The 144,179-nt window shown below is 36.4% G+C and overlaps 6 protein-coding genes and 1 pseudogene across 7 annotated transcripts in view; 5 read left to right on the top strand and 2 right to left on the bottom strand.

The window, feature by feature from the left end:
* Positions 1 to 12,544: 12,544 nt before the first annotated feature.
* On the bottom strand, positions 12,545 to 24,089 carry LOC137401497 (nucleoside diphosphate kinase homolog 7-like). Its single transcript, XM_068087877.1, has 9 exons — positions 24,003 to 24,089; positions 23,463 to 23,576; positions 23,181 to 23,344; positions 21,683 to 21,844; positions 20,921 to 21,075; positions 20,332 to 20,487; positions 18,101 to 18,235; positions 15,022 to 15,122; positions 12,545 to 12,986 (listed from the first exon to the last, which is right to left on the bottom strand). The coding sequence occupies exons 1-9, from the start codon at positions 24,003 to 24,005 to the stop codon at positions 12,846 to 12,848; spliced, it is 1,131 nt and encodes a 376-aa protein (XP_067943978.1). The 5' UTR covers positions 24,006 to 24,089; the 3' UTR covers positions 12,545 to 12,845.
* Positions 24,090 to 29,058: 4,969 nt separating this feature from the next.
* On the top strand, positions 29,059 to 41,882 carry LOC137402130 (uncharacterized). The gene is made up of 5 exons (XM_068088601.1): positions 29,059 to 29,150; positions 31,269 to 31,379; positions 36,232 to 36,346; positions 39,959 to 40,002; positions 41,611 to 41,882. Exons 1-5 carry the CDS (start codon positions 29,068 to 29,070, stop codon positions 41,624 to 41,626), a joined length of 369 nt encoding a protein of 122 aa, XP_067944702.1. The 5' UTR covers positions 29,059 to 29,067; the 3' UTR covers positions 41,627 to 41,882.
* A 4,006-nt stretch (positions 41,883 to 45,888) lies between these two features.
* Positions 45,889 to 55,424, top strand: LOC137402813 (uncharacterized). Its single transcript, XM_068089320.1, has 5 exons — positions 45,889 to 45,901; positions 46,716 to 46,879; positions 51,348 to 51,580; positions 53,276 to 53,460; positions 55,039 to 55,424. The coding sequence occupies exons 1-5, from the start codon at positions 45,889 to 45,891 to the stop codon at positions 55,221 to 55,223; spliced, it is 780 nt and encodes a 259-aa protein (XP_067945421.1). The 3' UTR covers positions 55,224 to 55,424.
* A 5,208-nt stretch (positions 55,425 to 60,632) lies between these two features.
* LOC137402074 (thymosin beta-like) lies at positions 60,633 to 79,853 on the top strand. Of its 2 annotated transcripts, XM_068088542.1 has the most exons (8): positions 60,633 to 60,764; positions 61,237 to 61,364; positions 67,702 to 67,809; positions 70,724 to 70,831; positions 71,726 to 71,839; positions 73,973 to 74,086; positions 75,923 to 76,036; positions 79,377 to 79,853. In XM_068088542.1, exons 2-8 carry the CDS (start codon positions 61,256 to 61,258, stop codon positions 79,412 to 79,414), a joined length of 705 nt encoding a protein of 234 aa, XP_067944643.1. In that variant the 5' UTR covers positions 60,633 to 60,764; positions 61,237 to 61,255; the 3' UTR covers positions 79,415 to 79,853. The 2 variants fall into 2 exon arrangements, with proteins under 2 accessions (XP_067944643.1, XP_067944644.1); XM_068088543.1 differs by lacking the exon at positions 73,973 to 74,086.
* Positions 79,854 to 79,968: 115 nt separating this feature from the next.
* LOC137402073 (centrosomal protein of 135 kDa-like) lies at positions 79,969 to 124,979 on the bottom strand. The gene is made up of 26 exons (XM_068088541.1): positions 124,867 to 124,979; positions 124,335 to 124,474; positions 122,922 to 123,009; positions 119,701 to 119,868; positions 117,395 to 117,624; positions 113,032 to 113,160; positions 112,462 to 112,647; positions 109,704 to 109,839; positions 108,942 to 109,052; positions 107,832 to 108,006; positions 105,092 to 105,302; positions 103,109 to 103,264; positions 102,813 to 102,974; positions 100,889 to 101,071; positions 98,668 to 98,940; positions 97,772 to 97,939; positions 97,356 to 97,477; positions 95,276 to 95,438; positions 92,401 to 92,586; positions 88,649 to 88,746; positions 87,515 to 87,688; positions 85,473 to 85,613; positions 83,651 to 83,746; positions 81,843 to 81,986; positions 80,604 to 80,700; positions 79,969 to 80,275 (listed from the first exon to the last, which is right to left on the bottom strand). Exons 1-26 carry the CDS (start codon positions 124,940 to 124,942, stop codon positions 80,261 to 80,263), a joined length of 3,828 nt encoding a protein of 1,275 aa, XP_067944642.1. The 5' UTR covers positions 124,943 to 124,979; the 3' UTR covers positions 79,969 to 80,260.
* A 10,527-nt stretch (positions 124,980 to 135,506) lies between these two features.
* The window catches only part of LOC137402812 (myb-like protein X), a 16,876-nt gene continuing 8,203 nt past the window's right edge, over positions 135,507 to 144,179 (top strand). Inside the window, exons 1-2 of the mRNA XM_068089318.1 lie at positions 135,507 to 135,630; positions 138,183 to 138,331. Of these exons, the coding sequence (XP_067945419.1) occupies positions 135,507 to 135,630; positions 138,183 to 138,331 (273 nt within the window). The remainder of the gene's footprint in view (positions 135,631 to 138,182; positions 138,332 to 144,179) is intronic.
* Positions 141,061 to 141,768, top strand: LOC137401900 (RNA-binding protein 25-like; annotated as a pseudogene).

Genomic DNA, 144,179 nt, shown 5'->3' with positions numbered 1-144,179 from the left:
TCTGCCTTACAAGGAAATTATGAGATATTTGTGTCACAACCATGGCAACAAGCTGATATTGTCAATAGATGTTCTCTGGGCAAAAACAATTGTCCCTGCATGGTGTTCCTGCAAGCAGAAACTGGTCTCCGAGTAGTTTTCCTTTTTAAACCTGGTTGTTAGTGTCTTAGCAGTGTTGTGATGCTAAGAGGATGATTGCTATTTAGACAGAACTAAACAAAGTGTTGAATACTCTGTTGAAATGACTCTATAAGCTCCAGTTCTAGTTTTGCCTGCACCAAACATTATTTTTACAGACTTCATAATTCTAATCCCAGGATTCATGGTAATTGAATTTTAGATATGAAACTCTTTCTGTGGTTAGTAAGGATACTTAATTCAAGTCAAAATAGTATTAAAAAGGGCGGAAACTTTCTACATATAAGCATTTGATGTTTTTGTTGTGCTTGGAAAAGAAACCTATGCCTAGATATTTTTATAGTTTCAGCTAGTGAGCCACGCTGCTTTTCTAAATGCCTGTGGCGCCTGTTTACTAATGTCAGTCTTCAGTTTTACTCTGCTTCCATATTCCATTGCCTCTATTTGTCCCATTAGGAAAATTTTTCTGCAACAAAAATCTTGTTAAGAATTCTGTAAATGTTTTCATAGAAAAAGCCTTCTTTGACGTTAGAAGCACTTTCAAAAGTGAGAATAATTTTTTACAAGTTGTTTTTGTTTAAAACCTTTAAAAACCTGAAAAAAAATTTTTTTGAGCAAATCTAATTAAAATTCTATTTGGGCTTAAAAATTGGGGTTTGCCTCAACAAAAAATTTTTGTCCCAATTTCGTAAACCATAAAAATGTTGTAAAAAGCTGAAAAGATGGAACGTTAAAACAGAAGCCTTATGTTAGTGCTACGTGATGAACTTGCTAAACACGTCGTGGCCTCCGTGTTGCTACCAGCAACTGACATTGTTAATGTTAACATTGTTGTCAAATTCATTGTATTTTTATAAGAGTTGTGTCTGGTCTTGTCTCTTAGTCTTGGAGCCTCATGTTCGTTATGCTGTCATTGACGTCTGTTTTAGCTGTTAAGCCATGCATGCCAACTGTTGTTTTTTTTAATATTCAAGCTCACAAAAGAACTATTTATAGAAACTATTGAAGTGGGTAGATTAGTTTATGCCAATTAGAGTTGAGCTGTCTATAAAAAGGTTTTTTGTTTAGTGCTAGTTTTTATAGCATATTAGAGATTGTCACAATCTTCTTCGTCTTTTTTAGATATAAATCTTAGTGCTTTTTGTTTACCTGTCTAGTTATAGCGATAAATTTTCAGAAACAATAAATTTGCGTCCCACCGAATTTGTGCCTCCATAAGAACCTCCAGGGCTGCTGACCATCGAGCTTGCTGTACCATGTTATAATAGACCACATATTTATGCGGCGTTTTCAAAAATACTGTTGGCCGGCTTGACGTTACGCGTAATGTCATTACGTGTAACGTTGAGCTGGCTTAACAGCTATTATTATAGTAAAGATTCAGACAAGCTCAACTCACTAGCTTACCAGGTTTGCTACTTAAAGTCATCGGGTGATTATTTTATCATTCGTACAACACCGGACATTCAGCCAGTATCAACTTAAGAAAAAAATATTTTCGTTGCTGTTCTAATTGTCGCTTTAGTATCATTTCAAGATGAATAGTTGCTGTCGCAATATTCAGTTCGTTTGTAATTAAAATTAAAAAAAGGAAGGATTATTGCAACTACTTTTTTCATTACCATAGGTCATTTTAGGAGATAGCCACCGCTCTTCCCGTTCATAACGTTTCGTAATAGAAGAATTAAAAAAAACTTCTGTATATTTGATTTGTTGAAATAAGTAGTCCTCATTGAACAGATTACAGGTTTCATTTAAATTCCCTCTACCTGAAGTCAGTTTTATTTGAGATTTGTTTAAGAGCGCTCACAATTTCGTCATATATAAAGTGTGACATTTGAACCAATATTAAATTATCAAAAAAGATGAAGTGCAGTATGGATGTCAAAGCCTTTTATTTTGTGTAACAATTGCAGTTGTCAAATGAGCAAACGTGTAGCAACCCCAAAAGTTTGTACATGCAATTGATGAGATGATTAAAATGTTGGGCATTTGGGGGGTCGAACCAGTTACATTCAGCCTTTTAAACAACACTCTAACCAACTGAGCTAATTGGTTTACTTAGGACACTCTCAATAGCCTCATAATATGTCTGCCAATCTTCATTCTTTGTGCTTTGTGACAGAAAAAGGAAACAGATGGACAGATGAGCTTGCAGATGGATGGACTGATGGCCAATAACAATATCGATATTTTTGCTATTACAGTCAGGAGATTCTAACTCCTTATAATCAAATTTATTCTAAAATGCGAGGTCAATAATGCATTATTCATATTATTATCATAATAACTATAGCTAACATAGTTATTGTATTAATAATTTATATTTGTACTGTTATCATTTTATTTATCCTGAGATTAATGTTAGCAATATCCAGGAAGCAGCTAGCATACCCCAAACTCTGTTGGTTGCTTACATAGATTTAATATCAATATCAAATGGATATGGCATCAGTCCTGCACTCATTTCATGCAGTGACTTGGCTTTTTCATGTGTGACAGCTTGGCAGCCCTATCTAAAAATTGATTAAACATGCTGATGATGCCATATATGGCCTCACTTGTAGTCATTCAATAAATTGCCTGGTTTTCTGGCTCAAGTCTGAATGCATAACTAGTTTATCAATTACATCAGTAATAACCTGCAGTGTCAAATTACTTCAACAAATTTGGAAATGTGCAGCTAAGATGTTACAGTCAGTGATTTTTGACAATATTTTGAGCCTTTGAAAAAACCTTTGTAATCAGCAGAATATAGAATGTTTAATAGTGAAATCGAAAGTTTTTGGAACCCTTTTCTAATGGACTATGACAACAACAAATAACAAACATATTATTGCGACAAAGTAATTTTAATGACCTTTCTTGTACCAAAAAAGACAGCTCATCATTTCAACAACAGGAAATACATTTCATTATTGAACAGAAGCTTAAGAGTATGATTTAATACTTAAAGACCGTGCTTATTTTTGGTAGCAGAGTGTAAGTTGCTTTAGAAAACCTTTGGCTTGAAAATCACCAAACCATGTGTATAAGCGTTGTCAAACCAACAAAACTGACCAAACTCATAAATATCCATTTATCAATTAAGATGTGTACCCCAGGCTATTAAGACTGGTGCCTCAGGCTACTAAGACTTGTGCCTCATGTTAGTAAAACTTGTACCTCAGGCTATTGAGACTTGTAAACTGGGCTATTAAAAATTGTATCTCAGGCTATTGAAACTTGTACCTAAGGCTATTAATACCTGTACCCCAGGCTATTAAGACTTGTGCCTACGGCTAGTAAAACTTGTGCCGGAGGCTATTAAAACTTGAACTTCAGGCTATTAAAACTTGTACCTCAGGCTATTGAAACTTGTACCTAAGGCTATTAAGACCTGTACCCAGGCTATTAAGACTTGTGCCTCAGGCTAGTAAAACTTGTATCTCAGGCTAATGAAACTTGTACCTAAGGCTATTAAGACCTGTACCCCAGGCTATTGAGACTTGTACCCCAGGCTATTAAAACTTGTATCTCAGGCTAGTAAAACTTGTACCTAAGGCTATTAAGACCTGTACCCCAGGCTATTAAGACTTGTGCCTCAGGCTATTAAAACTTGTCTCAGGCTAATGAAACTTGTACTTAAGGCTATTAAGACCTGTACCTCAGGCTATTGAGACTTGTACCCCAGGCTATTAAAACTAGTATCTCAGGCTAATGAAACTTGTACCTAAGGCTATTAAGACCTGTGCCCCAGGCTATTAAGACTTGTGCCTCAGGCTATTAAAACTTTTAGCCTAGGCTATTATCAGCCAAGCAGGACTACATGCACCAGATTGGCGCTGGGCTACAAGGGTCATGCTAGCCTTCCTATTTTTTCCACTGATACAATCCATAACAGTTGGTATAAGTTCTGCTGAGTTATATTGGTGAGTTGGCTGAGTTTACTTGACCTTATCCAACACATGACCAACCTGAACTATCTTTATTATCTCTCTTATTCGATTTACTATTTCTGATTGAAGGTTGTTACCGTTCATAAAAATACTAAGTCTCTATACAGCGAGAGTGTAGCGGACACATGGGTGTGCCAGCAATGAAACGCCATGTTTGGCCGACAAGCTGATCTTGTTTTCATAGAGTGCTACAGTAGAATGATTATTGTGTGATGCCTTATGTCGACAACCAAAATTTCTGCATATAATGCAACAGAAAAGCAAGACAAGTGCAACTCCATTGGACGCTACGGTTTTATCCTGTTTGTTGATGGCCAAGCGACTCATCTTAGCCTACTGATCATGTGCCTGTGTCCTTATTAAAACTCCACCTATCACTGCAAAAGAATGAGTGGGTGACCAATAACGGCTATAAGAGATCAAAACACTTCTCATGCAGTCTGTCACAAAAAGCCAGCAGGTCAAAGTATTCTTTGTAATATAATTCTACAAGAGAATCACACTTGTTTACACAAGCAGATCACGCTCTCATTAAGGTCCTCAGGTTTAGACTGATTCACTATACTTCAAAGTTTGAAATAAAACGTTTTATATATCAACTTGGCCAACCGAGCACTACGACTACATGGCCCAAATATGACGCGTTACATGCGTGTTTCACTTCTAAACCGCCACACTGAATCATGACAAAATGAGACTTTTCCATGTTGGTATTGCGGCGCCATATAGAGGTGTGTTGCTACGCTAACGTTGTATGCAAATTAAGTAAATCATCTGTCTTGCCTAGTCCTGAATAGTGATGTGGAGTTATCTAATCTTGTTTTATATGGTATATCAAATATAAACAGTGTTACTATTGTACGTCTATACTATATACAAATCTCCAACGCTTGACTACGCTATGATTATGGTGCATTTATTACCGGATATCACTTTGACAATGTAAAGATTCTTGCAACAAAGTAAGGCTGACCAACAATGCAGTATTGCTCAACTATTTTTTAGTCTGGAAATGATGAAAACCATTGAAATAACTCGCAACCAGTTTGAACTCTAAACCTTTTTTGAGAACATGAAGTAAAAGGAGAAATTTAACTCTACATATGTAAACATTATCAATATGTGATGCATCTGATGAAAATGGCTTGTGAGGGGTTAATCCATGATGTAAGGTTCAAGTTGGTGGTATCCTTCTATGAGTGTCTACCACATAGGGCAAGTAAGATGTGCCACAGGCATATACATCTTCGTACTACTTTATGTAATGAAGTTTCAAGCGAATTCTTTGAATTGAACTCTTCCGCTTATCTGCTCACGGTAACTTATGAAAGCTTTTTGTTGAGCATAGATTTCTATATAACAATTATCAAATCTATCTGGAATAGGAAATCACTAAAACTGCTGTTCTTGAAACCTCATTTTGAAGTAGGAAACCTGGGTTAGACACACTTTTTGCTGTATCTTCATTTTTTTCTGTTATTAAAGATCAAGTTAAAGGTCTCACATTCACTGGCTTTTGCATAAAAGAGTAAATCCAAAAAATTTTCTAGTGCGGTACCGGTATTGGTGCTAGCACTGGTATTGGTGCATGCACTGGTATTGGTGCGTGCACTAGTACTGGCACTGACTCTGGTACTGCTACTAATACTGGAACTGGTATTGGTGCTATCACTAGTACTGCCACTAGTACCAATGCTGGTACTAATGCTGACACTGGTACTTGTGCTGGTACTATGTAGTAGTGGTATTGATACTGGGGCTGGTACTGGTATCTGTGCTGGCTTGGGTGTTGGTAATGTTCTGGCATTAGTACTGATACAGGTACTGGAGCTGGTCATGGGCAATAATTCGGCCTAAGATTAGTGAAAATGCTTTGTAGTTTCAAGAAACATTCGACAGTTTTCTATAGCAGAGCTTCCGTTAAAAAGTATTATAGCCCCATAGTAACCCAGCAATAGAGGAGCTTCCGTTAGAAAGTATCATAGCCCCATAGTAACCCAGCAATAGAACTGTCTAGTTATCACCTTCCAAACTGCACAAAGCACAGGTAAGAAGTGAAGATCTGTTTTTTATTTGCTGAGTAAATTAGAATCACCCAATCAGAGTCAATCATTTCCCAGAATAAACAACCCTTATTTAAAATTAAACACAAGTTTTAGTCATTTGAATTTATCCCGCAATGAAATGCTGTTATGAAAAAATTAGCAACATGTTTTTTACTTTATGACGATAAAAACATGCAACAATGCAATTTATGAAATGAAAATGTTAAAATCTGGCGTGTTTACCATTGTCACTGCACATGCACAGTTCATGCTCTCTTCAAGAACCGCTGTGTGGTTGGCGATAAGCGAACTTGATGGGGCTAACAGGAAGGAGAGTGGTTAGAATTGGTCAAGGCCGTTAACATTATTTTAAACACGGACAGATCGGTTGAGAGGTGAGGTTTTGCTTGTCACAAGTAGTTACGTCATATGCCAAACAAGACATGGTGGACCCTAGAGGCAGAAATAATTCCCTGATGATGATGATAGCAAAGATATGCAGCTCCAAAAAGAGATGACTATTTACAGTGTTCAACTGCTACACTACTTAGGGTTGGCTGAACTCTGCGTGAGTGTTGAGGTCAGACCATATCAGCTCTATTAGGCAGATCATGATAAATTATTGTAAATGGGCTCTTAAATAGCTTGCAGTACACATGCCAAAAAATCAAAAGATGCCAAATCTACAAACATAATTGGAACACTTCTTCTTACATATCTAATCAATGCCTGTATCACTTCAGTATTGTTATTGAACAGTGTATGTAAAGCTGTTGCATTGCTAGTATGCATCCATCAAAAAAGAATAACGTTATGTTAACCTTGCAGACTTCATAGTAATATAATAATATTAAGAATGACATTTTAGTGCTCTGGACAAAAAATAAGTAATGCCAACAACCCAAAAAAACTTGGTTTTTGTATTGACGATTCTTAAAAGGTATTGATCATGTTATACTATGTTACAGTATTGATCATGTTATACTCTACTACAGTATTGATCATATTATACTCTATTACAGTATTGATCATATTATACTCTATTACAGTATTGATCATGTTATACTCTATTACAGTATTGATCATATTATACTCTATTACAGTATTAATCATATTATACTCTATTACAGTATTGATCATATTATACTCTATTACAGTATTGATCATGTTATACTCTATTACAGTATTGATCATATTATACTCTATTACTGAACTGATCATGTTATACTCTATTACAGTATTGATCATATTATACTCTACTACAGTATTGATCATATTATACTCTATTACTGAACTGATCATGTTATATTCTATTACAGTATTGATCATATTATACTCTATTACAGTATTGATCATGTTATACTCTATTACAGTATTGATCATATTATACTCTATTACAGTATTGATCATATTATACTCTATTACAGTATTGATCATATTATACTCTATTACTGAACTGATCATGTTATATTCTATTACAGTATTGATCATATTATACTCTATTACAGTATTGATCATATTATACTCTATTACAGTATTGATCATATTATACTCTATTACTGAACTGATCATGTTATATTCTATTACAGTATTGATCATATTATACTCTATTACAGTATTGATCATGTTATACTCTATTACAGTATTGATCATATTATACTCTATTACAGTATTGATCATATTATACTCTATTACAGTATTGATCATATTATACTCTATTACTGAACTGATCATGTTATATTCTATTACAGTATTGATCATATTATACTCTATTACAGTATTGATCATATTGTACTCTATTACAGTATTGATCATGTTATACTCTATTACAGTATTGATCATGTTATACTCTATTACAGTATTGATCATGTTATACTCTATTACAGTATTGATCATATTATACTCTATTACAGTATTGATCATATTATACTCTATTACAGTATTGATCATATTATACTCTATTACAGTATTGATCATGTTATACTCCATTGCACTCTATCACGCTATGTAGCAGCATTGTTATTGTTTGTGTTGTTTAAAACTGGTTTAAGGCAGTTCTGCTCCCAACGACAAACCAAAACTTGTTCGTTGCAACTAGTTATCACTGCTTTTGCTTTGTCAAAATTTAAACAGTACAATTACCCAGAACTTCTCTACCAAGTAGTCACTGCTACGTTTAAAGAATTTACACTCTGTTGCATTCTTGGTTTTAATGTCTAGACTCTAGCAAGTGAATCAATACCTGCAATTCAATGGTTTTTTGGCATTGAGCATATAAATTATGTTATAAATGACGTACTAATTTGAGGAACAAACATATAGTATATTATATATTATTATTGTACATTTTATTATATTATATATGTTTATATATATGTATGTATACGATATATATAAGGCCTTTATAGCATATTTATATGTATACGGTATATATATGCATATGGCGTATATGTATATGGTATGCATACGGTATACGGCATCACACAAAACAAGTCTGTTTCGTGTTTTTGCACTCGTCTGGTGACTTGCATTATATCTTGCCAAAATATATAATGCAAGTCAACTGACGAGTTCAGGAGCACGAAACAGTCCTTTTGTGACCCCAGAAAGAAACATCAACCTGGAGTTTAAGATAAGTAACATTAACCTATTCCAACACTCTAGTTAGTTATATATACATATACATTATTTATATAATGTAAATGTATATATAAATTTATACATGTACGATATATAAATATATATAGTATATATGGTATATATAGAGCAACAATTGGCATAGTATCAGCTTATAGAAAAAATGATACACATTCCAATAGCAGTGTTTTAAGGTAACATAACTTGGTAACATATCTTGCTCTATGTCTATGGTTGGTACTACATCCTTGACTAGTATTAAAAATAATGAGCCATAGAAAATTGAATTAGATCTGTTGAGCACATCAACCTGTCTTAACCTGTCAGAAGTGTGGGAGGGCAAACTGGGTCAGTGTTGGTAAGCAGATAACCACTCATAGCAAACGTATCCTAACATTGGGTGGTCGGATGCACTAATAGCCATGGCTAACTGGCTTGGGCTGTGGTCCCTCAGTCTAAGAAATCTATTATTTCTCAATAGCTCTTGTAATATTAATCAAAAATTACGTATTAAAGCTCTTTATAAATCCTGGAGTAACCATTCATCCCTCCCACCCTTTCTGACAGTTACATCCCTTCCACCCTCTCTGTCGGTTACATGAACTTCTGTACAGGAAGACTTGAACTTTCTGTGGCAACTAATACTGGTAAAAAAACCAACAGTGTATGACTTGATAAAGACAAATATCAGTGAAAATCAGAAAACAGGTTGTGTTTTCATGAAGTTTCTTTGCCCAACAACAAATTGACAGCCTGTTATTTACCAGGAACTTTCTGTAGAAGTTACCAGAGCATAAAATGACATTTTTCATAAAGAATGGCTAGCAAGTTTTGGCAAACCTTTCTGCCAGAGACAATTAAATTTGGAGACAGTCCTATTTATTATATGTATGTTGGGACAACACCATATACATACATGTATGTACATTTACATGTATATACATGTATATACATGTACATGCATATACATGTATGTATAAACATGTATATACATACATGTACAAGTATGGGCAGTTGGTTATTCTCCATTTATGTTCCAAAGTAATTATGTCTAAAATAAAGTATGGTATAAATAAAACAAAGTAAAATTCAAAGCCAACTAGAATTCTACACCAATAGTAATAAGTGGAGTAATTTATCTTTATATACATATGCATTTATAAATATATATATTTATATATATTTAATATACATTTAATATATATATAAATATATATATATATGTAAACACATTGGCAACCGCCTCACGGAAGAAAATCTCACAAACCACCAAGGAGCCAGGCTGATATATATATATGTACATATTTACATGTGTATATAAACATTTACGTACTGTATTTATATGTATATATTTATATTTGAATACGTAAATATATATATATATATATATATACTGGTATATATGCTTATTTATATACAAATATACTTATTTATATCTAAATAAATATGTACATGTATGTGTGTAAATACATACATATATACACACATGTGTGTATACACACACGTATGTGTATACACACATACGTGTGTACAGATGTATGTGTATACACATGTATACACATAACATGTATATATGTGTGTATACACATATACCCGCATACGGTATACAGGTATGCCCGCACACACAACACATACATATATATATATATATATATATGTATGTGTGTGCATGCGTGCGTGGGCATATACCTAGTATATACATGTATATAATACATATAGTATATATATGGTGTTACCCCAAAGTTATCAAGCTGTTTATCTCCTATCATCTACAAGGTAAAGTCAAGAGTTGCTACGAAAACAAGGAAGCAGGCGGATCACATAGCTCTGAATGCATAAAGAGATTCAATTTCTTTTTGTACTATTTCAGGCAAAAGTTTCAAAAGCTTTAATTCAGGCTGTCCTCAGTTATTTTTACATAGACTGCAAATCCACGCCTCTGAGTAGCGCGTGATTAAAATGAGCAGATAATAATTATATGGAAAAGTAATTAAAATCGGACTTGTGCCAAAGCGATCAACTTGCATACAGCTGTCACTGAACAGGTCCTAAATGATTGATGGCATCTGCGCAGGTTTATCTAGCAGTGCATATGGTGCCAAAACTTTTGCCAAAACTGAATGAAACTGCGCAAGCTTACAAAACAGCGTTATGAGCGATTCTACCGCCCTAGATCATTTTCAAAACAGAAGATGTTTGCATAACACGCTTTTACTTTGTCATGCGGCCTCATCCATCAAATCACCGCATGTCAGAAGTTATGGTCAAAGATGCCATGTGGTTATCATCTTACTGCGGTGTTGATAATTCATAGCTGCATGCATGCATTAGAAACGTGGCCCAAGTTTTTGAGCTAATGATAATAGGCATTTGCATTTGCTTTCTATCATTGCTGGAACAAACTCACATTATGAGCAGTGTTCATATAGTTTTCATAGCAAACATTGGTGAGGCTTTGAAAGACCATATCTGTGCATGATTAAATGTTTTGCTTTCATCAATATTTTCTTGAAGCCTTGTTATGCGAAAACACTTTTCAATGAATCCTGGCCATTGACTGCTATATAAATGTGTTTACTGAATGCATGAGTCAAGCCTCAATGGAATTATGACAAGCTATGATGTGCTATGACATTATTGTTATACAACCCCGCAACAGCAAGACAAACAACGACATGGTGTGACACGTGATGAGATTTAGATTTAAAAATGGTTCCAGACTTCCAGTTCTGAGAATAAGATTTTGTCATAAACAAAAAACGTATGAAAACAAGAAATATGAGCTGAAAATAAACTTCCACACAATCTTAGTATATTTTATCAAAAATTATCGGTATTTTTTTAACATTTGCGATTGTTTTTGATGTTTGAGGTGATCTGATTGCAAGATCGTTTTAAGATTAAAATTGACAAAGCTTGATCGTGGTTAAAACGATCAGATCAAGCAATAGTGTGATTATGACACGTATAGTTGCCAAGAGATGAAATAGAGACGTGTAAACTGTAACTCGAATACAATAGTCGATATCAACTATTGCAAACATAGCAACTACCGACATCAATTCACATGTATTTTTATTCTCAGCATTTGAACTGCGACTAAGTTTTGTCAATTTTAATTTTGAAACATCGAATCACACTTGTTTCAGATCAGTCAGATCACCTCAAACATGGCAGTCAGATCAGCTCAAACATCAAAAACAATCGTAAATGATGCCTGCACTATATAAATACTTATACTATGGATAAAATCTACTAAGTTTGCGCAAGTTCACCTTTAAAACCATTCTGTGTCCATCTTTATTCAGCAGCTGTGCTGAGTTTAGAAAACTAATACCTAACACATAAGTTAAGCGGATACACATCTTAAAGCACTTGCACACACTTGTCCAACCAGACGGACTTATGGTTACTGGTAGTCTATGTTATTATTTATAGCAAATGCTTTTTCAGTTCTCAGTGTCAGAAAGAATACCTCATATACATATTCCATTACACCATACTAGATCCACCATTCTATGTTTCAGTTTATGAACTTTCTGTTACTACAACCTTCATTGCACCATCCTGACTCCCCAGCAATACTGTTAGATTATCAACTTTTAAAACACTTTTGTTCAACTCAATCTATAATTCCTGATTTCTGTCTTTTCATTTTTGTTTTGGCATGTAACGAAAAACATCATTTTATTGATGATTACAAATTTCAATAAAAAATTATAAATACAAATCCAAAGTAATTTTTTTATTTGTATTTTTAAACAAATCTTAAAAAGGCAATGCGGTTGCTGATAAAATTTCTTTATACAAATAAATAAACAGTAAGTAAGATCAGACAACTCCCTCTAAATGGCTGGCAAAAACCTGGCGAGTTGCCGACTGATAGCGAACCTCATAGATGTAAACAATGTTTGACTGCATATAACAAGAGATGGAGAGATACGTCAATGGCAACACTGGTCTTAGACAAACAATTATTGTCACAATGCCATTAAATTGAACCAGTTGGAAAATCTAGTAGGGCATTAAATTTGATAGATGAAAAAAGGCTTCAGGGTAATTGGTCGATATATTGTGCGGTCACGCCTTATTGGTCAAGAATCTTAAAGAAGTATTCAACTTCCAGAAGAGCATCTTCGGGCAGATCAGTGCAGTGAACAGCATTGCAAATCTTATCCTTTCCAAAGTTGGCTCTCAGGGTTCGTGGCCGTAGCTGCCTCGCTATCTCCTACAAAAAAGAGCTGTTGTCACGCTCAGTTGGCATTTGACATGAGACATGAGTTCAGAGGTCATCCCTTAGACTAAGCCTCAGTTACAGCCGAAACAATCAGGTGCCGAGATTTAAGGTGACTACTCACCAAGCTATCAACTAAAAACCTGAGGACATTTTTCTAAATGAATTGGTAAAACAGCGTGATATTATCATTTGATCATGTGATCCAAAGCCATCACTGCAATCGTTGTTAGAGCAAACGGAAATCAAATGCTTCCACACTGAAATACAATTAACTGATAACTGACAGCACAATGCTGCCGAAAGTGATGGACATGTTGAAAAGGATGGTTAGCTCCGGGTCATCTTTAGGCAGTGCACTTACGTGCTGCCCGAGTGCGTAAGATGAAGGAGCATTGAGGTTAAGACAAAGAATGAAAATTTAAAAAGAAATATTATCTATATATAAATCTTAGCGTTTATCTTTTTGTTAAACCTTGGGCCCAGTTACAGCAATTAGAATCTAGCAATGAAACAACCGCACAGCACTGGATTTGATCACAGGACTTCCAGAAGTAGAGACGCAAACTTAACCCCTACACTACACGAAATGCAATGCTTTCGCTGGGCAACTAATCATTACATTGGTTACGATGCACGTGCCTAAAGTGCGTTCTTGGGGTTAATAGCTAACACTGTCGACGGTTACACGTAACAATTGTTAAGTTGGCCCAAAAGGTGGTTATTGTTGTAGTAAAGATTTTAGCGAAGATCTAGCTTCCCAGGTAAGTTACTTAAATCCATTAGGTAATTACTATATTACCGTGCAACGCCAGGCATTCAGCTGATATATATATATATACCGTGTATATATATACATATGTATATATATATATACCAAGTATATATATACCGTGTATATATATACATGTGTATATATATATATGTATATATATACCTATGTATATATACACATATATACTGTATATATATATACTGTATATATATATATATATATATATATATATATATATATATATATACAGTGCACAGTGCACTTCCAGGTTACAACGTCCCTGTTTTACTGTTCTTTCGCTTTATGTGGAACACGATGTTAGATTCGTCCCCTCATTATGGCATTTTTTTACATCAAACCCCGTCAACAAAAATGTCTCCCAAATACAAATTTGGTGGTCGGTGTGCTGAATGCGTCGGAATAACGAAGATGCCGATATACTATTCCCCAAAATCTCTCGCATAAGCTATGAAAGGGATAGGATGCTCGCTATCTCTTAGTTCAGCATTCTTCGTGTTCTGTAAATGCTTGATACAAGTGAGTGAAACAAAAGTTAGCTAAAAGTAAGTGAAGTAAACATTTTTTGTGCATTTTAATGTTTAGAATAATATTTACTATAAATTTTAATTTATTATTTGTATATAGCGACATATATCTTCAGTTTGTTAGCCATGGGTCCTAAGATTGATAACGATGTTAAAGGAAAAAGTAAGAATCCTAACCAATTTGACAATACGTATGTTAGTGTACTACATTACGTATTGTATTTTTTACTTTCTATTATTTCTCCTTTATCATATAGTACAGTATAACACATGTATTTAAAGCAATTATTTATTGGAAGAACGGATTATAGATTCTTATTGCCATTAATTTCACCGTATTGAACTTGAAAATGAACAGCACATATAGACACAACCTTAGAAAGAATATGATTAATGCAGGAAGACACTGAGAATAAAGGAGGGTGGCTGCATTGCCTTAGCCGACTTATCCTATGTATGCAAAAATGGATTCGGTTAAAACGAAATTGGAGCAGTTTTAAAGTTTGTCGTTGTTAAGAATTGCCGTTAACCGAGTACCTCGTTAACCGAGGACTACCTGCAACTGTTTGAAGGCCTTGCATCATGCAAAATAGAAAAATCAGACGAGAAGTGTAAAAACGTGTCAGACATATTCACTTCCTGCTACAAAAAATCAAATAAAATTTGTATCATTTTGGGTTGACTCGGTGTAGAGCAAACTTATTCTCACCGGATCATGGGGGCCACACATCTCTCTGAAGGCAGTCGGGGCATTCTGAGCCCGAAGTTCCATGGCTATGCAAGGGCCAGTCACAAACTCATCAACCATTCCTGAAAGAGAAAAAAGAAGTATAACTCAGACCTTCCTTGAGACTGAACTGGAGCATCTGGGACCAAATGGGTTTACCAGCTCTTAAACCTGTAGTCTTAGATGAGAAATGGCTCGTCTTCATCAGCCAACTTTAACAGAATCTAATGCATCTCCTACATAATGATACTTCATCTTGATGAAAATATATTGCGGCATCGTTGAATATGTAGGAATTTACAACTGAGGAATTGTTCTTCTAGTGAAAGACTACAGACATCACCTCATAAATCTCTTTTATAGACATGCACGCTGATCATCAAGACAATTTGAATGTGTTTCCCGAATAATCCATTTCAAGGTCAGATAACCCCAAAAAGCTAAAAATTCACATCCTGAATAGCAGCACAATAACAATAATTTCAAAGACTACTTGCTAACATTTTCAAATACAGAAAATACTTTACAAGTGTACAACATCACTTGGCATTGATCAACAGATGACGGCACTGTGTAGACAATGCACAAAAACAAACTCAAGGATATGAGAATGTTGTTTATGGTGCAAAGCTCATGTGAAGTCAGAAGGAAACATGGCAGACATGTAAATATAATTGACATAACTTTAACAACTGTTAGAAAACACAAATGAAAAACAAGCTGCATCAAACTTCTTACATAACTTGCGACACTTGCTACAAAACGTGACAATATGTGCAGCCCTTGGCACTTGACCATGTGCTTCGGTGTCAGTATTTGGGCCAAAAGGCATGGGTCCAAAAACAGTGCAAAATTTCGAAAAACAGTTGACAGACATGTGACACCTCTGATAAGGGTACACTGCTGTCAGCATGAGAATGTGAGTCGGTTATGGCGCAGATGGCTGGGAAAAGCAAACAGTTGGTGATATCCTTTACCGTACATCCTTTTTGCAAATTATTTTTAAACATTGCATTACATAGACAGAAGTTCATTCAGTATTTACATATCAATGCGCAAAAAATGGCAAAATTTGTATTATTTTTACTACCTGTTAATTTATTTAAACTATAATCAAACCTTAACTTATCTTCAAATCACCATTTGAATTTCCTAACATACGATGCCAAATTTGGGCAAATATTTGATTCCGAGACTATAATTTTATAATAAACTATACTAAAAGTATCTTTTAACCTTAAATTAACATTAATTTAAATTTAAAACTAGAACATGAGCGTAAAAGAAGCAGAAAATTTAAGAAAGGCAAGTTTAAACTTCATCTAGTCTATCTTTGGGTAAGTTATGCTACATATCTGTGTTAGCACCTCAACCCTTAAACTAGTGTACTCTCCCTTTTTGTGGTGCTACAGCAAAGCAACAACATAAAATATCATTTTATTGCAGACTAGTACCATGGCAGCCTAGCGTACCATGAGAGACGGCCAGGCGTGCTGAGAAAGCAAAGAGAATATGTACGTCCGCGAATATTCTGAAATACCCCCAAGGATTCTGAAATACTCCTAAATACTCCAACAATTAGCGCTAGGTGTTAGTGTCGGGCTGCAAAGCAGAATATCACAAGTTCGAATCCAGTATGAAGCAATATTTTATCCCAAACTCAAACCCTAGCTTCGGACAACAATAATACAAACTTCTTTTTATACTTATTTTGTTGATTGAGTTTTCGAAATATAATATAAATTTTCACATTTGGTCTTTTTGCACATAATTATATAACACTTGTTTTAATGCTACTATTAGTCTTTATTAAGGAGTTATGGCAGCATGTTGGGCTGTAGAACAAGAACAAATAGCTCTTATAATAATATTTGATCCAACATACTGAGTAGTAGTAAAACATACAGAGCAACAGTTTAACATACAAAGTAACAGTTTTAACGTACAAAGTAACAGCTTTAATATACAAACTAACCGTTTGAACATAGAAAGCAAGTTTTAATGTACAAAGTAACAGGTTTAACATACAAAGCAACAGTTTTAACATACAAAGCAACAGTTTTAACATACAAAGTAAGTTTTAACATACAAAGCATTATTTTTAACAAACAAAGGCTTTGGAACTCTGTCTGTAACCTCAAATAAACTGAATGAGTTACAGTGTATTCTTATAGGAATATTTACTCCAGCATATGATATGTTTGACAGGCAAAACATTTCTGAGAATGAGCTAACTTCGCATTTAAAGATTTTACATCAATATAGGGTGTTGTTTGAACTTAGTTGGTGTTGAACAAGCAAACCTACAAAGAGGATTAGTAAGCTAATTGGTCGATTTAGCATTATAGATAATCAGCATGTTGATTTGATATAATTTAACGACTGAAATCTACTGAAGTAGTCGTCCTCTTCCTTTACTAGTTGGTGGTGGCTACGGTCTCTTGGATTTATCTGGCTTCATTCAACTTATTGAACTGATAACCTGGTCAGAGTTCCTTAGCAGAAGTCATTACAGTGCAGTAACTAGCATAGATATTAGGATTAAAAGTCTGCTACAAAAGTACATTGGAGTTGTCTTGCCATGGATCAATTTAAACATTATGAATGGCTGGAAAGTGTTCCTGCTAGATTACTAATTAGCTTTTAGATTTTAATTTAATTTCTAGATTGCTAAATAAAATATGAACTTTTACACGCCTGAGAGTTGGGCTTCAAAAAAGTAAAACATGTTGTATTAAAACTGTAAATCCCTTAAATTATCAACACTCGCTAAGAAAAGACAACTCTACGAAAATACATTCTAGAAGCATGCACATTATGCAATTGCATGTGCATATGTGGGCAACCAGAACTCTATTGCTACCATTCAGCAGGTTTGCTTTATTTAGTGTATAATTAACTCTCCTATCTAGTCAGACTTTAGAGTTGGTCAACTTTTAGTATCCGTAACACTAGTTACCTCGAACGCTGTACATTTTACTACAGAACACTAAAATGATCAAATAAAACAACTTTAAAACAGCTGCAGCTCTACACAATGTTTCATCCGATTGATCAATACCTTTGTACTCCTGCAGTACACCCTTGTATATTTCAAGGAACTCTTCAGCATTGGCCCGGTCCATGTTGTACATCTGGAGGGCTGTTATTTCAAAGCCAGTTCTCTTTATTTCACTGATAATCTTACCAGCGTTTCCTGTAACATGAAATGCGACAGTTGCTATTATTTAGCTTGCATTACCTCATACAACACCGGTTCATTTCTCGTGTCAAACGCAATCATTTTTATTAAAGAGTAAAGTGCAGATAGACAAATCCAACATTGTGAAATTGACTCAGCTAGTTAAGTGAGAATATGTGTTAGTTGCAGTAGTAAGTAGCAGTAGTAAGTAGCAGTTGTAAGTTCGAACAAGGTCATTATTTTCAATTACTTGTGGGTATGACACAACAGATGAGCAACCGAGGGTCTGGACTATTGTATACCCTCACTGACAACAACAATAAACAGGAAGTGCCATTCAAGATAGGCACTAGTGGTGAAGCCAATGTTCTTCCTCTGAAAATAATGCATAGACTCAACGCTGACATCGACCTGAGATCTGTTAGTTTGAACACTGAGCACACATCACAGGGTAGATAATGCCAAGTCAAAATTCTTGGTGAACCAAGGTGATGCAGGTTTAACGACTCCAAAAATGTTCAAAGATGATGTAACAGGGAATTGGTAATACTTCAACTTAGAAACTAGTAAAAACCAACTAGAAGAAGCGTCATATCTGTTGTGATTCTAGCAGCTACATTAGACTCCAGTAACTCGAGAAACCCTGTCAGCAGCCTGACACAAAAATGTGACAGCACCTTTTATCCGTGTGTTGGATGAGGTTGGTAACTGATAAGCCAATTGATTACAGTGCTACCAGATGGACAACATCAAGCTTCATCTGAGATTTAAAGAACACTCAGTAGAATTACATTGAACATATATTAACCAAGTATATAACGACAAATGAGATGAGACATGTCACAAATTAACTAATACTTCAGTAATTTGCATAGTCACAAATTAACTAATACTTCAGTGATTAGCAGTGGTGCATCAACATGTCCTGGACAGGGTCCTTAGAAGCTAAGGCTATACAAAACATTTCTAAAACAACAGTAAGTTTGTAAACATAGTAAGAAAAATTGGTGAGAGTAAAAACTTGTATTAGCATCGTCAGATATTAAATTTGGCACAGCAATGGGCCATTCTGTGTCTTAATATAGCAAATAGACAGCTGAGAATCTCAGATTGTGATATGAATTGTTTGAATAGATTAATGCTCATCCACCCACTGTTGACTGACTTGCAGTATACCATCTACTGTAATATGCCAACTACGTACGGTATAATACCAATTATTGTAATTCCTCAGTAAACTAGCTATCGGATATGACAGAAAAACTTGGGCATAGCAGCTGCAGTCAAAGTGGAGTCACATTATAACAATAATCTGTTTGTAATGATTTTTAGTACAAATTAAAAAAATTATTAGATGTAAGAAATGCTTGTATATCGGATTAACTATATAAATCAACAGCAAAAGTGAAATGCATTTTTCAATCGTATCGTTTGTGTGCAACTTGACACTGATGATGATGAAATATCATTTTATATAATCCATGAACATGTTAATAAACCATCGCATAAGTTTCAAAGAGTAGATTATTTAATATTCAGTAATCAGTACTTTCCGCAGACGGTTCACTATTACAGGAGTTGTCTAACCTTTGTTGCTTTTTATAGAAATTTACAGTTTTTAAATCAACTTTTAAATATTTTAAAGTAGATACAGTATAGTATATTCCTCCTTTAGCTTTTCCCATTAAGGGGTTAGCACCACAAATGGTCTATCCTGGTACAGAATATACTGTGACAATATAAAAACCACTCAGGGGATTTGGCACAGGAGCAATTGGTGGTGTTGCCCTTCCTAACACCTCCAATGGTCCGTCTGCGAGTCGAACCCCTGACCTACTGATCGAATGCCAGCGCACTGTCCACTGTTTCATGGCTGCTCCTTGATATCATCTACCTAGATTACTAGATATAGAATTGTAATAGTGCACAGTATAAAGTGCAGTGTATAAAAACCTTATTAATCTGATCTTCTCTTCATATAGAGACCTATAGTTAGGCAATCGGCTAAATGGAACCCACCACCTCTGTTTGTCTGCGTTAACCAGAGGCTCAACTGTCCTATACTCATGGTTTCTTGTTATTATCTCAAGTGAGAATGTGCAAGGACGTACCTGCAAGCACGGCATGTGGCTTAATGACACAGAGAGTACAGTCCTGGAAACAGGCTGTTGACCTTCTCTTCGGTCCTTTGCTTGGGAAGAAAAATTCGAGTTCTCTCGCCGCAGATGTCTCAGAATCAGATCCGTGACAGGCGTTCTGTGTATTGTCTGTCGAAGACAGCAAACTATGTACTACCATGAGGAGTGCATGAATAAACACCGGCTAATCAACTAGAAGCTACCATCGTTGACAACTGGAGGCAAGTCGATGTCCCAGATTGCGTGAACAGATTGAAAGAACAGGAAATGCCACCATGTAAGAGCATTTTACATGTTCCAAACCAATTGAAACAGAAAGAACTGAAAACATAAATATGATACAGCCATAAAAGGAATGCTACCTCACAGTATCACAGCTACATAAGATGCAGCTGTAACCAACTTGTTACTACAGAATATCACCACTACATAATGTACAGTATTAACAGAATTGCTACCTCTTAGTACCACAGCTGCATAAGATACAGCCATGACAGTACTGTTACCTTATAATAGCACAATCACTTAGGATACAGCCACAACAGAATTCACAGCCACATACCTGTACCAAAGCGCGCCCTCAATGAAGTCGGGGCTTCACTCCTGGCTGTAGCAGAATCTGTTGGACCAATCAGAGCCCTCCAGTTGCTTATGGCAGAGTCTCCAATCAGTTCAAAAGCAATGATTGGGCCACTCGACATGAACTGTATGAGGGAGCTGAAATACATTCGCAGTTGTTAGCTGGCCTTTCATGGTGATGTTACGCAGAAGATAGAAAAGTTTCAAGTTTCTGTTGAACGTATGCCTGGCTATATTCAGTGCTAAGTTAAACCCTGCGAACGATGGTGGTAAGTAACAGCCTCATCCGTCTTGTCAACATAATTCATTGGTCCTCCAAAAATTTTTCCCCAGTGTACAACCATTTTAAATCTCTTAAACCTTCCAGTTAAAACCAAACAAAAGTGATGTTTTATCTCCACTTTCTGGTGTCGTTCAAAGCAAATGCATTTTCTCCCGAACTGAATTAGCTAGCAGCATAAGAGCAATGCTTCAAAAGAATAACAACTTATGTGAACATTATCATCTGAGCTGATATTAGCAAGGTTTCACTTTTCATTGAAAGTTGTTTATGGTTAGACATTCTCTAAGCCAGATCTGCACTAAACTATATCAAATTAAATTTGAGATGTGTTTGAGATTGATATGCAGTAATAATATCAAAGTAAAAGACTATAAATTTCCTATCACTGCCTCTACTAGACTGCCTCTACTAGTCGTACACCAACCAAAACAACACCCATTTCAGGGCGTCTATAATACAAACTTGTAAAATGACTTTGCACCGTGCTCTTGATAAAAGTCACCAGCCTCAGCCCTGCTCAGCTGGCACATCTTCATCTTGGTCACCCGAAAGCCTCTGTCATAGATGGTCGCCAAAATCTGGTCAAACTTGTCGCAAACATCTGGCTTGATGATACCCAAAGTCCTAAAAAAAATAATGCTATTTTCTACGGAAGGCATAAGTAACAGCAGCGCTCCTACCTGATGAGAGCCGGCTAAATATTTTTAAAGGTTGACTTGCAACAAAATTCACATTACAGTTATTTGGTATCAAAAGATTCACCGTGTCTTACTCTGCTGTGTTTTAGGTGCAACATATGTGGAAATGTGATTACAAGCTCTTAAAAGCTCTAAAATGAACAGTTAATCGCAGCCATCACGAAAATGTCGTAGGTTGAAATCCTTTTGCAAAACGGCTCAAATGGGGGTAGTTGACCACGATGGCTTCTGTTTACACTTTCATGCAACCTCAATCGTCGAAATATTTTCACAAATATGCTTCACCCGTTCAATAAAACCATGTCTATTGTCCTTACGCGTTATTTCATTGTAATGCTGTCACTTTGCGTACTGATATCTCAAAACTTACCGTAAAAATTTGTTTAATTTTTTAACCTTAGCTCGAAGGAGTGCATAACATCCTCTGATGAACATGACAAGCCTGTTGGTCACCTGTGATAGTCGAAAAATTCTGCAGAAACTGTTACGCGCTATTGGGCAAAAAGTATGGAACACGTGATCAGATTACGACTAGATGATTAGACCAAACTGAAGCAAAACTGTAAAGTAGTGAGCACCTATATTTGATAAGGGCTTTCCCGTAAAACCCGAAGTGTTTGTAATAAACTAGGGCTACGAAACGTTCTATATTGAGCCTTTCATTGGCCTTTCATTTTACGTGATAATATCACATGTCAAAACAATAACCCCGCCGAGTTGAGTATGTCATCGAAATAAGGAGATTCCAACCTATGGCGTTTTCATGATGGCTGCGATTAACTGTTCGTTTTTGAGCTGTTATGAGCTTGTAATCACATTTTTACATATTTTGCACCTACAACACAGCAAAGTACGACATGGTGAATCTTTTGATACCAAATAACCGTAACGCGAATTTTGTTGCAAATAAACTTTTAAGATAGACATAGATTTTTTTCTAGATTGCAGCTGATTTAACATATACAGCCTGTTTGTCAACATACACATTGGTAAGTTAAAGATAGCAATCAGCCTACCACATCCAGTATGCCAAAGAGAGAAGAGGTTGTAAATTATTCCTTAATGTTCTTGAAGAAACCAATGGTGAAAGGTTTCATTATATCTATTATATTGAGCTCTATGTACTTGCAGATGAGTACAAATGTCTGACCATTTCAACTTTATGCATTAACATTTCGACGCTTGTAAATGGCAAACCATTGAAACAAACTGAAGCAAATACAAGCTTTTGTGTTTAAAATAAACAAAATATATATAGATACCTCTCCTTCTTATTACTTAGAGCCCGTCTTGTGTAGTCATCGCCGTAAGCTACAACCTTAAACTGCCTTGAATGAATAGCTATCGTGCTTCCGATATAAAGATCAGTTAAGGTAATTTCTGTCTTCGACCTTTTGAGAAATTGTCTCCTATTTTTTAGGTCATACTACAACACACAAAACAATAAACAAATTGGAAGTCTGTCATGGTTCAAACCTTTTAAAATTGCTGATAATTAAATCAAAGCTTGTAACATAGCAACTACCAATAAGTTTGTTACTTACAATTTCCACAGAGTTGTCTGTAACGTAATAGAGAACTTGATATTTACGAATAAGACAGGCATGTGGGTCATACCACTCGGCTTCAAAAGCGAACTTCTCATCCAGTGTTGATGCCTGCAAGTAAACACTTCAACATAACAAACAAACCGATTCCAGCAAAATTATTGAGTGCATGTAATAGTGGAGTTATATAGTCAACCAGCCTGTCCGGTCGAGAATAGCAGACACTTTAACCCAAAATGTATTTCTTTTAATCTTGACTACCATTAAGCTGTATTAAAACTATAGCTTTTATGGCATCACCAACAAATGTAAGGTCAATTATCTAAAGACACGAACCAACTGATTGTGCATAATACCTACCATTTTCTACAAATAATGACAGCTACTATGAACTATGTATAACATAAACTAGTATGTTTATTGAGTAGTTGGAAAATAATAATTAATTTGAAATCGTATAGATTTGTATCAAGAAGTGTGATAAAACGTAAATGAATTTTATCAAAATACAATAGTAAATAGACAACATAATTTTACCATGCTTTGCAATCTCTAAAAGTAACACTCTCCCGATACTATAGTTTAAACAAATCGTGATTCTAATCCGTTCAAAATAAAAGTGTTATGGCAACTAGTAGCCCCGCAGCGACTTCATGCTTGATTTCTATTGGTTAATCATGTAAATAACGATTATGATTGGTTACATTATTAGCGCCTACCCGTGTTAGCCATCGGAATATTTAAAGACTCGGTATTTGCCCACGAGAATCATAAATAGCTAGCTAACATAAATAAATTGTCGAACAGAAAAGGTTCTTTGCAATGCAACTGCCGTCAAATTGTGTTATTGCTGCGTTCTAAAACGAAGAATCAATATTGGTAATCCTGTAAAAATTTGTAAGCTTTTAATTGAAAACTTTTTTCTTTCATTATATAAAAATAGAAACATATTACGAGTTAGTTCATGAACGTCCTTCGGCATTAGATGTTTTTTTTTGCATTTCTTTTTTATTTCATTTCTATTTATTCAACAAAAGTATGCAGGTTGATGATAATTCGTATTAATAAAATGTTATTTATATTGTTACAATTGTTGTTTTGGTAATTGATAGAACTGGATTACCCTACCAATTACTCTACAACATGTTAGGAATGGCTCAGTTTATTATTGAATGCAGATGGACAGCATTAAGTAGTTATTGGTATTAGCTCTAGGGTAAGATTTGATCTTGTTTATTGACTGTTTTAATCAATTTATTTTGTTGATTAACCTAACTAAGATCTTACAGTTGACCTTCCCGGATGCTGCAATTTAGAACTACTGTTTCAAAGTAAATGAAATTTCAAAAGTAAAGAATGTCAAAGAGTTTCCCCATAACCCTATGATTATTTTAAGAACAAGAAACAGATATAATAGTTATACCTTTAGACTAAATTATAAGAATAGAAAGTGAATGACTGAAGCTTAAAATATAGTCACTCTCTTGTTCCCTCGGTAGTTGATTCTTCGGCTAGTTCCGCTGACATGTCTGTATGACATGAAGAAGCTGTATTGAAGAGTAAATATCTGGAGTGAATGTTCGTCCTTTTATATTGATTTAGCATTAGCCTTAGTGTCCAGGAGTGAAACTATGTTTCAGATCTTTGATCGTGAATCTTGTAGTTTTTGGGGTTTCTGACTACTTCTTGTTGTCTTGGTCTGGTGTTAATTTGTACCAGATGCGGATCTTGATGGTGCACGACATTTTGTTGTTATAGTCTAAGCTATAACTACAATCTTTTGGTGAATATCTGAGATTTCCTTAGGCCAAATTCTCAATGTCGTAATAGTACAATGGGTAGGTTGAATCTGGAAGTTGGCTTGTAATGGTGATCATTTCATCTCCGGAATTTGTAGATGCTGTCTCTATGAGAATCTGTTATGAGAGTTGCAATAGTGATGTAACTTGTTATTCTCTTTATATCTATCTGTACATGGCTGATATCAGATAAAACACAATGATGGACTTCTAGACTTTTACGTAGACTTCTAGCAAAGGAGGAAAATAATTCACCTCTAATCAGCTCATACGATGAATGAACAGTAAACTGAAGGCACTCCGAACACCTGGGGCTACAACTAGAGGTGGCCCACCTACGGTACATACAAAGACTTTAATATTTTATTACAGCTTTTTACCAAGAACTCTACATGAATTGAATTCCGAGCTCCATATAGCAAACCAGTTGCATTATAGCAACGACATCGCAAATAGTGCTGGCTTCGAATCTTAAACATCGTGGCGTACTACTTGACACAAGCTCTAGTACGTACTAAAGAAGAAGAGAAAGATATGGATTGTATAGTTGCAACAATCCATAATATAACGTTATCTCTTGTGAATGGTTGAACTGGTAATTTTACGGTTTCACCAATATTTTTAAATATTGTTAAGGAAACTGCCAGTTCCCTTTACCTTCCACAGGACTTAAATAACAACACCGCTTATTACGTGGCAATGAGACATATTCAATAAATAGGTATATGCGTGACAAGCAGAGTGCATACATGCAGAGAGTGTGTCTGCTACAATTCTGCCTTTCAATAGATTTTTTCTCCTTATATTTTTGGCCGTAGCTTGGATCCACCCCTCTTCCTTTGTTTTTTTTACAACGGCGTCTTCCCTGTCTCTTTTCTCGTTCTCTCGGTTTCCTCTTTTGGCTCCTCAGTTTGCTCTCGATAGCCCTCTTGGTGGTCGGGCCTGTGTCGGTCCCACGTACGCTCGTGTGGTGGTTAAAAAGTTTATTATTATTATAGCCTTGTCACTACGCTTGGCCATTACAATATTAACACATCTGCTTAGCAAGGATTATTAATTAAATGAGACATACCCGTTTATATGCGTATATACATATGCATGTATATATACATACGCATGTATGTATATATGCATTTTATCTCTAATATATTAAAAATAAAATGAATATATTAGAAATAAATTTCTAATATATTCATTTTATTTCCATTAAGTTTCTAATTAGCAATAATACAATATCCCCATTTCTTGGAAGGTTCTTGAGATAAAAATTGAATGAGAACGAAACAAAAATAACTAATTGTTTAGAGTAACCCGCATTTTACTCACGTTCTTTTCTGGTACAAGCTTTCTCCAAATGATTTTTCTGTCCACATTTGCAACAGTCTTTGCCATAGGCATGCCACTTACCTTTAGTATGCTGGAATGTACAGAATTTGCACTTCAACTCTCATTGTGCTGGGATGAGAAGATTCTTTTTAACTTTATCATTGACAATTGCGTCCATTAACTTCTTTGTATTCATGTGATTTGTGGTTTGACAAAATTAGTTGAGCAAAAAAAAAAGTTGGAGGAGTGATGAAGCTCATAATACGCAATAGCATAGCTAGTCGTGACGTTGGGCTTGTCGTCGTTGGTTTTTTCACATGTTAAAAGATACAACCTAAGTTCTCTCTTGAAACTGGCCACCTTCTCTATGCCTTTAATAGACTTAGGGAGTTGATTCCAAAAAATGGCTTGTTGGAAATGTCATCCAACTGCTTTTGTCATTTCTGACGCTTATATGAGATTAATTGCACGTTTTATCGTGACCTTGGGATCTATGATCAGCTTGCCAAAAGCACACTTACAAACTGTGTCCGCATGCGTTTCACAACCTTATCAATGCCTTCAATCTTCGACTGTGAGAGACCAGAACACATGCCGCTCATAAAGTCTATTGCATTTCGCGTTGAAGTATGCTTCAAACGTTTCAGTAGCATTCCAGCATTTCGTAGCCAAACAGTAGTAGTAGCATAAAGATGTGGGTCTAATCTTCAAAGAGTATCACTAATCTGCTGTCATCACAATACATCGTTGGTAGCTAGCTACTAACGGATGCTGTGTAGTCTGCCAATGTCTACTTAAGATATGTATTAAGTCTTCCAAGAATGTTGTTAGCAGTAGTCATCTTCATACATCTATTTCATCTGATTGTTTTTGCGCATGTACCAATTGTGGTAAGATTATTGTTGCCAGGTCACATTGGTTTTCAACCCATTTTATTCCATGTAATTTGCTAATTATCAATAATACCATACCTTATAGGTCGCTTTTAACATCTTTGCAAGCTGTTAGGTTTTCTAGTTATTCAAAATAAATCAGCTTGAAAAGAATCTTTTCTATCAATGTTTTTAAAGATCCTCAGGTGGTTAATACTATAAAGTTGTAACCATAGAATTCAATTTTAGCAAGCATTCTATTAGCGTCCAAGCGAGCAATGATTGTTTTTCTTTCTAAATTGTGTTTCCATCTTTACTCGTTATGATAGCATAAAATAACTTTACGATTTCAATAATGCAGAAGGGCTGTCAGTGCTTTGCTACACACAATTGTGAAACAAAAAACTGGTCGTCACTTCAAATCCTATTCAACATACTATTAAACCCCAATTTGAACACAGGCCGCTGTATTTTTCATCCCTTCATCTACATGTATAATGGCGTTTTAATAGAGGTGATGTTCAAATAAAGGCTGACGCTGTATTTTTTGACTAGCTCGTTAGAGTTTTGGGAAGATAAATTTAACACTTTACGATTGAAGTGATGCTAATGTCGCCCATATTTTGCACTCTACTTCAGGTGAAACGACATTAATGTCATCGGCCTCGGCATTTTTGCTGAGCTGTTTTTCATATACACCAAAGTACCAGACTGAGTTAAACAAAGAACTACTATGAGTAGTTTAGTAAGATATAGTTATTACTTATTTCGATTATGTCACTTTCAACATTAAAAAAAACTGTAAAGCTTTGGAGTTGAAAAATGGACTTCTATACACCATGACAATGGCCTCTACTACGTCGTACGATGTGCCTGAAGACTATTCTTATTGTTTATCAAAACACTTTAGTTTTCAGGTCAGATTGTAAACCATACTATCTGAAGACATCAAATCTGAAGACAATGGATCACACTTAGACATTAGTGATTTCGAATCAAAGTTTAGTTTTGATAATTGGACGATCGATCTTCTCTGGTACACCGTCAATAAATCAATGGCAACCACTACAGCAACAACGAAACAATTAATTGTTATTGATGTGACCAAGTCATTATTACTACCATTTCATGGGCATTTACTACTGATCACTTTCTTTGATGGTTTCATAAAGATCAAAGAATAATGTCAAAGTGGTGGTCAAACAAAGGGGCCATCCAATTAAAGGGTGGCGATGTATTTTTCAACCCTTCTATAGTGACACTCAAATAAGGGTAACATTCAAATAAAGGTGGTGTTCAAATACAGGTATTTTTGGTAGTTATACATATAATTAATTTAATTGATATACATGGAAAAATTTTTTGGTTCTATCAGTATTTGGAAGCAAATTTCATGATAGCGATTTGACTTTAATGCATTAGTGTGATACTTATATGAAAAGTTTTTTGAACATTTATTTTACTAGAATGCTTCAGTCCTAGTTTCTAATTCAACGGAGGCATCTACCAAAAAGGCATATCAGTGAAGTCGAGTTATTAATAAAAGACTGTGCTCATACTGCAGTCAACTATTACTTTATTACAGCTCCAAAGAGCTCTGCAGAAATGAGTGCTTCCTTGGAGAAAAAACAGATTTTGCTACGAAACCAACATGAGGCTGTGCAATCATTCAACCGTTTTCATTTGAGGTTTGTTTGTTTGCATCTCGCAGACATCCTGCTTGTGACTGATTGAACTAGTTGTTCTGATGTTGCTACACATTTCAATATTTTGTGGTTATAGCGCTCTATAGGTTGTGATTATAACAACATAGCCTGAGATTATATTATCATATAGGTTGTGATAATGGCTCCAAAGTATTCATGTAGTTATCACAGCTCCAGTTATGGTAACACGCTAGGATGAAGCTTTGGTGTTTTAAAACTGTGCTTGGTTCCAAAACTGGTCAAAACTGGTTTATACTGGCCATTTCTGGATAATGCTGGCAGAAAAGTGTTCGATGCTAATTTAGCGTAGTAAACTGCCACTATAATATGTTTTCATGATATTTTATACAGGTGTAATGTGCCCCCTATGTGACACATAACACAGTTATTTGTATAAAATGGTTATCTCACTAGTTTTTTATGGCTACGGAAACCTTCCTATGGTTATGGTAACCTTCCTTATATTATGGTTATGGGCTGAAAATTTGAACCAACGACTGTCAATTCTACTAAGAAGGCAATTGTTTATATATCTTCAAGCAGTACATGTATCTTGCAGTACGCAATACACCAGTCACCAGGGGCGCAAACGCAAAGCCACATAAAATGCACAAGCTTTAGAAATCATGGTACAGTCATACATTAGCATACAAGGTTTCGGCATTCCGATGTTTTTGATTGCATATCAATAGATTCCATCATAGATTGGCACATGTATTCTGGTATGAATATAGTTGATTTTGCCCACCTCTTCTAGGTGAAAAACTATAATAAATACAACAGGTAATTAATTACATGTAGCATTTAAACAAAGGAATTTTATAAAATTTATATAAGGGCATAAATAACATGTAAAAAAACTACGGTACTAATCAACAACAATGAGATTTCTATAGTCACATTGCCTTTACCTTCGCAACCACCGAATTTAAGGCTGGTCTTGGCAATACTGGTAACGGATGATGTATAGGGAGAGGTTGGATTAGAGATATGGCGCTTGGTAACAGATGATGTATAGGGAGATGTTGGATTAGAGATATGGCGCTTGGCCAACTTAGACAATTTGAGCTTTAAATTTGTCTAACCTGCCCATATTTCCTTTTCTGGTTTTATCCTTGTTTTTTTTATTGTATCTTTATCACTTTTTCGAACCATTTTGTTCCTTTCCTTTATTACTAGACAGTTCTGTAGACTTATTAAAGATGGACACAAAGATATCTCCTTATACAAAACTGTAATTTTCTGAGTCGCTTCACGAGCTGTCTGTTGATAATTACTTCAATTGTTGAGTCCAATATTGGCTCAAATCCATCATTCTATGTCACAATATTAGTATGTAAGGCCATCGTGAATCAAGGTTTAGCTGTAAACGCAAAAAAATATTTGAATGTTTATCACGAATAATAGGTATTACGTCATGCATAGTGAAAAGACTGCACCTGATGATAGCTGGTAACATGTATTGGCACCATGTATTACCATTGGCACCAAAATAATGGGGCTAACGTATTGGCACAATTTGAGAATTTCGAGCAGCATCAGGTCAGTGGGTCAGGAGAAACTTTTGATAAATATATGTATTATATTTATGCATAAGGAAGGATTTAAATGCTTAATAATTCGTGACAAACTCATACTGCTATATTTTTGAGTCATTGTGATCACCAATTGGTACAATTTGGTGACAGAGTTTACCATTTATGTCCAGTGGAAAAGTCGCAACCCTAATTATTGCAGATTTTTTTGTTTAAAAATGGTGTGTCCTATCCATGAGGATATACAGTTGTTTATTCCATCTAATTTAGTTTGCACACAGTTTTATATAATGCATTCGTTTCAATGATATATGTAATTCTCCAAATTCTAGGTGGTTTAGTTTATTGAGTAAGATCATTTACTTAACATAGAACGACTTAGCTTCCTGATGAGGTTAAACTGTATCATTTGTTATCGGGAATTAAAAGCTACATCGGGAATTAAAAGCTACATCGTTTGGATAGCAAGAGTAATTTTAATAACTCTAAATGGTTTTTCAAATGGTTTGTTGTTGAAGTGGATCTCCAAGCGATATAATATAGTACTGTGAATCTTCTTTTGTAGGGAATTAGAGAAGTTGAAAGATGAGGTAATTGAGAGGCAGAGGGCTTTACGTTTAAATAAAGCAGAGATGCATAAAAGGGACATTGAAGACATCACTGAGCCTGAGTCTTGGTATGTCTTAGAGTAAATTTACACACATGTGTTGATAGTTATCTTGGCTAATAGGCCTACCTGTTGTATAATCACTCAGTCTATCTCCACTCTCTATTAAAGCTATCAATATGGTCTTATTCAGTTACATTTTTTTATTAGTTTGACCTTATATTACATTTTGGACACAATAGAAACAAATACTTTTTTAGTTAGAAAACAATCCTGTAGCTTTAGTACGAATAAATTATCACCAATTATCTGCTTATATGTGGTATTTATGAGTGTTGGATACGGTACTCTTACAAGGTATCATAACTTTGCCTCTTTCGACTAGCGCAAGGCATTTACATAGGCATGAATAACTTGTACAATAGCTGTGAAGGCCCCACACAGCTATTCTATTATTTGTATTTATAGCATCAATAATTTCTTCTGCGTTTTTTTATTTCATATCTGGCCTGGATGTCATTTTTAACTGAGTCAGTAAGCTTAGGAGTTTGGAAGTTTTGTTTTCCTAAATAGTCAATTTTTCTATTTGCTATCAAGCAATGTTGGAGTTGTCTCCACAGGCTAGGAGTATCACAAAAAGCTTAGCTAATATTAGAAGAGCATTACATGTTGTTGGTGTGTTGTCATAGGAGAAAGGATGTGCTTAAGTCTGAGTTAATTAAATGGGCATTAAATGGCAATTCTCTATCAATCCTGTTCTCTTCATGTAGTTGACATGGATCAGATAATCCTGCTGTTCTGTAAAAAATTAGACTATTTGGGTCGCGATCTCAGAAACCATGGTTAAGTCGCAAATCACGAAGTTGAGTTATCCGACTTTGAAGCTGCACTAACTGAATTTATAATATTAGTAACGATTTTTGCCAATCAATTTTTGACCAATCAAAGTGATCTTTTTGAATCTGAAGTCAGTTTAGCCAATAGAAGTCTCCAACCCTCGGAAAAAACTTATAACTGTTGCTACGCTAAACAAGAAGTGCTGAAAAATGGCGTCCAATAAAAGTAATCGATTCTTTTTTGCCGATTTTTAAGATAACCCTGAAATTTTGGACACTTTCAATGAGTACTTTGATATTCCAACTGATTTCGAAAGCAGTGAAAGTGAAGGGAGTGATGATATTTTCTTAAAGATTCTTATAAGATTTAACTATAAGATTTATTATTTGATTTTACAAGATCAAAGTTTATAGTTTTCGGTAGTGTGCGATATGTTACTGTTATTATTTTCCTAAAGATTCTGTTGGCGATACTATGACTGTGCTCAAAATCGACAATACTGCCAAACTGTTTTTAGTATCTGCACAATTAGGAATAAGTAACACATTTTGTGATAGTTATACAGCTATTCCCATGGTAGCCAGCTGAAATATGTTTACCCTATGACACTTATATTTCGCTAGTATTTAGTTTCGTGAGTAGCATACAGAGTAAAATTTCGCTGCAACTTAATTTCGCAGATCTGATGAGTGCAAAAATATAGTGATGTGAAAATAAATGCAGTAGAACAAACATAATTAGATTCCTCAGGTCCAGTTCACTAGTAAAAAGTTTTTTTCAATTTGGGACTAGTTTGTATTTGTGAACCGCGGGTAGAAATGTGTGGGCGAGATCGACAATGCAACTTGATCGCTTGCTGCTATTTGTTTCTTGGACTATCAATGACGTCTAGGTCCTTGCCGCCGTGACTGATGTGGCACCAATATTAGATCTCAAGTATTTATAGCACACGGTGGCCATGGCTCAAGGCTGTTATTGTTTTTGGTTGGTAATAAAATTCATCGCTACAATAATTATTATTCAATTTTATGACTTTCCCTACCAGACTTTCATCCTCATCAGTTACAAATTCAGTGACTAAACTAATATCATCATCTTCCTCATTTGTCTTGGCTTTTCCACAGGCCCGTATTCCCTGGAACGGCTAGCCGGCTGAGCCGCCCCAACTTTTTAGGAATTTTTGGCGGCTAAGTATAGTCAAACTCGGAGAACTCGCCCTCGGATAAAATGTAAAATTTTATCACGAACACTTGGTTAACACGAACGGATTTGTTTGGTCCGTTCCCACGTAATGATAAACTGCTTTAGATAACTCGACCTCAACATCATTAACTCGAACAGTTATTTGCCCAACGGCTACTGGAACGGTTTTTATCGCTGTAGAATATCACTTTATTCCAAGCCATAGAGATAAATGTTAACTTTTAATATTTCTTGGGCATCGTTATTATCATGATTGGCAAAATGTTTTTGTTAACGACTTTTATAAAGGTTTGCAAAAAGTCAAGTTTTACCAAAGATCCGTTTGGCAATGGCCCAACGAAAGCGTAAAAACCTTCGGATGAACTTAAAATAAAATCGGCAAAATTGAGCTTTGTTGAAATGCTCAAAAGAAAATAGATGTCTTTTTTTTAGCGTTTCAACTGCGGTCAAGTTTAGCCTATTTTAATCTGAAAACGTCCTGGCAGTCACATAACCTAAAACAAACAAATCTCAAATAATAGAAAAAATGTTTATACTTTCCGATAAAATCTTTTAAAACTTTACGTGAGATGCCCGGTTGAGGCCCTACGTGAAAGACCTGTTGAGGGGGCTTATGCCGCCCCTCCAAACCCCAGATGCTCATAACTAGTCGCTTAACATGAGCCGCCCCAATTTGCAACCAGGGAATACAGGCCTGCTTTTCCAAAAGAACTTGTTATCCCAATTTGCTTTGCCACGCTGCTCAGTCGGCATATTAGCTATGATGAGTTTAGCAGAAATTGCCCAATGAGCCCAACCACACACAAAGGTTACCTGCATTTTTAATATGACGATTTTATTGTGGATATCAATGAACAAAGCTATTTAATTTCGCGTTTTTGCTCGTTCGTTATGATATTTTAGTTTCGCTCATGAAATTTTCGCGAGATGACGACTCCACGAAAATGCGAAAGTTAGATGGCGCGAATACATAAGTGTCCTAGGGTAGATATTTGAATTCAGCATAGTTTTTTGTATATAAATACAGAAATCTAGATAAATATCACAATTCCCTGATATTGGTTGCTATGACATTTTGAAATGTAAACAAAATTGTGCATTGGTTTTCGTTTCTAAAACTTAAACACCAGTTTTCTCTGAACTATGTTTTAGCACTAATGGTGAATGTGCATTCAGTCAAATTACAGTTACTTAGTATCAAAAGATTCACCATGTCTTACTCTGCTGTGTTGTAGGTGCAAAATATGTGGAAATGGGATTACAAGCTCTTGAAAGTTCAAAAACGAACAATTAATCGCAGCCATCACGAAAACATCGTAGTTTAAAATCCCTTTATTTCGACGACATACTCAACTGGACTTGGTTATTGCTTTGATACGTGATGTTATCACGTGAATAAAAGGCTCAATATACAACGTTTCATAGCACAAGTTTATTACAAACACTTAGGGTTTTAGCTTCGGGAAAGCCCATATCAAATATAGATGCTCGCTACTTTACAGTTTCGCGTCAGTTTGATCTAATCATCTAGTCATAATCTGATCATGTGACCCATACTTTCTGCCAAATGGCGCAAACAATTTCTGCAGCATTTTTCGACTATCGCATGTGTGGCCAACAGGCTCGTCATGTTTATCAGAGGATGGTTATGCACTCCTTCGAGCTAAAGTTAAAAAATTAAACGAATTTTTACGGTAGGTTTTGAGATATCAGGGCTCAAATTGACAGCATTACAAGAATAATAAAATAGACGCATAAAAACAATAGACATGGTTTTATTGAATGCGCGAAGGATATTTGTGAAAATATTTTGATGAATGAGGTTGCATGAAAGTGTAAACAGAAGCCATCGTGTTCAATTATGTCCCATTTGAGCCGTTTTGGAAAGGAATTCCAACCTACGGCGTTTTTGTGATGGCTGCGATTAGCTGTTCGTTTTTTAGCTTTCAAGAGTTTGTAATCACATTTCCGCATATTTTGCTCCTACAACACAGCAGAGTAAGACATGGTGAATCTTTTGATACAAAATAACTGTAATGTGAATTTTGTTGCAAGTCAATGTTTAACTTTGGTTTCTGAGATCATGATCCATTTGTAGTTGCTGGTCTTCTATACAGAGTGACAGATTTGTCGGGTATTGATTTATAAATTTGGTGTTGTTGTTGTTATTTGTGTTGTTATATGTCATTCTGAAGAAGGTCAGTTTTCTGGTATAACCTGCCTCTGAATTGCTTTCCTCATCTTGTCCCAATTCATAGAGTTATAAGTGAATTCTATGCCTTTAAAACTGCTTTGATTTGAAGATCTAATTTTGCAAGGAATTATCCTTACAGTGCTATATTTTAGTAAAAGGTTTGCCAGCATTTATTTTACTGCATAATATATTATTGTAGTTCAAAACTGCAATAATAAGCGCTTATCTTTTAGTGGGTGTCTTTTGTTTGGTATGTTTATATTTTAAATATCAGCCTATCATTCTAATGATGAATAGCTTTTTAGTAACAATTAATAATTTGGCTTAGCCTAAGTTCTCTTGTCATCTTATTCTATGCCACTTGTGACATTCACGTTATTGTTGTAGGAAAATACTTTGTTGACATTCTACACTAAATCTGAAAAATACAAATTTGAGTTTTAATAACATTGGTGATAAAATAGCTGAAACTAAGTAAATAATTGTCTTAATAATCGGTAACTTTCTGTGAGACACCTGCGAGTACTTGCTTCTCATGAGTAGGTAACTTCCTGTGAGACACCTGCAAGTATTCACTTCTCATGAGTAGGTAATGTCCTGTAAGACACCTGCTAGTATTTACTTCTCATAAGTAGGTAACTTCCTGTAAGACACCTGCAATTACTAATGACACAGCTGACTGTTTAGGTCGTCCATTCAAAGACCTTCAACCGCTCAGCTACAGAGAGAGGTTGATGAGCTCCTAGCGGAGAATCCGTGGCGCAGAGCAATGATGCATCAGCGTATGGTCTATGATCACAAGGTGTGCTTTTAGCTATCATTTCTGTACCTAGACTGGCAAGCAATATTATGTATGTTTAAAAAGGCGAGTGTAAGGTAGTTTATCATTGCTATGCCTTCATCCCTCAGGAAATTGACTAAAGCATGCTGTGAATCTATTCTTTCACATTCGTGTTGTACTTGGCCTCCTGAACAATTTCTATACATTAGAATGTCAACGATAAAAACCAATTGGTGTTTTCTTGACTTTTTATGCCACTTCCGATCTTACTCTTCAAGATTTTCACCGTAGTATTTCTCAGTGCTTTATATCGAGTATGATAAGTGGATGGGAGCAGTTGAATAGTGCTAATGCTTGTGTTATGGAATTCCAGTTGTGAGTCTGTGGGTGGAATTCAAAGTCAACTATCAGACTTATTTAAAGAGACAAATATACCTGCAGACGCTGTCAGTACCTTGCATACGCTGTCAGTACCCTGCAGACGCTGTCAGTACCCTGCAGACGCTGTCAGTACCCTGCAGATGCTGTCAGTACCCTGCATACGCTGTCAGTAGTCAAAATGCTAAAGGACTAATAAGTTTATATTCAAAGTACCTGGTACTGGGAAACTCTACTTACAAAAGACTATGTATGAAATTTTCAAGCTACGAAACATCTTTTAGTAGAATTTTCCCTTCGACTTGCGAAGGATGTTTTAGATATGGAAGGCCGACAGGGCTTTCTTCCTGACATAGATATATACGTGTTTATCACATAGACATGTACATGTTTATCACATAGACATGTACATGACATACACAGCTTCATTTGCTAGCAAAAGTCAGCAAATGATAAGTGTTTTGTTCTCGTTTGTATAATTTGGAGCTATTGTGTATCACTTACAGGGTTGGACAACTTCTGCTTCTAGCAATTTGAATTCTGTTTTTTATGACAGTTTTTCAGTTCGTGCCGATGTAAATAAATCTTTCTACTTACATTTTTAAACATATTTATTTTAAACAAAACCTAGAGAACGATACAACACCAACCTCTTCTAACCACCATCCTGCCATTTCACGCTGTCTTCGCTTCGCCTCCTCTAGACTGTCAACGCTAAAAATAAACGTACTGTTGGTGGTTTTCGTTCGTTATTTCACTGTTCTTTCTTCTTTCCAAGTTTACTTTTCTATTTATTATTTAGTAATATAATTCAATCATGTATTTGTTACAGGTTTTAACCATTTCACGTATTTATAATTTATACCAATGTTATGTCGACATTTTGTGGAGGCTTGGAACGAATTAGCACATTTACGCGGTAAAATTAGTTTGAACTTACGAAGGTTGTTACCTACGAAACGACTTCCGAAACGAATTAATTTTGTAAGTAGAGGCTCTACCGTATAGGAAATGTCTTTTAATAACAAATCTGGCAAGGTGGTAACTAGCTACAGTGGATAAAGATGTGATAAAGAACTTGCTTACAGAGTCCTACTCCTAGAGAGTACACATATGGCGCGCGCAATGCAATGGCATATTTCTAATAAATATGGAAGATTTACAGTAGATATTACAGCGATTTTGGTACGTGAAGTCCTACTCATAGATTGATTATTAAAAGGTGGCTTAAAATATGTCCTCCAGAGCAATATGCGTAGACAACCAGAAAGAAACTTAACAGAAATCACCAACCCCATCCGGGTACCAACCCTGATTCTGCTACCATGTTCTGACTTTGCAGCTTGTCGGCAAAATCGTGTTGAAAGGTGGAGTAAAGCTATCATTAGAGATCATTTACAAATATTGTACCGCACTAGTACGCCAGCAGTCCCGTCTTGAGAGATCATCATGCATAATCGGTGGCGCAGCTAGTAGAGGGCTTGTCTGCAAAGCCGGATATCCGCGCTCAATCGTCGTGCGATGCATTGATTTGACGCTCTTAGTATAGCTACAAACAGAAAAACACGGCTTTTATTATAGTAAATAGTACCATTTCATACTCTGATTAGTGTTGAAGCCTAATATTGATTTATTTCTTTTCTCTACCCTTTTGTGGTGCATTAAAATGCAGTCGATACACGTTTGTACTGCTGTCTGTACATGTAAAGTATTTCATATAAGCGCATACAGCAAAAATTAGAAAAATATGCTGTATTTATATTTTTTAATCAACTATTAAAAATAAAAAATTGCACTTGCATTTATTTTGCAATATGTGAACAGATTTGTTAAAAGCCAAATAAAATTCAAAGCGATATTAAACCTTGTTGATTTTCAAGCAGTTTCAATAGTGTTACAGTATTGTTTGTGTTGATGATTGACTGCTAAAAGCCACCTTAATATGCTGCCTGTTGTTCAAATCCAGTTTATACCATTTCTTTTGTGTGTTTCCAATGATTAGATCGCTTTAGTTTTGGCCAACAATGTCGGAGAAGAGACTTCATACACTCATGCCTTAGCCGTGTGCAATTCAAGATCGTAGGTGTGTCCTGCTTTATGTTTTTGTAATGATGTAACATTTGCAGTTTATCATCTTGTTTGTGACAAATAACACTTGACAACTGTTAGGCTATCTACATATCAAGAAATGAGTATTACTCCTTTGTTAAATGCACTTTAGATATTAAACTAGTCGATGGGAACTCTCAGCTATGAAATGTTTGTGAGAACAAGTTATCAAGTACTGACAATATTTTCATTTTAGGATTTTACTGCCTGTAGACCAGCGTCCTTTCTATTGGTTTATTAGCCTGTTGCTTTATTGAGTGTTTGTTGTCATGTGGTTTCATTCACCCTGATAAGTTACCTTTTTATTTGCCTCATAGCTGCATATCCATTTTAAATCCATTAAAAAAATGTTTACTTCAGCATTTTCCCATTTGTTAGTTTTGGCAGAGCCAGAAGGCGGGTTATTTTTCTAACATCGGGCTGAGATTCAACAGTCATTTTTCAAAGTGATTTTGTATTTTGGGGCTTTGTAGTGTGTACTTAGCAAGTTTTGCCTGCAAAATATAAAATGTACTCAAGAGCAGACAAATCTGCGTCAAAGTACAACACTATAAACCCATCCAAGTCAATAATGTTAACTCGTAAATAATTGTGTTGACTATTCTGAACTTTGTAGTCATATCAGATGAGATCATGTGGTGATTGTCGATGATATGCCATTCGTAACTCAGCAGTGTTTCGTAAATTTTACATTTCGCAAGGCGTTGCCTTTTTTCCAAATTTCAAAAAATGCCAGTTCAGCAAATCAGGTCAAAAATGAGTAAACAAAAAGAAACCTTTTCATTTGTTTTCTTTGAAAGTAAGTACAGTAGATCATATTATAAGTTGTGTCTTTCATCACTAGCTAATTTCCAATGATTGTGTTTAACAAGGAGAGATGACGGGTGCAACAGTAACACAGAGTTCATTAGATGTCATACTCTATTCAAAGTCATTTAAAGTTAATTGTAAGATAATAAACATGCTGCACTTTATCTCTGGTAGTATTTGGATAGGCTTTGAAATTCATATTTTTGTAGATTTGGTCTCTTCACTGTCAAGCGGACCATGAAAAATATAGAATATGTAAATTTGTTTCTAACGCAAATAGGACTCATAATTCGGCTGTTGTGTCTTTTGTCAGCTTTCATGTATTTTGTACTGCAGGGTCTTGTCAGACCAAGCATGGAGTATCCCAGCTACAGTACCAGGTAAGTTCAATTTCCCGTTTGTGCTTGCAAATATGGTCAGCCATATTTGTTCATAAATTTATATACACTTGATATATATATATATATATAAATCAAATGGATTTATATAATTCATATATTTAGCTGTATATATTTGTGCGTAGTTGCAATAAAAGTAACAGAAAATTCAGATGCATATTAGTTCCATCTTGTATCAATCACAGGATTATAATTGTGAATTCAGTTAAAAATTGAGTGTGCATAATAGGCACGAGTTGTTCCCATTCATAGAGCTGTCATACATATCTCATCACCATCCATAGAGCTGTCATACGTGTATTATCACCATCCATAGAGCTGTCATACCTATCTCATCATCATTCATAGACCTGTCATACCTATCTCATCATCATTCATAGAGCTGTCATACCTATCTCATCACCATTCATAGAGCTGTCATACGTATTTCATCACCATTCATAGAGCTGTCATACGTATTTCATCACCATTCATAGAGCTGTCATATGTTTCTCATCACCATTCATAGAGCTGTCATACCTATCTCATCACCATTCATAGAGCTGTCATATGTATTTCATCAACATTCATAGATCTGTCATATTTATCTCATCACCATTCATAGAGCTGCCATACCTATCTCATCACCATTCATAGAGCTGTCATACCTATCTCATCACCATTCATAGAGCTGTCATACCTTTCTCATCACCATTCATAGAGCTGTCATACCTATCTCATCACCATTCATAGAAATGTCATGCGTATCTCATCACCCTTCATAGAACTTTCATATGTATCTCATCGCCATCTATAGAGCTGTCATACGTATCTCATCACCATTCATAGAGCTGCCATACCTATCTCATCACCATTCATAGAGCTGTCATACCTATCTCATCACCATTCATAGAGCTGCTATACCTATCTCATCACCATTCATAGAGCTGTCATACCTATCTCATCACCATTCATAGAGCTGCTATACCTATCTCATCACCATTCATAGAGCTGTCATACGTATTTCATCATCATTCATAGAGCTGTCATATGTATCTCATCACCATTCATAGAGCTGTCATACGTATCTCATCACCATTCATAGAGCTGTCATACCTATCTCATCACCATTCATAGAGCTGTCATATGTATCTCATCACCATTCATAGAGCTGTCATACCTATCATCACCGTTAATAGAGTTGTCATACCTATCTCATCACCATTCAAATTGAATTTTAGAACGTGAACAGATTTGATGCTTTATGTTATATGGAATTTCTTACCTAATATCGTGCACAAACTTGACATAAATTATTTATATCAAGTGAAATATTTGCGTTATAAGTTTACGTTAGTTGATCATCTACAGTATCTGTCCTTGATAGTAGGAGTTACATTACCACCTATAGAGCTATCATCAATTATATTATCATCCAGGGAGTTATAGGCTAACTGTCGCGTACAATAAAAGTTATGCCATCAGTCTTAGTGAGGATAGGAGTGATGCCTCTTCCTATAGAGCTATTATATTTGTCACTTTAATATATGTCAGTTTGTCTAAGGATGAATAGTGCACTTCAGGATACTATCATTCATTTTATGCTTGTAGGAGATACATGCCGTGACGTACATTGTTCATCTGCCAGATATGAGGTTTTGGTTCAAAATTGTCTTCCTACTTTCGCAAGAAACAATCCCTATTTCTACAGTCTTTCTCTAGTTGATTCATATATCAAAATTATTTTTTTGATTCAGTAGTATATTTATTTTATTTAGTATTTAATTTTTAAGCTAAGATAAATAGTCCAAGACTGCAATCTAGCCCGTCATATCACACTATCGAATCTCAAACCTTGAGCACTTTTTGTTCATAGCTTTGCTCAATATATTTATTGAAGACTAATAGTCTACAAAAAGCATAAATATTCAATGTTATATTTTTTTATATGCAATTGGTCTATTTACTAAAATAAAATGTTTGATTTAAATAACATAATATTTGAATGCTATATGACCTGCCCTCAACTATACCAAACTGCATTGTACCAAACTGTATCGCAACCAGACCGTATCGCTACCAGACTATCACTATCAGACTGTATCACTACCAGACTGTATCGCTTCAGAATCTCGTTCATACAACTCCCTAGTTCTTGTTTTGAGGATACATGAGCAGAAGCTTGATCCTTATGAATAAATGGCAGCTACTTGTATTCAATACCTAGTATACACCTTTAGTGGTAGATATATGTGTTCATGCATAGCAGCAGATTCACACTTTGTTGTATATCCACTTGGTGTGGATGTTCCGAAGTGAACTTACAGTTGCTAAGTAAAATAAGCATTTTATGTACACATTAAGCTCTGGATCTAAACCGGTCAGCATTTGAAATGATGCCAAAATTTTTTCGCACTAAAATATTCAGACATAATTTTCGAGACAGACATAAGTTAGCAGAAGTTCAAGATCTAAGCATACAGTTCTCCGTGCTGAATCATACTGACGACACTCGTTCGGTATGAAGGAGGCTGGTTATATCCAGGCATCAGTAACTTAGTTATTACTATGATAAGCTAAACATGTATGTACAGCGTGTAACTAGTCAACAGCAGATGTGCACTAGTCAGCACAGCACGTGTATCAAAACTTGGTCTTGACAAGAAACGCTGCCTGCAGTAACCAATAGGATTTGTTTGGACACCAGGCTTATCTGCGGTCATCTTTCATCCGTTTCATCGTCTTATCAAGCCTATGTTTATACAACGTTTAATTTGCTCGTTATTCTGCCAGCAGTGTTATCAAATCCTATCAGATGTTAGAGGGCAAGGCTAAGACACATATTGATTGTGTGTCGCAAATGTGATGCTCGGAGTATTTAGAGCACATTAAACAAATCTTATATATTACTGGTAAATATAGTCTGAGGTCCACACATTACGGCTCATTATTTCGTCCAAGCATCTAGCTTCATCCTGGCTCATGTTTTAAAAATCATATCTCATGTAAGTCATGATATCCTTACCAGTCCATCATATCTAAAGGTGACTGCAGTTTGTCAAATACTAATGAAAAATCGTATCATTTCACGAATGGTGCCGTTTTGCAACTTGTTGAAAGAGTTTTGTACTGAGTGCCTAAAAATTTATCATCGACTCATCGATGGCTAATCAGCCTATCAAAGTTTCGCTATTCCAGTTTTAAGTTGTTCATATAATATGAAATCCTAAGAAACCTCTAAACTTGCGACGAAGCCTTAGAAATGCAGCGTTTACCTTAAATTTTTTTAGGTTCTAGATTCAATTTTTAACGTGTAGAAACCCTTTGGGAGTTATTTTATTTTGGCAAATTGGCGCTGTGGAGTGAGAGCTGTGTGTGAAAGAGATTTTATGTTCAAAAGTTATATTGAAGGTGTAATATTATTGTCTCTTATCATCAATACTGTTATTGTCAATGAATGACAAAGTCAATGAGTGACCTCAAGCAACACAGGATGCTGCCTTAGGATATTCTACTTATTTGTATTTCCAGAAAGTTAATGGTCAGTCAAGGTTTTAAATGTCAAAGGTAAAGACTTAAATGTCAAGTTGTGTCTCCTAATTTAAATACATCATCAAGGTTTTCACTTGATAATATAATAATATACATTTAATAATATTAATTGTTATTAGCTTAAAATTGCAATAGTTTAAAGAGATTACAAAATCTCCTTAAATTGGTGTTCTCTTTTAGAGGCACATCTGTTATGAGAACCTTTGTGTCGACTATCAAGCATTATTTTGACATCGTCTGCGGCCCCAATAAACCTTCAACTGATTGATTGATTGATTGATAAAGGTTGACAGCGAAAGTGTCTCTTTATTCGAGCAGCAGGATATTTGACAATATAGCCATCACATGATCATCTTGTTAAGGCAACTTGAAAGAGGCAGCAGTAAAGTTTCGTAACGTTTTAATTAGAAGTTATTGCAATTCTTTGTTTGTATCAGTTCATTCATCTTGATGGTTGTACAAAGATAAGGGCTTCAGTTCTTAATAATAAAATAGAGTCATACGCAAGTCCATGATTAATTCTATTTCAGGGCTGACTCTAGTCTTATCACGGTCACAGTTTAGTTGTTGCTATAACCCAAACTAAAAGCTTGTTTGCTCGCGAAGAAGATAAGTCAGTTGACCTATAGACAGCACTCTGCCTCAGCCACCTTGAACGCGAGTCACCTTTAAAAAACGTCACTATTCTCAAAATGTTTGGTCAGTCATTGTGGTTTGCGACAAGTTTCTTTCTGGTAAGTGCTTAGTTACAGTTTCAATATCCAAGTTCTGTTTGTCAATCTATAGAGTTATTTTCTATTTTACGTGTTGAATTTGAGTTTTGCTTTAGTTCTCGAGTTTTGTAGTGATCTCAGGTATCATGTCATTGAAGGATTTATAGTTCATTAGAGGTTTTTAGACTTGAACATTTTAAGTGAACATTGTGTGAACTGCTAAGAAATAAATCCATTGCCAATTACAGTAACACTTGATTCTGTTTATGCAATAGCTGAACATGGTAGGTAAACAATGTACGATGATTCATGGGGATTTTACAAGCATCAGACAAGTTTCATAAGAAACCCTAATTTCAAGTTGATTTGTTAGATTAATCTATTGGTTTCTCAAGTTTGATTTAAACTGTCGTTTTTTGCAAATTTCTGTTTTTCATTGCAGCAAATATATAATGAATACAACTCGAGTTTGAATTTTTTTAGCTTTGTGAAGTAAATCTATTTATAGCCTGTTTATAGCTATATATAGCATACATTTGTTGGGCAAAAGGAGTTTTAGAGACAATAATTTTTTAAGTTTGTATTAACTATATTATTACACTGTAAAATAGCTTTGGCAACACAACTTGAACATTTTTCACATAAGCTAATTTAATAATATATTGTTATTTTATATAATATATTGCTTGTCATAAGCAGCATCGCTAGCAGAATTATAAAAATTAGTTCATCTGTTTAAAAAAAATGAATTATCGATATTATCGTTATCGCAGTCTCCAAACATTTTTATGACCTCTTCATTGTTAAGTGTTTTTAAAATACTCATGATTGATTTTTAACTTTACCTCAAAATGTTGTTTGACTGCTGAAACTCATAGTATTGTGTTTTTGTTAGTATTTTTGTTTGGCGCTTTGACCATCTCCCAAATATGCTCTCAAATGGCTTTCAAATTTGAAAATGTTTGGTGTCAAGTGTTATTAATTGCAAATTTTACTTATTAATGCTTTCAGACATTTACTTTCCAAAAATAAAAAATCAATTGTTTTCGAAAGAGGTATTTTTCTTGCTTTAAAATATCCTTTAGTAAAGGTTTGCCCAGAAACAGATCGTATGTTTACTAAGATTGTCACACAGAGTGCATATCTGATAAATAGCATCCAATAGAACAGTAAATTATGGGGAATAAGACTGCATTTCGTTAGGAACAAGTATATGTTAATATTGGCACTGGTTTTATTAAAATCCTTCATGTTTGCTTGATTATTGATTCAGGTGTTGATAACTCTCCCCGACACAGTATCAGCAAACTCAGCACCTCAACTAACCACGAGGACAGAGATGGTTCTAGTTGGAAAAGCAAAACGTACGAGACTTTCTCTTTTTCTTGTACATCATATGTGTTTAAGTGGTGACAAGTGGTGACAAGTGATGACAACTGGTGACAACTGGTGACAAGTGGTGACAAATAGGAAAGTAAACTGTAGAGGTTGTAAAAACAAACAGTGGTGATATATATATTTTATATTACTTTATTGGCAATAATTTCATTTCAAATAGAAATGTTTTTTTAATTTATGCCATACAACAACAATAATAAAAAAACAAGGGCAACAATTAGCCATAATGATCATAGTAGGTTTGTTAACAATTGAATAATGTTTTGATTAATAATTTTATGATCGTAATAGACTTGTTTTGGATATAGTTGCGTTAGAGTGACTTAGGCCATAGCTGTAACAGCAATCAAGGCGATGAACTGGGTTGATAACATTAACTGTGGGTTCAGTAAGACAGTTTCGGTAGTCAGAGAATTTAGTTTAAATGTTAATGAAATAACCTAATCAGAGATTATTAGCCTTTGAATAGACGCTTTTGATAAGAGAGTTTTTAAGTCCTTCAATACAAAATCTCAACACTTAGATCAAGCTTAGTATGTGTTCCAATTGAACGCATTTCTCTTGTTTAAAGGTTAAACTGCGTTATTCCTTTTCGGTTAGAATAACAAGATCAGGACTTCAATATAAGCCTCCATGTATGTATTCAGGTGAACTGTGTAGCAACTTTAGCTTCTGATCAATATTACCTAAGTTAATCACATTATAAAGCGAGGTATGTTTTTAAAATACATTTCAATAAGTATATCTAATTTGTAAATATTTATTATGTTTAAATTACATAAGAATTATGTTCCAGATGAAAAGGTAATCCTTATTAGCGCATACAGTATTATTGTTCTACTACAAGCATTATTAGATATAATCTTCTTTTATAAGTACAAACAACGCTTCCAAGTTGCATAAATATGTTAAAAAATGATGATTAGCAGCTATAGAATAGGGCTTTTTGACCTGCCATAGCTTGGCTACTCAGCACGATTCAATAAAAAATTAGCTATAGTTGTTTCTATAGCAATTCAAATAATTATTTCTTTTCTCGATGTGATATTACAGCTGGGCAGAAAATAGTGGCATACTTGAAGGGCAAAGATCCAGACAATGATTACTTCACCTATTCTCTGAAGACACAACCCTCTTCCTACTTTAACGTTAGCCTGTCCTCGAGTGGTCAGCTTATCATCACAGACATTTGTGCTGTCTGCATCGGAACAACTTCTGTAAGTCAGCATTTTGCATGTTCTCGTACAGCAAGATTATGCAAATTATAGTGCAGAAAGTTACACATAGTACACGTGAGCTACTGCTCTTCTTAATAACTTACTTGAACAAGATGAGAAAACTCCAAATTTTTAGCACATTTATGAAATTTACTCAAAGCGTTTTTGTATCACTCTACTTGCATTAATTTTATTTTAAACACAAATGCTTTTTTAAGTTATGTTTTACAAGAATCATAAAAATGGCAACAGTTTCACTCAGTGGAGTTAATAATTAAATATGTTTTAGCACCTTTTTATTAAGTCTAAAAAACCTAATCTATTGGCTAATGTATTGAATAAGTCTAAGAATAAGTCTAGGTTTCTGAGTCTTATAGGTCTAAGAAAATCTATAAAAAGGTCAATTACCTTGAAACGTAAGCAAAATATTATATTGTTTTTATTCTTTTTGCATTGGGTATCATTCAGTTTTATCGCAATAGGCCACTCACATCACTTTTAGGGATAATCTATATTAATACGGTATATACACTATAATAGTGTAGCATAGTATAAGGAGAGCGGGTGCGATCTAAAATTCTCGATCGCTTGACCCGCAAACAGTAGGTTACAGTTTAATTCCCAGAAAAGGCCATCAATGGTAGCAGAAATAAAATCTAACCTTAAGTTGCTCTATGCGAGTAGGCATACCTCCAGTCATCAAGGTTTCCTTGTCACTGAACTCAGACATGCTCAGACATGTCCAGTCTCGATTACAGAGCCATACTTTGTGTGATAAACTCTTAAAACAACTCGCACAGCTTCTGCTCGCAGCAAGCTAAGCAAACATTCACACACAAAATATAATGCAATTTAATGCACTGCTATGTGGTTTGATATAATCCCACGACCAAACATGAGCGAAGCGATTGTTTGAGAGCTTTATGATAAATGCATATGCGCACACAACTCACGAAAATTATTCATGAACGGCCGTCACAAACCCTTGTACCAAAATCTCATCAACAAATTTAACCATTTTTCTATAGAGTCGTTTAAGTATAATAACGATACAAAACACATTTAAACCTATTTAAATATGTTACCAAGTCTTTGAAATTTGTAGACAATATCCTAAAACTAACCCATCTGATTGGATTATACATAAATAGACAGATTAATTTGGCCTAAAATCGCCATTAAAACCAGGACAAGCCTTTTTTAATCAAAATTAAGACCGGCCAACGAAACGCCGATAAGGCCATGCGGCAGAGAGTAGAACTATTAAGTCATGCGCATTTCACGAGAAAAACGCATACATTTCACCAGTCTATGACATTGTCCAGTTGCCAAAGGTTTCTAATATCTTCCCATTTTTAATGTCTTGCAAAATTATTTAATTATAAGAATAATTATTCGATTTTATAAAATTATTATAAGATTTAATTATAAGAATAATCATTCAAATTTATTTATTCGAAGGTTTCTGTAATAAGCGTAGATCATTTGAGGCGTAGACCGATTTACAGGTATGAAATTGAGATACACAGTCTATCAGCCTATGTTTTTTTGTCCAATCACCGAAGGTTTCATTAAATTATTTATAACGTTAGCCAAAATTCTGTACATTTTATGTACAAGCTCGGGTCGAACTACAATGCCCCTTTATGACGAGAACATTTTTTATTTTGCTCCAGTTTGCAGAAAACTTCTAGATGCGTGAATGCTGATGCTCGCTTTCTGTTACTGATCGCTATCAAAACCATTTTACATTCAACACAACCAACTTTCAAACTGTGTATATTACACAGCAGCTTGCCACTTTACTTCTAATATTGCATTTCAGAGATATAACAAACATATTTCATTATTGTTGTTGTTCAATTACATACAGTACAGTAGGTTAGGTCTACAGCTTTAATTAATATTCATTTTATTGTTGTAAAACATAGGTTTGAGATAGTAGTACAGTCAAACATGGATAACTCGAACTTCAAGGGACCGAGAAAAAGTGTTCGAATTATCAGAGCATTCAAGTTATCAGAGCACTGTCACAAGTCCATGCATTTACTTATTTATTAGTAGATACATGTACATATACAAACTATAATATAAATCAAAAGCACAAATGGCTTGTTTCAAATTAAATGCTTCTAATGTAAAGTTTAAAACGTTTTCATGAAAAAGTATAGAGATTTTTCTATCACTTGAGATTGGTTCGTTGTTTGAGGTGATGTTATTGCCAGGACGTTTTTCAGATTGACATTGGCAAAACTTGATCGTTGTTGAAATGCTCAAAAGAAAAGACATTTTTTTCTTTTGGGGTTTTACCCACGATCAATTTTGCCGTTTTTTCTTGAAGTTTATGCAGATTACCTTACTTTACCTGGGATTCGTTAAGAGCAACACTCCGAGGCAGTTCAATTAGAAGTTTTACGAGGTTTTACGGTACATTCTATATCACTCACGCTTTTTTAATAGATACTTATTGAATGTACACACGTATTCTGTGTTTAGGTCAAACGATGAATAGTTTTTTTGTAGCTCAGACAACGTATACGTTTAATTACAAGAATTTTTAAGACGATTTAAACATTCAACATTCCGACGTTGATTCAACACGGAATCAACGTCGGAAAACTATTCATCACGGGCTAGCTGGGTTACGCCACGCACTCAAGGATTTTCGCCACGCACATACAAAACAAAAACAACATGCGATTTTTGTTTTGTATGTGCGTGGCGAAAATTCTTGCGCGTGTGACCCGGCTAGCCCGTGCTATTCATCGTATCGCAGTATAAATCAAATTTCACCAAACTTTTAGAAAAGTCGTTGACAAAAATATTTTGCCGATGGTGGTAATAACGACGCTTATGAATTACGAAAAGATGAAGTTTACCTCTATGGCTTTGAATAAAGTGATTTTCTAAAGCGAAAACAACCGTTTCGGTAGCTGTTGGGCAAAAAAACAGTTCGAATTAACAGTGTTGAGTTCGAGTTATCTATAGCAATTTATCATTATGTGGGAACGGACCAAAGGAAATGTTCGAATTAACCATGTGTTCGAGCTATCCGTGGACGAGTTATCCATGTTTGACTGTATATTAGGTGTGATTTTTATACAACCTTTTGTTTTGCATAATTGACTGTTTGAATTTAGTTTCAAAACAACTTGACAACTACCATGGACATACATCTTCCCAGAACACCACGTCATTGCTAGACGCAGTAGCTGTCCACGTGTCTCTCAATTATTACAGCTCAATAGGAGGATAAATAGAAGGTCCTCACAGCAACCATCAACATCAAATGCTAATGTTCAACAACACGCTACTCAAATTAATAACAACAACTCATCTGATTCAGAGAATTCTTTAGTAGATGTTGTAGGTGATGTAAATGACATGGACTTGGCAGCCCCCTTGTTTCCAGATGATGATCATGATTTTATGGACATCATTGACCATGAAAATATTGCACAAAACAATATTGCTCCTCCCAATGCTGCCCCCTTCATCACATTCCTCATTTTCAATTCTTAGATTGTCCTGATTGTCAAAAGCTGCGTAACAACTTTCTAGGCAGACTTGTCAACAACATATCACAGCTCACGTGTACTGGATGTAATGAGAAACATTTCATTACATACAATACTCAAATACAACTATGTCATCCGCGCCAACAAGTTAGACCTGACACTGTTAATAAATTCAGTGCAGCCAACAATATGGACCCAGGTCCATCTGTTGAATTGTTATCTTCTCTTACACTTATAGCACAGTTACTCATCGCTAGGGTTAATCCTACAATGCCAATATTCCGTCTTCCGCGTGGTGGCCAATTTGGGTTCAGAGGTCATGTCATCAATTTCCCTCAGAACGTAAATGACTTTGTTATAAATTTACCTCGCCAACTACAACAAATTGACATCATTGTCCTTCGTTGACGCGTTGACCAACCTGCCTTGCCAGCTAATCTCTTAACAGTTTGTCTTTAGCTGTCTCCTTTCTTTTTTCCATTATCACTTTGGTCATGGGCTGTATGACAGGAGAATTTATAGTTATGTTATTATATTATAGCATAATAGTTACATATTATATTATTACAATACAAGATTGAACTAAAGAACACTATTATATTATTTAATTTTAATGCTCACGCAGCTTAGCAAGAGCATATCGATAATAAAGCCACACTATAGAAATATTAGGTATCCATGAGAACAAGAACACTGGCACATGAGTGCTCAGAGTCGGGCATCTAGTAATAGTGCCCAACAATTAGACCTGGTGGACTAGAAAAACTAAGGCTCACTTTAAGCTATCCAGCAGAAAGCTCTTGTTGGGTGGTCGCTGACAAGTCATTTTTTCCACAAATAATAATCTATACTGAAAAATGCACTCTTCAGGCTCTCAAAGCGCTTCTCTTCCTTCAACCCTTGAAGATAAACTCGAGTAGTCATGCATCCTCTCTGTCATCTGTTTTTAGTTCGAGATAGAACTGAAAGATTCTCAAGGATTATCAAGGTCATACACGCTGACGGTAAAGCTCACGGATAGAAACAGCGCAAAACTTGACCTACACTCAGATGACGCGCCTCCGAGAAAGTCAGCACTGCAAAGGTGGCATATCTACCTTATCATTCTCGCCGTCATCACATCTGTAGGCGCTATACTCAGTCTCGTCATGTACAACTGCTGCAGCTTCTCTACCGATATTTAGTGAGTAGATTTAAACTGTTTTTATAATCGAAAGATGTACTTAGTTCTGGCGGGGGCCTTTTGCAAGCACATGTAAAGTTGACAAAAAAGTTTCTCGGATTCAACAAGTTGATGTTCTTGAAATCTAGCTGTCGTGGCCTTTATCGTTTGCCTAATAGCCAGCATTTGTACAAAAGCTTTATTTCGCTGTATAATTTGTTTCTGGAAACCGAGATGTCCGCACCAATGATGAGTGCTTACTTCCTTTTTTGTAGAGTATACTCTCACCCATCCAAATAATGCAGGGAATTTTAGCTCAAGTCTACCATCTGTAACATGTAATATCTGTTGCAACATATATCATAACGACTGTTATAGTATATTATAATAATTGTTATAATATATTACTCTAATATACATGTATTATGATAATTGTTAATTATTTAATAATAATTGGAAACTCCACTCCTCCACATTTGCATTTATATGATGGTTTTTAATGCGTGAAGAGCAGCATTTTATTGCTATGCTACATAACTGCTGACGTTGCACGGGTATTAGAAAAAGCTTATAAACAGTAGCAGACAATTTAGTTGCCAGTTGTTAATAAGGTTGGGTAAGCTAGTATCCGTATTGCTAAACTTACTAGTAAAGGCTGTGAGAGCAAGCTTTAGTGACGTTGCGGCAATGCAGATTTGCTGTGTATTTTAACGCAGATAGCGACTTATATCAGCCAATGAATCCATTGCATCTCGTTTGGTCTAATGGTTTAGCCTCTCGCCTTGTAAACAAAGGTTGTCAGATCAAATCCTGTGCGATACGGATATCCATTGCTGGACTTTAATTGCTATAGCTGGAAAGACCAATGAGAAACTTTGAGGTTTATATATAGATAAATGTATCATATATTAAAAGGTGTTTGGAATATGCGGAATGGTATATGTTTGAGAGAAAGCCATTGGTACTTTTCTTGCGATTTTGTCGAATTTTAGACTGACTCACTCTTTGATTCAATTTAATTTAATAGCATTAGCACCTTCAATTCACACTATTCTTCATCGGGTAGAAAGAACTGTTGCTACCTCTGCTAGTTTTACGAGGTAACTGGAGAGAGCAGACAACTCGCAGCAACAACAATCAGCGTCAAGCTTCATCCTATTTCAATTTTAATCTAGCCAATCAGCTAAACTGTAGCAGCTAATAAATTTCAAGGTGCGACTACAAATATTTTTTTGTTTTCAATCCAATCTTTTACATAAAAATGCAAAAGTTTTAATCACAACAAACAACCAATAAACAAACTGGCACAAGAAATGTTTTGTGGTGAATACGCTAACTCACACTCATCAAAACACTTTGCGTGTAGTTAAAAAGTTACTAGCGCAGTGCTCTTACAGCGCTGTTTTTATAAATATATGTGTGTATTTACAGCAATAGTTTTATAGATATGCTTGTTCCCTTTTAGTACTGTTCCTATTGATATGCATTCACTTACATCACTACACCGCTCGATCATGTGTGTGTGCGCACGGCATGTGTGTGTGTGTTTCCTTTCAGAGCCAGTTTTATGCATTCATGACCATTATTACTCATAAGATATAAGATTCCGCTTACTAGGCTGTTCCCAACGAATGTTTTGTTCGCTTGCAGTAGAGTTCCAATAAATGTATGTTAACCTACAGCGCTACTCCTATGAAAACATGTGTTTCTTTACAGCACCGCCCCTTTAAAACGGCCCAACAAAGTTGTTGCTGAGTCATCAAAAAACTCTGAGATGAATCCCTACGCTCACCGAAGCAAAAGGAGTCTGGTAGTAAGGGAGGCTGTGCGTAGCGGGGCGGCGGACGGCACTCCTTACTATGGCGTCAGAAAAAGTGGAGTTTGGGTGCCAACTGCTCCAGGTAATTCTAACTAGTACTTTAGCCTACAATTCCTGTGTGACATTAGAATATTATTAGTACACTCTCTAAAATCACTCTCATATGTTTTATGAATTCTGAAAAGATGGATAAGTGCGCTGTATGTTAGCATAGCTGTCGCTGTCGGACCAAACTTCAAGATACCAGGTTTATGTCGACGATTAGTCATACTTGAGTTCTAGTAGTAGTGCGATTAAGGGTAGCTAGAGGTTATGTGATTGAGTACATGTTAAGTGTTCAGGTTTCAATCACGCATCTCACGTAATTGTAAGAGAATTACAGTAGTTTTTTCTCGGAGAGCTACGCGACGATACGCAAAAGCTGAGGTAGGCAGTGTCTATTGACAGTCGAGAAGCACATGAGCGATGATGCGTCATTCAAACCTGCGGATCGAGATCTTCATAGATATTTTTAAAACTTACCTTACAGCAAACAGGACTCTTTCGCAAGTAATCTATAGAGTACTTACCATGCTTATAGCATATCACTGAAACTTGCATATAGAAGATAACTCCAAGTTTATTGATACTTGTTGGACTAAATGAAGGCTTACCATGTGCTCCAATCTACAACATATATTGTTTATATTTTGTCAAGAGTACCCTTGTAGAATGCGCGTGGAGAGTCCAGAAGCACCATAGATTATTTGTCTATATCTGATGCTTTATACTGATAGAAGATGTTTGATATGCGCTACGACTAGTTCTGCCTAATCAGTACTTGAATACATCTGCAGGTTCTTAGTATTTCCGGTTGTTCAGTATCAGTCAAGAAAAAAACCTTTTTAAAAAGGTCGTTTGATTAATCGTTAATTTAACAAATATTCAACAATAAAAACACAATATTATTGTAAAAGGTTTGTTTTTGGAGGTAGAATTGGTTTTAGCAAAAATAATGATATCGATGGATAAAAATTTAGTTTGAGAGTTTAAGAAGGAAAATCTGGTTCAACTTGAGTGTTGACAACTCCTAAGTGTTGACAACTCCTACAGATACTGGAGGCAGGCAGATGTATTGTAGATATAACAGAATTTAAACGACTATGTAGCTGGCTGTACAGAAGCTAGTGTTTGTTTGAAACAGTATTACGACTGTAAATAGTTTGACCTGTTGAAATATCACCACTTATTCTGTTCAAAATTTTGCCATACCACAGGCTGCTGGAACTCATAAATTTTATTATCCAAATTGCTACCACTCGATGTCCTAAAGTCTCTTATGGATGATTGGTGGAAGGTTATTAAAGCAACTAGCTATGGTATTTTCAAAATAATTATTAGATGTTGTATGCATATCTTGTTGTATGCATGAATTTGTTCATATCATGTAAGTTAAATTGTGTTGAAAACCTGCAACTGTCCTGTAAAAAATGAGAACACAAACCATGAAATATCTGGAAACTTATAATTGACCGTAAATAAACATTTGAAGATGCACAGATTCAAACAGATCATTTGTGAACTGCAACACAAGATGTTTTCCTTTACACTTGTATTGAGAGGCACGAGCTGTTGTATTATTCTTGAGATGACTAATAACAAAAACTGCCATAAATTTCAGAGGACAATGTGACCAAAGGTCAACCAACACCACTACGACTAATGTCTTTATCAGAAGATCCAGAGGTAGCGAGGTTGAGGAGCGGTAGCCTTGCTCCTATACGTTCCAAAAAACTCAGGCCTATTACTGAGAAAGTCGACCTAGACCAAGTGCCCTGGCAAGATATCTCGGCTCCGCGTCATTGACCTTTTGAAAGACCTCAAACAGACTCAAGTTCACAGACTACAGCCCACAGCACAGCTTAGCTACCGGTCGATGGTGATCATCAATCAATCTTCAAATACTTGTCTGTTTTCAGTACATATCTGACTGAACTGTACAAAAATAGAGTAGCTAAAATCGTTGTGTGCTCAACAACATACAAAATAAGACACTGATGTTTTTTTATTGGTTGATCAAAATGCATTAGGACATCACGGTTTGACCATTACCTGTTGCGTCCTTGACCTGTAACATTGTTTGGTTCATTCATATGATAACTTAAATTAATATTTTCAACAGTGGTCAAGCAAGACACATTTTAGAGATTATATACTTGTTTTCTCACAAAAAGAATTGTAATAAATATTATTTTGCGAAATGTTATGAATTAATGGGTGTTTTATTTTGTATAGATTTTGAAAACAGACATAATTCTGCGCTGCTAGTTGCAACTTTTTGTAAACTTCTAAGCATAGGGAATGTTTAGATCAAACAATTCACTAGATCGTTCAACGCATGAAGATGCAACCCTAAACTGATAGGTAATTATCATAATTTTTTCCAACTTTCCTAACAATTTTAGTAGACACATAAAACATGTTATATTAAATTCAATCTTTTAGCTTAGTGCAGGAATGGCATGCATACATAGTTCATCTGTTGGATAAATTCTTTAAGCGGTTCATTGGCTTGGAGTTATTTTTCCTATTTTTAATGAGTACATAACTCTAAAATAGTCCAACCAACATCTGCGCTAAGACAGTTACTAATACTGCCAAAGATAGTTTGTTTAAAAAGATTCTTTTTTGATAAATCTCTCTATCTCTCCCTTTTTTCTCTTTCTCACACACTCTCTTTTTCTCCCCTTTCTGATATTCTCTCCGCTCTCTGACTGTCTTGTAGTCAGTCTTTTCCACAATTACTGTTCTTTTGTTTTAGCCTGCTATTTGAGCTACTTCCAAATAGTGCATGCGAAAGATATTAAGGAATACTATACTAGCTTTTACTAATCCTCTGGAGAGGATATCTCCAGAAGTCAGGTACAGGTCGAAACATACCGAGTTTTTCTCTACCCGCCTTTGAGTGCAACCATGACATACCTTCTGGGAAGTCTGCTCAGATTCTTGATTGAATGTTTTACTCTGTACTAACAGAATTCCCACATTCACCCCACATAGAACTGGTGAAGCCAGTTTAGTCACCAGCAAACCGACCCATGATGCCGGATGTATTGACAAGTCTTTAATAATAATAAATGGTACTTTTTTATTAGGGCTGGAACTGTCTACTCATGATTTAACAAGTGCGTTTGAACAAGTAATATTTTTAGGGTAGGTTGCTTTATGCTGATGAGTAATTCAGATAGCTGTGACTAGTACCATTTTTGAAGTATGCATTAAATGAAAGTTAGTAGTATTGCATGGTTCCAGCCAGCAAGATGGAATTGAGCAATATCACTGGGCAATTTTAATGAAATTGTGCATTCTCATTGGATAATTTTGAAATAAAGCTTTTGGTCAAATGATGAGTATAAAAGGTTCACTTATTAGACATGGACTAAAAAGAAAAGTGCATTTGTTATAGAAAAATGAACAAATAAAATTGCAGTTAACTTGCGAGCAAAACGAGTAGTTAAAAAGTGTCATTTAAAACAATGATGCAGACAAAACAACTTCATTCTGATTAAAAATTAAGGTTGATATAACAAATGGCCTATGCAAAAATTATACAGTATCAGAAAAAGCTTTGATATCCAAATGGTGAACTTTTACAAAGGTTGTATGAAACTCAATTTCTCATTCATCGTTTCTCTGCCTGATGTCTGCTCGCTCATTGGTGTCATAAGACGACTCCCCAGTTTAATCATTTATTGACACATGCCCCTGCTCACACACCTATTACACATATGATTGTCTGATGAGTTGAATACAATTCTCGCTCTACCCTGAGCTCATTTTAATGCCGCGTTAGCTTGTTATTAGACTACTGCCAATTGAGAGGGCCAAATGTTTTACTTAGGTCCTTTTGCAAAGGTTTAACTTTATGCCTGATTTTATATAGACCATTTCATATTTTTGCTGGAAAAGTTTTTTCCTGCATCCTTAAAATTCCTTGTTAGCTTACAGTTCAATATTTAAAATTGGCTTCAGTAGTCAGGGAGTTTTTCTACTCGGCAAAGTTTCAGCTTTGTAGACTTGCTGATACTTGCAAACAGTTTCACCGAATCATAACAGATTTAGAGTGACACGGCTGTTTCTATGATGGTATTGCAATGCCATACAGGGTGTGTCACTACTCTATCGCTATATTAAAACTAATTAATTGTCTTTGTTGGAGCCAAAGTTAACGATAAAGTTGTCATCTCCGTACATGCTATTATATTTATCATTGCACCACATGTTAGTTTTAACTTATTTGGGTCATGTTTTTTCTATTACTAGCCTCTCCTCTATTAGATCAAAAAAGGCATGTAGTTGAAAATACAGAGATCATACTTGTGCAAAATACAGTTATTTTGACATCTTCTTATCTTGTTTAGTTCTTCCTGATATGCGCAGAAAATTTAGATCAAGTCATAGCAGTTTCATAACAGTTTGGTATTTACAACACAGCTAAATAATCTTGAGAAGTAGTCACCAATTTTTTATTTTTTCTTCCCAATCTTTTTCTAGAACTAGAAAGAGATTTTAGCCACTTTTAGATAAAAATGGACAAATTTTGACCACATTAAACAATCAAAAAACTAACTTAATAGAGAGTAGCAATTTAAAAGATGGTTTTTAACATAAATTTTTCAAGGATTGCAAAATGTGATACATTCATTTGGATGAAGATGATTTGGTCATCAGGATGATGAGTTTTTATAAAGGCTTTTACACAGAATATATCAATATCATGGCAATGTCTCAACAGTTTCATAGTTACAAAAAGGACAGTTGTCTTTTTCTGGTGTGAGTAGTTCCAAATAGTCTAAGTTTTCTTTCTTTATGTTTTTTGCTAGAAAAAGAGAGAGATTCCAACCACATACAACATTCTATAAACTAACCTAGCAAGTGTTGTCAACCCATGAAATAGTTCCCAACACATCCAAAACTTTGTTGTTAAGACGGTAATCAACACCACCTCATCAATATTAACAGTTTCAAACCAACAAAAAAGATACTTAAACGAGCCGAGAGTAAACCAAAACAGCATGTCTGTAACTACTGTGAAGCCTCTAATTGAATACCCCCTCTATTTGACCGTCATTATAGAGAAAGGGTTGAAAAATAGAGCATCATGGCGTTCAATTAGAGGTTTTACGGTAAGCTCCCAAACCTTCGAGTAATGTTCTTGAGAAATTATAAGTTCAGTAGCATTACAAGAGTGCACTCGGATAAAGAAAAATTAGAGAAAGCCATTGGTAAAGCTTTGGAAGCGTTAGAATTAACGTTTGCTGTTTTGGGCCACCCAGGGAAATAATCTATTGCTCATCTCGCTAGCTGAAATCACTACAACTAACAGTTAACTAAAGCTAGTCGGGTCTGTATTCAAGCACTTTAGCCATTTTACTAATTGCTACATTCTCCCAAATTACAAAAGTCAAAACATTTCTGGTTAGAAAATTGTACAAATCATTTAAAAAGTATGTTTGATCTAGAAAAACTGGTTGAGCTGGAAAGTGGCAAGCATATTTTAAATGACTTGATAACCTGAGTTGATAACTGAAACGTTATTCTCACCATAAAATTATTAATTGAATGGATAAGATAGAATGCCGTAAGGTAGTAATAAGCCTGTGTCTTGTTAACAGGTAATGATAAGCCTGTGTCCTGTTAATAGGTAATAACAACCTTTTCCTGATTGTCTCTCGAGCTAGTTTTCTTAATTGTAGCTATTTCATTTGAACTGTTATTCATTTTCTTTTATGTCTTTCAGCGAAAAACCTAAGAGCTAAAGGTCAGATGGCATCAAATGAAGTTGAACATTTCTATAATCAACCGATCTCTTTACTTCTGACTTAGCAGTAGACTGCAATATAATATATTGAGTATATTGCACTGTTATATAACTATAATACAATCAATTGAAATATAATATACATTATATTAATATCATATAACATATATATTATATTGCACTAAAGTTTTATATATGTTATACATAATGTAAGATAATATAATTTATTGAAGCATAATAATTATATATAATATAATTATAATATATTATAATTATTAATATTATATAATAATTATATTATATAATACATTACAATACGTTATACTATATTACATATACTATATCGCTATATTATATTACATTTACTAAAATATTACAATTAAATATATATATTTATAATAATATAGTAGAATATAATATATTGCACTATATTATTATCTAACCAGGGGTAAGACTTAACAAGCTAGGAGTTGCATTATTATAAGAATTGTGCATGATGGGAAAGGTGCTGGATAGTAAATGTTGTACTTGTATAACTAGATAAAAAATAAATATTGGTCCTGCATTGAAGAGACGAGAATATGCATACAAAATTAGATTTGAACAGGAAATTATCCTGGTCATTGTCTTCTCTTTTCACATAACTACCAATTACATGTAATGTCATTTCTCTGAATGACTTTAGTTTCAGTACTAGAGGAACTTGCATATTTTCATCACACTGCTGGCTTTCCATGTAATCTGACTAAATCTTGATATTCATATAACTCTGCTAATTGCGATCATCAGAACTCATAATTCAACATGCGTCTTCTTTCACCGATCTAAGTTAAATATAAAAAATAAATTACTATAGTATTTATGATAAATGAGTGTTTAGATTTATATAGTTCAATTTTTCATTTTCAAAATATGCAGGCAAATAAAATCGCTGCTTGAAAACGCGGAACTGGGCTGAGTAGATTTTGTATAAATGCTATAAATGAATACAGGTAATGAAAGTAATTTACACATTTTATCTATGAAGTTATCAGTTTTCAATCGTTTTTTTAAGAAAAATCTTTTGACTATTATTGTGATAATGTAGAATGGGTGTAAAATGGTAGGCTATATTCCAAACTATGCTTTATCTTGTTCATCTGGGAAAATCTGATGCGGTTATAACTTGTTGCAGACACTGTGTATCTTTTTCATAGTTAGATCAATCAGAAACTTTTTACTGTTTCTGTTCTCTTCATTTTATCACCCATGCCATACATGTACTGCCCTTGAGCCCTCAGCAACCAAATCAACTGTAATTGCGATTGTAATTCGAATGCAGGTATCAACTCTTGGAGTTGTGATATACGGCTTTGTATATAACTCCAGTCTCCAGTAATAAGCCGATAATCTCTCACTGTCTCCCTATTGGACAACGCAAAGCATGAAGATTTGCGAGCTTACTGTATTGGCCAGCGAAAAAGCTCACAGTTCACGACCTTCAACGTCATACTTCCTCAATATTCAACAGGTCCCTGCTGCACGCCATTATCCAGCTGGTTTAGCATCAAGCCACGTTGCCGAATATCGTTTGCCTATTATTAAGTGTAAGTATTTACTGCACGAGTGGAAACTGGTATTTAATAAGCTGCTGCGTAGTTGCACGTTAATGTATTGCTTTTTATTCCTTTTAAGGATTTGAATCAAAAAATAAGTTAACATGAACAACATTTTGCATAAACTTTTTGCAACTTTTCAACACGATTATTTGCAGAGAATTGTCTTTCAAGACTGGGCTTCCTTTAAAGTCTTTAACCTTGTGTTTACAAAAAACTTATCTCCTTGGCTCATTTCCCGAATGATAAATGCGTATTAGCTTCTGTTGCAATAGTCGTATGGCGCTGCTGCGCCGAGATAAGCTCATTGATTGCAATGCAAGCTCAGTGCCACCTTGCGTAGCTATATACCAGTATTTGTCGTGAACACGAAACGGATATTATTCGTGGTAATGATTGTGTTACCCAACTAGTTTGATACATCTGTTATACAAAGGTATTAGAAAGCCTTTGACTGTTTCAGCTGATCCTCAACTACTACCATGGCCAGTGACAAGCCAGAGATTCCCGTAGGTGAAATCGCTGCTTTCAACAAGTCTGGACTGAAGCCTACCGAGACCGATGAGAAAAATCCACTTCCATCTTCTGATGGTACGCTTTGCTGTTCGCTAGTTTGTGTACATGACTCTGTCGCTGACTGCTGTAACATGCCTGAGTGTGGCATAAGTTACATAGTATCATTCTGTTTACTTTTAAGGTATGTGGATATGATAGCATGATCATCAATCTCGTTTTGTGTGGGACTGAACTTGAGCCTTCTACAAGAATTAAAAAAATGTTATGCCAGAGTGATTCAGGTGCATAGGTATTGCATACATGGACCTCGGTTACCAACGGAATGCCAGTACCAGCATTCGCTCCTTAATGTTTTGCATGAAACTAGTTCTGGAATGCTACTTGCCTAGTCATAAACTGGAAGGGACTGATAAACCCTTGTCAATGAGTCAAATAAACGGCATAAACAAGATCATTAGAGTGTGCTAGCTAGTCATCAGTGAGTCAGGGAGTCCTGCAGGCCGCGAACAAAGAGTGTGATTAGGAGTGACCTCATCAATCATTCATCTCAAACCATTTAAGTACTTTTGTCTGACATGCAGGTGATCTTAGCGAATAATGCCTATCCTTTTCTCCTCCACCGCTTATAATGCCTATCTTTCTCCCCCTCACGCTGCTCTTGGACAGCTTTACTTGGGTACAATAGGACACAGTGATTCAATTCATGAACACGGCATTATTCAATGCCAGCTGCGAGTTACTTTTATATAGCTGCTGAGCACTCGGACCCTCTCTTAAACACTAGTCTGCTGATGTCTAAATCACTCATTTAGCTCTTCAGAGATCTTCAACTAAGATGGTAAATCGAAACTGCGGTCTTGTCATTGAAACTCGGAATGTGTGCACTTTCATAGACATTTGTTTGGAGCTCGATTGTGAAGATTCTACAGCATTATAGTTTTATGTCAATAAGTCACTGTCATATATTCTGGCTGTTCACCATCATATTGCTACTGTTTAATACATAATAGGAGAATTTGTCACGTGCGCAGTGAGCCAAAATTTAATGACACGAGATGTGGGCCTCGTATGTTCTTGTTGTTCACCGTCATATGTTCTGGTTGTGTATCCTTATATGTTTTAGTTATTCACTGTCGTATGTTCGGATCGCTTGATATTTGTTGAACAATGCCATGTCTGGGGAGTGAGAATGTCACATTTTTGGTCATTTAAGTTGTGAGCAATGCGTGTCTCATGGAAAACAAACAGATAGTGCTCATTAGTCAAACAAAAAGGAAATGGGAGTAATGCATTTACGACTAAGGCAGGGATAGTATATTGTAAATGTTTGCCACTTGTTATAGCAGTCTGCAAAGCTTGGCTACAGTTTCATTTTGGCTGCTTTAGTGTAAGTAGCTATCATCAACACAAGCATTGATAGAATAGCTGGCTGTTTAGTTGGCATCGGACACTAGAATTGTGGAGTTCTCCATTGAGACACCTTTTATGACAAGAGACAAGCCTATTTTATGAGAGGTCCATATTTCAATATCAAGTTCACTCCACTTTCATGTCATTTGGTTCACAATCTTTTGCCATAAAGAAGCGGGCATAGAGAGCTGGTATGATGAGTTTGTGTATTTGAAGTGTTGCTCTTAACTTAAGCTAGCAAGCTCTCAACTAGTATGTTTGAGAACACTTGTAGTCTATATAACTGATAGAAGACAGCGTCTATGTCATGTAGCTGACATGGAGGCTGTCATAGAGGTGCTTTGGAGTTGTCATGGAGATGCTATGAAGCTGTCATGAAGGTGCTATGGAGCTGACATGTAAATGGCATGGAGATGTCATTGAGGTGTTACGGAGCTAACATGGAGCTACTGAGAGCAACAGTGATGTACCCAGCCATGGAAAAACCTAGTCTTATCTGTATTCAGTAGTAGTTGGAACTAATTTCATTCTTAGCAGGTGGCAAAGAGTTAGTCTTGCCGGAGACCAGTAGTGGTTATGGCATTATTAACAAATTGCTCTGGTTGCTTCCTTTACTCACGATGGAATAGCCCTGTTGTACATGATGGATATTAATAAAAGATCAAGAGACACAGACTGGTTTTATTAAGAACAAGCCTATGTGACTCGCCACACTTTGATTGACAACAGACAATACATTATGTGTGGTTATATCCATTGTGTGAGGCTGACATATTTGGGTCAATCAGTGGAGAGGGAAGTAAATGCGCACTTTATGCTTTCTCTGTTGGTTATCCAAGACAAGCTCAATAACTGTTACAGGCAATGTCTGCTTTATGTAATAAGCTCTAAGCTCGGTAACTGGTTGTCATTCGAAGCAAAACGGTCATGCAGCATCTTGACTAAACCGACCGACTAGCATAAAGAAACGTCAAAGACTAGTTCTTTGGTAGCTGTCTTCTGATTGTCTTTTTGGCTAGTTGTCTCTTGCCGCTAGTAAGTTCGGAAGTGGATGCACGTTGGATTTTTTACATAGACTCGGGAGGGTACAAGGTGACCAAATATCAATAAAAATATATATATTACGGAATCTCTCTTGCAGTTAGTCGAGGCAACTAAAATCTGTCTATAGTTGTAGCTTATGTATGATAGCAGATCTTCAATCAGTTTGATCACAAGCAGTTGTTGGCCATGTGTTTGTATCGATATGCCTCCGTTTTAAATTTTTCTTAGGTACATGCTTATAGCGGAGTCTAGGTCATCGTTGATTTTGTTTACCATCACACAGTTGCGAGTACAATAGTTGGCGTGGAGCCATGATATATAATACATAAAATATTATGGAATGGGACAGGCAATAAACAATTGTATAGTCCTATGTGTCTCCATAAACTTGGAGTTATTTATCCATGACACAATTAGCAATATGTAATCTTAATGTTAATAATTATAGTCACCCTATTGACTATCTGTGACTGAGTCCGATAAAACAATTTTTTGCATAATCCAAACACATTGTCAGTGTTCTCCTGCCACTGTACCCTGCCCTACTTGCTTATTCTGTACACCAGTAAAAACAAAACTACATTATTTACTCAAACATTGTCAAGGGATTGATCGGAAACAGATTGCCTCACGAGTACAGATATGCACAGGTGATTGTAAAAAGAGTGCTTATTCGCTCATGTGTTATTAGGTATAGTTATGTTCATAAAGATATATGATTTAATTAATATATAGATGTTAAAAAATATATAGCTCTAGATTTATTCACACTATTCAGTTGCTTCCATTTTTTTTCTCCATATTCGTTACTTGCCCAAGTATTTTTTAGGAAAAAAATCCGAGCACAACATGCCCCTTCTACTAGACATTTATGGTATAACTTCTGGTTCACATAGCTAATGTCTTGATGGCAGCCTTAATTTAAGTAATTTTATAACCTCTTTTGTTAGAAGGGTTCATAACTTAGCAGCGTGAATGTCAGCAGCGAAAAGAACTAACTGTTATTACTCTCCACGATTGCCATTAATTGCGCTTATCAATCAGACAGTTGTTTACGTGTTTCAGCTCGCTAACGTGATCTCTGAACTACAGGCAGACGAGCTCAGTTCTTGTACATGCTTATAGCTCATAAATCATCGCTGTTGATCAATTTGGACAATAACAACGCCAAATGAACCTTGATAGCTGAGCTATAATGTAACACCGGATGAGATTCATTATCTTCCTTTTTAAAAGACCCAAAGATAAGTTTGACATGAAATCTGAAAACAACAGGCAAACATTACTAGCATGTCTGGAGTGATGGAGCTTGAAAGTGAGTGATGCGAGACAATGCTCACGCTTGACAGACCCTAGCGCTACACTGACCCCTAACCCTTACATCATATTGTTGCCTTGCTGCCTCCCATAGCTCCCCGCACTCTGCACATCTGATCAGCCAGTCTAGTCAACCCATGACTTAACTAAACAAAATACTGGAAACATGGTGGTTTTCCTACTGTTTCTATTGCCATCAACAGATTTGCACACAAGCACCTGCATTACTTTACAAGTATTGAATGTCTTGTAGAATGTTTGCATTTAAAAAGACAGTGAGTAACCATGCTTTATTTATTTAGTTACTTCATTACGTTACTGTTTGGATAGGCCATAAGTACACGATTGACGCAGAAAAGTCGAATGATTTAGGTAGTTGATTGAAATCATGATTTCTTTCGGAATGGAATCATGGTTTTTTATTTGTTCATAATCTTGCAAGGACCAGTGTTTCTTGACCAACCTTGTTTTGATGTGTATCTAACAAAACTGTAAACACTACTCTGTCATGAATTAGCAAGTGTAATGGAGATTATTAACTGCGTGTGTTGTACAATGCTACAAGGGGACCTTTGAAGTTAGGACCTCTGAGTTTATTTGAGGTTTGTCTCACAATTAAACCTCAAAGCAGGTTTAATTGTGAGATAGCAATGGTAACTACTACAGTTTACCCTCACTACTCTGTTTAATGAATGACATTATATTAAACTCAACTGCAATCAGCTCAAGCGCAAGCATTGAAATAGTATTTTCCTTTGGTTTCGCTCATTTCAAAATAAGAAACAAGCTTAGTGCCAAAAAACCGACAAACTGGTATTTATATTTCACACGATCAACCACATTGATCACACCAAGGAAGGATGTGCTTAAACATTTCATAGTGCCTTTTTATGTCTTTGGCTCTCGTTCATACTTCGTGTGAAACTCTGTTCGTACTTTGTGTGAAACTGCGAGTGGCTTTACTCCACCAACTTACATGTATTTAATTTGCGCATTATAATTTTATATAGCTGTAAGTCATGTGAATGACTGTGTGCATGCAAGTCACTAATTCTAAATGGTGACGTCACCAGCATTTTGATGTGCAATACACTGACAATTTGCATGAGCAAAAATGAGCGGCAAAATCAAATTTATAAAAGAATGTTAAAAATCAGGTTGAATAAAATACGATTTAAAAAAAACATCTTTTCCGATTATGCTTGAGTGGTTAAAATTGCTACATCTATGGAGTCTCAAGATCCAGCCAACATTTTTAGGATTTTCATATGAAATTTTGTAGCTTACTTTAATTAACATAACCAATAAGAATAGTTTATCATGTAAGCAGTGCCATGATTGGTTAGAAACTATTGCCTAATATGAAAAACTGGTGAGTGATTGAATGCTCATACACAAATTGGTCAGACCTTGATAGAGCTGTAATATATATTTTTTTCCAATTTGAAAATTGCTTACCAGAAACAATAATATATATATTGTCTTTATATTATATTATAAATAAGTATATACTACAGTTGAATGATTACCTGCAAATAAAGAACCAAGACCAATAAGACATTGGTCTGATACTTAACAGAAACTGGTAACATGATATAATTAAAGGTGATTATTGACATTACAGGTCCGAGGTAGTAAATTTTGAATCATATTTGCCAGTGATGTCACATAGGTAGAGTTGTAAGCCAACTAAAAATGAGAGCCTACCTTATTAGTAAAACAAAGTTACAAACTAAAGTACTGAATAGATTCACATACATCATAGCCTCGAAATCCTTTTACACCCCAAGTAGGTAGGCCTACTCTTGCTATCAAATGAAAGGAAGATAAGGAGCCACTGAGGGTGCTCCCCTTCAACTTGGAAATGATGTGAAAAGGGCTTATGCGTTAATCTAGTACCTGATATACATCTAGATACCACTGTTGTGGATAGGTGCTATTACTATCAATGTATGAGCATTTAGAATGTTGATCATATTTTATTGCTAAGTGCTTGTAACAGAGCGCGAAATATTCTAATATAAAATGGTTCTAGCTTAAGTTGAACTGGCTTAGTTCTTGCTACTTTCAGTTTCCTAGCTATTACCGACAGTAAACAAAGTTTAGGCTAGATGTGCTTCTGATTAACATCTACCTTAACCTCTGTCTACACACTGGAGATAGAGCTTCAGGATTTTTGAAAGTCACAAGACGATTTGATATTGCAAAAAGACGATTCGCGATATACTATTGTGTTATAATGTAAAAAACTTGTGAAGTTTTGTTAATATTCATTTGTATATTTCAACATGAAAAGAAACTGTCTTGTGTTCACGATTATAAGTAATGTTTATTTCATGAATGCTGGTGTACGTGGAAGGCCATGGAAAGAGCTTCTATAAAATAAGGCTAGAAGGCCTGTGCGTTTTACTTCCTGTAGCAATCGCTCACTCTGAAAAGGGTTAGGTATTAGATAAAACGGCCATTACACGATTATATCATTTGTACGATTGACAATATCTCTTTAATTGGTGGTTATTTTCATTTCGGCTGCTTTAAAAATCGCTACCAAACAAGTAAATGGCCATATCGTGAAGCTCTAGTTGTAGGTAGGACTGCAGTTGAAGAGCAAAATTTTGATGTTAATTTGTATGCACTGCAGATGTCAAGCAGGAAAAATGCCACCAGAACTTGCTGGCTGGAGTCGAAGCAGGGGCCCAACTACGACACGCTGAAGTCAAAGAAAAGGTTGTGCTGCCATCAGCTGAAGGTAAGTTGTACTGTCGGTCATGCTCCCAAATAATCACAATTCTCTGTCGCGACGAAGGCTGTTCATTCCCAGACAACTAATGTCCCAAGCTTGAATTGTGGTCGGTTGGACCAGTGAGTGAGAGAGAGGGGAGAGAGATATTGGTTTCTCATGACTTGATTCACATTAGGAATGTTGCCAGGAGTTTACGAAAGTATGCATTCAATTATGATAAACAGGACATACCAAAATTTGATAAACTGATTTTGAACTAGTTTCCTGACCATTTCAACTCTTTCGCTACAGAAAGCCTTTACAACGGCTCGCTTTAGAACCCATACAAAAATATTATCATGGATCACAGAGTTAACAGATCCACCGAAGGCTTTTTTGCATTACTCATGGTAGAACATTTCGAAAGATGTACAAAATCAAGCGTTACTTGGTAGGTTCATTTCAAAAGGGGCGGCTAAAAGTGATGGTGGAAGTGAGTCCATAAGCGAGGCAAAAAGAGCCATACCGAAAGAATGAAACTAAAAATCAAATCAAACTTAAAATTAAGCTCAGTGTAACGTAAGATTGAAATTTATTCCCAAGTGAGTGTATAGTAAACTAAGCTCACTAAGGTTGAATTTAAAGCTTATATTATGTAATGTCGCAAATGTTTAGCGTACCGCCGTTAGCCGCCACCGTTAGCTGCCACCGTTAGCCGCCACCGTTAGCCGCCACCGTTAGCCGCCACCGTTAGCCGCCACCGTTAGCCGCCACCGTTAGCCGCCGCCGTTAGCCGCCGCCGTTAGCCGCCGCCGTTAGCCGCCGCCGTTAGCCGCCGCCGTTAGCCGCCGCCGTTAGCCGCCGCCGTTAGCCGCCGCCGTTAGCCGCCGCCGTTAGCCGCCGCCGTTAGCCGCCGCCGTTAGCCGCCGCCGTTAGCCGCCGCCGTTAGCCGCCGCCGTTAGCCGCCGCCGTTAGCCGCCGCCGTTAGCCGCCGCCGTTAGCCGCCGCCGTTAGCCGCCGCCGTTAGCCGCCGCCGTTAGCCGCCGCCGTTAGCCGCCGCCGTTAGCCGCCACCGTTAGCCGCCACCGTCTGTCTCGAAGGTAGGAACTCCATAAAGTACTTTACACGATAAAGTCTCCCTTCATTGCAGATCATAACCACTAGACAAGTATTTGTTACTCGGTAAGTGCAGGTGGTGAATTAGAACAGTAATTATAAACATGATGTTTCCACTATATCTTGTTTTTAGGCGTTTTTTTAAAAGGTGGGTTAATTTGCATTTGGTTATTTTATATAGAAAAATTGATTTGTGATACAAGTTAATTGACACATGAGCTCAAGTCCGGAATGAATTCGACTCGACAGTCTCAAGATATTAAAATATATATTAAGTTAAAAAAATTCAATCTGATTCATTGTGTATTGTTCAAATACTTCTTCAAATGATTGTCATGGCTGCCCATCTAGTCATTAGCATCTGGCGCCTTTTGGTTTGTCTTGTTTGCTTACAAGCACCTTTAGTAACTGCTGTTTGTACAATGTATAAACTTGCCTGTAAATTTCTCACTAATTTATCGCTGGTTATTGTTAGCAATCTTTTGTTGGAATGCATACATACACACTTTTACAAACGATAAGTGGGTGGTAGTGATTCGAAGGCTATGTGGTATTTTACTATAGTACATGCTTACTTATTTAAGTGGAGTTGAGCTAATCTCAGATTCTAATATTTTGAGAAAGAAATGTTTCTAATAGAGTTCTGATTCAAATCGAGCATTTTAAAAATTTTGAAAATAATTCCAGTTTTCTAGTTACTTAATGCATAGGAGATACAACAGCTCTCAATTTTTTATCTTGTACTTTCTAGATGTGTTCAGTTTTCATTCTGTACCATAATAGATCCTTGAGTTATATCATTGTGTATTTAGTATTTTCATTGGTATGTTTTAGTTTTATATTGTATCTATTGTATTAACAGTATATCTGTGTAAGGGTTGCGAGGTTTGAAGGCTGAATGCAGTTAATATCAGAGGAGTAGAATACAATAAACATGATATTGTATGTAATGAATAATATATGTAGTAAAGAAATGGTACAGGAATTGTCTTGCTAATAAATACTCAACTGCTTCTTTTTATTTCAAGTTCTACCTAAGAACCAGTTTCAGGTAGTTTATTTTCTGGTGTAACTTATTCCAAATAAATATATTTTAAAAGTAACAGATTCCATAGCTAATTTTTACACCATACAGTTAAGTAAATGTCTGTACTTGGTAGGAAATACAGACTATTGACTTAACATAGTATCATCTCTGCTTAGGGTCAACGTTTAGCTGTTATATTTCCACCATAGTTCTGTGCTCAGAGTGACTTGACTCACTACTAAGCCTGTCATGATAGAAAACCCTCACACCATTTCACCTATCGTGCCATTTCTGTCTTCATTAATTATTTCTTCTCCTTTTCCCTGAGCTACACTGATAACCTTTTTGGTTTTTTGGTTCTCTTATACTTTGAGCTATAGAGATTACATATACTCTTCTAGTTCTGTATCCATCACTTTCTTTTTATATTTCACTTCAATGAACTTATTCCTTCTCTCAGTAACTTTTCCTCTAAAATATCTTTTTACCACTGTCTTGCACCGCTCCAGTTCTTTTTGCCTTTCGTGGTTCTCTATTGGTTCATTTCCCTTGTTCTAAGTGGCTCATTTTTCTCCCTTTTCTGGTCTCGCAGTGTTTCTTTCTTGTTTTATACAGCTTCATATCTTTGCTCTCCCTTCCTTTGACCTATAAAGACCCTTCCTTTGACCTATAAAGACTTTTCCTTTGACCTATAATGACTCTTTCTTTGACCTATGAAGACTCTTCTTTTGACCTATGAAGACTTTTTTTTGACTTATAAAGACTCTTCCTTTGACCTATAATGACTCTTCTTTATAGATGTAAAACAAGAGAAGAATCGTCAAAGTCTGCTCTCTGAAGTTGAGGCAGATCATGATTTGAAAAAGGTGGAGACAGCTGAGAAAAACCCTCTTCCAGACAATGAAGGTTTGACCTATAGCTGGTGTTTTTATAAGCAGATCAGGGGCAAGGAAGAGGCCAACCTTATAGTTGGTGTTTTTATAAGCAGATCAGGGACAAGGATGAGGTCAATCTAGTCATGATCATACTACTACATGTCCTAATAAAAGCTCTTCGAGACTAGCCACGGGCACTACCCACCCTGTAAAGTTAGCCCTTACCTGTCTGGCGTTGTCACATGCATAACATCTGGTAGAGTATTGTAACAAACTCTCCCTCCCAACTCATGAGCTCCTGATACTATCACATAACGCTGCTCTTAGAGGTGAATTTAGGGGACACGCTGTGGATAGAAGAGCGCAGACAGATGAACGTGCAATATATTGTACCGTACTGCTACATCCATCATTTTGTTTCGAGGTTAATGCATTCAGCTTTTCTTGTTTGTGATTATGAAACATGTTATTATTTGACAAATTTGCTGCATAGAGTTTAACTTTAATAGACACGAGCTGAATACGCTGTACACATGTTATTGCTCGATCGAATAGTCTCGCATCTTTAGTCAGGCTCTACTTTATTGGCCGGATCAAAATGCAAAAAGGCTGTAATTATTATTTGCAACAGAAAATATCACCATGACAACATTGGTTTGTTTGGTTCTAACCTCACTTAGGCATTATCATTGTTTGATGGTATCAGGTTCTAATCTTGAGAAATGGTAGTCTATTTTTATCAGCTTTTGTTTTGGTGCATGAATATAACCATGCTATTGTTCTGTAACGCCTGGTTCTTCAAGGAGGAACTGTTACACTACTGGTACAAGGGTTCACCCCGTGTCTAATTGGTAATGGGTATTGTGGCCTTGCATGTCAGTGGGCAAGGGTTGCTCTAACACTTCTCACCCTCACCCTCTTGCAGCTGTACTAGCAGAGAAACAGCACATGCAGTTCACATCTGGCATTGAAGGATTTGCTAAAGACAAACTGAATCGCGCCACAACAGAAGAAAAGAACGCTCTCCCAGACAATGATGGTATATAGCGTGTGAATAGAGCAGCTTCTCTATTTAAGCTGACATGTGCAGTGATGGTGCTAGACCATTCGCTTTAAATAGGCAACTGCTGCTTTGAGCTTGCTTTCTATGTGAATTGATAGTTTTAAATTTTTTGTCATTTGAAGAAAGCTTATATAACAATGAGTAACTCTACATGACAAGTTTGGATCGCAAAAATGGTCGGCACATTTCAGTTATTAATGTTGCCATGAGCTGACGTTGTTAGTAATTGGTGTGATGCGGTTCTGGTGCGCATGGATTCCCTATATCGGCAGGTTTGACTAAATTTCGATAACTTTTTGTTTTTTTGAGAGTATGGTAATGGAAGGAAGTCTGCCCTCAAGTATCGATTTATTTGTTTCCAATTGCAGGACTTATATCATGAAGTAATAGATTCGGTGAATGAACAACATTTATATTTCAAGTAATATGAATAATAAATAATAATAGTAATATGCTTTTATAGATGACAAAGCTAAATAAACTTGAACAGCTAAATAAAAAAATTTGGATTTTGGAATTATGCGATTCAGCCCCCACACTTGACACAACTACCACAGTACCCACTGGGCTGTTCATCAATACGCCACCATACAGTGTGCGTGACATGTGGCCAATTTGGAAAGCTCTGTCTTGTGAAGTAACATGGGCCAAATTTTGTACATGTTGGACAATTCAAACTTTTAAAATAAACATACATGTATATATCGAATTTTAGTCGGGGACAGTCGCTATGAGTGAAGTTGCGGGTACACTAACCCTCGATCTGTTATTAGCCTTTGTACCACTTTCTTTCGCAGAAGACCACATCGAGTGATCTACATTCTTATTACTCACACCAATACGTTAATCATTCTTATTGTTGCTTGTTCTGCGAGAAGTGGAACTGTGCTCGATTTGCTCTGATGCATTGCCGCAAGTGAACAATCGTTTGCGAATTGGCTAAGTTCAACCTGCAACTATCTTGATTTTTCTAAAAAAAATTCACTTGCTGAAAATAAAAGGTTTTCCAATAATTAACTTTTAAGTTTCAAAATGAAAGTTTTTAAAATTTATTGGCCTAAATATCGGTTATTGTACACGCAGCTATAGGCCCTAGTGGCCTACTTCAACACCCTGTAGCTCTGACTAGCTGTTACTGGGGCTAGGAATATGTTGAGTATTACTGCATGCCAGATCAGATTGTACACAAGATAAAATACCTGCATGCCTAACTCTCTTTTTGGTTGAGTGATCTAGTGTGTTGGCTGGCGTGCATACGCAGTGACTCTAGCGTTGCTTTAATGCAGTGACAACTCCGCTATGCTTGCTCTCTTGCCATTGCGAATATCTAACATTTCTCCTTGAGAAACCTGTGCCTGTTGGAAGCGGTACTAATGGGAGATAGTAGCCTGTCTTGTCAGTTTGTGACAGTTTAAGGAGGTGCACGCAAGAGTTAAACAGCCTTACACAGTAATAATCTCGTACTAAATATTCTTACTTAGATCAATGCTTTGCCTTTCAAGAGACGGAGTGTTGAAATGCTGACGGATACTCATTTAAATGTTGAGTGTGCCATTTGTTCATATTTCTGGTGCAGCTGAAAAGCTAGATTTTGCGTACTTTGTTTTGGTAATATTAAAGTGTGATTAAAACAAACATTTAACTATTATTAAATTTTGTCGATTTTTTGAGATGATGGAATGCAAATAGCTTGGATTTTTTGGCAACGCGCTTAGAAAAATAAGGTGAAATGTCAACCCACATAAAAGCGGGTTAATGCTACAATTTTTTCTGCTGTGCTATCTTAAATGAAGTTTTTCAAAAGCTTTTAGGTACAGAAAATGGCCTGTTGATATGTTGACCAGAGTATCAACATTTTTGGTTTGTTGAAGAAATTTGTCATTTTTCATCGACCTTTGTCACTATTGGTGCCCAAGTGTGCCGAATGATTAGGAATTGTCACATAAAAATGGCTCCTGAATCTAGTAAACTTGTAATAATTTTCATTGAATTTGCAGACTGCTGTTGTCACACCCCCTTTAACAGCTTGCTTTTGACAGCTTTCAAATAGAGCAGTTGACAGCTTGTGGTAGTTGCTCGCTGCTGAAAACCATAAGCATGTGCTTACAGCTTTGCTTGCTGAGAAACAGCATGAGAAATTCACCTCTGGTATTGAGAGCTTTGCTAAAGATAAACTAACCCACGCCACAACGCAAGAGAAAAACCCATTGCCTGGAACTGAGGGTACTGAAAGCTATATATACCTTAGTAGCCTTAGCAACCTCACTGCATTGCGGGTGTGTAGCATTAGACTAGCTTTAAGCATTGTTATAAGGTTACAGTGTTTGGGGCCGGTTAATCTGAGATGGTTTCTACTATTCTGGGTCACATGAGCTGTCTATAAGCAGACAAACTCCCTACAGCAGCCATATAGTTTATCATAACTTTCTCTTAGCCATATTATATCTCATTTACCTGTAAGCTTGTGGAAATCTACAGCTGATAGTCGATTGCTGAATGTCTGGCAGTTTGATGTCACATGAAACAATGTAGTTTCATGTGACATCCCGGTGAATGAAACTCTAAAGTGCGACTTCGAATATCGCGCATAAAATGATGGTAAAAAACTCCAATGACATCTACAAAATGTCAGAGTGAAGCCTGGCTGCGCACACTGTTGAAGCGTATAGCTGACACAAAGAGAAGATATCAACTATGGTTACACGCCAATGCTACTAAATTGCCCATTGGGTTGATAAAATAGAATCACTATGAATTGATTGTATTGAAGGCCATGAATTTCTTGCTAACCCGGGTTTGTCATTATTATTATTATTGAAGTATCGGCAACATAATAATTATCAATTTGGATGACAATAACGTTTTGCAGCTATTTTACTCTAATATTTTGGCTCAAGGAGAAAAATTTGAGTTCATGAGAGTTTCAATTGATGACAGCGGCTGTCACATACCCTAGGACACTTATGTATTCACCTCATCTAACTTTCGGGTTTTCGCGGAGTCATCCTCTCGCAAAAATTTCATGTGCGAAACTAAACTATCATAACGAACGAGCGAAAACGCGAAATTAAATAGCTTTGTTCATTGATAGTTCAAGAAACAAATGACAGCAAGCGATCAAATTGCATTATCGATCTCCCCCACACCATTCTACCTGCGGTTCACAATTACAAACTAGTCCCAAATTGAATTTTTTTTCTTATCGGTGAACTGAACCTGAGGAATCTAATTATGTTTGTTCTACTGCATTTATTTTCACATCACTATATTTTCGCACTCATCAGAGCTGCGAAATTAAGTTGCAGCGAAATTTTACTCTGTATGCTACTCACGAAACTAAATACTAGCGAAATATAAGTGTCCTAGGGTACCTCTTACAAATAAATATCTTTGTCTAAATATAGTAGGTTGTGTGAAGCCCTAACTTTGATGTTAAAAAGTAAATCTCCCATAAAATGAACCTGAGCTGGGAGGCATATTAGGTAAACTGAAAAGGTTCAGAAATGAGCATGTTGGCCAATGATGCGCTTCGTTGGTGTGTGCAGCTTAAAGTTGATGTCGTTTTGGTATGAAAAGGCTGACATACATACAGCACTGCTGTTGCAGAGTTCAACAGTTTGTTTTATTCAAATTCTTCACTTTCCATATATAAACTTACTGTCATCCATGCTTGCGGTTTGCCTTTTGAACCTGTGGGTTCATTTGTAAGTTGTTTTGAAAGTTTGGTTTCTTGCTTGTTAAGGCAGAAAAGTGGAAAGTTAACAGCATAAATGTTTCCATTGAGCTTCATGAATTTTGTTTAGGTTCCCCTCTGTAGTCGAGACCCTCAGCATTAGCATAACCCTTGCGTAAAAGCAGTCTCACCTCTAGTTTACACATTTGCATAGTACAAGGTTGTCCGTGAGCGTATCTTCAGTTATTCTTCAATATTCTGGAGCAAAATCATACTAGTTAATAGTTTTCCATTTTTGTTACATCAGGCAGTGTTACTATGCCAATACATTATTGAGCTATTTGTGGAGATAATAGTATGTTATTTGTGCATGTTATTTTTGCTAGCCATTGCCCAAGAGAAGAAGGAAGTCGAACTCAGAACGGGCATTGAGCAATTTAACAAAGAAAATATGGCGCACACAGACACAAAGGTTAAACAAATCCTTCCTGACAAAGACAGTAAGTTTGGCTATTTCATTAATCGCCCTACTCTAGGGCTATGTCGCTGTACTCTAGGGTTAAATGGCTCTACTGTGGGGCTATGTCGCTCTACTGTGGGGCTATGTCGCTCTACTGTGGGGCTATGTCGCTCTACTGTGGGGCTATGTCGCTCTACTGTGGGGCTATGTCGCTCTACTGTGGGGCCATGTCGCTCTACTTTGGGGCCATGTCGCTCTACTGTGGGGCCATGTCGCTCTACTGTGGGGCCATGTCGCTCTACTGTGGGGCCATGTCGCTCTACTGTGGGGCTATGTCGCTCTACTCTAGGGCTATGTCGCTCTACTCTAGGGCTATGTCGCTCTACATTAGGGCTATGTCGCTCTACTCTAGGGCTATGTAGCTCTACTTTAGGGCTATGTCGCTCTCCTCTAGGGCTATGTCGCTCCACTCTAGGGCTATGTCCCTTCTTTCTAGGGTTGAGATTGCTATTCTAATTAAACCTTGCCCATTAATTGCGCTTTCAATTCCTTATAATTTCACCCTTTCAACTAGCAGATAGTAAATATTAATTAGCTAATTGAATGGCAGCATGACCTACATGTAGTTCAAACTGAGCCATTTCATCTTCCAACCTTTGAAAACTGGCTCATGCCGTTATTTTAAATTGGTGGTATTTTGTGCAAGCCCAAATATTCAGTAAACTCGAGGAGTACTGAGCAATCGCTTTTGCTGCAGGCTTTGCCTTTGTTTAGAGAATGGCTCAACTAAATTTATGTTGCCGATGCAGCGATTGAAGGTAGAGATTTGTAATGAAGAGGTATATGAAGTTTCTTTTTTAACAATAGAAATATCCTCAGCTAATAGTTAGTATCCTGCTAAAGACTAAACCTGCAATATCCCCACTTCATACTCATCCTACCTGCCGATTGTGCCCTGGCAGTGGCTTACCCATGGCTCTCACTCATGTAAATTTATTGATATCAGTCTATGTTGCAAGTTTTAACTCTGTTCAAATATGCAATGCAAACAATCTTGGCGCCACTGTGCTAATATTGTTGCTGAGACAACTTTTCTAACTTGTAACTTTGTAACTCGCACAGAACAGTCTCTCATTGTTTACGCTGACTTTTACCATCTCCTCATTTGCATTAAATTCTCTTGAAAAAAAGGTTGCATTGTACAGATTTCCAACTCAGACATGCTACTATCTGCGCCACTTGACCACGTTGATACTTCCGGGAATAATTGTGCTCCTACTTATTACACGTGACAATCTCTCACACCCTACCGAGCTGCCAGGGCACCAGTACATAGTAAGAGAGTGCAATGCTATTGCTAATGATTGTTCAATCAACAAACTAAACTACTAAATGCTAAACCATGTGATAGTTCCCTGTGCTTGCACGAAGGAAAAAACAAATGGAAGCACACAAAAAATAATAAAAATAAATAAAATGAAAATAAATGGAAGCACGGTGAGAAAAAGCGAGCAAAAAATAACTTGCTTTACAAATAATTTGTTCGGTCCCGGAACAATAAATCATCGTCCCTCTATAAGGCTCACTGTACTACAAGACACGGAGGCTGTTTTATAGTCTAGAGTTCTTTTATGAAACAATACTATGATTTTTAGCGCACCTTAGTTTACAAAAATGCATTTCCTTATCCCAAAAAGCAGAAACGTTCATCGATCTATCCTCTGGTCAGCTTATGTTTGGTACACCAGGATTACCAGAAGCTTTTTTTGAAAAAGCTTTTAAATTTTATCTGCCCACATTTTGGTGTCACGCACCCAAGTATTTCATGAAACGAAGGTGAAAGGCCTAGTAACTTTATCAAATGTCTCCACATCTGTTTGGACCAGCTCGCACTTCACTACAAAGCAATTTAGTATTGAGTCTTGTATGACTTGGCATGGAAATTTTTAATTGTTTATTCTGCGAATTCTGGTGAATGTGACACAACACGAGTCATGCGCAAAATTGGAATCTATCAAAAGCTAATTTTGTTAGTTTGAGGTGATTTGATTGCCGGGATGCTTAAAGATTAAAATCGATAAAACTTGATCATGGTTGAATTGCGCAGATCAATCGAATGTGCGATTATTATACTTATAGTTGCGATGAGACTGACAGAATAGCGACGTGTAATGCTACAATATGAATGCAATAGCTGATAACTATAGCGACTAAGGACTTCAATTCGCACGTTTCTTTTCATGTTTTGTCGACTTTAATCTTAAAACATCCTAGCAAAATATCCCATACTTTCTGATAAAATCTACTAAACTTTGTGCAAGGTAATTTTTAAGAATATGGTTAGCTTTCACAATATATAAAAAAACGGGTCATAGTAATCGGGCTGTCAATGATAGAAACCTTTTCAACTACAACTATAAATATTTAGAATGGCTATATTATGGATCACTCTTCATTCTTCTTGTTCAGCGCCCACAAGGTCATAACTGACAGGGTTTCTTAAATAGAGCTACTATAATCATCAACTTGACTACTGGAATAGAGGAAAATATCGCATTTCCTCTATTCCGTCACTCACTGTTTCCATGACGCGCATGATTCGCAAATTTAAGCCAATCCGCAAAGTGGCTCAAATCCGCAGGCTAAGCGACTTTTGCGATGCGCAAAACTATCAAATCCATCATGCTTGCGAATAATGGAAACGGCACCCGTGAATGATGCTCATTAAAATACAGCGCCAGCTATTCAATTTTAAACATTTTTAATACTTGCGTCGTCCTTTCTCGATCGAGTTTCATGTGTTTGCGTCGCTAATTATTAACTTATAGCATACAATTCCTTACCTTTTTTTTAGCAAGATCAGAGAGTCAATGCGCTTCATGGAAACATAGTGATTGGTTCTGCTAAGGAAATGACAATTCACTGGTTTATTTTGATATGAGGAATATTTAAAACAGCCTCCCTGTTCAACTTATGACTTAATTTTATGACAACACTATACACTTCCCATTTGGATTTGGAGTTGTGCACACATTGAGTCACTGTGCGAAAAGTTTTTCAATATACATTTGCGTGTTACGGATTAACGTGGGCACTTTATATTAAAAAAATATATCAAATCTAAACAGGAGTGACTGACGTATAGGAAATGTTTAATGTGGAATAGTTTGCGCGGCACTGATTCGCACATTTGCCTGTGTCGTTTTTACCTTGCACTAGCACGAGACATACATTAAAAATTTGTGAGTAACAAAAGTCGTAAGCCTTGAGAATTTTTGCCGATTCCATCTTGCGGATGAAGAAAGCTTGTGGATAAACCACAACATGGCAACATATTAAATGTCTCAATTTAATTCTCACACAACCTTTGTTTTCTTTAGCCATCGAGCAGGAGAGAAGGAACAGTGTGACAGAATAACACGTCAAAAGGGAAGCTGTGCCTCACTGCCGAGATGCCAGTTTACAGAGTGGAGGCTAACCCGCATGTTACACTTCGAAAAAAATTCCTGTTTTGTATTAACATTAATATACTGTGATTTTTTATCTTCTCTTTCATTTGCCAACTAGTAGTAATACTCTGCCTAGTTCTACGTATGTCATATCAATCTCTCACTTACCACCTAATACTCACTAAAGTGTTCATGTTTGTGTTCATATCGGTGTGTTTGGTAAGCTCATGTGTCTGCGTGCTTGCCTCACGCGAGCACACCGCAAGGCAGCATGCAGTCACTAGTAACCACCAGCCCGGCACTGCTAGTCCAGACTGTACAGCGTTGATGTAGCCAAGCTTGCAATTTTGTATATTGATGATCCAAGTAATATTATAACTAATATATGCTGAATAGCAACTCGCTTGACCACATTTGTATTTTATAATAAATCCGATTCACAGGCTTTGCTGACGCATATGCATGAGTGATGGAATGGTTTTGTATAGAGGAAGACTAGTGAAGTCAAACTAATATCAACTACAATATACCGTAAATAAATAGAGCAGTTAAAAGTACTGCAGACTGCCTACGTGGGAATAAATAGGAATGCAGTTTGCGTAAGCTTAGTTTAGCCTTAGGCTAGTGCACCAACAATCTCCAGCGAGATGCTTAAGACTAAAGTAAAAAGTATCAAATCATTACACAAAATAAAAAAGGGAAGCTATACAACAGATTCAATGCACAACGCACAGTATTCCAAAACCTTGTCAGCAGTTGCTGACTACATATCACGGCTGATGCCTTGTCAGCAGGAGCTAAATGATGTTGACCACTCATCTAGGCGCAGTCTAAAAAGGAAAACAACATTTACTAGTGCAACTGGCAAGACAATTTATGCAGAAGATGCATATAAAAAACTTCCAGCAATCAGGTGACGAAGTTAATAACAACTTCTTTCACAATTTGGAGACCAGATAAGAATAGGCCCCCAAGGCATTGCTGACTGATTATTTGCTGCCATAACTATGTTTTATAGCCACCATGAGAGGGGAGGTTGTTTGAATGAATCTCACTTTATAACCCATAAACCATGTTCCCTTGTAAACCTCACAAAGAAGGCTCATCCATGGCATGGGACAGCAAAACAGCATGGGTATGAATAAGGGTACTACTCACATTGCTAGCAAGTGAACTGTTAGGAGGCAATGGATCTGCTGTACTGAGTGTAGACCTTGCTGGCGATCTGGTCCGACTAACCGCTGGAGAAAATATCCTAAAATTAAAGATGCATGAACCGTGATCGTAGCTCTCGGCTTTCAACTTACACAAAAATAAATTGCAGAAATACCAACAAGAGACATGATTGAGCCATGGAGCCTCGGCATCAAAACAAGGAGGAATGAAAAGGATGAATTTCCAAGGGCTGAAGCTCTGACTACATAACTCGCTGAAGAAGAACTGAGGTAGCGAAATTAAAGGGATGCAGCTATCAACTATAAAGTTGCTGTACATCAATCAACTTAAAAAAAACCATTGTAGATGCGATCCGTTATAATGAAAAACAACTGTACACAGAAGTCATGAAGTTTTGGCAGCATGAAAGTTTACTCGAGTGACTAATCATTACTATATCAAGAGCTTTGCTAATCCATTTGTTCCAAACCAGGGTTAGAGATTGGGAAAAACATTACATCGTATAGGATTCAATCCTGTAACATTCACCGCCGGCACGTCACGATCTGCAACAAGCATTCACCTTCCAGGGTTTTAGACTTATTGTGCATATACTTATTCTTTGTACTCTATTGACACACCCGACTGTCTCTCACGCACTTGCAACTGTCAAGGTAGTATTTATTTACTCAGCCAGTAACACTTCCTGTTGCATATCTCATTCAGAGAGAGTTGACTACATTGCATTCTTTCAACAGCAAAAGCAAATACAGTTTCTTCAACTTCTAGAACACGAATGAAGCAGAAGAGCCCTGGGATTGGTGAAGGGAAGATGTGAGACTTTCCATTGTTAAAGCCAGGAGTGGCCATCAAATACCAGCCGCGTTCTAACTCTCAAAATTTGACATGTGATTCTGTGAGGCTCATGAAATCCAGCAACGCATGTCACTGGTTACTGAGATTGTCAGAGAGCCAGGAATCTCAACTGAACATTATGATGAGAAATCAGACTGGCTAACTTTAGCCTCTATGCTCCACTACACCGGAACTATTATGATATCTGCCGCTCTAATTACATCTGTCACGTACCACATTCATAGCTGAGTGTATAAGGGTATACTTGTAGAGGAAGTACATTGAGCTCAGGACAATTGGTTATTCAAACGCAACTTTGACCTCGACCAATATCCGGTGAGTAAATTGAAGCCCTAGATAGGCCTAAGTAAAGAGTAGACAACTCACTTGCTTGGTGATGATTGTGAGAGAGGTGTGGCCCTTCCAGATGCCATTAAAGATGCTGGTGTAGGCTGACCTGACCTAGATAGCTGTGACCTTGATAATTCAGAGACTCTTCGCAAATCCTGCGCGGTCTTTTCTCTCTCAAACCTGTACAAACACCAGGTGGATATAAATCTAACAATTACAGTCATACTTCAACTTACGAGCTTAATGCGTTCCGAGACTGAGCTCGTATGTCAATTTACTCGCATGTTGGTGCAATTCATTTATATATAGAACAATTAAATATATATTGATTGGTTTCCATACTCTAAAAAAAGCAAATAAAACACTCAAAACAAGATATTGTAACAGAAAGAACATGTTGGTTATTGTCCTTACGTACTACATGCTTTCAAAAAGCAACAAATAAAAAATAATGCAAGGAAATGTGATTAATTAAAATGTAAAATTAAATACATACAATAACAGCTAACGCTAGCATTTGCCAGGGAGGGAGATATAAGCTATCCTTCATTACAACAGTTGACTGATAAATTTGGATTTTATCAAAGTGTTAAAAGACAAACTCAGAAGCAAACCTAAATGCAAACTTTCATTTTCAACTAAACGTAATTAAAATTTCTTCGGCGTTCATAGTTTGAAATTTCTCGCTGGTTAGCGAGAAATTTTTCCTTTTTTTTCGCTTTCACGACTAGCCGGCCGTTTTAAGATAAACCTATCTAAGGACGTTTGCCTTTGTCGCCCTTGCAACATGTTGCGATTAGGACGAACGCAGGTGTCGTCACAAATGGTTAACGCCCAACCATTAGCCAACTTGTCCGAATGTCTATTAAACAGTTTGGATAGATAGCGCCGGCCTTTTCACATAGCATCGTTTCAGTTACGCTGTCACCGGCCAATTGTTTGTCCAATGCCATCAGCGGTCGTGAAGATCGCTGCACCATTTAGAAACTATGGTTAGTTCTTTTGCGAACTAAATGCCCTGAATATAATCCTTCTGTTTGATAATTATGAATGTATTTCTGTCATAATGATATTGCCGAGCTAGCTGAATCACGCATACACATTTCGCATATTTTTCAATATTTTTCCGTTTAATATCGACTGTTATCATTTGCTTTTTCTTTGTATTATCTTTCATTTTACTGGCAAACTTTCGGTCTACGCACAGTACTTTTAATTCACATAATTCTGCACAGAAAATCGTGCACAAAAAACACGGTACAACAGTATAACCTGAGCAGTTGAAAAATACAGAGTGATGCTGTTCTCATAAAACACCTCCGGCATACTTGGCAACTGACTCAAGTGCTCGTATCTCAAACATGGCTCGTATGTTAGTGCTAAAACTTGCTTGAAAGCTGGCTCGTATCTCAAGTTTCTCGTACATTGGAGCACTCGTAAGTTGAAGTATTACTGTACATCACTTAACAGAACTACTCTCTTTATAAACCGCGGTCAGAATGAATGTGAGCAGCTAGTGTGCAGGTCTTGCATGAAACATCGAATTTACTCCTTCGACAGAAACCTAAACATATAAATGGTCTTATATGGCCACACAAATGCTGCCTTACCGACAGCATTCAAACCTGCACACCCGTAGTTAAAGCTATGAAAGACCACTACATGCTGCATGTGAGTTTAAAAGAAGCAAAATTGTTGGCAGAGACAACTCATGAACAATAGCGCTAGTAAAAGCCTAGCCAAGCGAATCAGCGTTGTGCAAATATAGCTGTGCCAGACTACACGCTGTTTCCTTGTTGTCACACAAAACAGTCAGCTATTGATAGGTGAAACTCTAGGGCTACCTTTCATTGGTGAGCTGGTGCCGAGCTCTCTCTAAATCAGACTCTAGATCTAGAATCCTGTTCCTGAGCTGAGTCACTTCTCGAGTTTGACTGTCACTACAATAATGACACACTTGCTGACTAATAGCGCATAGAGCAGATGTCTATGATCACATTTGATAAATACTTAAATAGGCATGCCTATCCCCTTGCAGACATGTTAAAGTTGGCACGACTAAACCGTATTCTAGATGAGGTCCAAATACCGCTGCCGATGGTCCATTGCAGAATTACGCAAAAAGTTTACGACCTACAGCAGGTCAAGCAGTAAAACCTTTTCTTTCATGAATAGAAAATCTATCCACAGTCGCTCCAAATGATGAGATACTAGGCCAATTCTATCAATATCTGAATGCTGTGTGTGGCAAAAACCAAAGTGTTCCAAGAGATAATTGGTCAGAAGGTTTGGTCTTACAGATATAAGGCATAATAGCAGACATTGCATAATAACAGGAAAACGGATATTTGTTAAAGCGAGTCTGGCAGATTTATCATTATTTTTAAGAAATAAGGATCCATATGAATAAGTAGTTTCCAGCTCACTAACTATTAGCTGAGGATATTTCTATTGCTAAAAGAACAAACTTCATATCTCTCTTCATCACAAAACTCTACCTTCAATCACTGCATACGCGTACGCTGCTGCATCCCGACCATAAATTTAGTTGAGCTGTTTTCTAAACAAAGGCAAAGCCTACAGCCAAAACGATTGCTCAGTACTCCTCGAGTTTACTGAATATTTGGGCTTTCACAAAATACCACGAATATAAGATAGCGGCATCAGCCAGTTACATGGAGTATCGCTATCAGACTTGGCATAAGATTATCTTTAAAGATTAACTTGCTGGAAGTATCGGTATTTTTTACCGTTAGCATTTGATTATGATAATTGAAGTGGTCTGACTGCCAGGATGTTTCAAAATTAAAATCGACAAAACTTGATTGCGATTAAATGCTTAGATCAAGCAGAAGTGTGATTATGACGTCTGTAGTTGTAAAGAGACAAACAAAATAGAGACGTGTAATGCTGTAACTTGAATGCAATAGCCGATCGCAACTATCTAATGATGTCCCTAACTAGTGATGTCATTTCGGTCGTAATTTTTTTGTTTCATATTTTTCTTGTGCATTTCTTTTCTACCCGCGATCAAGTTTTATCAATTTTAGTCATGAAACATCCTGGCGATCAGATCACCTCAAGCATAAAAAAACAATCGCAAATTCATCTTCAACTAGCGACATTTGCAGCTACCAACAATTTAATAATATTGCTGTTATGGTCGATAGCTCCAGGATTGACTTCCAGATAGAGAAAATATTGACATTAGAAACTAGATTACACAAACTGAAAGAATGAGAGAAATGCTAAATAACATTTAGTGGCTTACATTTTACTTTTTGCATTTCCAGCTTTTTAAATTAATCCTTTCTATGCACTTCACAATATAAAACATGCTCAGTGTGTTGGCGGCGCATTATGTAATGAATGTGTCGACACATAAGTTTACACATCTCGCTTTCACTGTTTGTATCCCGAGCAGGTCGCAATACCACGCAATAATTTACTATGGCCGTTTTCATAAACCTAAACATAAAACAAAAAACTGATAAAAAAATTATACAAAATAAATGGACATACTTCACATATAAAACCTCAAAATCAGACTTCAAAGATAAGCAAAAAACGGGAAAGATTTGAAAGTGAAGGCCACCACTTGTCCAACGACTGTCGTACGCTAATGGAGCACGTTTGGTAGAGCCCAAAGAGACCTCTTACACTCACATTTTGCTGTCATTAAGTGTGAGCCTGTCCTTCATAAGTTGCACCTCACTCGAGCTCTCTTGTACCGCCAGCTGTGCCTGAAACTCCTTCTCCCTGTTAGACGCCAACAACTGCTCCAGTCCAACCAACTCCTGCCTGTCCCTATGGCAAACAGGGTGTTAATCAAATTACTTGCTCTTCTACTTAACTGGCTGGATGCTAGTGTATGGAGGGATCACATGGTCAGTCATTATAACGTCTGAATAGAATAACCCTTGTGTTCCTAATATAGGTCAAAGTATGAGCACACCACATATTATTAAAAATAGTGAATATTTGAGAACACAAATTACCACTTTGAAGCCTGGGCCTGAGATTATTCGAGGAACTATTTTCCTAACTAACCTTACGCCCGAGTAAACTCGCCAGCATAATTTCGCTTTGTTTTTCCACACTTCTGGTTTACGTAATATTGCGAAATTCAAGCTTAATTGCGAAGCTTCACACCGATTGATCAATTAGTTTTTGAGGCATCGCCAAAATACCGAGGGCACTTCTTACCGACCGGAAGATGAAACAAGGCTGCTGACAGAAGTTAGTTTCTAATGAATGAAATTCTTTGTTATTGAAGGATCAAAAGTGGATAAAGCTAAAAGGCTTTTCCTCAACAACAAAAGCTTTTCACTAAAATTATTTGTTTTTCTATTCATAACAAATATACTCACTAAATTAGACTCTGTGTACTCCAATCATTATGTTTCTTCAGTTACCGTAAAACCTGTATTTCAACGCCACCTCTATTTGAGCGTCACTAAGGGAGAAGGGTTGAAAAATACAGCGCCACCCTTTAACTGAATGATATTTCTATTTGAACGTCACTTCCATTTGAAGGATACTATTTGACACGCTTAACCTTCACAAGCTTATAATAGCAAGTGATCAGAAAAAAGTGTCCAGAAAACCGTATTAATAATGACTCTGTTACATCGATAACAATTAATTCGTTCCTTGTTTCTGTTCATAGCAAAGTCCGTTTTCCACCTCCAAGTCTTTAGGTTTTTTGTTAAAAGCTTTGATTGCTTTGATCACCACAAAAATATTTAATAACTGTATTAGGCTAATAGTAGTTCCTTTTTCAACGCGGTCTTCATACTTCGATGTATGTGGGAAAAAGTTTACGCATTTGCGATGGAAGATGCGCTACTATGTATTTTGAGGCTAACATTTTGAGGCTATTTTGACTACACGCGATTTCTCATTATTAGCCCTAGAAGTTTCTAGTCAAAATTGCATCGCATTAAATATTTGCTCAGCTAAAAACATTATTTGAACGCTAATTTCGACTAGCTCAGCTACACAGAAGACGGGTTGAGATCAGAGAAAATTGTGGAAGATATTGAACAGCCAGAAGAAAATAAAAATGGTTCCAAACAGAAGCAACAATCAGAACGCAACTGGCCAAGCAAACGATGCTAATATTTTTGTTTTGAAATGTTAGCTGTTTCTGCATGTATTCTAATTACGGTTTGTTTATGTCACTTGTTCTTGTATATAAATTTGCTGTATTTGATGGATTATTATTATAAAACATGTAAATTTACGGATATATAGCATATTATTTGATATCATGATTGCGCTATCTGAACTCAGCTTACAATAGATCGTAACTCCTGTTCTATTGCACATAAAGAGTCAGCTTTGGTTGCAAACTGTAGCAAACATACCTATGAGTGCAATGAGCTCTAAAACGTCGCTTGTTCAAAAGAGTGTTAGAAAAAAAAACAACTTACTATATTTGATTTCTGCTTTTTTTCCTTGAGTTCTACTCAATGAAAAAAATGACGCTACGCTGGTAGCGTCAAAATGATAAAAAGAATTGTGGTATTTCGAATTTATGTGAAATACCAAATGACAACTTTACAGGCGATGAAGTTGTTAATACTGTCTAGGATCACGGTGGCTTGCTTGTGTGTACAGGGTTGGGCTTGAAAGTGCTAAGAACAGAGGATAAAGATGTGAGAGTAAAAGAGGACAAGGTAAGAACACAGTCTATATGAACATACATAGCATTTCTGTCTTTGAGGGTAGCTATCTCCCGCTCAAGGTCCTGGATAGTCTCTACGGCTCTCTCACACTCCAGCTCCTTGGCAGCGCATCGCCGTTGCACCGAGTCCTTGTTGCTCTCTAGCCTAGCAGCCAGATCTCTCGTGGCAACCACGTCTTGTTCTAGCTTGTACCTGCGACAGTGTGACTTTATGCTGATGAAGTCAGCCAGCACAATCAAGGTAACAGCCATTAGATTAACCATTCTAGCAAGGACTAGCAAGAAAACATGCACCAGATAGAAAGCCTGTGTTCCAACAAAAGTAGTTAATATTGGGTTAAACACTGAATGTTAAATCGTAACTGGAGTCGGAATCTGTATCCACATCGTAGAAGTAAAAATGATTCGCATGTGAATTTTCTAATATCCGTTGTTGACGTATGAAAGTTTTCAGCAATGATTTATAATCAACTTTATTGTTCCTAAAGCACTCATTTCTTATTAGCACTTGAAAGCATAATTTTGGAGTTTGGAATTTTGACTATATATCAATTATTTTAGATGTGTGTGTGTGTGTGTGTGTATGTATGTGTGTGTACTTTATTTCACCAATTAGTAGAAATAAACATTAGACAAAATAAGCAACATAAGCAAAATGAAGATATAGTTATAATATTAAGTTAAACAAATAATTAAAAGCTTAGTTCCTACTCCTTAAGGCATGATGAGGTCTACATGCGCAGTAGCACTGCGGCTAGTCAAGGCCCACATGAATTGGCAAACTTCAACAGCAGATCTGCATTAATCTAGGCTCAAAAAATGGCTTTTAACATTAACTCTAAAACTAGTAAATGCAGAGGTTTTGCGTAAGTCTATTGGAAGACTGAACAAGATGAAGCCTTGTTTTTGTTTAAACAATTTGTTGTCAAAGATAATGACCGGTAAAGTGAACAGACATTCCCGGAAAGCTGGTGACCATCCTTCAAGGTGCTGGGTTAGGCAAGTACATAGTACGGTACCACAATTTTTGTCACGACTGAATGATGAAAGACTAACTGTTATATAAGAAATCAAATATCTAACATAGGAATTCCTTTTGTAGCTGGAGACAAATCTGGATCGATAGTTGATGGCAACTGAAACAAAACCTAACCTTTCATTGTCACCTTCCCGTATCCTGTCCTCCATGTTGTCTATGACTCTTCGTTGATTGGCTATCTCTCCTTCGAGTGATTGGTGGGATATATGAGTCTAAAGAGAGTTTTAGATTTTAGAAGACACACAAATCATCACAAGCACACAGTGCAGATAATCTCAGCATATTAAACTATCCTAACTTGTTAATATGTTAATGATCCTCCCGTTTAAAAGTCTAAAACCTTCTCCATAACTGGCTAAAAGGACAACTTCTAAACTATCTTGATGGATGTGTCCACACTCTACACATGCACATCAAGTTCCTAAATTACCACACTACAGAACTTTTACAGTTGAAAAACCAATTTATCCATAATTATGTGCAGAGCATTTTTTTTAGACATATCAGATATCCCAAATTTACCCTCCTGATAGGTATGCTTCTAGGCCATAATAAAATTGTTTAACCGGATGTACTTCAAGGGCCAACTTCATCCTGCTGAATAAGGTTTACCCTAGGGTAGTGCTTTTTAAATAGTGGAGCACACCTCAAAAGGTGCGCTAGACCTCGTAAAACACGTGTTTCCATTGTTTATTTTGTACTGTCCTAGACTAAAGTGCAAGTGCTTTTACAGTATACGAAATGGGAGTCGCTTTCTCATTGTCAGAATGTGAGCAGAGAACACTCCCTCCGTGGTGTAGGGGTTTTGTTGGTACTGAGCATGCACCCTGCGCTCAGAGCAGGAGTATAAAGTGTTAATTTCTGTTACAGTTGATGAAGTTAATCTTTGTTGTAAGCTGGTCCCTATTTCTATCTTTTTCTTCTCTTTAACATTAATAAGGATACCGTGAGATACAGAAGTGTTCTTATAACCGGTTTATAGACAAATGATACTATTTATATACCCTTGTGAAAGGGTGGGAGTTGTTTCCTTCTTTCTTCCTAAGAGAATGGGTACACAACAGAAAATAATGGAGCAGCATTGCCCAAGAGCCAACTTCATATTGCAGATTAATTGTATGCCAGGGTTAGCTTTACACCACTCAGTAGGCGTGTCCTCGAGTCAAGCTGGTATATTCTAACAGAAATCAGTCTATCAGTTTGCCAATATTCGACATATTTCCATGATTTCGCTACTCATTCTGTTAAAGAATAGAGAAAGCATAATATTATTATGCTTTATTAGTTATCTTGAGGTGTTGACTGATGTTCTAAAAAAAGAATCAAGGAGATTGACCCCCTAGAAGCTGAGATATAGACAGCCAAACACAGGTCTACCTAATAAAGAATCAGAGGAAAACCCTTCGAAAATCCCGAAAACTGTGACGTATAAAATCGACTTAATGGTCATGTGCCGGAGTTGCGCACCCTTACCGCCGTTACTTATAATGATTGTTTTGGCTACGAGATGTGAAACGCTTCTCGCGATAGTAAATAATTTACATACTAGCTCTGGTTTCTCAGGAAAATCATCCAAACATTGTGTGGTAAAGGCATTTGCCCACAACCCCTCGCCATGATTTTTTAAAGCAGAAGAGCAGATTTTGACTATTGTGCTTCAAATTTTAACTCGATTTCCACGGATATGCTCCGAAGATCATCTGTTCAACGAACGGCGCGTGTATAGTCTATATGCGATATCCGCGATTGCAGTTTGTTTAGAATACGAAATAGGAATGGGACTTTTTGTTCCTTCATCATTTTTCTACTGTGTATCTACTGTAGCATTCAGTTGATTTTCATGATTATCGTCACTATTAACAGACTGGAAGTTCACTACAGCCATAATCTTAAAAAGACTAACTTGACCGTGCTGCTCTTGCTATAAGAAAAGAAAACGATAACTTTTGCTTTGATTTTTCTATTGATCTATTATCTTATCTATGATTATTTTTTATGATTTATATAATATTCATAATGCATATTATACAAAATAATAATATAACTGCGTATAGAATAAATGATGTAACTAATATAATTTGTAGAAAATTCCAAACGATAACCGAGATTGATGATTGATTTAATTGATTCTATTTATTAGCTATAGTTAAAAAATCTGAACAACGCTAAAGATGAGTCTGAATAGGGAAGCTAAGTAGGAGAACAACAAAACTGAGCTGAACTAGCAAGATAGCGAAATGTTGCGAAATAATAGATGCGTGTAATTATTTTATGCTAAAACTAATCTACACGTCAGAGGGACTGGTTCGGAATTCTAGGAGCGATGATTGTTAGGCCCAATTTGATTGTTCTATACTTCCAGGGATTAAACCAATTAAAACGCCGTGATTGTTATAGGAGAGCGCATTAGTTGGCTTAATTGACCAATGACACACAAGTCGATTTCATACGTCATATATTGATGATTACCAAAACACTTTTGTTTTTTGGTAGACCTGTGTTTGGCTGGCTATATCTCAGCTTCTGGTTGGTCAATCTCCTTGATTCTTTTTTTAGAACATCAGTCAACACCTCAAGATGAATAATAAAGCATAATAATATTATGCTTTCTCTATTCTTTAAGGTATTTCAATGATTTCGCTTTGTTTTACACCTTTATTAAGTGTTTTTGGGTAAAGATTTTTAATGCGTTATGATATATGCACGTCTTGGGCCATGAGCTGTATAAAACCCTAAACCTTTGATAACTCATTGGCCAATTAAAACATTAATTTTTGTTCTTTTACCGATAAAATGCATTAAAATGCAACAGCGTTTTGTTTGTTTGGAGTTTTTCCATTTTTGAAAGCATCTATTGATAACCCCTGATCATAATACCCAATTGATTTTCAAATATTATGTAGCCAACCCTTCAGCTACGTATGCTTTATTGTGCTTATGCTTTAAAAAGTTATGTAAACAACCAAGTAAATGTTTAACTCTACATTCGAAGGTTACTTCCAGAATATATTACCTCCAGAATATGTTTAAATTTTCTTGAAACATCGCAGTTCCGCTAGTGGAAGCGAATAGGCTGGTGAAAATTTAAAAAATGTTACACTAACAAGCAGCGTATAAGCTATGGTAAGTTTGTTGGAACTTACCATAGCTTATACCTGGTAAGTTTGTTGAAGCTTATCAGGTAAAAGCAAGTGGTAAGAACACTGTATATGACTAAAGCTACCTCTAGCTTCCAATCTATACATTGTAAACTTGTATTTTCCTCTATATGTCAAAAAATAACAAGAAAGTTTTTTCTATTAATTAATACTTCATAGTAATTAGTCGAATCATTTATTAGGAAAAGGCACGATGGAAGCAAGGCTACCTGATGAAGGAAACACCAGACACGATGGAAGCAAGGCTAAGTGGTGAAAGTACTAGAGATGATGGAAGCAAGGCTACCTAATGAAGGAAACACCAGACACGATGGAAGCAAGGCTAAGTGGTGATAAGGCTAGACATGATGGAAGCAAGGCTAAGTGGTGAAAGTACTAGAGATGATGGAAGCATGGCTACCTGATGAAAGAAACACCAGATATGATGGAAGCAAGGCTACCTGATGAAGGAAACACCAGACATGATGGAAGCAAGGCTAAGGGGTGAAAGTACTAGACACAATGGAAGCAAGGCTAAGTGCTGAAAGGCCTAGACACAAATGAAGGAAGGCTACCTGCTGAAGGAAACACCAGACATGATGGAAGCAAGGCTAAGTGGTGAAAGTACTAGAGATGATGGAAGCAAGGCTAAGTGGTGAAAGTACTAGACACAAATGAAGCAAGGCTGCCCGCTGAAGATGACATCAGAGATAATTGAAAGAAGTGTACCTGTTGAAGTTCCCTTTCGGTCAACTCGAGTTGTTCTTGGCACCTAGCCAACTGCTGCTCCTTAGACTGAATTTCTCTCCTCAGGCCATGCGTTTGTGTCTCAAGTTGGCTCGTTTGTGCGGTGTATCTTTCTGCCTCCAGTGAAAGACTACGGTATTGCTCCAGCAGCTGGGTACGCTCCTCCTCCTGTGACGTACCACGATATATCACTGAGCTTTATTTTATTACAGCGACATATCGCGAGTAAAGAAAACTAAAACCAACCACTGACTCCAAACAATGAGAGGATAATTCTACTAGCAACTGTAACAAATGTGTTTAGATAACACTAATAACACATGGAGAGGAAATTGTGTGTTGTATTTATCTCCTCATGTCAATTATTGCCAATAAAGTACTATATATATATATATATATATGTCTTCTAAAATGATATTTAACGTAGTTTGGTCTTAAAGATGTGGTTGCGTCAAATTTAAGTTGATCTTAAAAGAAAGCATTTTTTTTCTCTATCAGTGGATATGTTGTTTGTTGTGTTACGCGATCGCATTGACAAGATATTTGAAGATTAAAACCGAAAAAATCTGATCGCCGTAAAAACGCTCAGGCCACCAAAACGTGCCCAGACTTGCACAAAATGATGTCACGCAGTAGGCAACCTGTCTCTATATCTCGTATTCACATCGGGTATTTGCGATAAAAGTCTAGTCTTACGCGGCTCTATTGGCATATATCTTATTTTGTATTTGCTCATGTTGGCTAGAATAAAATTTTAAATATCGCTACAGATGCATTATTATGAATGTTTCAAAGGCCTCAAATAACGAAAATTGAAAATTTGTTTTACTCACTTTCTCCAAATGTTGTGTAAACATTTGGATACCGACTACCAATTCTACCGGTCTACGGTAATTCTGTCAAGTCACTTATGTAGAACGCGGTCTTTGTATCAGCACAGTTCTGCAGCTACCCATACTAACGATATACAGCCTCCCATAAGCCCCGCCCACATTATGTCGCCTATCCTTGGGGCGGGGCTGTATATCATTGCCTACACCGTCTACGTACCAGTTTCTTACTAGTAGTATTCTTACCGAATTATTCACTAGTAGTATTCTTACCGAATACTACCGAAGTGAAATAAGCAAGCCACGTCTTTGAAAAGAATACAGACAGGGATAGAGTTTTAAGGATGAGAAGTCTGCTGCAAACTGGATTTGAACTCACATTCTCCAGTTTTGCGGACATTCATATACTGTATCCAATTCACTCCAATATTCTGCAAATCATGTTTTGCATTATCTTCAACAATATTATTTTATTATATAATTTTTACAAGCAAAAAATTTTCATCTCGGCATAAAGCTTTTATTAAAAATATTCATCAAGTCATGGCCACTCACATAGTATTAGCTGATACAATAAGACAAATTCATCTACTGCAACAAACTCAAACAAAACATCATGGCTTATGCAGCACGCATTCAAGTCTCTCTTTCCCCTTTATGGCAGTTTCCACACTGACAAAGCTTCTTCGGCTGGTGGGACGACATAAACATTCTGTAATCAGTAAAACAAATGCAATAAATATGTCATTCATAGATATGTCATTCTAAAGTGTATCTATTGACAGCTTCCAAATTGGGAGTTAAATAGATTGCGAGTGTAATTTTAAAAACGAATAAACATTCAATAAAGGCACAAGTACGCCAAGCCAACGATTCGAAGCTTTGGTTCTGGAAATTGAAGATTTGCAATGATCATTCGATTTTACCCACTTCCTACGAGTGAAAATAATTTGTAATCATGACTAATTTACCAAAGAAAATTCGAAAAAAATATTATAGCTGGGTAAAACGGCAGATAAGCTATAAAACTATGATTGGAGATAGCAAAGAATTATCATTTTATTAATTAGTATATGTATTTATGACTATAAAAATATTACATTTACTTAAGTATAGAAGACTAAGTTAACTTACCTCCATTCTGTCTTCCTCTGCAGCAAAACGCTGCTGACGCCTGTCAGCTTTGACCATAGGCTGTCTACTCCAATCTTTTACTAAAAGTTGCTCAGATAACTCTGAGTAGCGGTCGCTCGAACTTGAAACCATTTTAAAACTATGTATAACTTAGTAATTGTTGAAACGCGTTGAATCAGTAACAATAAGAATGAATTCTCTAATTATGAGAATCTTCGAGATCACAGACAACGCGTTTTACTAGTGATAACATTTATTAAGGCCTATATAAAAATTTCGCGCGCATGATTGGCTAACGAAGCGACCTCATATTTATTGCTCGTGGTTTCGTTTCAGATACCTTGCTTGTGACGTCACGAAAGAGGCACCCGCTGGAACGTGAGCTTTTTAAAAGAGGGCCTCATTCAAATGCATATATCTCTGGACAGGGTTGGTCTACAAAGACAAAAATGGCATCAACTTGTAGCTGATGTTTTAGCCTTTTATAGGTCTTAATTTCATTAAATTGAATTTTTTGACGCAACCACATCTTTAACGTCGTAAGCGACGGAAACAATTGCGAACAATTGGTTGTGCCTGTCAGTACGTTTTTGTCTGTTGGAAAATTTTTTCATTTTTCTGCCTTTCATCCTTAATTCTTGTGATAGTGTTTTCTCTTTCCGATACTTTTTATACTATCTGTTAGATTTTATAATATATTATAATATTATAATACAGTAATATATTTTAAAGTATTAACATTATTCAGGATGCTCTAGGATGCTTTAGGTTACATCAGAAAAGACCAAGGCCGTAAGTCAAGAACTCCTGTACTGCACGACTTTTTGTAAGAGACCAGACTATCCGCTAAAACAGCCATATTAGACTGAGCCATGTCTTCAGCGGTCACCCACCTTCTGAGCTAGGACATCCTCGACCCGTTTAACCTCCCTCATGTAGTCCTGCACCTGATCTGAGAGCTGCGCGCGTTCCTCGATTAGCCCCTTGATATCGTTGCTCAGCCGCTGCGTTTCACCCGTCATGTTGGTAAGGTCATCTTCCAACAGCCGGCTTTCTCTGAATAAAGTTTACATTCATCTTATAGCTAAACCTCTTTCGCTGACATCACCTACTTCAAGCCCAATTTTCATGACAGCAGGTATTGTGCCAAAGTGATAATGTGATGTAGGCTGGTCTTGTATTACATATATTAGAGACATCCTTAGATACGAGAATAACAGTGATGGATATAACTGATTCATTCAAAGATAAACCATTCAAATACATCTATTAATCGAGGTCATTTTTTTTTCCAATGAAGCCTCTTCCCATCCAAGACTTACATCCGTGACCTTGGACTCTGCAAGGTTTCTTATAAAGTCAAGTCATACACAAAGAACTATAGCTATAAATTTATAACATTTGGACTATAATCGCTATATGAAGTGTAGTTTAGGAGAATACTGATATGGCACTAATGTGACCTTGAGAGATCACTTGCATGAACATAGACAATAAAACCTTCCAACTGTAATATTCTTAGACATGTTAAACAACATCAAATATTGCAATATTATACAGTATATTATACGATATTGAATAGGACACTGTATGGTTAATGAATCCAAGGCGGTACAGTCCACACACTTGAGATGAACCAAGCAAGGAGCAGAAAGGGAGGTTTTTAAAAACTCTACAAATCGTTCATCAAGTCAAGTGAGGAGCCAGAAAATGCAGACAAAAGCTCAAACATTGGCTAACACCGCCACCTACCAAAGACTGAGAGGCAACAGTATAATAACTGTTAAACTTTTGTTAACAAATATCAAATTGTTAATACTGTTAACATCATTTAACTTACCGTACTTTTCGGATTATTAGCCGCTACTTTTTTCTGATGTTTTGAGCCATGCGGCTTATATAAGGGTGCGGCTATTCTGTGGTTTTTTCTTTCACCGCTAGAGCGCATTAACCAGAATCTCTGGTTAGTGCGCCTCTAAGGGTGAAAGAAAAAATGAAACAATGCCTAACGGTACTGCTCCGATCGCGGAACTCAGTGCCTAACGGTACTGTTCCGTTAGGCACTGGGTTAAAAAGCGTCGGTTAATACGAAACAGTGCCTAATGGCACTGTTTCGTTTCAACTAGCAAAGTTGCTGCTGTGTTAAAAATCAAAGTCCTGAGTTCTGCGGCCTATACAAAGGTGTGGCCTATGTATTGTTTATTATCGCTTTTTTGAAAATAAAGCAGATGCGGCTTATATAAGGGTGCGGTTAATAGTCTGAAAAGTACGGTAGTCTTCACTATAGCAAGAGCTGTGACTGCTCATCTGGCCGAACAAATGTATCACACAGGAATTGAACTCCGGAACCACATTTAGCACACACGCTACTAACTGCGCCACTGGACCACTTGCAACTTGACGGAATAATTGCGCACAGTAATGATCACACATGATGATGACTAGTATTTAATAATTATGAACTCAATATAAATAAACATAGAAAATAAAACAAAATTCAAACTGTTGCATTCCGTGGTTTACTTGTATGAATTCATTTATTGGCTGTCAGGATGACTTGCTGATGATAATAACCTACTCTCTATACCATGCGACCACTGAGTCCCTGAACATCTCATACCTCATTGCTGACTTATTGCTCTTTCATGAAGTCAGCAAGTAAATGGGATACAAAAGTACCCCATAAAACTAATCTGCAGAGAGTACTATACAGAGTGTCTAGCCAGGTGGAGCAACAGAACCAAAAAAATTAAAATGAATAAAAAAACAATGAACACATATTGAAACACCAGGTTGGGTCAGGGAGTTTCTATCAACAAAACGATTTCCTAAATCTATAAAAAGAGTGAATGCAAGATGGTTGCAGGTGTTACTAGAACCAGGAACAAACCCTGCCAGAGTTTGGTACACGCTGTAAACACAGACGCATCTAAATGAGAAGGAAATGAAAGACTCACAACATCTAGTAACTACCTTATCTGATCATCCCTAGCCTGAGTGACATCGCAGAGCTCCGCATTTAAACTGTCCACCTGCTTTCTAAGGCTATGAATTTCTCTGTCTTTCAGTTTAACTGTATCCTCGCTGTGGTCAAGCTGGAGAAAGGGGAGACAACTTGAGAAATAAAACAGCTAACCAAAAGTAACTACTAGTAAACTCTGCGACTAGTAAAATATTAAAAACAAGCAATGTTTACCACAGTACCACACCCTAACTGTTGAGAAAGTAATACAGAAGGTCTTGGTAAACTACAAAGCAATATTCCATCAGCTAAAACTCAAGCTAAAAGGTGCATGTAATCTTGTGTCAATACGAGCTGCGAAAGAGAAATTGCTACACAGCTAGTTTGGCAGCCAAGGTTAAAGCAGTATCAAATAGACAGAACTCACTTGTCTTGATATCTCTCTGCTGTTTCTAAGGAGTTGATTAACTTTCTCTTCTTGAGCTGTGATGTCATCATCGAGATGAGCGCATCGCTCAGCTTTGTCATCGAGCAAAGTTTGGAGGTTATCTTTTTCCCTGTCGAGGGCTGCCACTGTGCCTCGCATCTGAGACAGCTGAAGCAGCATTCAATATATTTATGTATATATATATGTATATTGAACACATTGTTGTATATTGTAGATAGCACTCATGTGCTATCTACATCGCATTGTGGGTCTGCATGCGCATCTCTTTTAAGCACATACTTTACAAGTAGTACAATATATCATTCACAAGAGAGCACTGATCACCATCAGCCCACTGACTGCTTACTTACTAAAATTTACACAAACTTACTTACTTTAAACTAGACTATTAGGATGCAATACGGATCAGATTCCAATTTATAAGCATGAACCTTGTGCACAACATTTGTATATCGCTGTTGACGAATAAGAATTTAAGAAGCAAGTCATTATTATTTAGGGGTTAAAAAAATGTGCTGGAAACCAGCCAGCTGGTTACCAGGTCAGCTCAGGTAGGTGACATGACCGGAAGACAAGCCTGCCCAGACATGAATCAGACTGCAACCGACTCGACGTCGGCTGGAGGGCGGAGACTAGCAATCCAGAGAATATAAAAAGGAGAAGATCCGCGAGAGAGAAACAAGCAGTTTGCACCTCTGTATAATGTTTATATGTGAGACTCATATCTATACATATTCTTATGAAGTTTACATAATTAGTTATTTTGTGACATCGATACATAAGGCATCGGCCGACTTTCTTTACAATAATGCATAAACCATTCACTCGCGACAGTCCAACCTGATCCTCAATAAGACAGGGCGCACACGACTTACCTCAGCTTTCAGTGTGCCGATCAGTTTCTCAGAATCACTCAAATGTGTCTCGAGTTCATTGCACCGACCAGTCATGCACTGGAGCTCATCCTCCTTAATCGAAAGACGTTGTTGATTGTCCCTGGCTGCCTTGTCGCTTTCATCTGACAACACCCTCAGTTGATTGAACTGCTGACTTTGTTGTCGATATTCTTCCGAAACCTCATTGTACCTGGCTGCCTGAACCCTCACCTCTTCCTCTAGCCTGCTTATTTCTGATCTGAGACTCCCAATCTGCAAGAGCATCAATTGCCCTGACGGAGCAAACACACTAGGTGATTTTATGGCGTGCGTCATGAGGAGTACGGAGATATCGCTGGCGTGTGCCTATACACACTTGAGTGATTCACTGGCGAGCGATAAAGCGGGCACAAACAGCCAATAAAATTTGGTATCACTAGTTTTTTTCGGAGTTAATAAATTTAAGTCAATATGGTGACTTCCAGCTTACGACGTAAACAACTTCTGCTTTTGTTATTAGGCCTAGCCCACTTGCACAAAGTGCCTACTATAAGACAGAAGAAAAACTGATTCTTGTATTGTTAATAATAATATTTTATGATTTTTATAATTTACTTTATAGTAGCTTTTAATTTTTAATATAATAAATATTTACCATTCTCAAGATGTTCAACCTGCGCCATGATTGATTTCCAAATGTTGGTTTTCAACTGGGTATTTTTGTACTTCTTGTGTGTAGTGTCGTATAGAATTGGGTGTGCTCATATCAAATCTATGAACAATTCAGTGTTCATTTTGATGATGTTTCAATCGTAACAAAATAGCAAAATGTTGTTGTACGTTAGTAAACACTGACAAGAGAAAATTAGCAGCCAGGGCATTGAAATCTAGGAAAAAACAACCAATAAAAATGCACCTCACGCACGACAAAGTTCTGCTAGACAAAGTCTAGCGTTGTCGCTCAGCATCAACTCACTGGGAGAGTTTTAGCGCTGATTGTCGCCATGTGGCACGATATCGCACTACACATCGCCGAGTGTGTTTCAGCCTTTAGCGTTGGTGAAATCACCAACAACTAACAAGATTACCATCTAATCTCAGTAATAAACAGTTGACATCACTGGCAGCACCATCTGACCTCAACACCACCAGCCAATTTCACCACCACTATCTGATCACGCCAACAATACCAGCTGACCTCGCTAACAACTCCATTCACTAACAACAAAATTTACTCCAATGAACCAAATCATATCCCAAAGTAAACATGATGAACAACAATTCCATTTTAAGAAGCTGGCCTTGAAGCTTAAACCAAACATGTCGTAAATTCAATCAAAACCACAAATTGTTTTCTCCTCGTAAGGATGCTGCCTGAGAAACAGTGAGTTGTAGCTCCTCCGCTGCTCTCTGAGTAATTACATATAACTAGCTGACCAGTCTGCCCGACACCACTAACTGGTTGTTTAGTCGCGGGTTTTGGAGCCCAAGCTATTCTCTAATACCAATGCTTTTCTTTGTAGATAAACTAATCAATTTCAATTTATCATCCATTTAGATTTCAGTCATAGGGTGGCGATGATAGAGTTCAGATTGGTTGTTATCGTCGAATTTAGTCCTGCATATACCCGATGCATTCATAAAATCTTCTAAATGACAACTACAAGTACAATTATAAATAACTATAAATGAAGTGGAAAGCTTTGTATACTGATCTACATATGTAAATGTATTTTTATGATTCAAACATTCAGGTCTACTTCAACCATCGCTATAACTCAAACATTCAGGTCTACTTCAACAATCGCTATAACTCAAACATTCAGGTCTACTTCAACCATCGCTATAACTCTATACCAGATTACGTCCAGCTCGAAACTTTTCAATAATCTGCCAAGCTTCCACCTGCAGTTTTTAACTTATGCCGAGTGAGGTGTGCTACAATGGCATACACATAGAATCTCTCACTTATAAGAAATATTCCAACAGTCACTTTTAAAATTGCAAGGGAAACAAATCCTCATTTTTTTTTCTAAAGTAAGCGATGAAACATTTGATACCATTTAAAGACTGCTGTCTTTCTGTCACACTTATTTCAGCTGCTAATCAGTGCCCTGCTGAGTGGTGGCAAATATGAAGAAGAGAAGACAATTTCTCATAACATATCTAAATACACAAATAGAACTTGCCAGCTAAGCGACTAACTGCCACTAGAGGTTACCTGTGCCTCTAGTTCTCCCCTCTCACTGTTCAACCTCCTAATTCTCGAATGAAGTTCTTCTAAATTCTCATCATACGAAACTCGTTCATTTATCTGTGTCTCTGTGGCAATTTGAAGACGTTCCCTCACCGAATCCCTCTCAGCTGCTGTCTGCCTTAGATCAGAAAGTGCCTCATCCCGCTCCTGCGGAACACATATTGATATTCGTGATAATACTGACTCCCCAGCACGCCAACACTGGAGAATGATGCATTAGAATACGGTAGCATCGATTGCCGCTCACGAAGATAGGTTTAACTTTTTCAAGTGTTCACCAGAACGCGTGTGGCTGTAGCTCAGAACACTGTTAAGTATTTTGGCAAAACGCGAAGCTTGTACATGCATGTATATCATCTAGAGATAAACTGTGAGCAGGTAACTTTCTAAATTAAAAAAAATTCAAATGAAAACTGAAAATGTGACGCACTTTAAAGAAACATGGCTAGAATCATTGTTTGAAACAAGTTGTTAGCCAGTAAGAAGTGGAATTGTCTAGATGGTACTAGAGGGTTGCAGAATAAAATACAATACATTGCCTGCTGCTTGAAAAAAGAAGAACATATAATTAACACTAAACCCCTACAGATCATATCTTATCAGGTATATGCAAACATGAACTCATGCAGTGATAAACAACCATCAGTAAACTCATTGCTGTGTTATAGCTCCTTTCCTATATTCTGCGTATTACAGAAAGTTAATATATAAATATTTCTGACATATGAGACACGACTTGCGAAACAATTTACTTACTCAGATCTGATAACCTACAGGTCACATATTATAATTTCTATATGATTGATTATCTAGCTATTGCAATACAACATCAAACTGCTATATACCTTGGATAGTACATATTTTAAATACAATCTACAGGGTTCATGCGATCAATTTGAGAACATCCTTTTATCCATAAGGCCATGAGTTAAACCAAGTGATTGGAAGCATATGGAAACTACAGAACTTTTTCTCAAAGCAATAAGAATGAAATTATGAAATTTCAAGAACAGCATACATACCAACCTATCCTATACAAGAACAGAGTATGAAAATATACGCCTTAACACAATTTCAAGATAGGCATATATACCAACCTATCCTATACAAGAACAGAGTATGAAAATATACATCTTAACACCACTTCAAGACAGGCATATATACCAACCTATCCTATACAAGAACAGAGTATGAAAATATACACCTTAACACCATTTCAAGATAGGCATATATATCAACCTATCCTATACAAGAACAGAGTATGAAAATAAACATCTTGGAATCATGAAGCCTGGCTCGAGACCATTCAGGATGTTATTATCTCATCAGATCCAATGCCTGAGGAAACTATGCTGCATAGTTGAGGTAGGATTATGATATTGGTTGCTTTACGTGTAGAAGGTTTTTGGCATAATTTTAAAGTTTTAATTCGAAAGACAAAGAAATAAAAAATGGCTGCTGACAAGAGATTTGTTTCTAATAACACACTGATTGAAGTTCCTAGTAAATAAACAAAGCCAAAAAAGTTCTTCTCCTCAGCAACAAGAGCTTTACACTAAACCATTAGTTTTTCTATTTATAACAAATATACGCTATCATACTCAATATACTGCAATCATTATGTTTCTTCAGTTATCTCTAAAACATCACTATTTTAAAGTGTGTGAAATAAGAACTATTCACTCTATTTGATTTCTGTGTTTTTCAATGTATTCTGCAAGCTTACAACTTCAAATTGATAATCAGTTCAAAAGGATATGTACTATCCCAAGTGATTTCACTGTAAATAGAAAGTTGTTAAGGCTGCCTACAATCAGAGGACCTGCTTAAATGTACGAGGTTAGGCTTCAAAGTTTTAAAAGAGAAAGACTCACTAAGGGTCGCTTACCAATTCTAGCTGTTTGAGAACTCTCTGAGCAGCGAGAGACGGGGCAACCGGAACAGACCTGACTAGCTGTGACCTCACTCGCTGCAGCTCTTCCTTTGTGTCAGCGTAAAGCTCCTCCAACCTATCTCGTTCCCCTGCGACTGCCTTACTGCTGCCCTTCTCCTGTAGCACAACAGACTCTACTTAGAAGTCTCTGCTATCAGCGAGACTGAACTCCCGAGAGTATGTGTTCCCAACCAGTGTGGTCACGTATGGTAGAGGTCACATGATAAACATATCTAGCTAATAGCGCGTACCTCGCTAATCTGAGCCTGGAGCTTATCGACTCGATTCTGGAGGTCATCTCTCTCCTCCTCGACACGTCGTAGCCTGTCTATACCGTCCCCTGAATGCTTCTGAGGAGATCTGCTGGGAGAGCGACTAAATGACTTTCGTCTATTCAACTCTTCCTTCTAAAAGCAGATAATAAACTACTGAGAAGTCGGAGATACACTTAGCCAAGTTGAGTTAAATACAAGGTTACTGAAGGTGTATTTTCATATAAACTACTGCATGAGTCAGAAGAATACAGTTACAAATAAAAGGTAGATAAAGTGTTAATCAGATCACATGACTTCTCATGTGACCTCTAACACGACCTCTTATACAAAACCTTTCAGTGTCGTATAGTTTCACAGAGTCCCGTGACCAAAAGCCGGAAACAAAGCCGCTTGATTTCAAACAAACCTGATCGACATACTGATCTCTAATGGAATATTCTTACCTCGCTCTCAACATCTCACTCTTTTGCATTTACTTTACATTATTACAAAAAATCATTTGTAGTTTCTTGTAGGAAATTTTGTCCTTTTTCAAATGGTGTATAATACAACAATCAATTTCAGAGCGACTGCCAATGGGAGTAATTTTTGTGGGTTAGTGTTGCGGCCTCTCCATTATAACATATATAAAACAATAGTGGACGCGGCTTGTTTGTTTGGAGCCATGTGAGCTCCGATATACGCATCCGTTAAAAGCGAAACTCTGCGAAGTTATACAGCTCTGTAGTGTCAGAGTCATATAGCTTTACAAAGTCTCGCGACCAAAACCGGAAACAAAAACGTCCGATTCCAAACAAACCCGATCGACATACTGATCTCTAACGGAATATTCATACCTCGCTCTCTATAGCCTACCGCTCTTTTTTGCATTTACTTTAGGTTTTTACAAAAACGTTATTAGTAGCTTTTTGTAGGAAATTTTGTTTTCTTTCAAATGGTTTATGGTACAACAATCAATTTTAAAACGACTGCTAATGGAAGTAGTTTTTGGTTGATTAATGTTGCGGCCCCTCCATCATAACTTATATAAAAATAGTAGGCGTGGCCTGTTTGTCTGGAATCGCGCGAGCTCCCGTATATGCTTCTGTTGGTGGCGGGACTCTGTGAAACTATACGGCTCTGGATCTCTCTTACGATCTGTAATATGAAACTTGTTGAATTGGCAATACAGTCAACTCGGTACCTAGTAGGTTAATTCTCCTAAAGATCTGTTTCATATAGTTAAAGGTGTCAACTGCTAGAGTAATTAGTTTCATAAGAAGACGCTGCAGTTCATGTCAAAACCTTAGTAAATGCTGCAGGTAGTTTCCCATATCACTAATAAAATTACACCATATGTTGGAAAATCAATATATTGAAGTGATTTTAAACACCATATATGATGACTTCAGAAGTAAACAGACGTGTGTGCACTGTCAGCGCTATGATGATGAAATAGATGACTAGCGTAATCAAACATATCCTGTGACCCATAGCCAACAGTCTTTTCCTACAACCGCCTGGCACATTTCATCCTAGTCATATAAGACAAGGAATGTTCTCAAAGAAACCTCACAGCACTGTGTACATACTGCATACAAAAGTGCAGAGCAAGGGAGACAAATCCACATTTTTATCATAAGTGAACAAGAAACATTTGATACGACTTGAAAACTGCTGCTTTTCTGTCACACCGACTATAGTCATTATTTAGCCACTAATTGGGGTGGTGATGAGTGGTGGTAAATATGAATGAGAGAAGACAATTCCTCATAACAAATCTACATATGCGAATAGAACTTGACAGCTGGGAGACTCTAACTGCCACTTGAAGTTACATGTGCCTCTAGTTCTTCCATATCCCTGTTGTACCTCTATAAGCAACATGCTATTCCTAAATGACCTACTGCTGATGAGAGAGATATATGATTTCTCATGGGAGATAACTCCCTCGAGTGGGGTAGGGCTTAATCAGCTTACCAACTTGTGATACTCGTTTTTGTAGAAATCCCTCTCTTCATTTGCACTCTGCACTGCAGTGTTTGCTCTATCGGATGACTTAGCTCTAGAGTTCGCGCTATTCTTGGATGGACTACGGGTGGGTGACCTACCACCCCGTACTGGAGACTTGAAAGATTTTACTGGAGAAATGTTTGGAGTATTAGGTGCACCGGTTCCAATTCTCTTGTATCTGAAGTGATAAAAACACCATCGTTATTATTATGTCCACTCGTTCCCTACCAGTCTAGCATGCAGTGAGTGATCATTAGGTATGCCGATGATGCACGGAATAAGTGTGTGCACAACTATTCAGAAATGTTGGAAGGCCAGTTATTAATTTGGGTGTTAGAGTGCTGGGCTGTTAGACCAAATATCAGGAGTTCGAATCCCCTATGAAGCAATCTTTTATCCCAACCTTTAACCGTGGCCTTTTGACAGACGCTATAGTAAAGATTACTATTAGGGAAAAAGCTAACTGAGATTCGTCACAACATGCCCACTCAATATTAACTGTTACAGTATATAAGGCCTTTTATTCATCTGTAAGAAAGCATTGATTAGAATTCCAAAGTATTTTCAATATGAGACTTTTATGACAAAAAAACAGTCGAGCTGCAACCAATCGTCATAATACTGACATATTATAGCAAACATCTGTGAAGAGCAGATGCACTTCAGTAAAAATAAGGTGCAGTGAGCGTGACTAAGAGAAAGGGTTGGCGCTCCAACAAAAGCCAAGGCTAAATCTGTATGATTAAGATAATTTGAGAGTTTATCAACATGGCTTTGGCACTTGAGAGAGTCGTTTGACTTCCATAATTTGATTTCCTGTTCCATATTCTCGATGATAAACAAAGAAGTTGTACATCATTTCTGCTACTCGCAAGTATACCCCAATCTTCCACCTCCAAATGTTCTAATCAAAGTCAATATTCCAGCTTTTTGTTGTTCTAGGTGTAGAATTATCACTTTATAGACCGAGTCAAGATTTGAACAGCCAAGTAAAATGTCAAGAGCTGTCAAGACATAAGTTCATATCAAGTTTTATAGAAATAAAATTGATTAAATAAGAAATTGTCTAACGTAAACATAAAAGCCTGTAACAAATTAAAAACTTTCTTGTCATTACCATATTGAACTACTGAGAGATTTAACCGTAAAAGTGATTTAATGAACTGAATTGCGGGTTGTAACTGCATGAGTAAAAAGGATTTAAACAATAAAACCTTAAAATTATAAAAATGCCATTTTATGTTCTCCCGATTTCATAACAAGACTTGAAAAAAGAAATCCATTACAGAATAAACCAGCCACCCTTGAATAGCTAGTTAGGTATAACTAATCTAATTTCAACCTCATTCTACTACTACTACAGCTACTACTACTGCTACTACTACTGCTACAGCCAGTACTATCAGGGAACTCATGACTGAGCATCTATCCATAGCTATAACAGTCACTGTGTAAACAACCAGTGCTGCCATAATTATGTAGCTAGATACCAGAGGTTGCCATCTGAAAACCCGATGACTCATGGGTTTCTAGGGATAACAGAATCTCACATACAGTTATTTAGTGCATGAGACTAGCCGATACTCTTCCTAGAATGCCTGAATCGAGGTTCACATCAGGCTTCTAGTCTCAACATGTTGAGTGTTATGCTCTGAGTATGATCAGGTACAGAGGTGGAGGTCATACAGAACTGCCATTTTAAGGACAAATACAACTTTGTCACTCGGAACTAACCAGATATCGTCCTCGTGGACTATGAAGACAAAAGGTAAACACGGCTCTGCCAAAAGAACCTTGTAAATACATAAAATAGCATGAGGCAGCAGTTATAGAAGGCAATTTACAAGTTGTCCCAAAATAATGTTGATTCCCACTCATTGATTTTAAATAGCCAATAAAATATTTTTATCATAGATTTGATTTCGGAGTAGAAATGGCAAACACTTGGGCTTACAGATGAACAAAAAAATTTGTACTAAAAACATTCTGGAAATATGACAACAAAGATGAAATTGCAAGAAATTTTACACGTGAGTTCAACAGAGATGTCTCAACAGCTGTCGGCATTTCACGAATCGTAGATAACACTGAGAATAGTGGAAGGTTATCCATCCTGAATTTTTTTTCTCCGGCACTAGAGGGTTCCATGATTCTCAAAATTATGTATGAAATAGTGACCCGTGATCGGGTATCTCTGTGAAACTCATGCAAAAAGCTTCTTGCTATTTCAGCTTTATTTTCATCATTTCTGAATGTTTTCAGAACAATTTTGTTTGCTCAAACCCAATATCTGCCATTTTAACAACAAAATCAAATCTAGAAGAAAAAAACAATTTATTAGCTATTTAAAATCAAAGAGTTATTACATCATTTTGGCACTCGGTATAACTAGAGAGCAAAAACTAAGAGAACAAAAAGCCGAGAATAAATCCAAAACTTTGCCAAGGTTTAACAAGATACCAGTATGAGTCAGCATGAACAAGTTAATAGAATCTGCTACTTGAGGTTTCAATCTTTCAAAGAAGCTCAAACTTCCCTGTCTCTGGTGGACTACCCAAAGCTTTTCTACTAATTAATTTCACTATTACCGACTAATGGCTGAAATATGATTTTAAACACCAAGATAAAGAAACATATTGCAAAGACTGGTGTTTGGGGTAAACAAGAATTCGAGGAAGAGACACTTGAGCGCTCTCTCTATACTCACGTAAGTATTTCCTGAAGTCTCTCAACCTCGGACTTCCAATAATTCCTCTCCTGCTCCAAGTTCTTGATAAGCTGATCAAACCTGTTCGGAGATCTGTTTCTGAGACGAGCTGCCTGGTAGGAAGGTCCCTTCTTGGCCCTCTTGTAACCATCCAACTCTGTAACCAACTCCTTCTCTAAAACCAACAAAATTAATGAACACAACTGCTGATAGTCATGTCATAAACAGTGCTAACCTCTCACCTAGCCAAGGGTAACGCCTCTGTCCCTACAGCTTATTCGAGACAGAAATGAGATGATTGGAACAGCAATAATTTTCCAATAACAGTAATAACCAGGAAAAGGGCAGACTAATTAGTTTTAACATTAAATAAATCCCCTCCCAGCTATAATTAGATATCTAAAGCTATTAAATAGAATGATAAATTTGAATACTGCTTTTATATGTTGCCAAACGAGGTTAACTTTAAAAACCTCTATTATATTCAAAGCTCCATGAGAACTATTTTTATAAAATATCACACAATACTGTTATTAAATTAAAAAAAATTACAATATTATTACTAGTAAAAAATTATTATTTTTTAATAATAATTAAATTAATAAAATTTATTATTATTAAATAAAATGTTATTAATTTTATAAAATACCACACAATACTAATATTATGAATACAACGATCAACCATGCCAGTAGAATAACTATGCAATAGATGTAACATAATGGTAATATTTGCCATCATTCTTTGGCGATATTATTTTTGGGTGCTAATTCTTTTTGCACTGAAATAAGCCACAGTTTCTTACCATTTCACCGAGGTACCTACTCTTCATTTTCATTTCTTAACAGACCATGTAAGGAAGAGTTGCCACGTTAATGAACCACTTGCAGACGCATGAATGAATTCAGTTCATTGAATTAAGAAACGACACCCAAAAGTACCGGACTGAACACACAGTCACCTGCCGATGGCCTGTTTTGGCTGACAATATTAACACCAATTGCAACGGACTATAAATACAAATCAAAAATAACATCTTGCATCAAGGAAAATAGAGAAATATATCTGAAATTCTACAAAAAAACAAGCTACATTAACGAACTGTCTCACCTGTTTGCACGAGACGGCTAACACGTGCCCCTAACTTTCTTTTATCTTGCTGAGTCTTATCGAGAAGGTTTTCTAGTCTTTCAAAGTCAGCCGACTGGGACATGAGCTCATCTACAGCAAACAGCAAGTTAAAGCCACTCTTTAGTGTCAGACTATAATTGGCCGAGCAACTGCTCTATTGCACTACATGAATGAATAGCATTATAGGAACAACAGCATATGTTGTAACTATATTGCCAGGAGCAGACAATTACAAATTCAACCCGATATGTACAGCATCATTGATGAATCATGTATGGAGCTACTAACACAGTTAGTCAGGGCGGCTCAGGTTGAAAAATAAATGATTTTGCCGATTCAAACATTGCCACAAAGTAATAAGCATGTAGTGAAATGACAAACCATTATTATTCAGATAGTCAGAGACTTGAGAAACTTCTAGCATTGTATGATGAACATTAATTTGGGCGTAGAGGTAGATATTTAAACACAATCACAGCATATGTTAGAAGACTTGCATGTTGGGCTGATCACAAATAGTGCTTTGAATGTAATACTAGCAACGTTAGACATCATTTTGTGACTATTTGGAGTCGTGTAGACTATATTACTAGTTGGAGTCTGCAAAAAGAGATAGAGCAAATATCCTCTACTAAAAATTATTTGCTGCTTGCGCTGTTCATGACTTCCTCAAGAAGTCATGACCCTGTTGAGCATGCGAGTCCACAGACACCCGGAGTGATACCACGAGCAGCGACTCACCGGACAGCTTTTGGTTAGTCTCCCCTAGCCGATCCGTCTGTGCTCGCAGGGATGTTAGCTCCATGTCGAGTCTCTCTATCTGGGCCTGACCTCTGGTCAACTCTAGCTTTGCCTCAGCCAGCTCTCTGTCGGCAGCCTATGACAAGAGTCAGACAAAAAGGCCTTACACTTAGTCTACATGAACTACAGTTGAAAAGGAGTATGACAGGAACCTTACAGGACTTGAGTGTTAGCCTTGGTATTCGTGTTAAACTATCAAACTCTCTTGACTATTTTGAACATTGGTGACACCTATGTGGGATCTAGTTATATAGTACTAGCTAGCTAAAAATTATAAAGACTGCTACACTGAAAATCCTGTGCAGATATGTGCACAATTATTTTTTATTCAATTATCTCTGCTGGCCAAACATCTGGGTTCAATTCCCCAGCAATGCATTTTTTTCTCCACCTCTTAGCGTGACTTCTGACAGACACGGCTCTTATCATAGTAAAGATTTAAGTTTTGAAACATATATATAAAAGGTCACAGATATTTAAAGTAGCAGCGTAATGTTTTTTCATAATCCACCAGCAGTCAATAGACTAAGCAAATAATCTGATAAGGTAGAGCTCTCAGTGAACAAGCCATTCTAAACAAATAATTCTCATGTCAATGTCACAATCGCTCATGAAAAAGTCTAGAGGTCTTTCACTACGTCTCACTGTTGGGTATAGTTAATAGTACCCTCTGCCGTCAAGGCCCAACCCACCGTCAAAGCAATGCAAGTGAGGCTACGGAAAAACATTAATTCTGCGAAAATGATGACCTCTATTCACACGAACTTTGCTCTGTACCTGTTGTTATAGGTGAAGACTTCATTTGTGGTGCGACTAAGAAGTGGTGTCATAGACATGCAGTTAGAATAGAAATTGAATAGCATCCTATATGAGCCAGCCTATGAGCTAGTCATTGGTTTGCCTCAGTTAACAATAGAAGTATTCCACTGTGCTATATACTTATTTTAAGAATTTAGGAAAGGAACTACATTATCTGTTAACTGCGGTTACAAGTGTAACGCAAACAGATTGTTGTCTCATTATATCCATGAAGCTAGCTAGCTACACACATACATTTGCACTAGCAACTATAATATTGCCTTGCTAGCTATCGGATTGTTCAGCTGGCAAAAAAATTGCATTGCTAGCTGTAAGATAGCATTACTATGTATCAAAAACTTAAATCATAATTTAGTAGTAAAACATTTCATAATTTAAACCATAACTGCCACGTACAACTTTTATCGTTCTTCTTAGGTAAATCAGACACGCTGATTCCGATTTTGTAATCAAAATAAAGATTAGGCCACTAACTTTCAGAGTAATGAAGGATTTTTTATAGTGTTTTAATATCGGTTTCGAAAACAACACAATCGGCATAACAAGCTCCGCCCATAAATACGTAACGTAACCTAGCTTTTTAGGAACAGAAGTTACGTAGGGATGTTTAGACCGATTTAGAATAATAGAAATGGGTGTCTTAAAACCCACTATTATCTAAATTCAGGCTTCAAAATAATCTCAGTCTTTTCTGAAAAGTAGATAAGCTATTTAACATTGAATATTTCAAAATAAGCTCAAAAAAGCGTGATAACAATGCCAGCTTATGATAAAATCATTTGAACTCATTTAAACTCATTTTTCTCGGCATTCAGCCTATTAAACATCATGTAACAAACTACAAGTAATGTTGAATAGCTTATATACCCTTCATAAAATACTGAGATTATTTTACAGGCTGAATTTAGATAATAATGGGTTTTGGGACACCCATCTTTATCATTCTAAATCGGATTAAACATCCTAACTTCTGTTCCTAAAAAGCTAGGCTACGTCAAATATTTATGGGCAGAGCTTGTTCTGCCATTTGTGTTGTTTTCGAGACGGATATTGACACGCTTTGAAAAAGCTTCATGTCTTTGAAAGTTAGTGAACCAATCTTTATTTTGAGTACAAAATCGGAATCAGCGTGTCTGGTTTACCTAGCAAAAATGATAAAAGTTGTACGTGGCAGTTATGGTTTAAATTATGAAATGCTTGTACTACTAACATCAAATTTCTGCAGCAATAGAAAAGTAGATAAAAACTTACCTTATTACTTGCACCACTAACCATACTTGTACGTATGGCCTTGCATCCACAGGCAAGGTCATATTAACACACAAGCGTCCATCCATGTGCAGACGTACACTTGCACTATGTTTTCATGACGCGCATGATAGGCAAATTTTAGCAAATCCGCAAGTTAACCGCATTATGAAACGGCATAAATTCGCAAGCTAAGCAAGTTTGGCAATTCGCAAAACTATCGAATTCATCATATTTGCGAATTACGGAAAGAGCACTTGCGAATGATGTACTTTAAAATACTGTGCCGGCCATTCAATTTTAAACATTTTCAATACTTCCGTAGTCCTTTTTTGATCGAGGTTCACATGTTCATGTGGTCGCTAACACGTGCGTCGCTAATTATTAACTTATAGCGTACAATTCCTTACCTTTATTCAACAAGAAGCCAGAGTCAAGCAGCATCATGCGAATGCCCATAGAAACACTAAATTAGCAAGGTAACACAACTCCACCCATCTCCAAATTCGCATGATGCGCTTCGTGCATGTCGTAGAAACATAGTGTTGCATAGTACTAAAAATCACTTCGATGTAGAGAGTGCAAACATGGCTTAGAGAAAGAAACTCATTAAAATTTGACAAAGACTGACCCCAAGGACAGCTTGCTTGTCCTTCTCGAGACGTCTCGCTGTCCTGTCAGCATCCTTTAGCGTAATCTCAAGAGTAGACTTCTCCATATCAGCAGAAGCGGCCATCTTCCTCGCAGTTACCTCTCCGTGCCTTGCCTCATCTAGCTTTCGTTCGAGATCTTTGTTCTTCTGCTGCAGGTAGTCGATCTGCTCACAAAGGAGAGGCAAAGACTTTAGCGATGACAATTGACAAAGAGACTATCTATCTGCTTGTGTGAGTCAAAGCTCTGTCAACGGCTATTCACCAGGAAGTTTCTCTTAACTCTTCCTTCTTACCACGGTGAACCAGAAGCGGTCTTCAGACTACAGAAATGAGGTGAAAACGAGATTTGCCTTGCTGGCAGGCAGGACCATCTGTACACTCTACATATATTCAGTTTCTTTGAATAGTCCCCACTTATAGTATATAAGAGCTAGATAAACAAACAGAGGTTATGAACATCCAACAGAGAAAGAGCAGTGATGAATTGTTTTTTACTTTCTAATCTTTGGTGTGACTCCAAACACTGCCACATCAACCGACTGCCCTACCTGAATATTTAGATGAGAGATCAGCTTTTCACTGCCTCTGTTCTTGGCCTCCAATGCCACCACATCGTACGGGCGTCCACCATCTAGCACCCGCCCCAACCGCTCTATCTCGGCGTCACGAGCCTCAATCTGCACAGATATGCATTTGAAAGAATAAGCACCAGGAGGAACTAAATATGATCTTGCTAACAAATAGTCAACCAGCCTTTTACTGCGCTTTCATGCTTCGAATGGGTTTAAAGTTGCCAGCTGCCGATTAATTCGTATCCTACTGTTTCTATGATTGAGGGTTACACTGTATTTGGTCTTCCTAAGATTCATCATGTATCCGTTAAAACAACTTATTAAAGTAAACATGCTTTTGAGTCAGTAGCTTTTCAATCCATGTGTAGTCAACTAGTTGTACTAAAAAGTATTATTTCATCATCCTCGTACGAGCAACCTATCCTTGGCATGCAAATGTTACTGCGAAGGCAAAAAGTTGAGCAGAAACAGTAGGGAGTAGTAGTAGAATGTTTTCATAGCAGAGACCAGCGTGGTTGTGTGCAAAATTTATTTACCTCCACTGGTGAGAGCTTAGCAGAGTATTGTCGATTTGAAGTCATCAGCGGGAAGTGTTTTTATGATGCCGAAGTACTCTAATAGCGAATGCCTTCTCACAATTCTAGCGAAGCGAAATGATGTGAAATGCATTCAGATTTTACCGTTTCAATGATTCAGAGTAGAAGCAACTGCGAACCCATCCACAGCATGAAAACAGTGTTTATTAAAATAGCTTTAACTATGTCATTTTCATAGAAAGAAAAATAGGTAAAAAGATGCTGAGAATTGCAAAATCAAACTACCTTACAAAGCTTTACTAATCTATTATCAACCAGAAACAGAAACAAGTTGGCATCCTTTTTAAGGTGGCGCTCGCTGCCATTACACTTACCCTGTATGACCTCCGACTCCTAGAAGCATCGTTCATGCTGCCAGCAGATGCCGGTACCCTAGCTAATGCTACTATTACTACACTTGCGTAGTAAATTCTTCAATTCATCTATGCCGCGCCCACAAGCCAGAAAATCAACCAATCAGCTCTCAGTCACCACGGCGACGGTAAACGCTAGCAAACTTATTGGCACAACAGAATCAATTAGAATTTATTAAACACAAAGGCTTTTGTACGCCGACAGTTTACAGTCAACAGCTGATAGCAATGTTACAACCTCCAATTCATTGGCTTAGGAACGGTTTATGGAAGCGTTGGAACATATCCAAGTGACGCTGCAATGGCAAATACAGCGGACACTTGATTGCTGCTGGGCAAACAGAGATAAGTTGATGCCTAACCTAGTGGCATTGATTAAAACACGAAGCAATGTGAGACACACTTTGCTCACTAACCGTGTTAACTATACTATCAAAAATTATTATTCTGATATTTTAAAAATTATTTGCTACATATCCATAATAACAGCCAAGCTATGAATAGTAAACACATGGAGAACTTTCTTCCGTTTACTAAAACGACATTTGCGGACTTCAAAAGTCGTGTCGAGTAATATCAGCTGTGTCCCTTACAAAACCCTTTAAAGTTGAACAGCTCGTCACAATGTTAGCCAGAACCTCCTACGATGACAAATATATGTACATCAAGCCAAGCCTGGCTCACCTCGAGTTACTGAAGGAGCGGGAAAGCTGTGGAATTCTAGATGTAAACGGGTCTCTCGACCAACTGGCCTGGATGCTGTCTAATTGAGAAGGTATGACTGAACCTTATGAAGTATAATGACAAACACCATTTTCGGGAAGGCAACATTGTTATAGATTGAATTTATCACAATGTGTGTATTGGTGAGTAAGAAGTCATGTCTACAGATTATAATGTCTTCTCATAGCTTAGAAATGTTTGTTTATTTTGTTACACCAAATTAAATGATAATGCAAAATCCATTTAGCATTATTTTGTATAAAGAGTTAAAGGATAGCATATGAGCAGGTAGAGCTGTGCATGATGAAGGGTGGGAATATTTGATAAGAAGAAGGAAATCAGCCAAGCTATATTGTAGATTTTACCTTAAAAAAGACAATTTTGATAGCATAAATCTCTTGTTTACAGAGTGAGTATGGAAAACATAAAACTCGAGAGGCACTGTTGTGACCCAGCGCATCCTAACAAAGTTAAGAGTTCGCCTGAGGTGGGTTCACAGCGGATTCATAGGCAACGTGAACAAGGGTCAGCACAAACTGATAAAACACACTAAGCCTATACATACTGTGCTAGAGATGATAATTCCAGAATAAGTATGTGAGTCAACTCTCTAACACATAAAATTTTTCCTATTACTGTGCAAGTCCTTCTATGGAATGATAAAATATTACTCGTCAACTTTTTCAACCTCCCTATACATGACAGGAGACTAGTTACAATTACTAGCTGTTAGAATGACCAGTAATCACTACGATTAAAATATTCTACATTACCACCTGAAATTTGATCTATGCCATTGTTTACAACCCTGATAGATAGATAACATATTAGATTGTAACGTAATAAGGCCTCACCACACAATGCAGCTTCACATCAGGCTGACCTTGGCAACCTAGCAATGAAATAGCAATATAGAAACTGGCAAAGTCTTTGAGGAGATGCATGCGTGGTAGAATCTCATAAGCATCCCGATAACCAGCAGCCAATTTACTCTAACTTCAACTGACAGACTTATTCTTAGCGAGCCAGACGATCTATGAACAAGACTATCTTTAACAAGACCGCTGACAGCACCATAGCGTCAGAACCATTTCGCTGATTAACAATATGGTGTACTGAATATGTGATCGTGTGAATGTATAGCAGTTTCTACGGCGCAGAAACCTGTATGATTTATCAAGTTCAAGTAAAGAAACTACATGTTGTGATGATGAAATACTTGAGTGACATCATGGACATCAACTGGCAGGATAAAATCACCAATGTGTAAATCTGAAAACGGGCAGGCCTATTATCAATGACTGATTCAATATCCTTATAGAAAAAAGTCTGAGATGGTTGGACCATGTACACAGAATGAAACAAGAGTGGCTTCCACATCAACTACTATAGGCCACTATAGGTGCAACTATGTTACGGTAAACAAACTCAAGGAAGACTTAGAGTCCGTTATAAAGATGTAGCTAAGAGGAATTTAAAGTGGAGAGAGATCAATGCAAACTAACGGCAGACGACTGCTTGTAATCGAGCTGATTGGGGCTCTACTATCATATGGGTAATGATCACAGAAACCATGGTTAAGTCAGGTGTGTGAGATTTGGAGTTATCTACACTAGCAGAAGGAGAAAATTCTCAGAGGTATTGTGCAAAAAACTTTTTGATTCTAGCTTAATTACAGCAGATTTTATAGTCAATAAACTGAATGCACGTTCACCATTAGCGCAAAAACATAGTTCTGAGAAACTGGTATTAAAGTTTGAGAAACGAAAACAAATGCACAATTTTGATTACTTTCAAAATGTCATAGCAACCAATATCAAGAAGTTATGATATTTATCTAGATTTCTGTATTTATATACAAACAATTATGCTGAACTTAAAAATCTAAACAGATTTTAACTGGCTGTCATAAACATAGCCGTATATCTATCAGAAAATGTATTAATTATTCTTAATTTTGCAGATATTAAAAACAGCTTGGCAGGCCTTCGCAGTATTGCGATTTTGGGCAAAGCCGTTGTATCACCAACAAAACCTTTAAAAAAATATTAACAGTAACATATTGCACACCATCGGACCCTATATACTCCGATCTTGGAAATTTGAATAGTTATTCTTATAATTAAATCTTATAATAATCATTTAAAATCGAATAATTATTCTTATATTTAAATATTATAATAATCTTATAAGAATCGTTAGGAAAATATCATCGTCATTCCCTTTACTTTCACTGCTTTTTGCATCAGTTGGACTGCGAAAGTACTCATTACAAGTCTCCAAAATGTCAGAGTTATCTTTTAAATCACCAAAAAAGAGTCGATTACTTTTATCGGATGCCATTTTTTAGTATTTCCTGATTAGCATAGCAACGGTTTTTAAGGAGGGTTTGAGACTTCTATTGGCTAAACTGATTTCAGATTCCGAAAGATCACTCTTTGATTGGTTTGGCTGCATGTGTTGCAAAAATCGTTACCAATATTATAAATTCAGTTAGTGCGGCTTCAAAGTCGGATAACTCAACTTCGTGATTTGCGACTTGACCATGGTTTCTGAGATTGCGACCCATATGTAAGCCACAACTATAAACAGTCTTAGTCGCCTTGACTGAATGCAAGAAAGAGAGTGAATGTATAGGCTGGTCCGAGTCTCCACCCATCCACTCACCTGTCTAGTGAATGTCGACACCTTCCCTTCAACAGCGATGTTTTTGTCTCGCACTAACTCAAGCTGCTGTTCTAGCTCCGCTATCCTTTTGTCGGCGACCTTGAGAAGGTCAGCGACAAAAGGATCGTCTCTAGGAGCCACAGTCGGAAGAGAAGTAATATCGCTGCTAGGAAGGGTCGAGTCCAAGAGTAGCCTCTGCCGCCGAAATGGTACATGCTTTTTCTTGCCTCCTAAAACGGGATGGTCATGAAAGAGTGAATCAGGAATTCTGTACAGAGCTGAGGCACTGCAGACCCACTTCCCATGCGTCTGGCCAAAGTGTCTATTGGTAATCCAGACTGGTAAGCAGGTTGGTAAGCAAACTACCAACCCATGCGCTTACATACAAACAATGATTTATATGGTTCAATGGTTCACACTATATCACCGTATCACATCGTTGATTCCACAATACTTCAGTGATCGTCGATGATAACGGCGTTCACACTATCACAAACCCATCCATGTTTGCATCAGTGACGTAGTGTTTTTATATTTCTTTCTAAATTTTCGCAAAAAAAATCTTTTTGCTTTCGCATGACGGAAACCAAATGCTCGTCCCGTAGCAATGGTCACAAACGGAAATCGATAAACCATGCTATTGGTGACCGCGAGTTACCATTGCCAAAATGGTTCACATTTGAAAGGCGCCCGTCGATGCTCGGCGAAATATGAGGAAGGTTTGACAGCTGCAAACTTTCCCGACGTGTCCCCGCGTTGCTACGTCGATGCCATCAATTTACGGTTCACATAACCGACGATGAATGCCAAAAGGAAAATGTGGACCTACGGCGATATAGTGTGAACCAGCCTTTAATTACAGAAAGCAAGATCTGCAATAGGGGACAAACTCAGACACAGAACATGAACTAGGCAGTGATTAGAATCTAGTGATACTGTCTGGTGATCTAACCATCAATGCACCATTACACCAAACAAGTGACCAGCTGAGGTTCTGGCGGCACGTCTTTGTACCCAACAGACTTATATTGGTGCTTTGAAAATTCGTGAGTAGTTTTTCAGATAAATGCAATTATCTGCAACTATTGAGCTGCCGCTAAACAAACAAGCAATTTGTAAGTAAAGAACCTTTTGTGCGATTCATAATGTATAAAAGCAAATAAACTCACTAGGCCTACCTCTTAAACTACACACTGATTGACTGCATATAAACTCACTACAGCTCCAACTACACACTGATTGGCTGTTTATTATCTCAACACAGCTCTAGCTACCCATCGATTGGCTGCACATACTCACTACAGGTCAAGCTAGACACTGATTGGCTGCATAAACTCATTACAGCTCTAGCTACACACTGATTGGCTGTACATAAACTCACTACCTCTTAAACTACACACTGATTGGCTGCATATTAACTCACTGCAGCCTAGCTACACACTGATTGGTTGCACATATGGTTTGCTGCTTAGACAATTATGAGCGATGTCATTCACCTTCCAACATTCTACTACGCATCTTGGAATACAAGTGTCCCATCAAGTATTTTTGACAACCATCAATGCCTAATTACATACTTAAGTTAAAACACCGCTTTATGTTTCAATATTGAGTGGCAGCTATGCTGACCCACGTACACCACTAATACTCCTGAAACATCCACAAAATAACCAACATAATATAATATTTTTGAGCAATGAACATTACTTTGCTAACGAAATCATTTCTATCTTTTTTGTGTTGAAGAAGATCACTAGAAACAATAGGCTTGGCAATACGATACTTATAACACAATTAACACAAAATATTAAACAACTTTGTTGGTCAATAGTAAGTTTTACTATGATAAGACCCGTGTTTGTCAGTTTGAAGCCCCGCTTAGTGCTAGAAAAACAGGTTACTCTCAATGGGATTCCAACTTGTGACTTTCAGCATATCAAACCGACTGAACTACCTGCACCAATTGACCACCTTTCCTTACTACGAAATATTTGTGCAGTTAGTTGTTACACCTGACAATCTCGCACAGCGCACCGGACTGCCCGGGTACCAGTATTATGTAAAATGCTATAGAATATCATGAAGAAAACATCTGCAAGAATACTTAGCCTGTACATTGGCTTATACAATGGTCTGGACACTGGCCCGTACATCGGCCTGTACATCGGCTTATACAGACATTAATGATTGGGCCCTGTGCTCCTTGCCGAGCATCAGTGACGTAAAACATCTTCCCTCCTAGCTGCCATGTTGAATAAAAACTTGAAGGTTTAATCACATACTCAGACATAGTCTTATATTCTCACCAGGAGTCTGTATGACAGCGTTGAAATTCTTTTCCTGTAGCCTGAGAATGTGAGCAGATTTCTCCTCGGACTCTCGTTCCATCGCCCGTATCTTGTGCACATACTGGTTGTTGAGGAACTTGAGGTCATTGTTCTCATGTTCAAACTTCCTTACGGAAGCTTTAAACTCTGCAAGTGAAGACAACTACTAGATGTCTGGTCATTGAACAAACGTGGCAATCGGAGAGTCTCAATGAGCTCTCAGACTATTCATGACGACCATATGAAACAAAAGTTAAAAATATGTCAAATCTTTGTACATATCAACACTCCAAATATGATTTTTACTCCAGGTCGTTACACTACAAAGAAGCGCCTAATAAACGTGAAGTTAGTTTTGTCGAAAACTACATTAGTCATGTAGTCTGCTGAAAATCTGCGACAAAAAGTGTCGCTGTATATTTAGAGCTAATGGTCTGTAATTAACACACTATTTATAGTTCTCAATACCGAGCATGTATACTTGCTTAGTATTGAGAGTCCACACATGAATGTGGTAAATTTGTTTTAGTAGTGATGGTAACACCTTTCTCAGAAGCCTTCAAATATTAACGCTCAAACCGGTACTAAGTATCAGCAGCTTCCCAAGAGACCTATACATGGAAACTTAGTAGGTGTGCGATAACACTTGTTAGAGCTTGTCCATCAGATGAGTTGAAACTCAGTCTATTCAGAAGAAAAATATATGACGAACAACCCTGATCATTGGCAAGGTTGTCATCATGAGATCACCACGAGGGCACACAGAGACAGGTAACGTGATAACCCCTGATTGCGTTCAAACAATAATGCTCAACTGTGATTGGGTGGCTTTAGGCGATAATACATTTTACTTCTGTCCTGAGTGACAAGGCCGTTAATCCTGTACCTCATACATGTACTTACCTATCCCCAGTACAGCCAGATCTCTACATACCAGTTTAATTCATTACAAAACGTGTTTCAGACGCTAAAACTGCCACATGTTGATAGAATATTCCCACAAGCACCATAATTTGCGTAATTCATTCCATAGGTGAAAGACCTGACGACTCCTAAATAAATATTGCAGGTACACACCGTATTAAAATAAATGCTGTACATAAGACGGTGTAAAAAACTGGCGGACTACGCAAATAACTAACTTGGTGAACTAAGAAACAAAGAATTTTGATTGTAACCTAAGAGTTAGTTTGGAAATGCAGAAGTGAGGGTGGTAGTAGATACACACATTACTTACTCTGACTTAGACTAAGTGGAGTGTTAACTAATTCAACTTGTAAATTAGCTTAAAACTTTGACATTTAATTATCTTTTTACAATTTATTTTCAATTTTAACATTCAACTTCTTCACTCTCTTACCAAACCGTGACGCGTTAACAAACTTCGAGTGTCATGCATTAGAAATTACTTTGGGGAAGAATCAAATATTTAGTAGAATCATCTCTTATTAGACAGTTTTACCTTGGTTACCGACAATATCCATCCTAAGAATACGCTTAACACACGGATTGTTTGAAATTCAAAAAGTACTTGCATATTATAATTAATGTGAGTAATTTTAATCCACTCCAAAAGAAAAAATGCCACTATTTTGCACCAGAAACGGTAAATTATATGATGTTGTAATGCTAAGATGATGGTGTATTGTTGCATCTGTAGCAGCTCCTACCCCAGTTTGGAGATCTGAGACTATTGAGTATCACTTTATTTTTTATACACACAACTCAGTTTTAAATGGTTTTATGCAATATATATGGATATATTGTTTTAATGTGAGTTGTAACACCTTAAAATACTTGTTGCTGTCATTTCAAATACTTGAACGAATTAAACAAAATATAATGTATTCTCATAATAATGTTTGTTTTGACATACGATGGTTTCAACATACAAAACAAATATCGCAACGGCTGGCTATGCATCTCAAGGTTTAACTATAAATATATTTGTTATAAACCTCCAATAATCTATCTAAATAAACAACATTTCAACAGATTGGTTTGTGTTCACATAAGACACAATAAAAACCAAAAAATTAATACTTACAATAGCGACCTTTAATTTTAACCAATTTGAAAGACGAATGAACAACCTTATCTCACACTAGCTCTGTTTCTTAATGATGATAAAGGCATTTGCAGCGTTCTCACACTAATATACATGCAGTTTGAGCAAGTTGACAAAGAACATAACTATTTTAAACGAGTAGCAAAGTGTAGCTAATAATTAGGCCTACTATGAGGTATTTATACATCATAGTAGGCCTAATTGTAGTAGGCCTAAACTCTACTTATAAGTAGAGTTTTTGGAAGGTGACATTTAAAGGTGACATGTTTGGGGTCGACTTACACACGAGCTATGTTTATGGACATGTTGCTGCCTAATCAAATAGAATGTGAATATGAAAAGACAACTCCATTATTATACATGCAATATACATACCACGGTATGGAGCTTTAACAAGCACTCATAATAAAGGTGCTTTATCATATAAACGTCTAAATTACTTCACAAAATGATCTTACTTTTGATCTAAAATGAATTACTTCACGGAATTACCGCTATCAAATATTAATGAAAATATGGTATATATTACCAGTAAACAGGTGTATGACGGGTATTTCAATCATAGCAAGGTAGTCACCGTTGTTGTACTGCCACGGAGTAGCAAACACGCGATTGAGAGCAGGCAATACTTACATCGGGTCTTAGTGTGCAGTCATTGCACAAGTACTATCGTATGCGAGTCAACCAAATCTTCATTAAACGACCCCACGTCCAAGAACTCTATTCATCATATCGAATATAAAAATAACTTTCAAACTGCAAAGTTATGTTTTTATTCCAGATAGCAAAATCATTCAGAGTTGATACAATTATTCCAGAATATTCTGGAGTAATAGGGTCGACTTATACAAGAGTAATACCTATAATAATGCAATTTTTGTCTTAAAAACACTTATCAACATATACATGAGTATATATGGTATGTGGTTGTATTTTTTCTACCCAAAAAAATAAAATAGTGCTGCAAGTCTATTAGTTTTGTGTTTTCCTCAACTTTCTTTAGCAAATTCTTGCACATGACCTTAACATGACCTTGCATCATTCTTTAACTTAGTGTCAGCGGTGTCACATGTTACCCCGGCAAGACCGACCAATCAAACAATAGACAACTGATCAACCATCTCTGCATTACCTGCAATTCTTTTATCAGCTTCCTCCCGAGCCCTTATCAGTTGCATGTGAAGGTCATTGTTTTCCTTGACTAAACGACCGTTGTCATTCTATAATAAAGATGGGGGATGTGACCGTCAACCCACAACATATTCATTATAATGACAGTTCCAGAGGCGCATGGTTTCAATTTCGATGGACTACCATTGAATAAAGCATGAGAATTACACAGTGCTACCCTGTCATGGCAAGAATACCAAAATTAGGAAGGATTGCTAATTGTTTTGGAATAGATCAATATTAGCATACTTCATCTGCATTTTTGTAAGCTCTTTTACCAATAGGTTTCAAACCAGGTTTCGGCATATTTATATATTTTAACATATGCAAATAGTTTTATATTTGTTTACACTCTGCAGTTTTCCAAGTAAAATTTCTGGATACAGTATGCTAAGAAAATTTGCCATATGATGAAAGAAAGTATTTTTTGGCAAAAGTGCACAGTTCTCCGAGTGCTCATTTTAATATCATGCTTTCTGACAGATAAAATTTGTTAAATCCTTTAGCTACGGCTATAATTCTTTTGTAGTGCTCAAGTCAGAGCATCTGTAAAAAATTTTCAGTTACCCTTCACATAAAATGGCGCCATCACTGACAAACTGTTATCCTTCAAAATTCCTATTAAATCAATGTTGCAGTTTGATGAGTTCAATGAGATAGAAGATACAGCATGACAAGATTGGTTGATCGGTTAGCTACAGGAAACACCTTAATAAACATGACATTCACTCACTGTAACCCCACACTACAAATTCAAGGGACATTTTATTTGTCGTTGTGTTTTTAGCTTTCGTTACAAACTTGTTCTATCAATTTAGGATAAAGATTGGCTTATGACTGAATGGTTCAACTGGTATTGGATGCTTTTAGATGACTGCAAGTTGGTTTAAGTTGGGCTTGGGTCAACTGTAGATAATGCATTACATTTTACACACTTATCACAAACAAATAGTTTTTGGTATTATGCTTCCTGGGATGAACTTACCATATGTAGAGTATGATTCAGCGGTTTTAACAAGAGCAATTTTATCAAAATGAAAGATGCTTTTAAAAAACCCTGTAAAATGACACAAGAGAGAACTGTGTTGTCAGACATTCAACTAAACCATACTTTCAACAACAAAGTCATCATTCATCAGCATTATTATGGCACACAACAAAATTTTCAGATCTACAACCTAGATCAACAATCTAGATGGTTCGCTCAGGATCTTGGTGAAATACCAAAACCAAACAAAAGGACTATTAGAATATTGCATTACCAACTACAACAGCTGGGAACATTAAAGCACATAAAATTGCAATAAGGAATCAGCTTTTCAAGTTCAAAAAATGAGTGGCTGTTTAACACTATTAAATAGCCAGAAATACCCACTTTGTAAGGCTCAATTTGAGCCTCTACATCCGCTTTCTCTTTTGGACTCTTGGTCGAAGCAAGTTTGGCATTTTTCAAGCTCTCTGTGGTATGCAGTAAGTCAGCAAAGAGCCTTTCCACCAAAGGCAGTGATTCAATACCTGTCGTACACAAGAGATCCATGATGTTAATGTTTAACTTCAAAGACAGGAAAACAATTAAACGTCCTGTTGAACCCAACCCATTAACTAAAAAACTAGTACAAACTAGAAGGATAGAGTTCCCATAGTGTTGACAAACATGACAACTTCTGAAACATGTTTAAACAAGAGTTACAAAAGAAATGTATCTTTGTATAACTCCAATAAATAATATTCAAACTACTGAAACACAACATATACATAACCAATAAAACGTGAGAAAGGTACAAAAAACATGTCAAAAATGCGAACAAAGCTCTACTGTCAATTTCATTTGTTGGTAAATAAGTTTATTTCTGAGCATCCCATGGCACCTTTTTCTATTTCAGCAGAAAACAGGAAAACAGCATTACCCAGTGGTTGCCTATAACCCAATTGATCCAATCTTCTTCTCACATTTGAAAACTTCTCCTGCACATGGGTGGTCATCGTTGGAACTTTCAAGGCTCTGGAAGCTCAACTAGCTGTCTACAACTGCAGCAACATGTCTGCAACAGAGAATATGAGCAATCAAAGAAAGACAATAAATCTATAACGTAACCCTTAAATATGTCTCACCTTCATCTACTTATATTGAGCATCTTTTGAATGGCTACTGGTGATATCAGCATAAAGGATTCTTATGGAAAAAATTTGGAAAAGCACTTAGACCTTATTCCCGAGAAAGCATCAAAACAAATACTTAAAATTTCATATAGATAAACACAATGAATTATTAAAAAGCATGCTAATATACGGCTCAATGACAATGCTTCAAGCCAGCCAAGGATTAGACGTGATTTATAGCAAACAGGCTGATACTTATATTCTTGTGTTCAATAAATAAAGTTACAGCTATGGAAGAATGCATAAAAAAATATTGAAGGAGTAGCTTAAATTGTAAAAACTGTAATACAACTGTGTTCAAATAGGTTTCGTGTGCCTTTTATGAATACAATATTAGTGATAGATATGCTACAAAAGAGCCGCAGAGAATGATTATCAATTCCTAACAGACTGCAGAACAGTTCAAAGTTCCAGCCGTCACTTCATATATTGAGTTTAACTAGATTGCTATCACAGCGATATATATATATATATATATATATATATATATATATATATATATATATATAATGTAATACTATCGTTAGTGCACAAATATGGTATATTAAATTTAAATAGTTTCATATTTCAGCACAGTCTGCACAGAGCGTCTTCACAGCGTCGACTAACGCTTTCTACTACCTTGGATGCTTAGTTGCTAGCCAAAAAGTTTTCTCACAAATCAATTTTAACGCAATACACGACAAACACATGTGCCAAAAAGTATTTTTAAAATTGTTGATTCTCTCACAATTTACAAAGCATGATCTAAAACAATTCAAAATAAAATGAAGTGAAATTTAATCATAATTACCAGTGCTTATGCACAACATCCAAATGTAAAAGTTAAATTATATGGTGCCAATCGTTCATGAAAAACAAAAACACCGAGAAGTTTCACTCTTAGTTTTGGTTTTGCGATATGAGCGTGAGTTTGAATGTACCAAGCTTTGAATATGGCGGTGTTTACGCATCCGCTCGTCTACTATTGGTTAAGTTAGCGATCGTCTCTATAGAAACAACGACTCAATTCGCTCGTCGTAAAACGTGCAAAAGTTGATTGCTCGCTAATGGTCATGACATGACAACTTCTCGAACGCATCCGAAATTAAAGCAAATCAACCGATACCGACCCAAGTGGGATGCTTTGCATCTGCAATTTCTATTTTAAAAATTACAAGCAAACTGCAATGGTTTACTTGTAACTTTTTATAATAAAAAATGTAGATATTTCTCAGTAACAGTAGCAAGAGAGAAAAGAAAGAAAGCATTTGACACGGTTGACCACTCCCTTCTAGTTGACAAACTTAGTTATTTCTTTTCATTTAGTTCATCAGCTACTAAATTAATTCAGTCTTATTTGACCAACCGCAGCCAGGCAATGAAAATTGGTAATACTCTGTCAGAATTTTTAGCTATTCGTAAAGGTGTCCCTCAAGGATCTATTTTAGGGCCTTTACTTTTTAACATGATGGTTAATGACATGTTAGATAAAAATCCAAACGCTTACTCCTATGTAGATGATACAGTAATTATTTCTTCAGCAAGTACTCAGATAAATTCTCAGATGCTATCAATAGAACAATTTAATAGAATGCAAAACTGGTACCTATCTAATGGGTTATCTCTATGTGTTGAAAAAACACGATTTATTATTTTCTCGAATCGAGCAGTTGATTATAATAGAACTTTGAAGCTATGCAACACTGAAATCCAAATTGAACACAATACAAAATTACTTGGGGTCACAATTGATGCAAATTTTGGTTTCAATACACGTATAAAACTAACAGTGACCAAGGCAAAACAATGTTTATATGCTCTTCGTAAGATTCGACATCTTTTGTCTGTTGAAGATACTTCAATAGTCCGAAGTCGTCTTGAATATTGTGCTACTTTGTTTATGTTTCTTGGTAAATGTCATTCAAACCAAATTGAGGCTTGCCAAAATAAAGCGGTGCGAATAATATGCAAAGCACCTAAATCCTTCTCAGTAACTGATGGTCGTCGATTATTAGGCCTACATACTCTCGCCAGTCGGCGTTCTTTCTTTTACAGGCAGTTGATAGGCAAAGTGGAGGTAGCTACACAGTGGAGGTAGTGGTGGTAGGTATAGGCCAGTGCTCTATACAAATAAATTCAACAGGATAGTGAGAGACACCAAATGAGCCTAAGATCACAATGCTCATTAATAACACCATCTATTAATAAGAACTATGGCAGACAATCTTTTAAATATAACGCTATCAAGATTATGAAAGAAGAGATATTAGATCCTCTGAATGAGCTGTCATTTGATATTGATTAACTGGCCATACTGTGACTACTGACCATTCTATATTTTGTTTACTAACACTGATATACTAACAACATTGAATTAAAATTATTAAAAACCATCGGTTGTCACTTTACAACCATAGCTGACATAAGAATAGTAGAGTATTGTGTCACCCGCGTTAAAAAACTTAAAAAAATGTTTATACTAATTACTAACTTGGAATCTAAATACTCAATCAACTCAGCTTGCATATACATATATATATATATACTCAGCTCAATCAACGACCTTATTATCCTCTTATAGAAATCATATTATTGTAGCCACTATCAATTTTATTCTCAATTATCATATTATACCACATCATATTAGCTTTAATTTTTAACTATGAGGTCAACAGAACACTATTTTCTCATGAAAACCTCAATAAATAATATTCACAAACAAACAAGAGAAAGATCAAAAGTAGATTTGCTAAAAGACAGGAGAGCCGAGAACTAGCGCCCGTAGAGCCCCTGTAGAGGGCCCGTAGAAACATGTTTTTCTTAAAGATCATGATAAGTTCCCAAGTCTAAATATAATTCATATGACAAAATTATTGAGATCGTTACTAATCTACAAACATGATCAGTGTCACATGTGCAAAAAAGCCTTTATACGTGACCCTGATCATTACCTTTTCAGTTTCTTACCACCCCCCACTAGCGAAATTAGACTAGATTAACACCCTCGTTTGAAGTTCTGCATACTGCTTTTGTATGCCTTCCATGTTCCTAATAGATTGAACTAATGTTGCACTATGTTTTATTGTAAAAAATGTTTACCTTATCCAGGGGTACAGAAAACATTTAGTATAGAAGAAAGGAAATTACAGACGAGCAAGAGATGCTCATTTATCCTCTAGACCCCTTCTCATCACAGGGGTCTAGAGGTTAAACAAAGAAGATAAAAAGAAACTAAAAAGAAAGAACCTGAAAAAAAGAAAATAATAAAAAAGAAAATGGAGAAAAAAAGAAAATGAAGGTTTTTAAAGTGTAGCTTATCTAAAAAAGGTTTTGATAATTCTTAAAATATTAATATTCTGCTTAGTTTTATAGAACAGATACGGCTAAACACTAAACAGTAGTTTCATAGTATGGTGAAGAGATAGTATTCTGCACATTTCTGATAAATTGTACTTGTTGATGCTGTTGGTGAGCACTATGAAACAGCTCTTACTTTTGCTTCCAAACCTTTCTTTGTGATAATCTCATTGCTTTGCCTATGTCTGAAAGCAACCAATGGCTTCTTGAGGCGAAGCTCAACATTGTACGTAGCTTGAGCGAGGCAATAAAAGCAAAATGTCTGTAGGAGTAAACACAAAGCTGGTTCAAAATCTCAATGTAGAAATTATGCTTTATGTATCAAAATCCCTTTGTATTTTCTAACATGTGTCCAAACATGCGCCCAAGCATGTGTCACCTTTGAAGAAACTTTCACATCTTGACAATTTGCAATCATCACCGAAAAGTTCCAATATTTGTACCCTTTCTATGCATCAATTAGCTGTTTAAGAGATAAGGAAAAAGTTTTGTTAGAGTAGGAATTTAAAACTGATGATTGTTAGTAAAAGTCACCATATCAGTTGCAAATCCGTTGAACAGTTTAATAAGCAGGTCAAGGCCATCTAATAAGGTAGTAACAGTACCAATGTCTAAAGCATTGGCACATAAACAAGTTTGAGTATTCTGGGTCATAAAACTGTTTACCTGAGCAGAATCCTTGAATAAAAACCTCATACCTTAACCAATCAATATAAGCAAGCAGACGCCAATGTGTGGCGGACGTTGGCAGACGCCAATGTCACTGATTGGACTAGGTTTTGTTGATTTCACGAACATCTCAACTAACGTGTGATGAAGAACATAGTTCTATTCTGGACTGGCAACTCTATGTGACAGTCATCTTAGAATTTAGTAAATGCTTTGATCATTTGCTATACTAGTAACACTACAAACCGTTACCTTATCTGATAATTTCATTTGCTGCAACTTCAAAGCAGCATGCTGCTATTTAAAGTTTCTAAATGGTTGGCATGTGTTTATTTCAACTGCAAAGAAAAGTTATATAATAGAGAATATTTGATTGAATACATTCCTGGAGGATTTCTTCTGCTTAGGTAGCTCAAGATGAAAGAGAACTGCTACGAAGGCACACCAATGTACCATAGAAACACTGTAATGAACTAGCAAGTTGTATTTGAAAGAGCAGAGAGCTAGGCTGTGCAATGGCGGTCAGCAGTGGTGTCATGCGCTGGAATGGTGTTGCCGTACATTCTACTCCAAACATAACTAACAGAGAAAATTTGGATAGTGGTAAGTGGAACTTCACTTGAGTTGACTGTTTGATCAATGTTTCTTCTACTAGTTTTGTGTAGACATGCATACACGGTTTACAGAACGCATGTTTTAGTTTATGTTAGGAAATACCAAAGAAATGGCTGATTAACTGAAAAAACAAGCACTATGAAAATACTCGCTAGAGTTTAATTAAAATATATAGAACTAAGAGAGATTATGATCTACTGTCAATCACAACCATTAGTATTGGCCAATAGAAACCAATTATACTGAGACTGTGTCTAATTAGCATCCATGGAAAATTAAAGGTACAAGTATTTAGTTATTTAAACCTGTGATGCGAGTAAGAGTTACCTGTCCCTGATAAGGAAAACTACCACTGAACAGTATTCTAGCTTTTCTAATCTATATTACTTTTGTTTGTTTGAATTTAAAATAACATCATCCGCTACCGTTAGGTAAAATTTCTTGTTATTCTACCCAAATACCATTATTGTTGCTCTTATATATATAGCGTTAGCAGGGGAGATAAGTCATCATTTCAGAATTTTTTTCTTTACGTGGTTAAAAATACAGGGGAGACTAGTCATAGTTAAGAGGTTTTTTCTCTCCTTAATTAGATGTGATTGGCCTGCTCCATCTGTCTTTTCTGACCCATTTTGATATAGTGGCTGTCAGTACAATATCCATCATTCAGTAGTTCCAAATTCCCCAACAAAGTAACAATATAATATGTTGGCCTCTATATCATGTTTTCATTAATGGACATACCTTAACAACTGTTTTAAGTATCTTTTACTCTATTTTTGGGCCATAGTAATAGTTGGTACAGGAATCTAATTAGCTATGCCTAAAACATAAAAGATGCAAAATGAGTGCAATAACAAATACGGTTATTTGATAAAGAAAGCTGCCGGGTCTGCATAGAATTTCATGAAAAGCTTATTAAAACCTATGTTACAATTGTTATGCTTGACTGCATATCGGGTATCAGCACGATCTCATTTCCTAACACAAAAAGACCTTAGTTACACACAAATGTGCGACACAAAAGGGCTCGAAGTAGCAATGAATCATATAACAAGTAGTCCATGTTTTCATATGATTATAAAAACAAAAAGCTTCTTATGTTGTTATTATAAATACTCAGTTACATAATATCCATAGAAGAGAGTTTTTATAGTCCATACAGAAGACACCTGCAAGCACTTGCTATTGAATGACACGTAATATTAAACATGGTTAGACTGCTAGTGGCAACCTCATAGGTCAGTGGATATAATGAAAATGCTGCCTCTAGAAGACTCATGGACACTCATGCTTGTCAACAGAGCAGGTAAAAGTATACACACTTAATAGTCCTTTGTAAAGATACATAATAGTAAGTATCCATAAACAGATAGGTGAGTCAATGAGATGAGCTCTCATCACTGGCATATTCATGCAAACTAAATACGATGTCTGAATGTATGCTATATAGCTAAAGAATAACCGTAAAATACCTTGTCTTTTCTTGTAGCATAGTTGAAATGAGATGTATATAAGTAATTAAATTTCATTGCACATCGAAACAAAAATGATGCAAAACAGCTGTGAGAACCAGTAAGTAGGGAACTCTTTTAATTGAAGGTGGAGAAATATATGAAATGCACAAGTTAGTGACATGGGTAGTGAGTAATACGCTGTAACTTACATAGATAATATACATGTGAGTAAGAAGTATGCGGAGTATGAATCTTTAGCAGCACTTCCGTATTCATTGCCAAAACTCCTACAACTGACAAAGGCAATCTCGCACCCTTATTGTTTTGAATAAAACGAGAATTGCTCAAAGCAATGAAAAACAGACAGGCATACATGTATTTGGAATATATGAAACTAATATGCTATTGTCATGTCATTCTAAAACAAGACTGACTATTTCACACGGCAGCAAAATATAAAAAAACAACTCACTTTAGGATCTTTAAAGTTTTTATGCCTTTTCTCTGCTATTATCTGATGCAAACGTGTTTCCTTGTTGGTGAGTGAAATGCGCAGATCATTTTTTAGGACTGAAGAAGTTACGATATTTAATGTTGATATATAGAAGAGATAAAAATCCGGATTCGCATAGGCGATTTGTGACAACAAGTACACTTTGTCTGTTTTCACGATCGTTTTTTGCACTTCTGCAAACAACAGTTCTCACCGCTAACTTTGAAGCCCTGCACTATAGCTTAGATAATATACTTGAGTCAGCTGACTATCTTGGCAATAGTTAGTTAAGGTTCAAAAGTTTAAATAGCGTAGGGTGAGCTATGTAACACAGTGTAAAATGCATTCTACACTATACATTCTAACATTTCTTTACAATATTTTTTTTTAGAGATTTCTTTTTTGATATTCTGACACGTCAAAATTCCCTGCTGATTTTAAACGTTCAACCTCATCATCTACCTTCCAACTTAAGTAAAAAAATATTTGACTAGCTCAGTGTAGCTATATCCATATCTTTACTGGGTGTAGACAACAGGAAATAATCGCTTTGTGGGTTATTCTCATCGACCATTTTACAAAGATCCACTCATTGCTATTCTATTAAACAATTATGTGAGATACAGAGCTACATCCATTTCAGTTAATTTAATCAGCGTTTTATACAGCTTAAATTCAATTAATTTCTTCAGTTACTAGTTAATTACTACGCACAGAAGAAAAGCTGCTCAAATTGACCGCTGCCATCTATGTCAGCATTCAACATGCTAATCACCTATTTTAACATAGAATGATATGACATGCTATACATCGATCCAAAAACATTGCTCCATTATGATTGAAACAAATTGAAATAAAGAGAACGAGTTCAGCTCATAATATTCAATTGTTTTCTCACACGTGCAACACTGTCATGCAACGGCATGTTTTTGTAGAGTCTTATAACAACTAGAATTTATATGTAAGCCTGTATATTTCATCTATTGAAATGCTGCCAAAGCATTCAGTAACAATGTATACAGTTGCTAACGTTGCTCAGTGGTGAAGGCTCTATATGACGCTGATCTTTCTAACGCCTTTTCTAGTTTTTGCAAGAGTTTTTGCTATAAACAATAGACAAGATGAAGGAGCACTATGGCTAGTGCTAGATTTAACAGTTCAGTTTTAAGTAAATAAGCTAATTATTTATAACTATATAAACTAAATAGATAACATATTCCACAATATTGTGATGTTCATATGGCTCTGTATGTTCATTCTTTGATAGACATCATATTGTCTATCAAAGATTGAACACTTGGATTTATTGGCTTTCTTATCTTTACTGAACAAGATTTTACTCAAGAATGATTTGGGAAACATAAGACCCCCCTTGACATTTTATTGCTTGTAACTTTGAAAGTAAGAATTTGTAGATCAGCAGCCACATTAGCAAAAGTTTCGCTGCTTTGGTCAGTGACCGGCAGCTGACCGAATTCAAAGACAGTAAAGAAACTTGGCAAACTTTCAATCGTCATTGCGAATGGCTGACCTTATATACAATCTGAGCCAAAATTAATCCCACTAGGTGGTAGTTAAAACTATCTAACGGTTGGTTGATCTTCATAAGTGAATGTCATGGTAGTATTTTTCGAATTCAGCTTTCTAAATTCCCATTTCCCTCTTGAGGTTGATATTAATAATACGGTTGGCAGCCCCATGCACTGTCAAGAGTAGTCAGTGTGTGCATAATTAAGCTGCACAGCCGCAGGGCAGCTGTGTGGTGTAGTGGTTAGAGTGCTATACTGTATATTGGACTACGTGAGTTCAATACCTGAGTGAGATGACCCTTTTTCTAAAACACTCTTAGAATGGCCTCGGACACACAGACACCGCTCTTATTATAGTAAAGATCACTTTCATTCATATCACAACCCTGTGGTTGGCTTACAAACCGTTGCCATCCCTTAGCTCTAGTCACTGAGCATCATTCAGACTAAAAACCTTAGTTATAGCTTCTGTTAATGGTAGTTTAGCCTTGTATACCATAGTTTTATTAAAAGACTACAACTTTTAATGTTGATAGGCCTTTAATTTGCATATTTTAGAGCTTTTTAAAAACACTAAATAGTTGGCCTGAAGATATAAATACAAAATAGCGAAGTAAATATACAAACTAAATAAACTAATAGTCGCACATTTATAGCATTAAATACTAGTTATATCACATTTTAAATCTACATCTACAAACAAGAAAGTAATCACATAACGACTATAATTTTTTTTTACGTTACTATTTTTGTTTTTGTCTAATTTGCTTTGAATGGCTTTGACCGGTGTAAATAAAGTTAACACTTATTTATCTACACACTAGATTTTTACTCATCTTCAATATAAACTTGTTATTAAACATCAACCTAGTTTTTTTAAGAGATCGATGCATGTTTTCAGACTATGTTATAAGTTCAAGGTCTTCATGCAGAGGTGACATAAACTAACGAACAGCTTAACGTTGTCTGGAAGTGTTAAGACAACATCAATCTATAATGAAGCATGGAAAGTTAAACAATTTGTTTTCGGGTTCATTCTAGCTCTGAATGTCTAACTTTTGTTTAACTTTTGTACCATAAACGCAAGAATGGAAGTGTTTAAACAAAATCATTTTTCTACTAGTATTATTAGTTGACAGTCATTGCCACATTAAACAATTTCACAAAAACAAGAGCTACCTGTTTGTCTGTTGGTTAGCTCAACTTGAATTCAGATCTAATTTTAATAATAACAAAAATTTAAAAAGATGTTTGCAAAAAGTTGGAATGATGACAATATGTAAAAATTATTGTTTTAATAAAATGAAGTTTTTGAAAATTTAAGTTTATATAACTTCTATATTTTGCGCTTTAATTTGATCAACACACTCAGTTATCTGTGCTGATAAAAATTATGAAATGTTTGTTTTAAGAATCTTTTTAAAGGTTGACTTGCAACAGAGCTTTTTATTGGTCTTTCAATTCACGTGAGAACATCACGTGACAAGACAATAACCAAATGTAATGACTACATCAGAGAAATAGACAGATTCCAAAATACGGCGGTCTCGTGTGGCTGTGATTAACTGCTCGTTTTTGAGTTTTTAAGAGCTTTTAATCACATTTTCACATATTTGGCACTTACAACACAACAGAGTAAGACATGGTGAATCTTTTGATACCAAATAACTGTAATGTGAATTTTGTTGCAAGTCAACCTTTAAACAGTGTAGAGGCATGATCTGATATAGCAATACAAAAAATTGATGTACAATTTTGATATTTAGTTTCCCTTCTTTCTTAGTGATCTTTCAAGTGCTATTGAGCAGCTTATCGCCCTCCCAAGAAGAAAATGTTACGCAACCTCTAAAATACCTTTTATAGAAAAGGTTTAGCATGTTGGAGCAATAAATCATGCTGTCTCTTAAGTTGAAAAAGAAGCAATCAGCGCAGTTATCTCACCGCTAACTAATAATGAGAGAAATTGTCAATAATTTCAAACGAGATTAATTTTGTTATCAATTAAAAAGTTCAGGGCTCTTGAAACACCAAGAATAAAGCCTAGCCAGGATGTATTGTTCAGCTACCTGCACTTACCATATCAACAACTAGTGGAAGACTGTGAAACAAATTACTTCGCGCAATAAAACACACAATATCATAATTAACTAATCAATAAATTGGCCTATTTATAACGAACTGATCTGTCAAATGGACAAACAAACATATTTGCATAGCACTTTGGAGGACGGCAGCTGATAACGGTTGCCCTTTCGATTTAGTTAGGCTTCCGTCAGCCAGCAGTAATGTCTTACCATTTTGAGTTGGCAAAAACAAAAATTCATAGGTTGGATCGGTGCTCGCTCGCGAATATTCGAAGTCGCAGGCTCTCATTTGCTTCTAAGGTTCTTTCGGATGAAAAAGAAGCAGGTAGGTATAACAATGAAATTGTTGTTAGACAGAAACATTTTAGTGCATTCTACACGTATACTTTGATAGCATTTATTACTAGCTACTGCTGGAAACATTCATTTAAAGATTAATTTATTTAATTCAGAAATACTTTATTTAATCAGAAAGTATCAGCATTCTTTTATCATTTGCGATTGTTTTTGATGTTTGAAGTGATCGGATCGCCAGAAATTTTCAAAATTAAAATCAACAAAACTTGATTGTAATTAATTGCTCAAAAGAAAAATATCTGCCAAAATGATGTCACTAGTTGTCAACTATTGTGTTCAAGTTGCAGCGTTATGCGTCACGCTTTTGTCGGTCTCTTTGTTGAAGCGCTACTATAGATATCATAATCGCAGTTTGTCTTGAATTTGAAACTTTTAACCGTGATCAAGTTTTATTGATTTTAATCTTGAAACATCCTGGCGGCCAGATCACCTGAAATATCAAAAACAATTGTAAATGATAGAAATACTGATACTTTTTGACAAAATCTACTAAATGTTTGTGTAAATTCATCTTTAACCCATATAATTACCGATTATGTAATAGATATCCAGAAATGAACAATCTTGCAATATAATCTTCAACTTGAAAATGGTTTATGAAGTTTACGGCCTTAGAGCCATCGTATTATGAGCTTCATTCTGTAAATACTATGGTCAGTTTGCACTTTGTGGTTGCAGCAACTAGGGTGCATATTGGACTAGCAGTTGGAAAGTCTATGAATATTTCTCCAGTATCACTTCTGGCGCCATTTGTTACGTTGTTTGGACACCTAATCTGTGTAGTAGCTAAACTTTTAATTGATATTGTTCGTGTCAACAGGCGATTTCAATATAAAGAAATTCCAAAGGATAAATTGTTAGCATTAATTCTAACCAACATACTTAAAAGAAAACAAACTTTTTAATTTAAAATGTTAGCAAGGTTTAGACAAACAGTTAATAATTCTAAAATGCACAGTTGAACATTGACTAGCTAATGAAAACATCAATAAAAGTCGACACTTTAAAATTTTTTCATTCCCTCTTGAGAAAATCCTCAGTTAATGCGAAATCCGACAAGTAAACAAAACAGGAACAAAGGAAAGAGGGCAGTTTAATGTTAGCTATACAAGTTCACAATCTTAATACAAGTTTGACTGATCAACCTAACTAAAAAGCCATGAGATGCCAATTAAAACAATGTCAATCATATTATATTGTCAATGACCGGTGGAACGATTAAATCAATAGGCATCGCTACGCAGTAGGTTAACATACATCAGAGTGAGTCAGTTAAGCTTAGTTACCTCCTAGTGGTCCTAGCGACGCACAAGCTTCTGCCATAGGCAGCAGGCAGCATGGACGTTCTACAGCACCATGAGCATCACGATTCCAGCAGTAAGTTGCATAACACTCGGGCAGTGATTACTAAATCTGAGGTGATTTAGAGACACCTGCGAGTCCGAAATAATCCAACGTTATAGTAAGGCATAGTATTGGATATCAGGGAAGATAGTGCATTATAATAAAATAGCTTCATCTTTATCTTTCAAACATTATGAACAAGGAAAAGAGTTTGAGAAATTATGGAGTAGATTACAGTAATTAGAAAAGGTATTTGAGTTGGTGCTTTGTCTGTGGTTTAGATTACAAAGAAACATATACTTGAATCCTTCAACAATGACTTTCTCTACTTTTATTGATCCGGCAAAAGTTCTTCAGATTTATTAGACATTTAGTAACAAATAACTTAGTTAGTTATGCAATTCATTTATATTGAGCTGTCTCACTGTTTTGCTGTCTCGCTGTCTAGCTGTCTAGCTGTCTAGTTGTTTTAGCTTTTTGTTTGAATGTTTTTTTTTCACGATTTGTGAAATAAATACTTGAATTGTAGAAGATTTTAGCATGTACAAAACAAGCTTTGAAAACTTTCTGAATTCTATATTACTTGTTCAATTTCATCATATTTTGAAATTCAAGGCTCTGTCTGTCTGTCTGCCTGTCTGAGTTGTCTAAGAGCCTAAAGCCTGGTAAATCTTTACAGCTTTTGAGATCTTCTGTCAAATTCTTTATTCAAACTAACTAATTCTACCAAACTAATTTTTTATTCACTATTTGATATGCCCAGTTGAGAATAAAGACATCTTTAAAATTCATTGCTCTACCTGCTCTTTAAGACCTTAATAATATTTTGTTTTGTCTCCAAGAAAGGCGCAAGCCGTAGGTGTAACTATTGATTGCTCTATTGGGATATATTTAAGCAATTATCCTGTAGCAGAAGCGAAATGACTGTCTATGAAAGCTTGGTCTTTCAATCTTCTAGTCTGACTGTCTGGAACTTTGGCCTGTCTTTCATTTTAAAAGCTTCAAATAAGAACAATGACAGAAAATTATTTTTCTGACTTTAAAACTTGCTATTGCAAAAGGATAAACATCAAAGTTGAAGAACTATATGTTTAAAAGGTGATATGAAAGGACAACCATTTTTCAGTTACCCAAACAGCTATTCCAACTTTAGATTTCTGTTTCGGGGGCTTGTAGCTGAACTCAAACTACTGGAACGAAGGGAGGTCAAAAGTTCATATATTGGAGCTAATCTTCAGACTTCGAGAACACCAAGTGCTATAGATAATCATTGCAGAAACAGCTATGAGATTGCCAAGAGGAAGCTGCACTCATCGAGAGCAAAGGTAGGGGAAAGCTGCAAACAGTTTTTGTAAACTCATTTTTTCGTGGTAAAAAAAATCCATAGTTTAATAAGTCAAACTCAAAAACCTACAAAATGGATGTAAGTTTGACAAACTGACAAACTATGACTGTGTAATGCAAAGAGTTGTCTACTCTTTTACTTGTGAGCTCAAAATCAACCTTACAAATCTTATGCCTCAAAAGTAGTAAAAGGGATTGAAAAGAACTGACGGAGTTATGATGAAGAGAAAAAAGCTTTTAAATTATTTTATATCATAACTATTATATTATTATAATTATTATATCTGTAGCATACTCCTAATCCATTCTCAATTCTCATCCTAAATATGTAAAATTGCATTTGCTGAGAGCTCAGCGAACGAATTATCAACTTTTTCAGTAGTTCTGAATTAAAGTATTTTAAGTAAACACCCTGATAAGTTGCAAAGCAGAGTTTAAACTTCTATCAATGTTTTAATGCATCTGCCTAACACCAGAATTAAGAAGAAAAAAGCATATTATATAATTATTCATCTAAAGTGGTAGGAGACATGGACTACTAATTTGTGGTGAAGCCCAAGCAGACTAATAGTGTATAACTAGTTACATTAGAAGGCCCGACAAACATGACTGTATGAAAATAAGAAATTGTAATGGCATATTGTGATCAACATATTGCTATACTATGATATTCAAAAGGACCTCCACATGCGCTGCCTTTGTTCACCTGCGCTGCCTTATTTGTTCAATGGCAGTGCGTTGCTAACCAGCGCTCAGTGAACGAGTAAACAACACTGCTCTCGTGCTTTCAAAAGATTAAATAACAACATATACAGGATTTGGGAAGCCTTTTCAACGGGCTTGAAAGCAAAGCTCTAGGCAACTCTTCATGTACACAGAATAGCAAACACTTGTTAGCCGACCTCTCGGTAAAGTTTAAAATAATTCACTCACTGTTGGTTTAGCTGCAAGAGTGTTTAATATAGCCAGTGCAGCAGCAAATGCAATTGAATATTCTATTAATCTGTTGTTTGAGGAAACAATCAAATTCATTTGTTCATACCGACATGATGGAGTTGCTAATCCTATACTCTCATAGACCTTATCGCTTACAGACCTCCTGGCTTTTATTCAGTAAAAATCAGATGTAAATATTATCACTAAATGCTTGAGCAGCAACCATTGGTAGCTTCTTCTGTTTTATTTGGCATTAATAGTTTGGAAAACAACTCTATGGCTGTCATTCCTTAAAAAAAACATTCCTATTATGTTGTGCATGCCGTCACACACTGGTGAGTCCTTTGGGAAAAAGGGGAAATGAAAGAACGACTGCTAGATTTTCTATTTGAGTTGGTTACTAAATTATTTGTGTGAATAAATAACAGCCATCTTAGTAGACATGGTTTGGCAGCCAACTGACTAGAGATGACTTGACGGCTAGCAGACTAAATTGAATTGACATCAGCACACTAAATATGACTACAGTCACTTCGCTAGGAATGACCTGACAGCAGTATCACTAGAAATTAATTGACAGTCAGCTCTCCAAAGATGAATCGATAGCCAGCTGGCCATGGATGCTTGATTGCCAGTTCACTAAAGGTGACTTAAGTGTGACTTCACTACATGTCTAAATGACTTGACTGCCAGTTCACTAGAGTTAGCTTCTTGGCCAGTTTGGCAGAACTTATTCCATAGCCAACTTACTAAAGATGACTGAAAATTGACTAAGGGTCAAGTTAGTTTAGTTTGATGATTCATTGGGGTCATGAGCTATTATACAAGCTTAGACTAGTGGTCCTAAAAATAGTGAGGCTAAAAGTGTAAGTGTCAGCATACGTTAAGCAGTGACAAAGAGAGAGAGACAAAAAGATTGAGAGAATGAGAGTGAAAGTGAGAGTCAGAAAGTGAGAGTCAGAAAGGGAGAGTCAGAAAGTGAGAGTCAGAAAGTGAGAGTCAGAAAGTGAGAGTCAGAAAGTGAGAGAGAGGGAGAAGGAGAGGAAGAGAGAGAGAGAGAGAGAGAGAGAGAGAGAGAGAGAGAGAAAGAGAGGGAGAGAGAGAGAGGGAGAGAGAGGGAGAGAGAGAGAGGGAGAGAGAGGGAGAGAGAGGGAGAGAGAGAGGGAGAGAAAAAGGGAGAGAGAGAGGGAGAGAGGGATAGGGAGAGGGATAGGGAGAGGGGGATAGGGAGAGGGGGATAGGGAGAGGGGGATAGGGAGAGGGAGAGAAGAGAGAGAAGAGAGAGAGAAGAGAGAGAAGAGAGAGAAGAGAGAGAAGAGAGTGAGAAGGGAGAGAGAAGAGAGAAAAGAGAGAGAAGAGAGAGAAAAGAGAGAAGAGAGAAGAGAGAGAAGGGAAAGAAGAAAGAGAGAGAGAGAGAGAGAGAGAGAGAGAGAGAGAGAGAGAAAAGAGAGAAGAAAGAGAAGAGAGAAGAGAGAGAAGAGAGAGAGAAAAGAGAGAGAAGAGAGAGAAGAGAGAGAAGGGAAAGAAGAGAGAGAGAAGAGAGAGAAAAGAGAGAAGAAAGAGAAGAGAGAAGAGAGAGAAGAGAGAGAGAGAAAAGAGAGAGAAGAGAGAGAAGAGAGAGAAGAGAGAGAAGGGAAAGAAGAGAGAGAGAGAGAGAGAGAGAGAGAGAGAAAAGAGAGAAGAAAGAGAAGAGAGAAAAGAGAGAAGAGAGAGAGAAAAGAGAGAGAAGAGAGAGAAGAGAGAGAAGGGAAAGAAGAGAGAGAGAGAAGAGAGAGAAAAGAGAGAAGAAAGAGAAGAGAGAAGAGAGAGAAGAGAGAGAGAGAGAGAGAGAGAAAAGAGAGAGAAGAGAGAGAAGAGAGAGAAAGGAAAGAAGAGAGAGAGAGAGAAGAGAGAGAAAAGAGAGAAGAGAGAGAAGAGAGAGAAGAGAGAGAGAGAGAGAGAAAGAGAGAGAGTGGGGGGAGAGAGAGGGGGGAGAGAGAGGGGGAGAGAGGTAGAGAGAGGAGAGAGGTAGGTAGAGAGAGTGAAAAGAGAAAAAGAGAGAGAAAGAGAGTGAGGGAGAGAGAGGGAGATATATAGAAGGAGAGATAGAGTATGAGAGAGAAAAAAAGAACAAGAAAGAGCAAAGAAAAGAGAGAGAAAAAGACAGAAAAAGAGAGGGAGAGATACAGAAAGAAAGAGAGAGAGAGAGAGAACGAGAGTGTGACAGAGAAAGAGAGAGAGAAAAAAAGAGAAAAAGAGAGAAAAAGAGAGAAAAAGAGAAGGAGAGAGGGAGAAAGAAAGGGGAGTTACAAAAGGAAGGAAAAATAGTGAGAGAGAGAGAGAGAGAGAGAGAGAGGCAAGCGAGGTCAAAAGAAAACGAGCGAAAGCAAAAGAAGAAAGAGAAAAAGCAAGAAAGTGAGAGATACAGAAGGAGAAGATAAAAAAGAGAGAGAAGAGAGAAAAGAGAGAGAGAGAGAGAGAAGAGAGAGAAGAGAAAGAAGAGAGAGAAGAGAGAGAGAGAGTGAGAGAGAGAACGAGAGAAAGAGAGAGAGTGAGTGAGGGAGGGAGAGAGAGGGAGAGAGAGCAAAAGAGAAAGAAAGATTTAGAGAGTGATAGAGAGAAATATATAGATATATAGAGAGAGAGGTAGAGAAAGGTAGAGAGAGGTAGAGAGAGGAGAGAGAGGAGAGAGGTAGGTAGAGAGACTGAAGAGAGACTGAAGAGAGAAAAAGAGAGAGAAAGAGAGAAAGAGAGAGAGAGAGAGAGAGAGAGAGAGAGAGAGAGAGAGGGAAAGAGAGAGAAAGAGGAGAAGGAAAGAGAGATAGAGAGATAAAGAGAAAGATAGAGAGAGATAGAAATAGAGAGAGAGAGAAAGAGAGCAAAATAGAAAGAGGGAGAGCCAGAGAGCAAAACCAAAAAGAGAGAAGAGCACCTACATGTACTTGGTTTCTGGTAATCGCTTGACTGCGACAGAAAGATAAACCATTGGCCAAGCACTTTAGACAAATAACAGTGTAAGCCAGAAAGGTGTTATATTTACACAAGTTTTAGAAGGTTACATAAAAGGAATGGTTCAGAGAAGTCTTCTAATTGATGCAATGAAGAAAAAGCTGGCTTGCTATTCCATCAGGTTGAAATAACCACATATCTAAGGTGCTTTGCTAGAAGTGTCCTAAAGCCATCACTAACAAAGAAGTGCTAATCGCTCTTTCTCTCTACAGAACTGTTTTTAATGGGTGCCCAGTATAGTTTTAGACTTGAGTGTTTAAAGAAACTTGTTATTAATGTTATGCATATGCATACAGTTTACAACTAACTGTGTACATCCCTAAAGTATTTACCTGTATTTTAAGTGCATGTAAAACTAACAAAACTTTGAAAGATAAACGTGGTTTGATCATTACTAAAGACTTCTAAACATGGAATCCATGGATATTGGATATCATATTGGATATCAACATTGGATATCCTCGAGTTGACATGGTAATTTTATATTTGAAGTCACGACTTCAACACCAGCTCTTAATATACTCAGTGCTGATTAGAGTCTTCTTTGCTCACCAGATACATTCATCTGATTCTACCTAACCTTCATAGTTTCCTTATATTCGCCTCTGCTATAACTGTAAAAAAAACAGGTCAGACAACTGGCGACTAGTGATTAACTTCTCCTACAATCTTGGCCAATCAGCATTCAACACAATAGTTAAATCTTTTTTTCAATTTAGGTCCAAAACTCTATCTGAACTTGATTTTGTTTACTTTTGATGAAGTTCCTGTATTAGCCAATTAAATGTGCGCAACGTGTTATGCTATGGCATTACAAGTTGGCCACAAATAGCGTTACGATATGGCCACACGTCACGTGTCCGGTGTAAAAATAATCGTTATAAATTTTTTAGCCATTTTTTTAATTATTCATTGCATCTCAAATTAATCAAAAAGCATAACATTTAAACTGTGAGTTTAATTACATACTACAAATAGATATTGTCATCTGAGACAAAGTAATCGAAACTGGCATCGATTTCAAAAACCAAATCAATGCAAAACTTTTAACGAGAAGCATTTTGATCTTCACAGTAATATAAAGTTTACACAAAAACCTCCAAACTAAAGAAAGATGTTCCAAATTGACAAGAGCTTTTTAAATAATGTTAAATATCAATAGAATAATAACAGCTGACACGTTAAATCAATTAAAACCTGTCTCCTGGCTTTTGCATTGATCTGAATTGCTATTGGATTGCTATGCTAGACTCATTTAATGCAAAATGGCTCGATAGTATGCATAAGCGTATTATATCTTGTATAATATATTGTTAATACTAGCTAAGATTTATTGGGAAACGGTTTCACAACACCAAATTAAAAAGAGCAATGATCTATACATTAAATAGCAATTTCTATGTTAAATTGGTGGCACAATTTGAACTGTGAGCCGTGCAAAGACTAATTTGATAAGAAAGGGCATTAGCATCATAGTCTGGCATCCAATGATGGCACAGCCTAAACTACTAGCAGTGTAGGTTGAATTGTATTCGTAGTGTAGGTTAAATTGTATCTGTAGCGTAAGTTGAATTGTGTCCGTAGTGTAGGTTGAGTTGTGTCCGCAGTGTTGGTTGATTTAAGTTAGTGATTTAGTTTATCAGCATGATCTTTCTAACATAAAAGCAGCAAGAAGTGCATCATTCAGGTATCATGGAAAACACCAGCTTTGCAGCATACCAAAGATATATAATTGTAACCTTATAGCAGCTATTTTAACTTAAGATTATTACATTACAGGTTAAATAATTTTGAATAAGGAGTGCAATGTGAGTGCGTTACTTAGTAGTGTGCAGTTTAAGAATGAAACAATAAATTCCAGAGCAGTGAACTTTTTACTATTAATAGCTTGAAGTGTTTAGTAAT

The sequence above is a fragment of the Watersipora subatra genome, chromosome 8 (assembly GCF_963576615.1).
Source record: "Watersipora subatra chromosome 8, tzWatSuba1.1, whole genome shotgun sequence".
Taxonomy (NCBI): Eukaryota; Metazoa; Bryozoa; class Gymnolaemata; order Cheilostomatida; family Watersiporidae; genus Watersipora; species Watersipora subatra.
Note: the sequence above shows the minus strand (reverse complement) of the source record. Positions and strands in the feature narration are given on the sequence as shown.

Excerpts from the sequence above, each read along its gene's own strand:
- LOC137402073 (XM_068088541.1), bottom strand. The coding sequence starts at position 124,942 with ATGACCACCCATGTGCAGGAGAAGTTTTCAAATGTGAGAAGAAGATTG. Across the intron at positions 103,265-105,091 it reads AAAACGAGTATCACAAGTTG|AAGGAAGAGTTGAATAGACG; the intron begins GTAAGCTGATTA and ends ATCTGCTTTTAG. Across the intron at positions 102,975-103,108 it reads TCCAGGCTCAGATTAGCGAG|GAGAAGGGCAGCAGTAAGGC; the intron begins GTACGCGCTATT and ends GTTGTGCTACAG.
- LOC137401497 (XM_068087877.1), bottom strand. Across the intron at positions 20,488-20,920 it reads GAGGGCGCGCTTTGGTACAG|ACAATACACAGAACGCCTGT; the intron begins GTATGTGGCTGT and ends TGTCTTCGACAG. Across the intron at positions 12,987-15,021 it reads TGTGTGGCCCCCATGATCCG|GAGATAGCGAGGCAGCTACG; the intron begins GTGAGAATAAGT and ends TCTTTTTTGTAG.
- LOC137402813 (XM_068089320.1), top strand. Across the intron at positions 46,880-51,347 it reads TCTGCATCGGAACAACTTCT|TTCGAGATAGAACTGAAAGA; the intron begins GTAAGTCAGCAT and ends ATCTGTTTTTAG. Across the intron at positions 51,581-53,275 it reads AGCTTCTCTACCGATATTTA|CACCGCCCCTTTAAAACGGC; the intron begins GTGAGTAGATTT and ends GTTTCTTTACAG.
- LOC137402074 (XM_068088542.1), top strand. The coding sequence starts at position 61,256 with ATGGCCAGTGACAAGCCAGAGATTCCCGTAGGTGAAATCGCTGCTTTC. Across the intron at positions 61,365-67,701 it reads TCCACTTCCATCTTCTGATG|ATGTCAAGCAGGAAAAATGC; the intron begins GTACGCTTTGCT and ends TATGCACTGCAG. Across the intron at positions 71,840-73,972 it reads CGCTCTCCCAGACAATGATG|CTTTGCTTGCTGAGAAACAG; the intron begins GTATATAGCGTG and ends ATGTGCTTACAG.
- LOC137402130 (XM_068088601.1), top strand. The coding sequence starts at position 29,068 with ATGAGTGCTTCCTTGGAGAAAAAACAGATTTTGCTACGAAACCAACAT. Across the intron at positions 29,151-31,268 it reads TTCAACCGTTTTCATTTGAG|GGAATTAGAGAAGTTGAAAG; the intron begins GTTTGTTTGTTT and ends CTTCTTTTGTAG. Across the intron at positions 31,380-36,231 it reads ATCACTGAGCCTGAGTCTTG|GTCGTCCATTCAAAGACCTT; the intron begins GTATGTCTTAGA and ends CTGACTGTTTAG.